The following is a 122,658-nucleotide window of genomic DNA, read 5'->3' on the forward strand; positions in this document are numbered from 1 at the left end:
GCGTTTGACCCACTTTCGCCTTCAGAACTGCCTGAATTCTACGTGGCATTGATTCAACAAGCTGCTGAAAGCATTTTTTAGAAATGTTGGCCCATATTGATATGATAGCATCTAGCATTTGATGAAGATTTGTGGGATGCACATCCAGGGCACGAAGCTCCCATTCCACCACATCACAAAGATGCTCTTTTGGGTTGAGATCTGGTGACTGTGGGGGCCATTTTAGTACAGTGAACTCATTGTCATGTTCAAGAAACCAATTTGAAATGATTTGAGCTTTGTGACATGGTGCATTATCCTGCTGGAAGTAGCCCTCAGAGGATGGGTACATGGTGGCCATAAAGGGATGGACATGGTCAGAAACAATGCTCAGGTAGGCCGTGGCATTTAAATGATGCCCAGTTGGCACTAAGGGGCCTAAAGTGTGCCAAGAAAACATCCCCCAAACCATTACACCCCCACACCAGCCTGCACAATGGTAACAAGGCATGATGGATCCATGTTCTCATTCTGTTTACGCCAAATTCTGACTCTACCATCTGAATGTCTCAACAGAAATCGAGACTCATCAGACCAGGCAACATTTTTCCAGTCTTCAACTGTCCAATTTTGGTGAGCTCTTGCAAATTGTGGTCTCTTTTTCCTATTTGTAGTGGAGATGAGTGGTACCCGGTGGGGTCTTCTGCTGTTGTAGCCCATCCGCCTCAAGGTTGTGCGTGTTGTGGCTTCACAAATGCTTTGCTGCATACCTCGGTTGTAACGAGTGGTTATTTCAGTCAAAGTTGCTCTTCTATCAGCTTGAATCAGTCGGCCCATTCTCTTCTGACCTCTAGCATCAACAATGCATTTTCGCCCACAGGACTGCGGCATAATGGATGTTTTTCCCCTTTCACACCATTCTTTGTAAACCCTAGAAATGGTTGTGCGTGAAAATCCCAGTAACTGAGTAGATTGTGAAATACTCAGACCGGCCCGTCTGGCACCAACAACCATGCCACGCTCAAAATTGCTTAAATCACCTTTCTTTCCCATTCTGACATTCAGTTTGGAGTTCAGGAGATTGTCTTGACCAGGAGCACACCCCTAAATGCATTGAAGCAACTGCCATGTGATTGGTTGATTAGATAATTGCATTAATAAGAAATTGAACAGGTGTTCCTAATAATCCTTTAGGTGACTGTACATATATATACACACACACACACACACACACACACACACACACACACACACACACACAATAACAATCAGTCAAGGTTTTAAGAAACATGACGAATAATAATATTATTATTTATATTAATATACAAACACTAAAACACACATTACATATTCTTACAATATAATCTTTTTAGATACATTCAAATTCATGAATATTTAATGCTCACTGATAGTCATAGAATATATAATATTATCTAAATAAAAAAATAATCTAACATGTACATATACATATATAATTATATTTATATATACATTATATTCTTATAATACAGTGATTTAAGATATATTAAAATACATGAATATTTAAATATTTTTTTGAATAAAATAGAGAATAAATAAGATGATGCATTTAATTCTGAGCATCACAAAATAAATGAGTACAGCAAAAATATTTTTGATATAATATTTTTGTGCAAATTTATTTTTAATAAAACAGACATGCATATCACAAATTCTAAAGTCTACATATTTTCTGCTATTAATTATTATGGCAAATTGATAAATGGCACATAAAAGAAAAAGCAAACTGGTTGGTCACTTTAGATGTCGACAGTCGTTTGCTTTGTAAGTAGGTTTTTGCCCAGATTAGGCTGCGATGTGTACCAGACACTGACAGGCAAAACATGGCTGAGAAGGGGAGATCTCTCACTCCTTTAGCTCTAGTCTCTTCTTTAATTTAGACCCAGCAGGAGAGAAATCAAGTTCACCTTTAAAACAGCAAGGCTTGCGGCCTCAATGCGTGAGCTGGATGCCTATATGCCAATAACCACCCCAGATAACAGACACAGCCTCAAACTACACGCTGACTCTCACAATTCATTGTAATTCACTGACCTTTCCTCACTCAATTCAGATGTTTGTACCACACAACCCTCTCTTTTCCACACTCAAACAGAAGATAATGCTGCTGTGGGTCAAAGACATGCAAATTGAACTAGCAATGGAAATAAAGTCTGTGACTACACCTTCAAACCCATCTGTGTGAGCGTTGCCTGACGCTGGTGTTTGCTGAGGTCAGACTCGTATGGCACAGGAAACTCGCAAGAAATTCTAATGACATCACAGGAAGTGGCATTGGCTCAGATCACGCAGAGCAAAAATTTTTTTAAAAAATTAAATAAGAACGTAATTAAAACATTTGATTCAATATCTATTTATTATCTATCTAATTTATGTACATTGATTGAAGATTTCTTCTCTTAATATCAGAGAAAAAAGCTGTTATGTTGTTCCCCTTAATGTAGCAAATATTTTTTATGATCTAAAACGTTCTCCACTTGCTCCACTGGGAAATTCAGGCACGCTATAGCTTTGGGAATTAATTAGTCTAAAAGTATCACATCAGAGATTCAGGAAACCCAAATAAAACAATCTTTACAACCTTCCCTTACTGGATCTCATGAAAAAAACTGACTTAATCACAAAAAATCAGAGCAGAGGGTGGAACACAAGTAAAAACGGATCAGGCTACAGGCTAATGTTGTTGAGTTAATCAAATACTGATTAATGAACACACAGTCTGTTTAGTTTAGATTGAGCATTTCTGTTTACATTAAACTTGAACTGAAATCAAATCTAAATTTAATTAACAAAATACAAACAAGGAGTAACTTGATAAATAGCCACTAAACAAATCTAGATGCTAGAGTCAATTTGAGCCGGAAATTCACCGGGAAAGTTCAACATCAGGGATTTTCGTAGAATATTGTTTATTATTTTCCATACTTTGATATGATGATTGAGATTTAAACAATCTTCACAATTTTGTCAGTGTATAAAATAAAATAACACCATTTATAAACCAATTCACATGGTTGTATAATAATAATAGAATATAATTTAATTTAATATACTATAATGACATAGTCAGTGTTGGGCAGTAGCGTCGTTACAAGTAGTGACGCTACTAGTTTAACTACATTTCTCAGTAGCGTGGTGGTAGCGTCGCTGTTTTCTGAATCAAATAGCTTTTCAGTAGCGAAGCTCTTTTTTTTATCAAGTAGTGCGGTAGCGTCCACTCAAGCTAACGTTACATTTTCCCAAGCATTTCTAAAGCTCAAGCTCCAATCGGAAATACAACTGCTAAGTATCACTGATGCTGGATCAGTTAGTGACGGTGACTTCTTCTTCTTCTTGTTTTACGGTGGTTGGCAACCATAGGGCCATATGATTTCATTAAGTTACCGCAATAGGGAAAACATGGACTGAATTGCGATATCCATGCATAAAAACAAAATTTAGGCTACTGTATAACGCGGAATTTCACGTAATATGTCAGATCTTGGATGAAAAGAAGGTAAGTAGCCTAAACTTAAATAAAATCGCGATATAGACTAGTGTCTGTGAATATTAAACCGCTTAAAGACTATTTAAAAATGAATCATGCATGTTCTGCGTGTCTCTGTGAATGAATGGCTCAGACGCGCGGATTCATTTACCACACACTGAAGCACCCATGACGCTTGCGATGTTTTCAGTAATGGCTCGATGAACTTCATCTACACAGCCGCTCTGAGAGTCACTTTAGCAGCATTTTAGCTCGATTTGAGAAAAACTATCGTCATATCAAAAAAACAAAACACAACAGAGACTCAAAGGTCTAGCTACATTGCAACCTGTCAAAATAAAAGGTTGGTTTTAACCTTTGAAGAAAGTTTTGCTTAAATCATTAGGCCTACATTTTAAATAATTGGTCATTACAATTTAAACCAGTAAAAAAAACTATTTTATAGAGCCCTTAAAATGTAATTTATTTAAAAAGGTTAATAAATTATTGTTAAATTATATACGTTTCATGATTTCAATTAATTACACGTTTACAATGTTATTTAACCATTAAAATGGGAGTCCAGAAAAATGAAAACAAAATAAAACTGAATTTGGAATGTGGGAAAAAATGAAACGGATTTCATAGGGCCCTACAAACCAGCTTTTTGGTGCATTAGGCCTACCATCACCTTCTCCATATGGTGTGACATCACGTAACGTTACCAGTATCAATCCTTGGGCTGACACGTGAGAAATGGAAAAAGATGCACACACTCTTGACACCTGGTTTTGTTATAGTTTTATATAGTTATATGGTTTTATATAGTTATGTTTTGTTTTTTTTGGCCAAATTGGTTTGGAACAGTTGTTGAATAAACAACTGAACTGACAAATTATGCCTGCCTATATGTTTGATTGACAATTTTATTGATCACTGAGATAGCACTGACTTGGAATTAAGTTGGTTCAATATAAAAATTTAATTTGAAAAAGTAGCTTTAGATGTAGTAAACTACTTTTGCCATATTGCTGTAGCTTAGCTTGCAACATTTCCAAGGGTGGTAGCTTCAGTGTAGTGAAGCTACATTTAATGTAGAGTAACTGCTAGCTTAGCTCACTACATTTTATAAGTAGCTTGCCCAACACTGCATACCATTCATGTGAATTTATATTAAATATATATTTTTCATATAAATTGCATATTCTTTTTATATTTAAATGAACAGAAAATTTATAATAATAAATAATAATAATTATATTAATACTATTATTAGATATTGTTTGAAATAGCCTACATTATAATACTAAAATACATATATTTATATAATAATAATAATAATAATATTTAAAATATATATTTGATATAAAAATTCACATGGCTGCATATATAATTGAATGGAATGTAATATACTCTTATATAATAAAACATAACCCTTGCCTTGTGAAATATTATATTTAATTTATAATAATTATTATTATTATTATATTTAAAATAACGTGTTTTAGCAATAATTTACAGTATAAAACATAGCTACTGTAAATAATTATTACTATATTTAAGATATAGTTTTAAGTTAATATAAATCCGCAAAATGTCACTTTGCTATATTGCTATTTTTAAATATTCACACTTGAAACCCCTAACCTGGATGACTAAACTGTTCTAGTAAAATAAATACCTCAGCACATTAAAAATTAAACGTCTCAAGCTAAACTCACAACCTGCTTTAGAAATAATCACAATCCAATTGTCATTAGTAACAAGATAAACGCCAAGATTATTGTCTGTCACTTTGCTGTGAACTCCAAGAGAGCAGGTGTAGCCTACATGTAAACTCAATGCAGAGCAAATGAGGTAAAGCCCCTGGATGCTGACAGCTGCCATGAGGGAACGGGAGATGGAAGACTCATTTGTCAACTTCAGAAAGAGTGACGAAAGGAGACCGAGAGCCGGGAGAGGTCAGAGCACCTGTCAATCACAACACAAATTGTCCTACAGTAAGGGGGTGGGGTGAAGTTTGTCATATTCGTCTCTTTTTCTTAAAGCTTTGTAACATCATCTCATGTTTGCTAATCCACCTCTTTTCATTCTCTGGGTACAGCAGATCCAGCGGGGATTATGTGAAGACAGAGACAGAGAGAGAGAGAGAGAGAGAGAGAGAGAGAGAGAGAGAGAGAGAGCGAGAGAGAGAGAGAGAGAGAGAGAGAGAGAGAGAGAGAGAGAGAGAGAGAGAGAGAGAGAGAGAGAGAGAGACCTCCTGCTGGGAGAAACATGCAGAACTGCAGCCAAATCTCAATCAACACACTGGCCCCTACTGGACAGGAGAAGTACTGTCGTGTTAATTGGTCAAACTGTGAAGCTACTACACTCTTTCATTATTCATGTCATGTCCAAATCAATAACTAAGACACACTAACAGTGGCAATATATATATAAGAGTTGACAAACTGTAATCACACATAATATTTAATATAGGCTAAACATGAGCGATGACTGTTTGGCACCTCTTTTTTTGTCAAGAACAGTGAGCAGCTTCATTGCTGACATATCAGGGTCATGCAGAAAAATAAACATAAATAAAGTCATATTCTGACGCTTATATACATATTGCATATTTGGAAAGTTAACTATAAGATAATATATTGTACAGATCCATAGCACTATAGGGGATATTCTGATAAGCAGGATGAAATATGATGCGGATATATTCTAAACAAATAAATCATCAACCACCAAATTAATATATACACACAGTGTCTATTTCTGCCCTCTGTGCATTCTTGCTGCCGTGGCTCTATGAATAAAATAAGGAGTTCATTAAGCATTCTGTGGGAATATCAAACAGTTCTGACCGGAGAGGCGACAAGAGTCATAAATCTGAACGGTAATATCTCAGACAGACAGACAGACACCAAACAGTATCTATGTATATAAACTTCTGAGAGGCAAGGAACATTTTACAAAAAGAAAAAAAATATATATTAAGAAAATAATATGTAGTAGACCCAAACAATTGGTGTGGCAGAAATCAGGATCAACTTAGCCAAGACAACCACTCTTAATACCTTGTATATTAGTGTATTGTAACAAGCCATAACATAACGCTTTTTGAAGCTATTTAAATCTATTTATTTTGCTATCCTAACAATGAACAATTAAATGCCATTTTATTATTTGAATTTTAGTTTTAGTTTTTTGCCATTTACAACCTTCAGATCGGACCAGTCGAGAGCAACTGCCGTAGATTATCTGATACATTATGAGTTAATTTATGTAGCAATTTCTGGTGTGCTCACACAACCGCATGATCCACTGGAGCACAACACCAAGAGCAGCCATCATCACATTCCCACAGATCAAGAGTGACATGCACGCACACATGCAGTTGACTCTGTGTACGGGTCAGTTATGATGCATCCACTGTAAAAGCTGAATTCAGTTTCTTACAGTGCATGAAGCAGAACAGATGCAAGACTTCACTTGCAGCATACAAGATTTTCCATTGTTACACTGATACAATTGTATGGTATTATGCAAATGCATGTTATCTGAGTGCTTTTGTGCATGCTGCAGTGGTGAGCATGTTTCTGACTGCGTGTGGCAGAGATGAAGATGCTTCCAATATTTCACAGCATCATCTGCAGCAAGCAAACATTAGCTTACGTGACTGCAGAGAGTATCAAATCACCTGCGTCACAGCCGGCTGCGTTGCCTTGGAAACAATGAGAATGATGATGTCACAAAGACATCACAATTCACATAGTGACTGCTCGTAGCACCAAACAGTTGTGGCCTGTTTTTTTAATCACAACTTCAGGACGCACAGAACAAACGACAAAGGCATTTGTTACAAACAACCAACCACATAATCCTCTTCATCTGTGCAAATACAACTTAAAACTAGCTTGATGGAGAGGGAACCAAACGGTAAATGTTCAGCAATGCAGAGAGCATGGTAAACTTGACCAAGAGCTCTTCTGCAGTTCTTCGGTACTCAAACAAATGTACTTATTTAGCCGCAACTTATTTTTCCTTCCAAGATTCAATACCACCTTGACAAAAAGTAAAAAGGCAGTACCATGAGATGAGAATACAGTGGTACTGTATGATTATCAAAAATGTAATTTAATTTAATTTCTGATACAACGATAATGGTAGCAGCATTCTTTGGAGTCCCTTGTAGATCCATCTAAATGTTAAAAAGTATAATAGTCATGTACCATATATGTAGTGGGGACGAACGGACGGACAGATAGATAATAGACAGAATGGACGGACGGGTATATATATATATATAGATATACAGTATATAGATATAGATAGACAGACAGACAGATCAAATGGTAATAATAAAAAGACAGAATAAACAACAGATAGAACGATAAATGTTCAGATAGATAGATGGATGGAAAGATGGATAGATACAGACGATATACAGGTCCTTCTCAAAAAATTAGCATATTGTGATAAAGTTCATTATTTTCCATAATGTAATGATAAAAATTAAACTTTCATATATTTTAGATTCATTGCACACCAACTGAAATATTTCAGGTCTTTTATTGTTTTAATACTGATGATTTTGGCATACAGCTCATGAAAACCCAAAATTCCTATCTCAAAAAATTAGCATATCATGAAAAGGGTCTCTAAACGAGCTATTAACCTAATCATCTGAATCAACTAATTAACTCTAAACACCTGCAAAAGATTCCTGAGGCTTTTAAAAACTCCCAGCCTGTTTCATTACTCAAAACCCGCAATCATGGGTAAGACTGCCGACCTGACTGCTGTCCAGAAGGCCATCATTGACACCCTCAAGCAAGAGGGTAAGACACAGAAAGAAATTTCTGAACAAATAGGCTGTTCCCAGAGTGCTGTATCAAGGCACCTCAGTGGGAAGTCTGTGGGAAGGAAAAAGTGTGGCAAAAAACGCTGCACAACGAGAAGAGGTGACCGGACCCTGAGGAAGATTGTGGAGAAGGACCGATTCCAGACCTTGGGGGACCTGCGGAAGCAGTGGACTGAGTCTGGAGTAGAAACATCCAGAGCCACCGTGCACAGGCGTGTACAGGAAATGGGCTACAGGTCCCGCATTCCCCAGGTCAAGCCACTTTTGAACCAGAAACAGCGGCAGAAGCGCCTGACCTGGGCTACAGAGAAGCAGCACTGGACTGTTGCTCAGTTTTGCATGTCATTCGGAAATCAAGGTGCCAGAGTCTGGAGGAAGACTGGAGAGAAGGAAATGACAAAATGCCTGAAGTCCAGTGTCAAGTACCCACAGTCAGTGATGGTCTGGAGTGCCATGTCAGCTGCTGGTGTTGGTCCACTGTGTTTTATCAAGGGCAGGGTCAATGCAGCTAGCTATCAGGAGATTTTGGAGCACTTCATGCTTCCATCTGCTGAAAAGCTTTATGGAGATGAAGATTTCATTTATCAGCACGACCTGGCACTTGCTCACAGTGCCAAAACCACTGGTAAATGGTTTACTGACCATGGTATTACTGTGCTCAATTGGCCTGCCAACTCTCCTGACCTGAACCCCATAGAGAATCTGTGGGATATTGTGAAGAGAAAGTTGAGAGACGCAAGACCCAACACTCTGGATGAGCTTAAGGCCGCGATCGAAGCATCCTGGCCCTCCATAACACCTCAGCAGTGCCACAGGCTGATTGCCTCCATGCCACGCCGCATTGAAGCAGTCATTTCTGCAAAAGGATTCCCGACCAAGTATTGAGTGCATAACTGAACATAATTATTTGAAGGTTGACTTTTTTTTTGTATTAAAAACACTTCTTTTATTGGTCGGATGAAATATGGGTTTTCATGAGCTGTATGCCAAAATCATCAGTATTAAAACAATAAAAGACCTGAAATATTTCAGTTGGTGTGCAATGAATCTAAAATATATGAAAGTTTAATTTTTATCATTACATTATGGAAAATAATGAACTTTATCACAATATGCTAATTTTTTGAGAAGGACCTGTATACAATATTATCCATGATAAATGATATAACGATAAAGTGATAAACGATAGAGTGATAAATGACAGACAGATAGATAGACAGAACGATAGACAGACATACAGATAATATACAGAATGAACGACGGAGAACAATAGAATGATAAAAGATAGTGATAAACGATGGAAAGATAGATAGACAGAACAATAAACGACAGACAGACAGACAGATAGACAATGTTCGACAGATAGAAGGATAGATAATAGACCCAATGAACGACAGATAGAACGATAGAATGATAAACAATTGATAGATAAATAGATACAGACAGATAGAACGATAAAGTGATAAACAAGTGATAAATGACAGACAGATTGAAAGACAGACATATAGATAATATAGAATGAACGACAGATAGAACAATAGTATGATAAACGATGGAAAGATAAATAGACCAACATTCAGACAGATAGACAGATTGAACAACAGATAGAACGATAAACGATAGTGATAATCTACAGACAGATAGATAATAGACATGTTTGACATGAATGATAAACGATAAAAGGACAGACAGACAGACAGACAGACAGACAGACAGATAGATAGATAGATAGATAGATAGATAGATAGATAGATAGATAGATAGATAGATAGATAGATAGATAGATAGATAGATAGATAGATAGATAGATAGATAGATAGATCTATGGATCACAGGCAGCTGTAATGAGCTGCTTCTAAATACAGTATAATGGTCACATGACAAATTTTACCACTGACTGACACATCTTACTCCACTCTCCCCTATGTAATACTGTATTTGCATACATTTTTTACTCTATGCAAAACTCTAATTTGGATCCTGTAGTTTGTATAGGTTATAAATGACTCGGATATGCTAGAGTGAATTCATTTCTCCCATCTATATAAATGGGAACTCACCCACTTCTGTTTCCCCATTCCGCTGCTTTACGTTTGTCATGGTTGTCAAAAACAGGACGGAAGCAATCGCAGGTCTAACTCAGTTCTTTATTGAACAGAGAAAAGATTGACAGGAACACGGGTGTGGACTGATGACGCAGGGACCTCGATGGTCGAAGACGAACCCGTGAAGTGCAGTGGAAACCCAAACGACAATCCAACGAAGAGACGACGACAAATCCAACAGGAACACCACACGGAGAGACAAACATCCAACGAATCCGACAGGAACACCACACGGAGAGACAACATCCAACGATCTGACAAAGGAGATGAGAGAACTGTGAGAATATATGGTGAGATGAGATCGGCTGCAGCTGGTGATGTGATGACGATCAGCTGGAGCGGATCAAGGAATGACACTCATTCACGCCCACTACACACGTGCTTTCATACAACAACATAAACACGAGACGAGAAGGAAACAATGAACTTGTATACCGTGACAGTACCCCCTCTCCTAGGAACGCCTCCTGGCGTTCCCAGACTCCCTTACCTGTCGATTGAAATCATCGATCAGAGAGTGATCCAGGATGTCTCTAGCCGGAACCCAACTTCTCTCCTCCGGACCGTAACCTTCCCAGTCCACCAAGTACTGAAATCCACGTCCCCTCCGTCTAGAATCCAGAATGCGATTTACCGAATAGGTGGTCTCCCCATCTACGAGACGCGGCGGGGGGGGGACCGGGACTGGCGGATTAATGCGAGCATGAAACACAGGCTTGATTTTTGAAACATGGAAAACGGGGTGAACCCTCCTGTACGCTGGAGGTAAACTAAGGCGGACTGTCACCGGACTAATGATCTTGGTGACAGTGAACGGGCCAATGAATTTGGGGGCAAGCTTATTAGAGACGGATCGGAGAGGAATGTTCTTAGTTGAAAGCCACACTTTTTGACCAACGACGTATACGGGAGGCTTTGACCGGTGGCGATCGGCCTTAGCCTTGGTGCGCGCCCCCACTTGGAGTAGAGCCTCACGGGCTCTAGTCCAAGTGCGGTGACACCTCTGGATTAAGGCGTGAGCGGAGGGGACCGCGACCTCGGATTCCAGACTAGGAAAAATAGGTGGCTGGTAACCTAAACTACACTCAAACGGAGATAGGCCCGTAGCCGACACTGGTAACGTATTGTGGGCGTACTCCACCATGGAAATCTGTTGACTCCAAGAGGAAGGATTCTTAGAAACCAAACATCGCAACACCCTTTCCAGATCTTGGTTGGCTCTCTCGGTCTGACCATTGCTCTGGGGGTGGAACCCTGAGGACAGACTAACCGTCGCCCCCAGTAACTTACAAAATTCTTGCCAAAATTTGGACACAAACTGGGGTCCTCTGTCAGAGACCACGTCCATCGGGAGGCCATGTAAGCGAAAGATGTGGTCAATGACTGTCAACGCTGTCTCCTTAGCTGAGGGTAATTTGGGTAAGGGAATGAAATGAGCCGCCTTCGAGAACCGGTCCACCACAGTCAAAACGACTGTGTTGCCCTGGGAGGGCGGGAGGGCGGTGACAAAATCTAGAGCGATATGGGACCAGGGTCTCGAAGGGACAGGCAGCGGTTGAAGGAGCCCATCAGGCGGACGATTGGAAGTCTTACCAGTGGCACAGACCGAGCAAGCCAAAACAAAACTGTGGATGTCACGAGCCATAAGTGGCCACCAAAATCGTTGCTTGACTAAAAACTTAGTACGATTAACTCCTGGATGACAAGCCACGTTGGAGCAATGACCCCACTGTATAACGTCGGACCGTAATCCCTCCGGCACAAATAAGCGATTCGGTGGGCAACCGGGCGGAGGCATTACCCCTTCTAAGGCCGTCTTGACCTTCAATTCGATCTCCCATACGAGTGTGGAAACAAATAGGGTTTCCGGTAAAATGCACTCGGGAGTAGACGGGCGTTCGGAACGATCAAAAATGCGAGATAAAGAGTCGGGTTTGATGTTCTTAGAACCCGGGCGGTACGAGAGAGAAAAATCAAAACGACCGAAAAAAAGTGCCCACCGAGCCTGCCTGGAGTTCAATCTTTTGGCGGTTCTGATGTACTCTAGATTCTTGTGATCGGTCCAGACGATAAAAGGAACCCCCGCACCTTCTAACCAATGACGCCATTCCTCCAACGCTAACTTGACTGCCAACAACTCCCTGTTACCAATGTCGTAATTGCGTTCGGCTGGGGATAATCGATGAGAAAAAAACGCGCAAGGATGCATCTTATCGTCTGCGGGCGAACGCTGGGACAGGACTGCTCCTACCCCCACCTCTGATGCGTCGACCTCCACCACGAACTGACGTGAAGAATCAGGGGCAACGAGGATGGGAGCTGAAACAAAGCGGCTCTTGAGTTTGGCAAACACAGCCTCGGCTGTATCTGACCACCTGAACGGAGTTCTGGGGGAGGTCAAGGCAGTCAGAGGTGCGGCTAGTTGGCTGAAGTTGCGAATGAAACGCCGATAGAAGTTGGCGAACCCCAGAAACCTCTGCAGGGCCTTACGAGAATCTGGACTTGGCCACTCTACCACAGCCTTAACCTTCTCAGGGTCCACACGCATTCCCTCAGACGAAATGATGTATCCTAGAAAAGGAACAGACTGTGCATGAAAATCGCATTTCTCCGCCTTGACAAAAAGCCCATTCTCTAGCAACCTCTGAAGCACTCGTCGAACGTGTTGCACATGTTCCTGGAGAGACGAGGAAAATATCAATATGTCATCCAGGTAAACATATATGAACTGATCTATCATGTCTCGCAACACGTCATTGACCAGTGCCTGGAAGACTGCTGGGGAGTTGGACAGCCCGAAAGGCATGACCAAGTATTCAAAGTGCCCCCTGGGGGTGTTAAAGGCAGTCTTCCATTCATCCCCCTCCCTAATGCGAACCAGATGATAAGCGTTACGCAAGTCCAATTTCGTGAAAACAGACGCTCCCTGCAACCTCTCGAAGGCTGAAGACATTAACGGCAAAGGATAAGTATTCTTTACCGTGATGTTATTCAGCCCCCGGTAGTCAATACAAGGTCGCAGAGACCCGTCCTTCTTTCCCACAAAAAAGAACCCCGCCCCCGCCGGAGAAGAGGAAGGACGGATGAAACTGGTTGCCAGAGAATCAGAAATATATTTCTCCATAGCCTCCCTCTCCGGATTGGAAAGCGAATATAACTTGCCCTTAGGCGGAGACTTACCTGGCAGTAAATCTATGGCACAGTCATAGGGACGATGCGGAGGAAGAGAAGCAGCCCGAGACTTACTGAACACTTCCTTCAGATCGTGGTACTCCTCGGGCACGTTAGACAAGTCCCCTGCCTCCTCCTGTAACACAAAAACAGGCACAGACGGACAAGCAGACATCAGACAAGACTTATGACATTCCTTGCTCCACTCCAGAATAGCTCTTTGCTGCCAGTCCACACGAGGGTTGTGATGAATGAGCCAGGGGTGTCCAAGAACTACAGGTGCCAGGGGGGAATCCAGTATATAAAAAAAAATAGTTTCTGAGTGATTGCCTGAGGTGATGAGTGTGATGTTTTCGGTGATGAGCGAGATGATGGGAAGTTCTTGACCATTTAATGCGTGTACTGCAATCCTCTGTGTGAGTGGTTTAAGGGGAATCTGAAGTCTATGTGCAAAAGTACTGTCCATAAAATTACCCTCAGCCCCGGAGTCCAGAAGTGCTTGACAGTCGTGCTGGTGAATTGACCATCTCAGTCTTACCGGAAGGAGGGTAGATGTGGATGAGGTCTTCTCGGCGGAGATCCCACCCGATAGTAGCCTCATACTTACTATCGGGCTTGGCCTTTTACCGGGCAGTTGTAGGCAAAGTGTCCCGAACCTCCACAGTATAGGCAGAGGCCCTGGGACCTCCGCCTTTCCCTCTCCTCCCGGGAAAGCCGAGCTCGACCCACCTGCATGGGTTCGTGATCGAAGACTGGGCTGACCACGTCCCTGCCACTGGACCGTTGACCCTCTGCTCCAGCTGGAGACCAAATGGACGGTGCTCTTCCCCCGACTCTGGTGATGCGAGCGTCCACCCTCAGAGCGAGCTCGACGAGTCCATTCAGCGTCGTGGGGAGGTCCAGGGCGTAGATCTCCCTCTGGACGCGGTCAGCCAACCCATGCAGGAACATGTCCCACTGCGCCGCCTCGTTCCACTGGCTTTCGGCCGCCAGGGTGCGGAACTCGATCGAATAGTCCGAGACCGACCTGTCACCCTGACGGAGGTCGGCCAACACCCTGGCAGCCTCTCTCCCCGCGACGGCCCGATCGAACACCCGTCTCATCTCTGAGGAGAGTGCCTGGAACGAGGCACAGCAAGGGTCTTGATTTTCCCACACCGCTGTCCCCCATAACGCCGCCTTTCCGGTCAACAAGGTAATGACAAATGCCACCTTGGCTGGCTCATTATTGAAAGTTCTCGGTTGCAGTGCAAAATGCATGGCACAACGTGTCAGAAATGCTCTGCAGTAAGCAGACTCACCAGCGTATGATTCAGGAACAGGTAGGCGTGGCTCTGATGTCGTAGCGATCGCTGGTGGTGTGGGGGGAACAGCTGGTGTGGGTGGCGCAGCGGGAGCACGAAGTAGTTGGATCTGCTGGGTGAGCTCGGACACCTGCGTCACCAAAGCTTGTACCGCACGACCCGTGTCCCCTAAATTCCTCTCCTGAGAATCCATTCTTCTCGCGCTGTGCTGAAGGAATTCCTCCAACGAGGTCGGCGAACCTGCTGCTTCCATAGCACGGTCAGATCGTTCTGTCATGGTTGTCAAAAACAGGACGGAAGCAATCGCAGGTCTAACTCAGTTCTTTATTGAACAGAGAAAAGATTGACAGGAACACGGGTGTGGACTGATGACGCAGGGACCTCGATGGTCGAAGACGAACCCGTGAAGTGCAGTGGAAACCCAAACGACAATCCAACGAAGAGACGACGACAAATCCAACAGGAACACCACACGGAGAGACAAACATCCAACGAATCCGACAGGAACACCACACGGAGAGACAACATCCAACGATCTGACAAAGGAGATGAGAGAACTGTGAGAATATATGGTGAGATGAGATCGGCTGCAGCTGGTGATGTGATGACGATCAGCTGGAGCGGATCAAGGAATGACACTCATTCACGCCCACTACACACGTGCTTTCATACAACAACATAAACACGAGACGAGAAGGAAACAATGAACTTGTATACCGTGACAACGTTACATGACCTCTCTCAGGCAAACATGTTGGGCTGACCGCCGAGTGGGTTACATCACAGATTTGATTCAGACACCCTAATGAAACTTCTTTTTCTTTCTTTCTTTCTCATTCCTGGTCTTTCTTTCCATGCAGTTCTTGCTCAGCAGTAATATTTTGGTTTGACATTCTCCAATGCCCTTTCTAAATTTGTGCGCTCTGCCCATGATAGATGAATGACCCTATAAAAACAGCCCTGGGCTGACGACTCCGCCGTCCCTGGACCAGCTGCAAGGCTGCTGACTGCACGGGAATCTCTCACAGGTACATGCAGAAAACAGATGCCTAATAAGGTCAGCCAACAGAACGCTTTCCCTCTCCAAACAAACATTCCTGAGGAATGGGCTTCATGGATGCTGATTCAGCAATCAGGGCATACACTAAGTCACAGCGATAGCGGTACAATTAGGAGTTGTGCAGGGTCATCAATTAACCAATAAGATTAACTGAACTTAGTAAAAACACTAAAGATGGGTTAACTACAGAGCTGGTCAGCAATTTCAAAACCCTTATCTGACATTTTCAGGTACTTCCCAAATAGTGTCAGGCTCAGATAACACCATTCCAGGAATGTCTCATGCATACATCCTTTACCTTCTTTGGCATAAATTGCACTAAAGTAAATTGCAATTATAATTACAGAATATAGCTGCAAGCAGCAATACGGTGCCAAGCCGCTGAAAGGGCTGTAGCGCAATGCAGAGCCAGAAGAGCAAATACAGCAGAAATAGAATGTATACATGAAGAACAGATGAGGTACAGATAGGATGAAATCAAAATGAACAGAAGTTCTCATGAGAACTAACACAGAATATAGAAAAAACACACACTTATTTCTAATCCCAGAGTAAGAAAGATTAGTACAGCTCTTACCCAGATAATAAAGGAATTGAAATGACAACTTTATACACAATTTTAAAGATGTCCCACATGGGGCTCGAACCCACTATTCTCATTGCGCCACTGGTAAGTTGTGGTTTTGGCAAGATGCAGAAGGTCCATAGTTCGAGTGAGAAACAACTCAAAATGCAGAATTTTTATATACATTTGCTGCATGTTGTATTTATGGAGTTCCTTCACACATATACACCATGTCTGGAACAGAAGCACCTTTTCCACCACTTTAGGCCACAGTACCTTCTGGGGTCTGGGCATGTGCCACACGGGATTTGAACCGACGACCGGAATGGCTCAGGGATTAAGGCACGTTGTTTAACAGCTTGCGCCACTCAGAAAACATTGAATTATAAAGCTGCAGAGGAGAGCCTTCACTGTAAGAATAAGCACACAAAAGCATGTTAACGAGATTAGCATGCTAAGCTAACCTAATGCTAATGTAACTTATGGTTAGCCTGATAGCTGAAGAGCCACATTAGGAAGAATGGCATCTGGTTAGCATGCTAACCAATTAGCATGCTAAGCTAACTAGCATAAGGCTACAAATACAGGCAACGTTGAATTTGAAGACGAATATCTCGGGAACGGTAGCAAGTATCAAAAATCTGTTCAGTCATTTCTATGCGGTTTGGTCCAAACATCGTGTGATCACATTTTGGGTTAAATTGAGCAAAATTTGAAGGAGGAGTAGTGAAAAAAAACTGTTTTTCATTTGCTCCAATATGGCGGACATTCATATTGTTAGAAAATGACAACTGAGATATCGTTGGAATTGGCATAAGCCAAGGAATATAAGGAAATAAAGAAATAAAAATTTGAACAATGTTTTCAAAAGTTATAACCATTTTTGCAAAAAAACTTATATCTCTGGAACACTAGGTGGTGCTCTGTTCAAATTCTCATGTACCTTCAAGACATTGTGTTGCTGATCCATACTAATTTTGTGAAAATAGTTTAAACAGGGTTCCCGCGGATCCTTAAAAAGTCTTAAAAAGTCTTAAATTAGATTTTTAAAATTTAAGGCCATAAAAAGTCTTATAAAGTCTTATTTTTACTTATGAAAGGTCTTAAATTTTAGATGACACTTCGACTTAGACATATCTAAATGTTTTACAAATTAAAACTATCTAATTAGCGTAGTATTATTTTTTATTATTCTATCTTTGTGGATTTGCTTGTTCACGTGACAATTCGCATCACATTCGCGGCCGGCAGAATAACGTCTGTCTCCTGCACGCGAGAGAGGAGAGAAGAAGAAAGTTGGCAAATGTCAGTTCAGTAGTAAGTTCATTCTTTGTGCGTAGAGGTGTGCGATGTGTATTGTCTACTATGATATTGTAATCATTGTTTTAACGATGTACGAGGCACTGTGAGCTGACATCGCATTTGTCTCTCGTGCTTTCACTGCGTGATGTGTCAGTGCAGTTATAGGTAGGCCTATGTCCCCAAATTAGTTTTTGTCTTATATTTATATTATGTTCTTATATTAGAATATCACATCAGTAAGAGTGACGTTTTCCCGTGCACAAGTGTGATATTTTGTTATACAATAGTTAAATTAAAAATAAATTAACATTGTGAGTTACTTTTTAGACACCATATTGACAATATTATTTGTTTTCCCTTTATTTCGCTGACGAGAATTTCAAAATGAAACCGTAGCAGAGTCTCAATGCAACAGACACCGATGATTTCTTGACTGAAATCCACGTTTTAAACGAGTCATTTTAACGATTCAATGAACAATCACTTGTTTCTTTCCCGAATGAATCAGCCGTTTGAACAAATCGGTTGAATGAATGAACGACTCCCTCAACTCGCTTACGGTATTAAGACAGTGACTTGCTGCCGCCTACTGGCGGTTTAGTTTCATATTTAAAGTACCCTTTAATTAAAACGTTAAAATTAGAAATCATTTCATATTTAAATATTGAATATGGATTTTTTTTAAAACTATCTCATAGCTTTATTTATGCAATTGTAAATGGAGTGTAAATATTAATGCCTCTTCTGGTGCTGCTTCTGTGTCACCTCTGCACTGCAAAGATGGATTTTGATTGAATGAATTAATTTGACTGGTAACGGTGGTACTGTATAATTATTGTGTAATTAAGTATTATTTTATAAATAAGTATAATTACTGTATAATTTAATTTGAATAATTTGAATGTTAGTATTTGACATAAAAGGTGATGCAGAACTCTAAATAAGTTTAGAAAAAATGTCCATATATAGGTGAAAATGCCCCTGGAAATCAATTTAAGGTGGCAAATATTGCACGTTAATTAATCATTTCTGTCACTGCTGTGAACTGACCACTGCATAGAATATGAAAAATATGAATATCTTCGTGAGTCTGCTGTCAACAACAGGCCTAAACCAGCCATTGCACCAGCACAAAAACACAATCAGTAAAATATCATCTAATTATTATCAACAAAACGTTTAAAATATCAAGATATATTTTTGTCAATATTGCACACCCCTAATGTACCCCTAATGTCTTAATTTTGATTTCTTCAAGTCTTAAAAAGGTCTTAAAAAGCCTTAAATTTGACTTTAAAAAGTGTGCAGGAACCCTGTTAAAAGATATTGAAAATTATGACAAAATTCAAAACGGCGGACACGGGGTACATCCAATCCTGGCAAAATCGTTATCCACGGATCCAAAGATACCACGTTTATGATTTTCTGACAAACTGTTCAAAAGTTACGGGACAAAATAGCAATTTTTCATATCTCATGACCTGTAGGTGGCGCTGTTCCCAACTTTGGCATGGACCCTCAGATCATGCTTCCAATAAAGCATACCAATTTTCGTTTCGATTGATCAAGCTTTGGCTGAGATACAGCCTCTGAACCAATTTTGGGTCGACCTCGTTAAGTTTGCAACATCATAACTTTTTTTTTTAATCAGTATGTCATGAAATTCTGTTCAATCATTTCTGTACAGCTCAGTCCAAAGATCATTTAAGCAGATGTTTGGACAAAATTGGACAAAATTTGAAGGAGTGGCAAAAAGCTGAATACTGTACTTTTCAAAATGGCCACTACTTTAATGGGCGGAGTCTTAATGTAAGATATTGATTGTGATCACCATAATGAGTGGAATCAGATGTACTACGTTTAATTTTTCTAGATCAAAGGGTTCAAACGTTATAACCATTTCAATGTTGAAATTTTGAACTGGTGGTGGTGCTATAGAGTTGGGCCTAGAGACTCAAAAATTGGTCCAATTACCTTTCATGAGCATCTCTACAAGTTTGCCAAATTTCATAATATTCCTACTTACGGTTCATAGGGCTGCCATTGACTCCCTTTCAGGAAAAATGATAAGAAGAAAACTAACGGACACAATAGGGGCATACGCCCTATCAGGGCTTGGCCCCTAATAAAAACAAAGGCTTTCTTTTTAATTGCAAAATAATTGAAGTATGTTAAAGGGGTCATATTATGCAATTTCTTGTTTTCCTTTTTCTTTAGTGTGTTGTGTAGCTGTTGGTGCATTTATAAGATCTGCAGAGTTAAAAAGTCTCAAAGTTCGGAGGGCTGTTTCCAGAACCTGCGAGAGAACAAGGCCGGCTGTGCATAAAGGCTGATTCTAAGAAATGGGGCAATTCCATCTTTGCAAGTAATATTACAGTCTGGTGCTTCTGACTCACAGACACAGTCTGTAAGTATGCTTTCATATTTTAAGAATTTGATACCGACTATTTAAACGCGAATATTGAGCAGTATAGAGTAGCGCTTGTTTGTCGTTCCTACGTTCACAAATGCAGACATGGTTTCATGTTTACATAGTGTTCTCCTTCAAAGTTGATCGATCAGCTTGGTCACCTGCATTTTCCGGATCAGATTCGGGCTCGAATTGATAAGGTAGTACTGACATTATCACCTGTCATCATTGCTTTGGGAGCTGATGTACCAAATATGGTAAGGGGCGTGACATTTCCGTCACACGCTTAAGGTTTTCGGGCCAATCAGAGCACACCGTGCTTTTCAGAACAATGAGCCTTGTAAAAATCTATGCGTTTCAGAAAGGCGGGGCATAGAGGAGCAACAATAATGTGCTGTATGTGTAAAATAATGTTTTTTTTAACCTAAAACCTCGCAAACACATTGCATTAAACCATATACACAAAATAATGTTCATTTTAGAACCATCATATGACCCCTTTAAATAACTGATAGACTTTCCCCTATTGACTTGACTTAAACTTACCTCTTAAACTGGCTTAAACTCTTCCCAGGTTAAAAAAAAAAATACTGAGTCAGCACACCGTTATAGCTTCACTTATTATAGTTGGTACACAACAGACCAATTCAAACACAAATCATGTTTTAAAGTTATAACTAAACTGTCTGAAACCCCTCTTTGACAAGCACCCACGAAACACTAAGCGGAATAATGAAAATGTAGTTGGAATTAGATTTCGCCGACCTGCTGAGGCATGGACTCTACGAGACCTTGAAAGACCCACTGAAGCAGCTTTGTATGATGTGTTGACGTAATTTCCACTGAAACAGGAAGCTAAGGCAGGACATATTGAATGGCTCCTCCCCCTTTTCAAAAATAGCCAATAGCGTTTAGTTTACCTCACAGACTGCAAGTCGTACGTGACAGCACCATGGAAGTGCTGATGATATGTTGTATTCAATAGAAGAGGTGTGAATAAATTCTAGCCAAATTCATTCTTAACCAACGTACAGTTGGAAAACGGAATAAAACTCGAACGTGGCCAACCAAACACACATCTCCAACCCATATTGCTCCGTGACGTGTCAATGGTCGCTTTGGCCAGGTGGTATTTATAGCATAGGGGGTGGGATGCTTTTGATTCTAGAGAGCATTTGATTGGACAGAAGATGTGAGTCCATGGTGATGTCATAAAAATCCATGACCCATTTTAGCAGAAGTGAGAGACTGTAAGTTCTGAATGCTTCTGAATCTCCTAAATGAGAATGTTGTCACTGATTTGGAACACACTAGCTATATATTCATAACCTAAAGGCTAACTTATTCATACTAAAAGCTAAAAAACATTTTGATTTCAGGGGGCCTTGAAGGTGTCCTCTGGTTTCTGGCACCAAAACTTTAGCAGCAGTGCCCGGTTGCATAAAGCACCTTAAGTTTTTCCCTTAAGTGTGATACTTAAGGGGCGATTTCCCCTTACCTAAGAGAATAACTTAAGGGTGTTGCATATAATCTCTTAAACGGTTCTCTTAGGTAAGGGAAACATTTAAGTGTTTCACGACAGCGATCCTGGATTCACGTTATAAAAGTCTGTTGTTGCCATAGATACGCAAAACACTAACACTAGCAATTACGCGTTTTCATCAAATAAAGTAGGCTAATAAAGTAGGCTAGGATATCGGAATGGATAAAGAAAACAAAAAAAGAAAGCCTAATTGGACAGAGGAGGAGAAATGCATTCTTCTTGACGAATATGATAAAAGAAAAACAATTTTGAAAAGCAAACTAAATCCCCATGTAACTGCTGCAAAAAAACAGAAACAGTGGGAAGAAATAACGGAAAAAATCAACGCAAGGAATCTTGATGTGAAGAGGACGGTTCAGGAAGTCCTTAAAAAATTTGAAAACATCACTGTGGTCGCAAAAAAAGAGTTGAGCGCTTATAAGAAAGAAGCCAACAAAACAGGTAAGATTGAGCAAGACTAGCGCTACGCTTTTAAGATTGTAAGCACCGCACCCTGGTGAAGAGTGCGCTTTATTGCTGTACAGTGTTAAGACCTAACGATTACAAAACTGACCAACAGGTGGAGGACCCCCACCGGCTGAGTTGTCGGACTGTACTATAATGGTACAAAAGATCATTGGAGCTGACTCACCTGTCCTGTCTGGCATCTGTGGCGGTTTAGAGAGTGAAGCTGAACCAGTGCAACAGTGTAACATAGAGTGAGGCATTAAGTTATTTTCCTGTATCATCATATAATAACAGTGGCTTAGAGGATACATTATTATTTTGACATCATTAGAGACATAATACGTTATAACATAATGATTTAACTGACATTAATGTCACATTTACACCCTTAGATTTAAGGGAAACATAAGGGCGAACTTAAGGGAAAATGTCACTTAAGGTACTTTATGCAACCGGGCACAGATCCTTAAAGTCCTGTAGGTTGCAAGGTGAATCCTGCGTGGATCGAACTTGTTGGTCCAGCACATCCTACAGATACTCAATTGGATTGAGATCTGGGAAATGTGGAGGCCAGAACAACACCTTGAACTCTTCATCATGTTCCTCAAACCATTCCTGAACAATGTGTGCAGTGTGCATTATCCTTCTGAAAGAAGCCACTTCCACCAGGAAACACCATTGTCATGAAGGGGTGTACCTGGTCTTCAGTCATGTTTAGATAGGTTGCACGTGTCAAATTTACGTCCACATGAATGGCTGGAGCCAAGGTTTACCAGTAGAACATTGCACAGAGCATCTCACCGAACCAGGTGACCTTCTTCCACTGCTCCAAGGTCCAGTTCCATGTACTTTTGTTTAATAATTGCTTGATTTAATATAAATAAAGACTGGTTTGCCTCAACAAACACCAATGGTGGTTAGGCTGTTGGTGATTGCTGGAACTAGCATTGTATGGACCAGATTGTACAGTATGTTATTAGTCAAAAGTCTGGCTACCTCCAAATTTGTTGATCTGAACACTAAAGAGCTTCACATAACAGCAAGTTAAGATCTCAAGTCCATGTCATCAGCAGAAGAGATGATGATTGTGACTCTTCAGGATGGCATGAACACAGGCACTCTAACACATCAAAGCAGTTGAGATCAGTTTATCCCCCTCCTCTTTTCTCACTCCCTTTGATCCTCTCAGTCATCAGTGGCGGGTTTCACTTCCTCCCATAATTCATTGGAGCAAGTCAAGGATGCTCATTATCACAATCGCTTTCCTCTTGTCTCAGAGGACGGGTGGCATGCACAATTTATCAAAATGATAGCATCTCCAGAGGGAAACGAAATGCACCTTTTTGTGCTAACGGTGGTCTGCAACTTTAGATCCGTTTGGCCCCTTCTGCCCGCATTTTCCACCACATTTAGCTTGATTGTACCACTTCAATACTTAGGGTAATCTGATTAGGTTTTGTTATGGGATGCATATAAAGAAAGATAGAGATAAATGATTTGTTTGTCTGAAAACAGGATTGTAATTGAGTAAAGAAACTAAAAATAAGCTTGTGCTCAACTGAATTATCACAGCATGATAAGACAGAGCTCAGCTTGATTCCGTGAGGTCATCCAATAGACCCTGCTGCTAATTGAATATAGCGTACAGTCAGTGGCAGGGGGCATTTTTACAACCCCATTTGTCCAAAAAAAACATGGGAGGATGGAATCTGTAGAAATCTCTCATATGCATAACTTAATTATCTATTGTGAAACAACGGAAGAAAATGTTTGCTTCATTACAGGTTCTTTAATATTTAGTGGACACCATGATATTTTTTCATGATATTCTTTGATGAATAAACTTCAAAACAACAGCATTTATTTGAAATAGAAAACTTTTGAATCATTAAAAAAGTCTTTAATGTCATGTTTTAACGAATTTATGTCTCCTTGTTGGATAAAAGTTTTTTATTTTATTTTTTTATCTTACTGATCCCAGACTTTTGAACGGTACTAACAGTATCCAAATACTACAGATACATGAAGAATACACTGTTACTTTTTTATTAATTTAATGCATCCATGCTGACTAAAAATATTAATTTCATTCAAAACAATTGACTACAAACTTTTGAATGGTAGTCTATTCATTAATATAAATAGGATTCATAAGAATAATTTGTTTCAAGAATCAAAATTGGTCTACACTGAGAACATAAAGCTTTATGATCAAAATTGTTTGTGAATCGGAAAACACAGTTCAACCCATTTGTTTTTGAACTTGTGTTGTGTTTCAAACATCTTTTCTGTGTGTATATTATATATACATACTGTATATGTATATGTATAGCATGCAACTTCCAATATTTTGGATGAGTAGACTGCTTCAGAGAGGAAATGCAAGGTCTTTGGAGATGAGAGACTCTGTTTTCACTAGAATATCTGGAATATAAACAGAAAATCATGGCAGACATAAACAAAAACTAGCCTGTGCATAACCAGAAAGAAAAACATTTACAATCAAATTAAAATGACTTACCAAGCTGACACAAAAGTCTGAGCACAAAATTTAATTTACAGTGCAGTGCATTTTCCATCTGAGAGGCCATCGTCAGAAGATATCATACAGTTTAAGTAGACTTTTTTTGAACCATTCTTGTTTTATGGCTTAATCTGAAATTTAAGCATTGTAAAATGCCACCATTTCGTAGCCTAATGAATCAGCCTTAAAGAAATCTTTCGTTGTTCAAGTTAGTTCTGGATACTTATATCAGTAGTGGCTCAGGATGAGAGAATATCTAGATAAAGGAGTCTGGAATCTGTAAATATTGTAGTGAATAAGATTTTCCTCTAATGCTAAAGCGCAATGCATACAGGTCTAAAGTGCAAAACAGCGCAACAGCTGCATTAGTCCTCATTCTTCTCTCTTCCAACACAAAAAGCTGACTCAGATCAATATTTTTTTGGGGTGAAAACAAAAAAACAAACAATAATTTAGCAATACTGTAAACCACCGCATACAGAAGGAGGAGGGACTCCCCTCTGTCAAATGCATGTTCACCACATGAGTAAAAACAGTCAAAATATGTTTTACATCCAGCACTGAGGCATAGAAGCCCCGAAACACATAATAACACTGATAATCAATCAGCATAGCGTAACAAACCTGCACTCTCGCCTTGTGAGAATGCACAGACATACCCAAAAATCACCAAACGTTTCCACACTCTGTTTCACAGTTGCAAAAAAGGCTAAAATTCATTAAACCCTATATAATGTACAGCATCAGTACAGTATTTGGCAAATAAATGTTGAGTGCACACGTGCATGGCATTTGCAAGTATACATTCATTTAAGATACAAGCTAGCTCCATACAAATGCCCCAACAACGTTTGCTCTGAGGCTCGTTTCCCAGTACTTTCCCTCCACCACTGAGTCAGAAGGTATCACGTATAGTACAGTACAGTAGTTTAAAAGCCTTTGGCATAAACTGGGACAGGAAGCTAGCTGCCAAGTGCTCACCGACAAACCGACCCCAGTTTCTGTCGCTAGCGCCAAGAGAAGCCTTGCGACCAATCTAGGCACAAGAGCTTGTAATGGTGTCGTAATATTTTTTTAGAAATTCATTTTTAGGAAGCAACATTCAGAGACACGAATGATATTGACAACGATATAGACAAATGAATTGTTTAAATATCCTCCCTTTTACCAGGTGGAAGAAGAGGTGGCGTCTGCAGTGCATTCTGGGTACGGCAGAGAGTACGTACGTGAGGCTTTAGGACTGAGAATTGTATTGCATGTATAAGGAAGAAGACAGACATTTATAAGATTGTTATTGTGTTGTTTTTGTGCTTTGTAGCGTAACAGTGTCTGTTTTTGCGAGCACCGCATCAGTACTCCGTGTCAGAGCCGTCCGCTGGGTCGGTGTTGCGGGACAGCATGTAGTTGTCCATGTCTATGGAGGGGCAGTTGTGAATGGAATAGCGTAGGCGCTCAGCTAATATGGCCTGGCTTGTGTAGGGAGGAAGGCGGAGCTGAAAGAAGCACGTCTGGGCCGTAGGAAGGCCGTTCATAGGCTGTTGAGAGAACATAAAGAGAAAGTAAAGACACAATGCACATACTGCTATTAGGCATTGAAAGTACATACTACAGTATGCTGACTATGCCTTCCAGACACCTTTAATCAGCCAGGCTGATTAATCACGGGCCGTAACTCTTTCAGTAACTTCTCTTTTAGCTACCAATTCTACTGACAACCTTTTCATAAAAACATTACTAATAATAAAAATAAAAATAAGTAAATTCCAAATTAATTTTTGGGTGAATTTTAAATAAATAATTCTAAATTTTATATTAAAAAGTTAATTTTGGGTTTTCATGAGCTGTATGCCAAAATCATCAGTATTAAAACAATAAAAGACCTGAAATATTTTAGTTGGTGTGCAATGAATCTAAAATATATGAAAGTTTAATTTTTATCATTACATTATGGAAAATAATGAACTTTATCACAATATGCTAATTTTTTGAGAAGGACCTGTATATATATATATATATATATATACACACACACACACAGGTGCTGGTCATATAATTAGAATATCATCAAAAAGTTGATTTATTTCAGTAATTCCATTCAAAAAGTGAATTTTGGATATTATATTCATTCATTACACAAAGACTGATATATTTCAAATGTTTATTTCATTTAATTGTGATGATTAAAACTGACAACTAATGAAAATCCCAAATTCAGTTTCTCCAAAAATTAGAATATTACTTAAGACCAATACAAAAAAGGATTTTTAGAAATGTTGGCCAACTGAAAAGTATGAACATAAAAAGTATGAGCATTGACAGGACTCAATCCATAGTTTGGGCTCCTTTTGCCTGAATTACTGCAGCAATGCAGCGTGGCATGGTGTCGATCAGTCTGTGGCACTGCTCAGGTGTTATGAGAGCCCAGGTTGCTCTGATAGTGGCCTTCAGCTCTTCTGCATTCTTGGGTAGAGTGTATCACATCTTCCTCTTTACAATACCCCATAGATTTTCTATAGGGTTAAGGTCAGGCGCGTTTGCTGGCGAATTAAGAACAGGGATACCATGGTCCTTAAACCAGGTACTGGTAGCTTTGGCACTGTATGCAGGTGCCAAGTCCTGTCGGAAAATGAAATCTGCATCTCCATAAAGTTGGTCAGCAGCAGGAAGCATGAAGTGCTCTAAAACTTCCTAGTAGACGGCTGCGCTGACCTTGGACCTCAGAAAACACAGTGGACCAACACCAGCAGATGACATGGCACCCCAAACCATCACTGACTGTGGAAACTTTACACAGACTTCAAGCAACGTGGTTTCTGTGCCTCTCCTCTCTTCCTCCAGACTCTGGGACCTTGATTTCCAAAGGAAATGCAAAATTTACTTTCATCATAGAACATAACTTTGGACCACTCAGCAGCAGTCCAGTCCTTTTTGTCTTTAGCCCAGGCGAGACGATTCTGACGCTGTGATTTGTTCAAGAGTGGCTTGACACAAGGAATGCGACAGCTGAAACCCATGTCTTGCATACGTCTGTGCGTGGTGGTTCTTTAAGCACTGACTCAGCTGCAGTCCAGTTCACAAAGAGCAGTCCTCTTTGTGAATCTCCCCCACATTTTTTAATGGGTTTTGTTTCACAATCCTCTCCAGGGTGTGGTTATCCCTATTGCTTGTACACTTTTTTTTGTACCACATCTTTTACTTCCCTTCGCCTCTCTATTAATGTGCTTGGACACAGAGCTCTGTGAACAGCCAGCCTCTTTAACAATGACCTTTTGTGTCTTGCCCTCCTTGTGCAAGATGTCAATGGTTGTCTTTTGGACAACTGTCAAGTCAGCAGTCTTCCCCATGATTGTGTAGCATACAGATCTCGACTGAGAGACCATTTAAAGGCCTTTGCAGGTGTTTTGAGTTAATTAGCTGATTTGAGTATGGCACCAGGTGTCTTCAATATTGAACCTTTTCACAATATTCTAATTTTCTGAGATTCTGATTTTGGGGTTTTCATTAGTTGTCAGTTATAATCATCAACATTAAAAGGAATGAACACTTGAAATATATCAGTCAGTGAGTAATGAATTAATATAATATCCAAATTTCACTTTTTGAATGGAATTACTGAAATAAATCAACTTTTTGATGATATTCTAATTATATGACCAGCACTTGTATATATCGTTGTACATAGACAGATATTTTTAAAGGAATTAATCGTTCTATTCAGCATTGATGCATTAAATTGATCATTGACTCTAAGACACATACAATGTTACAAATGTTACAAATAAATGCCTTTTTTTTACTTTCTATTCATCAAATAATCCTTATAAAAATCATCATATTATATTTCGATTCGGATTATGTGACACTGAAAACTGGAGTAATGATGCTGAAAATTCAACTTTACCATCACAGGAATAAATTATATTTTAAATGATATTAAAGTAGTTCAAAATCTTACTGACCCCAAACTTTACATATTTTAATACAATATTTAAATAAAATAATAATTAAATGTAATATTCAATCAAGTGACGGTGGTCTTACCCGATCAACTTTGATGATTTGGAACTTCTGTGTGATGTCTGCCGGATTGGATGGCAGTCTGGAGCGTCCGGACACAAAGCGCAGGAACAGTACTCTCTCCTCATTCGTGAATTCCTCGAGGCTCTGCCACAGCCAGCCAATAAGTTGGTGGCTGTCGGTAACATCACGGTATCGTACCACCTTCTTCAGCATCTCCACAGAGACCTCGGGCAGGCCACAAACCAGCTGTTCTAGCTGCCGAGCCGTGAGCAGGGAGAGCAACGGGACTGGGATGATGGAGGACATGCCCTCCCTCACTGCTGCCACCTACATAAACACAGATGCACACATGCTGTGTTAACACTGCTTATGTTCTGTTGGCATTATTTTACACCGCAGAGCCACTAACACTGCTTGATGTGGCATTAGTTGTTTTCATTTACCTCTACACATAGAGAGAGTCTATCTTTGAGTCAATCTGTGTGGAGGTTTGGGGTAATACTTATAAATGCATACTATCATCTGTATCTATGTTGCAAAAAAGAGCCATAAGGATAATTCATAATACTGGTTATAGAGATCACACAAATTCATTATTTTTTAAAATCAAAGACATTGAAATTCACTGATCTGGTTCACATTCAAACAGCACAAATAATGTATAAAGCAAACAACAACCTACTTCCTGGCAATATTCAAAAACTTTTTTTTTTAAATAGAAAGGAGTTATAATTTTAGGCGTGAGTGCAAATTTTTAACATTTTGTGTCCGTACACAACATTTTTGTTTTTGTATTTCTATATGTTGACTGAAGCTGTGGAACAGATTAAGTTTGGTGCTCAAACAATGTCCAAGCATGACGCGGTACAAAAATATGGTTTTCACAAGGTACAGAGATGAAGAAGGACCTTTTGAACTAGGTGAATTACCAAGAACTAGGTGTTCTCACAGTTTATTTATATATTTATTTTTTACATAATTTATTATTTATGGCGGATATAAACATAGGTAAATATGTATGTTATGTTGTATTTCTTGGTGTGTGGAGATAAACAGATTAAGATGTTTGGCCAACCGGAGGATTTTTAACGAGTAGTGGAGAAGGGGTAGGATTAAATAATTCTTCCTACTCTTTTTCGGACATGTATAAGTTAATATTGTTTTGCTTTCTGATGAGTTTTTTTTTTTTTGTCCATTTGCTTTTATTGCATTATTATTATTATGGTTTCTTTTAAATGTTCGAAATAAAGCCATTCATTGATTCATTCAGTTACTGTGGCTTTTAGTTCATGTCTGTTAGCTTGGAGATAATCAATATGCTAATATGCTCCAAATGTTGACAAATTCCCTTTTAGCAGAAAAGTGCACTGAACATTTAGACATTTCAAGGGAAACAGACTAAAATACTGATGATTCACAGGTGTACATAAAAATACTACACCATTATGAAAGGACTAATAAAGTTCCTACATCGACAGCCATTGCAAAGCTATTGTGCATTCTGACTAAATATACAATGTCATATTATTTTATTTCATAATATTTGTAATGAGAAGCGTTTAATAGCACCCTGCAGTTTTATACCAAAAAAAGCTTGATGATTTAACATTTGAATAAAGCCATAAAATAACAACTGAAAATGGCAATATTAATAATGATTTAATGCTAATTATATTAAGTATGAATTTATATTAGTATGTTATTAATTTTTATAAATTACTAGATGGTATTTTACAGTGAAATAGTAGTACAATAGTAATATAATTTCTAATTATTATTTTAATAATATTACTAATTGTTAATAATTACAGATTTAATAATATATTAAATAATAACAACAGATTATTTAATAATAACAGATCATAATAAAATAACATTATTATTATTATTATCATTTTCAGTTATATTGATTTAATTTTGGCCAAATTGTCCAGCCCTATAAACAAGCACAGCAAACCTTTAAAATAACATTTTAAACTCTTTCACACATTTTACATTTTTATCAGAAAAATCACACATCTAGTTTTCACATTTCACATTTAGTGAATATAAATCCCATTCTGTAATTCCAAAGTGTCCAAAAGAGAGGCAGATACCTGTCTGTCCATCTCATGAAGTCTGTAGTGCAGGGCTCTCTCCACATAATCGTTCCTGTTGGAGAATGTCAGAGGGAAGTTATGCCCACCAGGAATCACTGGAACCAATGTGCCATCAGCACTGTGAGCCACAAACGAGTCCAGAGGGATCATCTACAAATCCAGAAAAAAGACCAGACAGTGAGCAAGTGATGTGTTTGATGTCTGAATGGGTGATCTCCACTAGTCTCTCAGGACTGTATGGCTCACCACTGTGAAGTTCTCTTCATTGATCACGCTGTTGTCCAGGTGTAAGATGCCCTGAAGTGAGCGGTACGTGAGCAGGTCCACCTCCTCCAGGTCGCCGGCTCCCAGAGGAATGCAGCACATTTGTTTCCACACCCACGGCGCCAGGTGCAGATCCAAGGGCTTTTTGGTTCGAATGGCCACTGCCATTAGGATCCCCAAGAAGCGAAACTGCACCATGTGATCATCTGAGACTGCCGCTGGGCTCAGCAAGAACCTGTCCAGACAATGGAGGTTAGCGGAAAAACAGTCTCTTGGGCCCATCAACTGTTTGATTACCAAAGAAATTCATATAGGTTTAGAACAACTTAATTAGTAAATTAGACATTCTTAGTAAATGACTAAATTTATATTTCTTTAACGGTGCTCTAAACGATGTTGGGTGACGTCACTTCTTGTTGAAGATGTTCGAAGTATTGTCAAACAAAGTATTGTCGGTTATTGGCTGGAACAGTTTGTTATGTTTTGTGGTGGGAGTTAGCTCAGTTTATTTTTGTTGCCACTTTTGGAGCCTGGGGTGTCTGCAGAGACCGCATTTTTTTACAGTGTGTTCAGGGGACAGGCAGCGAGCGGATAGTGAGGAGATGTTTGCTGTATGTGACAAAAAAATGTTTTGGCCTAAAAAACGCGTGACATCGCTTAGAGCACCTTTAATGGTGGTTATGTTTAAGTTATTTGACCGTAGTGTAGTTTGTTTATAGCTTACACTTAACTTTTTACTTTCGTAGATTGTATTTAGGCTAGTTGTGTTAATTTGTGAAGATTATCATAATGAACAAAACATGTAAGAATCATAAACTTTTGTCGGTCACAGAGCTTATTTTCTAAATTAGTCCGAAAGCCAATGAAAAAAAAAACAATAGTTTTTTTGTCGAGGGAATCTGGGTGATGCGAACTTCTGGGTCGGTCTACAAAAACCCATCATCACTGCAGCACTCCATTACATTCTGCTTACACATCTCAGTGTCTACACAACATACCGGTCCGTATTACTACCAACATCTGCAGCGCTGTTAGGAGTGTGAATAAGAAGGTCGACCACACCAGACTGCAACTCCTGGGAAAAGAGAATTCGGTTATTTACTGCATGAATACAGTAAAAAGAGACCCCCTGGATGTTAGAGTTGGAGTTACCTGGCACATCTCAGTGATGGTGTCATCAAACACGCCCCCGGCATCATCCGCCCCCTCTCCAACCAACTTCACCTTCCATGCTCTGGAGGGCAGACGCAGCTCAGTAGGGTTCAGGTTCACCACCTGCTTGGCGATCTGCACGAAAATGGGCTTGCTAGAGCGCCCCCTGTGAATTTGGCAAAAACAAATCTTTAGCTAAACACACAAATATTATCAACTATACATCTATACATTCTCTAATAGTGTTGTCAAAATTACCGACTTCGGTACCAATTGGATACTGAAATTTAAAAAAATGTGATACCAACATTTCCCTCTAGCATTTTGAGCGCTGTTGAACAGATTCTTTAACACCTCTGGTTGGCCAACATGTAGCTCAACATGTATGTCTGATTGGCCATTGCGTTCATATGCTCAACTTGTATGTCTCTAATTGGTCAATGTGTTCATGTGCTCAAAATCTATGCCTGTGATTGGCAACAATGGTCAACACTTTAAAGACATTTCGTCTTCACCGAGCGCTTGCACAGATACACACGGGAGCAATTGAAAGCAGTCATCTATCAGCTGATCCGTCTATCTGTGGATATATAAGGGACCCGCTGATAGACGCCTGTGCTTTCCAACACTCCTGTGTGTATCTGTGTAAACGCTTGATATGGTCACATTTTTTAAATTTCAGTACCAACTTGGTACCAAAGTCGGTACTTTTGACAACACTATTCTCTACACTTCCAGTGTTCCTCTAATCCAGTGGTTCTCAAACTTTCGACTCCAAGGCCTCCTATTGGCCACAATAATACTGTACTGAGGCTCAATGAATTTTCCATTTTTTGTCATTTATTGGATAAGAATTAAGGATTATGATTTAATTTTCCAATTTCTATCCAAAACAATATTTCTGAGCTTGACAAAACTAGAAAAATTAATATTCATTATAAAAATTTACATGGAGCTCTAAGATTTAAATTTACAAGACTTTTCCAGGTCTAGAAATCAAACTTTTTAAAAGTAGGATAATTGTGCAGCCTTGGTTAAATTATTGTTGCACCTGGTGGAGATCCGTTTGACTGTGATCTGTGGGCCGTAGGTCTTTCCTTGTGTCATGGTTCTGCCGATAGTGCGAACGAGAGGAAGAGTGTTGACTTTCGGGGACAGGAGGCCTCGGAGTTGGCCTTGCACGATGGCAGCGGTACCTGAGCTGTAGCGAGAAGCATTCACCTGGAACCCAGCCAGAGAGTTACATGGTCAGACAACACCCTTGCTCGGATATCGAGCGACAGAGACCTATTAGTCTGGAGGTAAAAAACAGGAATCGTAACAACACTTTCACACTAGACACAAATTCCGCTGAGCTTAGAAAATGATGAAAGGTTCTTGGCAGGAAGTCAGAGTACAGTTTCTTTCCAGTGAAATAGCAGCCAATGCTGTGATTGATATGAATGTGTGAGTGAGTTTATGTTTTATTATTGATTATGTGTACCTGACTGCGAGGGTCGAGGTTCAGAAGCCTCCAGGACTTGTACATAAGATCAGAGAAGTGGTACAGAACTCTGAGACGGGTGTTCAGCACTTCAGAGCTGCAGTCTTTAAGGGCGTTATACTGCGGGGGCACAGACTGAGGCAAACCCAGCTGAATCCCTGAACAACCTGCAAAATACAGAGTCAGAGTTGTTGACATGAGATGCAAAAACAAAGTTCACATCCAACTGCTGAGGAACTGATCCTAGAACAGTATGGTTCACTGATAAGGTAAGAAACTATGGAGATGTTAAACAAGCTCAATTATGCCAGGATTAAGCAGAAAAATATTGCATATCTGAATTGTGTATATTACCGGATTTCCATACATTTTGACCAATAAATGAAGTTTTTTTCCCCATGAGTTTTCCAGTTGTTTGTGAATACTAAATAAGGATTTTAAAAAAATCATTTTTGTAGAGATTACAATAAAAAGCAGTTCTAGTCAATTTAATATTTCAGAGGCAAGCATATCTATAAAGTTTGAGGTCAGTAAGATTTTTAAAGTTTATGATTTTAGTAAATTGACAATTTAAAATAACTGTTTTGTATTTGAATATATGTTCAAATCTAGTCTTCAGAGTCACATGATCCTTAAGAAATCATTCTAATGTGCTGATTTGGTGCTTAAGAAATATTTTTATTATCATGTGCTGAAAACTGTTTTTTGAGGAAAATATGAAATTATTTGTGATCATATTTTTTTTAAAGATACTTTGATGAACAGGAAGTTTTTTAGAACAGCATTTTTTTAGCAGTGCTTAACAACTGTATTAAACCCCCACCCAATGTAAGGTTTGTGCCACAGCTGCCCAAAACTAACAGAATTGGTGATAACTAAATATTTTTATTTATGTTTCTGTAATGGTTAATCCACCAGTATGTGTAAGCTCTTTAGTCACAGTTGGCCAAGTCAAAGTGAACACATTTGAGATTTAGTGGATTCAAAGATATATCGCACAAAAGTTTCAGCAAAAGCAAGTCTTTGGAAACAACTAGAAACTACTTGGAGGTCAATAACAACAGAGACTGTGGAAAAGTACTGTACATAAAAACAATACCAGCAACAATGCAAGCTGACTGTTATCAAAGCCAAAGGATGACATACAAAATAAGTTTTTAGGTTATTGTGTGTGACTGTGAATAAAGACTATTTAGTTGTTTCAGTTTGTTATACAATTTTTAGTTTTTGACAGATTCCTAAAATATTTGTGATTTCTCTTTATTATGACAGGTGGTATAATAAATTTGTTACGCACTGCATTTTTGTCTGTGTATATATATATATATTGATTGATATATAGAGTATATAAATAAAATGACTGACCAAAAACATTTGTATATTTACTGTACATTGTATATAGTATATTGAAATTTCCATGACTTTTTTGTAGGATTTTGTGCATTTGCATTATGTTTTCGGGCCTGAAAACCAATTCTTCTTATTTAAAAAATGATTGACATTTACCAAAAGGTGCTAGTTGTGTGGTGCATATGAGTGAACGTCTGCCCATGAGGAGCGTTCCAAAAAGTTTACTTATGAGTTTCCAACCCAGCTCACAAGGATTTGTTTCCAAGCCTGTGGTGTGTACCTGATGCTCTGGTTGACAGAGCCGGTGTGGTCCAGGCCGAGGTATGACAGCGTCCAGCAGAGATCTGCCTGATGTTCTTGCCCTGTAGAACAGTAACTAGAGTGGGCTCTTTGACGGGATTGGAATGGCCCAGACCCAGCTGCAATGTACACATAGAGGACATAAGCTCAACTAAATATTCACCCAATCACATATGATTGTGAAGGGTCAGTGCAGTATTTCAGCTGACTTTACCTGGGCCTCACAGTTGCAGCCCCATGCGTACACGTCTCCAGTGTTGGATAAAGCAAGAATGTGCTCGCAGCCCACAGCGATGTCCTCAATAAACACTCCCTCCAAAGCAGGAATAATCTGTGGCCGGTTGTGATTCTTCAGCATGGCGTCCGGCAGACCAATCAGACGCTCTGTGAAAACATACACACACATCAGGGCAGTCTTAACATCACAAAGGTGCTTTTGAAAAACACATAGTCAGCTTTACATTCAGACATCTCATTTCAAAAATGTAAATGATGCCACATTTACACACAAACACATGAGGATGAAGATTCCTTGAGGGACTACCTTGGCCAAATGTGTAGACGTGGCCATCTTTTGCCAGAGCCAATGAAAAATGCGTTCCACATCCAACCTTTTTGATACCTTTATTGCAAAGAGCCTCCACTTTCTGCCAACCAATAGAAACGCAGTTCAATCAGCCACTGGACAAAACCCATACAGTACACTTCTGTTTGAAAGTTTAGGGTCAATAGGACTTTCTTTTAAGATTTCAATACTTTTATTTGATCTAAAAGTAACCATAAGGGGATTTATCATTAAAAATTGATAATAAAAAATAAATGTATCCTGAGCACAAAATCATGTGACAGTGAAGACTGGAGTAATGATGCTGAAAATTCAGCTTTGCCATCACAGGAATAAATTACATTAAAAGTATAACATAGAAAACAGTTATTTTAAATTGTACAAATATTTCACAAAGTTACTTTTTTTACTGTATTTTTGATCAAATAAATGCAGCTTTGGTGAGCATAAGACATTGCTTTCAAAAATATCTGACCAAATCTTTCCAAACCCAAACTTTTAACAGTATTTATTTTAGCTAATGATCAGGCAGTGAGAAGATCAGTACGACAGTACCTGTGGGTAGCACTTCACTGTGCATGGTCCGATACCAAGTTTACCATAATCACCATCTCCGAAGGCCCAAATGGTCAGGCCGTCTGATGAGAGGACCAAAGTGTGATTGATACCACATGACACCTAAACATGAAAGGAAAGGTCATCTACACTCATCATGCATTGGTCAAAGGTCATATGCACACAGTAGTATGAAAGTCAAAACAAGGCAAAGTAGCACCTGTCCAATGTGGCATCCATCTAATGCTGTAACCCTCTCCGGGATCATCTTGTTGGAAGTTGACCTTTGACCCAAGCGTCCAGAATCTCCACTGCCAAAGGTGAAGAGTTTTCCATCTGCTGTGACGACAGCTGAGTGTTTGAACCCACAGGCCAGCTGAGAAGGGGAAAGGTTGTTCAAATGAAAGATGATCATGAGATGGTTTGGGCGATTATCTTGGACAGTGATTTCCTATACCTGCACAACTTCCTCTCCCTGCAGAGCTTCGATCTGTTTGGGTCGCCTTTGCCGTTCGCTGTTCCCGTGGCCGAGTTTCCCATAATCCCCATCACCCCAGCTGAACACCTCTCCAGTCTCGGTGAGAGCCAGTGAGTGTCCATCTGACCCGTATGATGTCACTAGCTGCGTCACTATATAACCTATTAGAGAAAAAAAAAAATCATATTCCATGCAATACATACAATATATATTTCCTGCACAAGGACATTACATTGAATTCAAGTTATTTGTATTACCTTGTAAAGCTGAGATGATAGTTGGGGTGTAGAGGTCGTCTGAGTTACCCTGTCCGAGTCGCCCATAACTGCCCTCCCCTACAGCCAGAACTGAACCATTAGCCTGAACCAGGAATGTGCAGTTTTGACCACACACCACCTAAGAGAAACGGACATAAATGGAGATGATAACTCTTTCATTAAATGAACATGTGTTGTGTTAGTTTTGCATGCATTTTGTGTTGGCACTCTACCTGTTGAGTCTGAGAGAGGGAGGGTGCAAGGCTGGGCACAGATGAGCTGGTTCCAGCATCCGCCAGCTGCCCGTGACGTCCGTTGCCCCACAGGTACACCTCACTTTTACCACCTTGCTGCCAGTCCTGTAAAACACACAAACACAATTTTATTAGATTCAAATAAGATGTTTAAACTGCCCCATTTATGCTACTTTTCAGGTTCATAATTTTGTTTTGGAGGTCTCCTACAATAGGTTTACATGCATCCAAGGTCAGCACTTGATGCACAGTGATACGAACTATAACAATGGAGTCGGTTTCACCGCAGAAAAAAACCTCTTCTCTACATTTCGACGACACGATTGATGCGGTTCACGGGCAGCCAATGAAGAGCATAGGCTGGTATTATGCAAATTTGTTCCAAACCTACGTAGGTTTGTGCAGAAAGAAAGACTGGAACTGATGACTCGTTTAAGGCAGTTCAGAAATGCTTATTTCCTTTGGGAGAAAATCACACTTTAGATAAGGGTCCTATTCTCACTTAACTAAATATCAACTATGACTTTTGCCTCAATAAACGCTTAATTGCTGCTTATTCATAGTTAGTAAGGTAGTTGTTAAGTTTAGGTATTGGGGAGGATTAAGGGATGTAGAATATGATCATGCAGAATAAGGCATTCATTTGCGCTTTATAAGTACTAATAAACAGCCAATATCCTAGTAATATGAATGCTAATAAGAAACTAGTTAATAGTGAGAATTGGACCCTAAACTGATGTGGTACCATAACTTTGTTGTGCACTTTGATCTTTGAAACTTTGCAGACCTTTTACATTCACAAACAGATATTACACACAAAATGAAAGGTAATATCTACAAAAGCCTAATTGGGGCACTTTAAAATAACAACATTATTTTCTTTATACACAACAAATTACAAAAGCATTTTTCTTTAATGCAATCTCAATGTAATGATGCCAAATAAGGCCATGCCCATTAAATAGCCAATTCAGCAAGCTGTAAAGATAAAAAATGCGCAGAGATATGCTTTATATGAGGACAAAAAGAGTTTTATGTAGAGACAGCCAGGTTGTGTGTGGAGCTAGCAGGTAGAGTTTGTGTGAGGTAATTTATAAAAGATGAATGAATAAAAACATGTGAAGAGCGATAAAAAACTGCCTGAAAGAACAATGCTGAACACAAAGACTATACTGACAGAGACGAATGAGGAAGATCAAGGAAGATCCGGATGCCTTAACGAACACTTTCACATATCTGCTAAACCTCACACACGTTCAGGAACACACAGACTTACTTCAGGTCTGCTGGTCGCCCAGGACATGAGTTGTTCATCCATCATGAAACTCCATTTACTGTTGTCCTATAAAGAGAAAAAAAGAAATTCTGCATAAATTCTCATATCAAAATAACCTTTAAGGGGCATATTATGGAAAACAGGATTTTCTGTTGTTACGTCCCATGACGTAATATTAAGTGTGTATGTTGTGCTGGTGATGTTTTTTTCCCCCTCCTTCGGTTTCTCTCTCTCTCTCTCTCTCTCTCTCTCTCTGCCATGCAGCACTCCAAACCATCCGCAGCTGATGCTAATTAGTAGGAGCGTGTATAAAGCAGCAAAGAAACTGGGTTCAGGAGGAATACCTCTTCAGCTATCACAGACACATTGGTGTTAACTGCAGTTGTAAAACTTTTGTGAAATCTGTTGTCTTGAGTACAGTGACTCTTTAAACTGTGTGAGTTAGAAGAGTAAAACCGTGTAGGGAGACAGGCGCCAATTTGTTTGGATTATCCACTCCTAAACTTTTCTCCTGTTTATTTTTCGTTAGTCAGGGAGAGAGGTAAGATAACTGTCTTTAATTTTGATCTCTTTAATTTAACTGGGTTTTAACTTTAGGAAGCCCCTGTTTTGTTTGTTATTTTGTCCTGGCCTTCTCCAGACGATCTGGTTATTATTTTAATTTGTTTACCTGTTTACTGATCTTTGTTTGTTTTATAAATATATTGATTAAGCCTTTAATAAAAAGAAAACAACTAATTAAGCATACTCTTTCAGTTTCCTTTTGTGACCAGGTGTAAATCAAAGGGTGCCCTGTAAATCTTTTGTACATAAATGTGAAGGACAATTAGAGCAGGGATAGTGGAAAAGGAGATTTATTTAGTCAATTCTTTTAGTTATATCTTTTTTTTTGTTACTCCCTCTTTAAAATACCCTAGACTGGAGAGAGAACGTAACAATTGGGGGCTTGTCCGTTGCGTTCTTCTATGTGATATTGTGGATCCCACTTTCGCAATAAATAATTTTGCCCCGTGACAATTAGCACGTCGTTGCTAATTGAAGGATTTGTTAATTGTTTGCAAGCAACTCTACTTTGGTGAGTACTACTTATTTTCTTGATTGCTAGCTGTTTTCTTCTTTGGGTGAAAGAGGAGAGTGTAGGCCTAGTGTGTAGTAGGGGATGGAAGAGATGGAATTTGATCTGCTCTCGTTTAGTCTTGCACCGACTACTGAAGCTATTAATCGCTGTAAAAAAGATTTTATTCAGATAGCAGAGATTTTCAACATCATTTTCAAAGAAGCTACCAAACAGGTCATTAAAGAAAAGTTGCATGACAAATTGGTAAGTGATGGAATTTTGCCAAGACAAACTGATGATGGTGAGGAGGAAGAGCAACTCAAAGCTGCAGCAGGTAAAGAGGTGGATAGTGTAGGTCCACCTGACACTGACTCTTTTGTTTTTCAAGACCCTCGGTTGGCAGTGAGGTTAAAGGAGTTAGAGCTGGAAATAAAGAAGCAGGAGTGTGAAGCTCAGATGATTAAATTGAGAACCGTTGAAGCGGAGGCTGATAAGGATATTAAGTTGTGAAAGTTTGCTTTAGAAGCCCAGCGTACTGCTGTACAACCAGTCCCTTTTCCACGTACCAAAACCTCTTCGATTTCGCGCGGTTTTACGCGCGTATGAGCTTGTCTCTGAAGCTTACCGGCAAAAATTTCAGCGCCGCGTGAAAACAGCCAGACAGTCTTACGTGGAGTTTGCAAGGGAGAAAAAAAATCCCCTTTGATAAATGGTGTCTCTCTAGCAAGATAACGACTCTGGAACAATTGCAGGAGTTAATCATGCTAGAAGACTTTAGGAATTGTGTGCCAGAGAATGTGGTAGTTCATTTGAACGAACAAAAACTCGCTTTCTTGTCTAACGCTGCTGTTTTGGCTGACGAGTTTGTATTAACACATCGCACTGTTTTTGCTATAGCATAGCAGCCAAAATTTGCCACACCGTAATCAGGCGATTCGTTGGATGTGATGCCTTGTGTAGTGCGCCCTGCTAGAGCAGAACATACAGTTACCTGTAGAAGGTATAGACTTAATCATAGGGAATGATTTAGCAGGTGGCGAAGTTTTTCCTTCTCCAATTGTGACATATACCCCAAGTGTAAAGGAGCAGTCTAACCTATCTACCTTGTATCCTTCAGCATTCCCTGCATGGGCAGTGACCTGTGCACAGGCACAAAAAATCAAGGAAGTGGTGGATCTCGCTGATTCCTTTCTAGTCCCTGACACTACCCCACGTGAGTATTCGCTCATCCAAGAGCCTGAGCTTTCGCCTGATTCCAGTTCTGAGTCAAAAAAAACCTTAAAAATGGGTCGAGAACATTTGATAACTGCTCAGAGAGAAGACCCAACACAAGCACAAGTGTGTTAAAATTGCAGATTTTGGGCAAGTGCCTAATTCTGGGGTTATGTATTTCTGGGATCATGGACTACTGATGCGTAGATGGAAACCAGACGAAGATGATGAGAACTGTCAGGTGGTCCAGCAAATTGTGTTGCCTTCTGGCTATCGCCTGCATGTGCTGGAGCTGGCTCATGAACACGTAATGTCCGGTCATCTAGGAGTGACGAAAACATACTTTCGAGTTTCCAGATACTTTTACTGGCCTGGTATAAAGGTCTGCTGTGTCTGCCTTGCAAAGCTTGCAAAGTTTGCCAACTCACAGGAAAACCGAACCAAAGAGTTCCTGTCGCTCCACTTACGCCAATCCCTGTGATGTGTGAGCCCTTTGAACGACTGATCATCGATTGCGTGGGCCCATTGCCTAAGTCCAAGGCAGGACATCAATATATGTTAACTGTATATTATCATTATCATCAGTATTTTATCATGTGTGCTGCAACACGCTTTCCCGAAGCAGTTCCGTTACGCAACCTGAAAGCCAAAGCAGTTGTGAAAGAGCTGGTCAAGTTCTGTTCCACTTTCAGCCTGCCAAAAGTAATCCAGACCGACCTTGGCACGAATTTTACGTCAAGAATGTTTGAACAGATTCTGAAGGAGCTTGACATAAATCATCAGTTATCCAGTGCTTACCACCCAGAGTCCCAAGATGTGATTGAGAGGTTTCATCAAACTCTTAAAACGATGATGCGCAGCTATTGTGTTGAGACGGGGAAAGATTGGGAGAAGGGTCTCCCCTTTCTTCTGTTCGCTGTGAGAGAGACAGTGCAAGAATCTCTAGGCTATAGTCCAGCAGAACTGGTCTTTGGTCATATGGTGCGAGGACCGTTAACGCGCGAGCCACAACAGAACGCGGTATCTGAGCCACTGATCGCTGCGGCAACGAGCACTTTGATCACTTGATAAAAAAAAAAAACATTTCAGTGCTAGATCGCCTCTTATTTAACAAATGAACAAAATGAATGCTCTGAGTTAACTGGAGAAGTTTTTATTTATTTGTATTGGTACATTCGTGCCGCGAGATGTTTCAAAAGTGGTGGTGGTAATTAATTTTTTTGATCTGACGTAGTTGGTTCCTCAACTACATCAGATTCAGATTATTTTATTTAATGCCATATCAGCATTCAAAGCTATTTTCATGGCAAAAATTCAATTATAAAAATACAAATATCATATAAATACAATAAAACAAAACAAGAAGTCATTTTATACAATATATATTTTTAAATGAACATATGATAAAAAATCCAAAACCTTTTCAGGCATAATCTCATTAAATATGTCCTTTAATGAAGTAACTTCATAAAAGACCATTCTGCTCAACTACATCAGACGTTCATAATAATAACAGAAAAAAAACTTGCCATAGTTTTGTCCTTTTATCAGTAGCCAGTTTTGGTGCAACAAGTTGTACATTTTGTTGCCAATTAGTAAATGTAGTGGGTGTATTAAGAGGCTACAATTTCCAAATATGCCTAAGTGTAACTTGATCCCCTCCCATTAGGCTGATCTGATGTGTGTTGGTCTGCCTGACCCCTCTTTGGAATAATTTAATGTTACTCTGCCTTATTTGGGAAAGCTGACCTACAGTAGCCTTAAGACATCTCATTTTCTAAATACAATTAAATAAACACATTTCTACAAATGGTGCAAACTCTGCTAGATTATAGACAAAAGATTCCCATTCCCCTGCCATTCTGTGATCGGCAGTGATCGGCAATCGGCAGATCATGATTTTGGTGATCGGTAATCGGTGATCGGCCCCAAAAATGCTGATCGGAGCATCTCTAGTTACTATGGTTACCAACTATACCATGGAAGAAGACGGATTGTGTAACAGAGAATTTCAAGTTTCCTCCACACGATTACAGAACTCTGCCATTCTGAACGACCTCAAGAGTTACCTTGCTCATCTCGGTGAAAGGCAAACTAAAGAACTCGCTGATTTGCTGCAAAAGTTCCCTAGTCTGTTCTCAGATGTGCCTGGAAAAACTACATTGTGTTCCCATGACATTGATGTTGGAAATGCATCCCCCATCAAATAGCATCCTTATCGAGTCAACCCCCAAAAGCGTAACATAATGAAGACGGAAGTGGAATATATGCTGCAGAATGGATTTGCTGTGCCAAGTCAGAGTCCCTGGAGTTCGCCCTGCCTATTGGTACCAAAACCTGACTCCACCTATCGCTTCTGCACCGACTTTCGCAAAGTCAACAACATCACTAAAGCAGATTCCTTCCCACTTCCTAGAATGGAAGATTGTGTGGACAGGGTGGGTAACGCTAAGTTTGTAACAAAGCTAGACGTACTGAAAGGATACTGGCAGGTGCCTCTGACTCTGCGTGCATCAGAAATCTCAGCTTTTGTCACCTCAGGCAATTTTCTGCAGTATTCTGTCTTAGCTTTTTGGATGCGAAATGCTCCCGCCACATTCCAACGTTCGATGTATAATGTGTTGGCAGGTGTGGAAAACTGTGAAGTGTACTTGGATGATGTGGTTATCCACTCATATACCTGGATAGAACATCTTTCCTCCCTTGAGAATGTTTTTCAGCGCTTTGCTGATGCCTCGTTGACCGCGAACCTTGCCAGGTGCGAGTTCACAAAGGGAATGATCTGCTATTTGGGTAAACAAGTGGGCCAAGGAATGGTGAAGCCTGTCGAATCCAAAATTGCAGCTATTCTCGAATACACTATTCCCTCTAATAAACGTGAAATGCGCAGGTTCCTGGGAATGTGTGGATACTACGGTGCTTTCTGCCCAAACTTTTCTTCTGTTGTCTGACTACTAACTGATCTGCTCTGCTCTGTTGAAACAATGAATCACAACATTACAAGATTTAATACCAAGAAAATGAATTTGGAAATATTTACAAAAGTACAAGAGTCCGTATTTGAAGGCATTGAATGAAATTGAATAAAAAGCTATAAAATAAAAAAAGTTTACAAATATATATATACACACACAGACACACAATTTTAAACACTGAATTATCAATATGAAATTGTCACGACCAACAGCTGGAGTGCCCTTGAGAACCACCATCACAGACTATTATCATTCCCTCAAGGACTACTTTTCCCATAATCCATTGCCCGGACTCATAATGCCTGATTGCTTACAGCTGTGTCTCATTAGCTTGTTGTTTAACTCTGCCTATATAAACCCGGTAAACTCGGGGGCCGTTTACACGACACCATTTTCAACTAAAAACGAAAGACTTTTTATGCGTTTTGACAGTTCATTTACACGACAACAGCGTTTTGGTGGCTTGAAAAGGGGTTTCAAAGTGCAAGTTTTTGAAAACGAAACCTTTATCATCTCTGTGAATCTGTGAAAATGGTGACATGCACATTAAGGGGGCTTTCACACTGGCAGTTTAGTTCGGAACGGGGCACGGTTCGCATGAAAAATCGCTAATGTGAACCCTGTCATAGGACCCGGGTGCGCACTGGGGTACCGAACCCGAGACTACCTGGAGGAGGTGGTCTGAGTTCGGTTGCTCCCGAACCGTGCTGCGATTCGCGTGTATGTGAAAACTACACGGACTCGGGTGCGCACTTGTTCAGGAAGTAAAGTATCCTGCGCATGCGTTTTAGTCGATTATGATGTATTTAGTTAAATAAAACACACGTAAGGGATGAAGATTTACCCTGGATACGAGCAAGAGTGAGTCTGCAGTGTATTCGCGCATAGTGCGTGCAATCAGGGCAACAAATTAATGGAAATCCACTGTCTCCTCAAAAGAGTCCATTTGCAAGCAGCGGAAAAACAGCTTATGCGAAACACACACACACACACAGTTAACCTGGGTTGTTTACTCAGCTATGAATAATGGCACCAAATTAATAAAAAACACAATATATTGACCCGCGTCGTGTTTTCTATCATGCGCCGTGCACGTTTGCAATGACGTAAGATGCACGCAAACGCACCAGAGTTCGATAGAATCAAGTTGAGTGTGAAACCAGACCAACACTGCGGGGGGCTCCGGGAACAAACGCGCTCGGGCTCGGACCGCAGCAAACGAGCCCAGTGGAAAAGCCCCCTGAGTGTAGGCTATTAAAAATTAAAGGTTCCTTATAACAGACACAAAGATGATATGTTTTAGACGCCTTTGTGTTCAAAGGTTTTAACATTCTTAAAAGGAAGTAAAACGGGACTTTATATCAGAGGAGAATATTCTATAATAGGTATTACAGTGAATGTTTCTGGTTTTGTGAAGAGTAAAATTTACCCGGAAGACAAAGTAATAATACAGTATTATCAAGATTAACATCCTTAGAATGAAAATCGGACAAAAAAAATTATAAATATTGACATTTGTGTCTATAGGCATGTGCAGTTCGGCTAGACTGCACTGTAGTAAAATAATGTGTATGTGCGCAGACTCGTAGTCTTTCTTTACAAAGTGACATCGCCAACTACTTGTCTAGCAGCATAATACAGCGTAAAGTTGCTTTCGCAGATCCGTGAGAATGGAATCGTTTTGATAAAGTTGTTATCTGTAGAAAGTTTTTTATCATTGTTTTGTAAACGTAACCTCAGTCACTCATTGCTAAGTCTTGTCTAATGTTAGGCTGCAATTCTGAGCATTGTCTTTGGTTTCTCGTATTTATGGTTTTGATTCCCAAGCCTGTTTTCTTGGATTTCCCCAGTTTGCCTTGTGTTTTCTGCCCTTTGATTGTCTGGATTGTTTGGCCAGTGGTTCAGACCCTTGCCTGTATTTTGGATTATGATTCTGAATTACCCTCAAAGCAGCATTTGCATCCTCAACCATGTGTGTCAGAGCAGTCTGTAACAGAAATGTGCTAAAAAAATAAATCTTCCTTCCCTATATTAGAGGATTATTATAAAATATTCAAATATACAAAAGCTCTTGGTGATTTATGTAAGTAAAGATGTATGGGCCCTTCATTAAAAAAACAGCAAAACTAACCAAAAGTCCCTATCAACATGCAGAATTTTTTTGTAAACTAAGCAGCAAAAACAGCCAATCATATTAGAGGTAATTTACATATATAACTCCTATAAGTAAAGCCGCAAAACCAGCTTATTTAAAGGTACACCATGTAACTTTTGACACTCTAGCGGTTAATAATTAAAAACTGCATGCGTCTTGCAGAAGAACATAGTCCAAATATAAACACTTATTACAGGAGTACTGTAGTGATTCAGGATAAGACAGTTTGGAAGATAGATTCATGATGTACATGCTCATTACATACATTTTGTAAATTTTTAACAAAATAAGTTACATAGTATACCATTAAAAATCCAGAGGGTCAGTGGAACAGTCAAATATATATGACTGTCATGAATAAGTAATTTATAACTGTTTTGGGTGCAAAAAACTTCACTAGCATGCTAAAAACAGGGTTAGGTTTAAACCTATCCAATTAGCTAAATTACAGATTTGACAAGGATTAAGTTCAGCTTCCTTAGCTTCTTACCAGAGGTTTGGTGAACTCTGTGGCTCCAGAATGATGGAACTCAGGTGCGATGAAGGCTTCTGGGAAGGGCGTGCCACGAGCAAATGCCTCTGCACTCTTCACTGTGGTTGAATATGTGGAAAGCCAGTTCCACTCTGAGGGGCAGAAGGATCCAGGGGCCCCGTCCCGATCAGGCCCCGTCCCGCTGTGATGAGGAGGTCTGGGCTGACGGCACAGTAACTGATCCAAGAGGAGACCCACGGCCAGTGTGGCCAGACTCTGAAGAAAGGCACTGTGGGTCAACTGATCACCCGCCATCACATGACTCTGAGGAGCAAGACACACATGAAGGGATATGATGTGATATAATATCTAAAATGCACAGAGAATACCTTTGTAATGCATTACATAAACTACCTGTTAAAAGTTTGGAATAATTAGACAGTTTTTTATGTTTTTGAAAGAAGTCTCTTATGCTCACCAAGGCTGCATTTATTTGAACAAAAATAGAATAGAATTGTGAAATATTATTAAGTTTTCTATTTTTAATATTTTTTTAAATATAATTGATTCCTCTTATAGCAAAGCTGAATTTTCAGCATAATTTATCCAGTCTTCAGTGCCATCTTTAGAAATCATTCCAATATGCTGATTTTGTGCTAAATTTATATTGGTGCCCCATTATTAATAATGGTTCTTATAATTATCAATGTTGAAAACTGTTTTTGGAGCTAAATATTCTTTGATGAATAGAATGTTTAACGAACAGCATTTATTTGAAATATAAATCTTTTGTAACATTTTAACTATCTTTACTGTCACATTCAACCCATTTAATGTTCTTGTTTAATAAAAGTATAAATTTCTTAAAAAATAAATAAACAAACAAACAAAAAATATATATATTTTTGTTGAATAAAACAGTTATTTCAAATTGCAATAATATTTTACAATATTACTAGAGTGAGTACAAACCAAACCTACTGTTTGTGTTTTATTAATAATGTATAACGAGGGGAAGGAAGATGGCGTCATAGAGGATACACATCTTTTGACGAGCTACCGTAACATTAGTTCAAATATTCGGTCGATTTATATTTTCACGCAGTGAAATCATTATACTTGGTTAGATGGTTATTGTGCCATGTCTTTGGATCAACATTTTTTAAAAGGATCTGACAAAGCAAAGAAGATTGCGCTGAAAAGTTCTACAGTCAGCGGCGATGAGCACGATGTTACGGACGACATGAGCATGAAGAGTCGCTTGGAGGAAAGTTCCAACTCCAACTTTGCTCAAGCTAAGCTAACTGATAACATTACGAAAGTAATTGATGAGAAATTGAATACTGTGCTATCCGCGATAAACGATTAAACAGTTCAGTTCCAGGCTTTAGTGGAGCGAGTGGGCCAGGCGGAGGAACGAATTGCCTTTACCAGGTCCGAAGAAATGACCCAGGCCTGTCATCATGAACTCATAACTTTACGGACAAGCAGCGTGTGTTGAACATAGCTCGTCGTGTTGGCACGGATCCCGAAAGGAGTGCTGATGCAAGGATTTCATTCTTCAATGATTATTCTGCGATGGTGATTAAGAAACGCAAGGCTTTCGACGTCAAGAAGCGACTGCAGAAGTTTAAGATTGAGTATTAGTGTTGGGTCGTTCGCAAATGAGTCGGCTCAGTTAATGCTCTGATTGAGTTGATTAACTGGTACAGTGCTTTCTCTGGTTATAAAATTAATTTAGCTAAATCTGAAGCAATGCCTTTAGGTACTCTTATTTCCAAACCTAATATTGTGCCCTGTTTTCCTTTTAAGGGGTCACCTCTAGGTTTCATCTATTTAGGCATTTCAATCTCAACATCTTTGAAGCAAATTAATCTAATTTTGTTCCTTTATTTGAGAAAATACGGCAAGATTTAGAACGCTGGAATTCCTTGTTAGTATCGATGCTAGGTCGGATAGCACTTGTGAAAATGATTGTATTACCCAAATTATTATATCCTATTCAAATGGTTCCTATACTGTTCTAAAATAGGACATTAAAGGGCATGAATAGCTAGCTAGCTTCCTTTATATGGAGTAAACGCAAGCCTATATTAAAAATTTTAGTACTTTATCTCCCAAGTTCAATGGGGAGGGTTGGATTTTCCAAATATTAAGATCTATAAGTTAAGTTCTCACCTGAGATGCATTGCAAAGTAGGTTAGTAACAATTCTTCCTCAACTCGGTTAGATAATGAATCCTCCTTTTCACAATTTTCTTTGAGATCTTCTTTTTGTTAAGAGTTTTCAAAAAGTAAAAGTAATTTATGATAATCCAATTATAGTTAACACTCTGAAAGCATGGAGATCAGTCTGTAGGCTTGAAGGTAGATCTAAACTGACTTCTTTCTTTACCCCAATATTAAATAACTGATTTCACTCCAGGAATTTTGGATGATGGTTTTAAACGGTGGTGTAACTTAGGACTTATTAGGCTTGGCGATATGTCATTTATGGAGTTAACTCAGAAGTATCAGTTGTTCAAACAGGATTTCTTGTCGTTTCCTCCAAGTAAGACATTAAATTACTAATAACACAACACTTGTTAGGAATTGTGAAATATCTTCAATTGAGAGGTTATTATTTTTATAATGTCTCTAGTTTAGTTTTAAAATGTCTCTGTGTATCAGCAGAAGAGATTGTACACAAAGAACCATAAAACCTACCCAGAGTATTAAAACTAAATGGGAAGAAGAGTTAGCTACTGACATTGATGATGGAACATGGGATGACATTTGGTCTTATGCTAAGAAAATATATGTTTGTACACGTACAAGAGAAATACAATTTAAAATCATACACAGACTCCATATTTCCCCTAACCGCAGGCATTTTTTTAAACCCCTCTCTATGCCTATGTGTTTAAAATGTAAAACTGAAAAAGGTACTTTAACACATTGTCTGTGTTCATGTAACAGACTGCAACGGTATTGGTGTTTAGTTCTAGGGGAAATGGAAAAGATCTTTAATATTCAGTTGGATTTTGAGCCAGTGTCACTGGGTATACCTAATGGACACAATGTTTCATCTGCTAATAAGAAATTGTACAAATAAATATTTTACTTAATTGGATCAGTGATAAATCTCCATCTCTTAAAGGTTGGCAGAAGGTTATTTTTGAGTTGATTCCCCTGGAGCGTCTTACCTATGTATTACATCAAAAAACATGCCAGTTTTATAAAGACTATTATATCTAGACTATTTGGAAACCCATCTTCGCCCTATTATGTTACAAGGAATTTTGTAACCTTGAACCTTGTTCTCTTCTGCATCTTTTTGAAATATGTTATTGTTTTTATTCTGTAATCTGTTTTATTATGGTGTAGTCCTGTTTTATATACAAATCTGAGCTATTGGTGTTCCTTTATTTTATTTTATTGTATTGTTTTTTTTGTGTGATTCTTCAGATTTGTATTTTACAGGTTTTGACATCGCAGCTGTGAGTGTAAATTTTAGTGTACAAGTACGAATATTTTTTGTAGAAGTTCTCAAATTCACTTCTACATGCTCTCAAGTTTTGCTACTCTTTTACCTTCATAGTTATCGATCATAACATGAAGAGAGCAAAATATAGCTCATTAAAAGGACAATACATGTAGTGAATTTTGAATTTTCAGTTTTGATGAGAAAGTGTATGTACCCTCTCATAGCTGTACTGCTCCTGAAGCAGTGTGGGAAGGCGCTCAAGAAAGACAGCCATGCAGGGAGCACGATTCAATCCCAGAATGCCCTGACTGCGTAGAACAGAACGGCAGGAGGCCAGAATGTGATTCTGAGAGATCCAGTCTGGGGTACAGCGAATTAGCAAAACATCCTGAGATTGGAAAAACAGATAGGTACATACATTAAGCATTACTTAAACCATTTTTAAATTAAATATTTATTAAATTAAACACATTTTCAGGAGGTATTTAGTACCTTTGACCTTCCAGAACAAGCAGTCACCCCTATGTGTTGTATCCAGGTGGTACAAACTACAGAGCCCATTCCTGTAACCACAGTCTGCAGGACTGAACCATCCTAGAACAGATGGGAAGAGTGTTCACAATCAAAAACAGTAGTTTTGTAAAGCTAATAAAAGAAACGCCAAAAAAGAAGCGTTTGACTCACCCTGAGAGACCAGATGTTGAGCACCCCTCCGATTCCTCCAGACACCAGAGCAAGCCCACTGGGGCAAAATGACAACGTCTTTACCGCGGTAATGTGTCCACTCAGTCGGAACACACATTTAGCATTACCTCGCTGAAACACACAGACACCAAAAAAACTCCTTTAGTGACACATTTAATCTAACAGAGCAAAAGTGAATTTAAAGGTAAGGTTAAACGGGTAATAAATAAGAAAGCTTCATTTACCCCAAGCAAATTATCTCCCCCAAAAAAAGATAAATATATAATTCTGACCTTGATGGCACTGCTCCTGTCTTGGCTGGTAGATGGGGTGAGGAAATTGGGCACTGAGACATTAGTGCCCCCTTGAGGAAGAGTCCACACATACAGGAGGCCATTTTGACATCCACTGAGGAAATGAAGAAAGGAAAATCAAAACACTTGGATGACGGATTATACACCTGCGCATCCTTGAATACCAACATGACAGCTAAATGTCTATATATCCTAAAAACACTTCATGAAGTAGGCTTACTGGTTTAAAGCTCTCAAAAGCTCCTCTGAGATATCTGTTACCCATTATTCAAGTAAATGGTGTGACGAAATAGTAAAAGTGCCATATTATACACTTTTGTAGCACTTTTTAAGGCTTATAATGTTAGTCAAGGTTTCATCCACCAAAGCTGCCGTAATTTCATTGTACACATTTTCCTCTATTTTCACCCCCAAGACCTTAAAGTCGGCATGAAATGAAAATACAGTCATCTACAGAATTTTGTAAATGCAAATTTTAAATTGTAATGTTTAATCAACATGTCATAACTGGATCTTTAAGTAAAAACGACCGAATTACGTATCTATTGGCGTATGCAGGACTTTCTGCCTTCTGCCTCAACCGCATCTCCTCTTGCTTAATTCTATATGTAAAAGGATTCTGTTAGTATTGGCTCACTTTTTCAAATGTGAAATGAGTAGTAACACTACTCAGTGTTACAGTTGCTAAATATTGAAGTGGTTGGGAATATGTTGATGTGCTCTAGTTCTGAAAATATGTTTGCTTTAATGATTATTAAACATATGCCACACTCACACTGCCAGCATAAGACGAGGCTCGGCCCCTCTCCCGGGCAGAGGGCACCACTCGGCCGTGTTGATGGTGCCCGTGTGGAACAGAGAGTGGAGGGTGACCCACGCGCTGCTGGCACGACCCCATATCTTCACCACCTCAGAGCGGCCAACAGACAGCAGCAGATGTCCTGTAGGGTCCCACCTGAGTGCACTCACACTCTCCTGTAAAAAAATAAATAATACAAAGCATCACTCTCAAAAAATATGGGTTTATTTGTGTAAAAGAATGGGTTGGGTTTCACAAAAAATCCCAAACTATCTAAGCTGTGTAGAGTTAATACATTTTATTTTATTAAATCAGTTTATTTGTATGGTTTATTTATATATATATATATATATATATATATATATATTTTAAAAAATGGGTCATAATTTAAAAGTTTCCCAGTCCCCATGTAGCACTTTATTTAAGAATAACATTTATTTTTGTGATTAAGTAATGAATCTTTAATGTTTTTGAAAGCTCTCTTATGTTCATCAAGGCTGCATTTATATGATCGAAAATACAGTAAAAACAGTAATATTGTGAAATATTACTTCAATTTAAAATAAATATTTTCTAATTTAATATATTTTAAAATGTAATTTATTCCTGTGATGGAAAACTAAATTTTCATTCATTACATACAGAATACACAGAATCATTACATAAATCGCATTGACCCCCAACTTTGGAATGTTAGTGTTTGAATGTTTGAATATTTAAAAGCTACTATTCATCACCATTATTGATTAAATTATATAAATGATTATATAAATGATTTATTCATTTAATGATGTCACAGTAATCAGATCAATCAGGTCACTTTTTTCTAACAGTCTAGTGATTTATTAATGCTTACCAGCTCATTTTAATGATTCAGTTGAACCGAAGTTTGTATCTACCTGGTACCTACTCAGAAAAGTATGTGATTTCGCATGCAGCGTGTGAGTGTTTTGATGACTTCATACTCACAGGAAATGCTGTTAGCAGAATAGGTGGGTCGGTTTCATAGCTCTCTGCTGTTGCGAGGAGAATTTTGCCATCAGGATAGCCCACAGCAAAGGGTTTATCAACACTGTACCAGGCCAGACACTGAGGTGCTGAACAGGAAGAAAAACACAAAAAGTTAATTCACTACGGAATTTCTGCAAGCACATTAAAACAGAGAGATCTTTAGCACTTTTTTGCCACCAACCTTCTTTTCTGTGGCAGTGAGTGAGCTCTGTTCTCTCCACCCTCAAGTCCTCTGTGACCTCCAGCCAGCAGAGGGAGCCGTCCAGCCGTCCCACCAGCAGACTCTCAGGAGGACTGAACTGACTACAGGCTTCCTGACTGAGGAACGGAGAGGAGGTCTGAACCCACGAGAGCGCCGTGATCCAAGAAGACTGAGCCTCTATGTGTGCCTGAGTACCTACAGGAAAGAAGACAAACACAAATAAAGATGCTTGTTGTAACGGTCATCAGCTGGAGTGCCCTTGAGAGCCACCAGAGGGCACTCCACATCAGACTATTGTTATTCCCTCACAAACTACATTTCCCATAACTCACTGCACGGACTCATTATCCCTGATCACATTCACCTGTATGTCATTACCTTGTTTAGCTCACCACATATAAACCTGGTTTTCACACTCACTCACTGCAAAGTTTTGTATGTTATTGCGGTGCATTTCTGAGCAATCTCCCTGGTTTCATTGTCTCTTGGTTTTTGCCTGTTTCTTGGATTCCCTTTTTGCCTCTGACCCCTGCCTGCCTGTTTGTTTATTTGTTTTGACTGCCTTCCTGTGCTTGACCCTTTGCCTGTGTTTGATTACGATTCTGGATTACTCTAATAAACTGCATTTGGATCTTCAACCAGTGGCGGTTCTAGGGGGTGGCCAGGGGGGGCCAGTGCCCCTGTGACAACAAGCTTGGCCCCCCTTGTGGCCCCCCTAAATGTGGAGTGTGAAATAATTACAAAACTTACAAAGTTACAAAACTGTTTTTTGCTATCGTTGTTTATCATTGTTATCGTTGTATGCGTATCATTTTTTATTATTCTATTTTTGTGGATTTGCTTGTTCACGTGACAATTCGCATCACATTCGCGGGAATCGCGGCAGAATAACGTCTGTCTCCTGCACGCGAGAGAGGAGAGAAGAAGAAGCTGGTAAATGTCAGTTCAGTTGCAAGTTCATAATTTATGTGCGTATCGGGTGTGCGATGTGTATTTTTTATTATGATATTGTAATCAAAACTATAGTAGGAGGCACTGTGAGCTGACATCGCATTTGTCTATCGTCCTTTCACTGCTGTGTGCAGTTCATAGGTAGCCTATGCCCCCAAATTAGTTTTTGTCTTATATTTATATCATATTATGTTCTTATATTAGAATATCAAATCAACAAGTGCGCTGTTTCCCGTGCACAATTGCAACTGTGATATTGATGTTATACAACAGTTAAATTAACAATAAGTGAACATTGGGAGTTACTTTTTAGACACAATATTGTCAATATTGTTTGTTTTCCCTTTATTTCGCCGACTAGAATTTCAAAATGAAACCGTAGCAGAGTCTCAATGCAACAGACAGCGATGATTTATTGACTGAAATCCGCGTTTGGAAAGGAATCACTTGCTCTTTTCCCGAATGAATCAGCCGTTTGAACGAATTGGTTGAATGAATGAATCCCTCAAATCACTTAAGACAGGGACTTACCGCCGCCTACTGGCGGTTTTAGTTTCATATTTAAAGTACCCTTTAATTAAAACGTCAAAATTCGAAATCATTTCATATTTAAATATTGATTAAAAAAAAGATCTCATAGCTTTATTTATGCAATTGTAAATGGAGGGTAAATATATTAATGCCGCTTCTGTGTCTCCTCTGCACTGCAAAGATGGATTTTGATTGAATGATTTAATTTGACTGGTAACAGTGGTACTGTATAATTATTGTATAATTAAGTATTATTGTATAAATAAGTAAAATTACTGTATAATTTGAATGTTAGTATTTGACATAAAAGGTGATGCATAACTCTAAATAAGTTTAGAAAGAATGTCCATAGGTGAAATTGCCCCTGGAAATCAATTTAAGGTGGCAAATTTTGCCCTTAATTAAAAAATTAATTTCTGTCACTGCTGTGAGCTGACCACTGCATAGAATATGAAAAATATGAATATCTTTGTGAGTCTGCTGTCAACAACAGGCCTAAACCAGCCATGGTACCAGCACAAAAACACAATCAGTAAAATATCATCTAATTATTATCAACAAAACGTTGAAAATATTGAGATATATTTTTGTCAATATTGCACACCCCTAATGTACGGTATTAATTTTAGATTTCTTCAGGTCTTAAAAAGCCTTAAATTTGACTTTAAAAAGTGTGCAGGAACCCTGTAAACGGTTAGACATAGTTACCTAGCAAGTCAGTTATTTTCAGTAAATTAATTAATAAGCTTCTTGGTCCCCATTGCTTTTGCTCTATAGTTCTCACCAAAATGAAGAGAAAGAAGGACATCATGTCAATTACAGTTACTGTGACTAATACTGAATATGTAATGCAAATGTAAAAATATAATGGAAATGCAAATACATTGAATGATTATAAACATGGTATTTTGCCTGTTAATGCCTGCAGTGCAGTGCAGAAAATGATATGACAACAATAAAGTCTAAATGTAACTGGCCCCTCTAACAGTACAACTGGCCCCATCTTGGCCCCCCCAGTTTAAATGGTCTAGAACCGCCACTGTCTTCAACCTTGTCTCAGAGCAGTTCGTAACATAAAACTTTGCCCTTATGGATCCAGCAGTGCAAATCTTTAGTTTGCGGCAAGGTAATCGGTCCCACGAGGACCACATCCAGGACTTCTCTCGACTATGCTCTCATTGACTTCTTTTGTTACGTACTCAATGATTATTACCAGACTAAGCTTTTCCGTGATGTTCTAGAGGGTCCCTGTTTGAATTTTTGGATTATGCCCTGCTTTTACTTGGTTCCTCTTTCACGGTTGGTGAGCTTGAGGTACAGTTTTTTTGGGTAGAGGCACCACACACCAAGATCCAGTGCTCACGGAGCTTTGCCCACCACGGTCACCAGCATCTCCAACCATGATGGCCGCTAGTCCTGTGGTTCCAGTACCTTCCCGTGCTGAGGTTTCTACACTAGAGTTTCTTCACATCAGTCCTACCGAGCCTGAGCTTCTTCATGTCAGTCCTGCACGCCTCTTAACCGGTGTATTCGGAAAAGATGGCCACCTCCAAACCTGTGTCTTCGGACAGGATGGCCGCCTCTACACCTGTGTCTGCGCCGGTCTTTTTTGACAAGATGGCCGACTCGATGCCTGTGTCTTTGGATAAGATGGCCGCCTCTACCCCTGAAGCGTCGGATCCGCCCTGGCCCTCTGAAGTGTGGCATCCGCCCTGGTCCCCTGAACCGTCGACGCCTGCACAGCCTGCTCTGCCCTGGACACCTGCTCATTCTCAGCCTCCAAGGCCCTCTTCCACTCCATGGGCCTGGCCCTCCACCCCGCCCCCGGGTCCACCTCCGATCCACCTCCCTCCTGGAGAATTGTAGGAGCGTCTGTAAGCCGCTCCTTTAAGGGGGGGCTATGTAACGGTCATCAGCTGGAGAGCCACCAGAGGGCACTCCACATCAGACTATTGTTATTCCCTCACAAACTACATTTCCAATAACTCACTGCCCGTACTCATCATCACTGATCACATTTACCTGTATGACATTACCTTGTGTATGTTGTTGCGCTGCATTTCTCTTGATTCTTGCATTTTTGCCTGTTTCTTGGATTCCCTTTTTGCCTCTGACCCCGGAATGTTTGTTTATTTGTTTGGACTGCCTTCCTGTGCTTGACCCTTTGCCTGTGTTTGATTACGATTCTGGATTACTGTAATAAACTGCATTTGGATCCTCAACCTTGTCTCGGACATTTTCAGATGCAGATAGTGTATGTACTGCAGGACATTTCTATCATCAGGACTTGGCTGGATTGGTAATGTTAGACTATGAAATTTTAGTCTTTAGTGAGCACCACTAAAAGATGATAAAATTTGTGAAAAACATTGCATAGAACAGCATAACTAGCCCCATCACTCAAGCAGTTTTGGCAAAAAAAGTTTATTTTAATTTTACAGTAATTGAAATAAAGTTTAAATAAAATAAAAAATAGATGAAAAATGTATACTAATATTTTGCTAGTTTATATTTTTATATTTCCAGTTTCAATTTAATTTCAGTTAGTTTTAGTAATTGTGCTTTTATAAAATATTCTATATAGATTGTAGGACAAATACCACACCGACCAACCGTCAAATTCTGCTAGTACAATGATAACAAATGACAAGCACATCTCTTCATCCAAAACTAGTGCCAGAGCAAATATATCACATTGTGTCGACATTTTCATATTCAGAAACAAACGATTTGCGAAATCAGACATTCGTAACAGTTCCACGGATATTCCGTATCTCAACTGAAAAGCAACAGCAGCAAGGCGTTTTCAGAAGAGTGCTGGCGTTACTCTTAAAATCAACTACAGTATAAAGTACATTATACACATTTCGACCACACAAGACTTGGCAGCAGAAGAGCTGTAACTGTGTGTGTGGATATGTGACAGTGTAATGCTGGCCTGACCGTTGATGGTCCAGATGTTGATGAGTTTGTTCTGAAATGCAGCCAGTAGAGTTCCCCCTGCGCTCCACAAGACAGCGGACAACAGATGAGATCCCATCGAACCATCTGAGCTCTGAGCATCCTCACTGCAGAGAAGACACACACAAACACAGAGCTGTCAGAGCCCAAAGCATCCATTTCCATCTCATTCTACAGAAAAGACCTATGATACATTTGGATTTCTCCCTATCCTAATCAAAGAGACGAAAAGCAAGGAGTCTCACCTGACAGTGCAGGTGTGTGTGTGCTGCAGTTCTATTGTGTTTGGTGTTATGGCCCACAGTCGAACCGTTCCGTCCTGTGAGCCGGTGGCCAACAGACCTTGTTCTGTATTCCAGCTGCAGCTGCTCACCTTTAAATACAACAGCCAATTACAAACAAGTCAAGACATTCTGTGATGCCCTGGACACAGTTCACAGTAAGAATACCTCTGATTATATTTAGAATATATAACAATAGCTCAGATAGACAGACAGACAGACAGACAGACAATGTAGATGGATAGATAGATACTATGGAAGACAGACAGACAGACAGACAGACACTGTAGATGGATAGATAGATACTATGGATGGATGGATAATTATCAATGTTGAAAACATTGTAGCGTGATACAATGTTTTCAGGACTTGAAAAATAGAAAGTTCAAAAGATTGTTTTAATATGAAATAGAAATCTTTTGTAACATTATTTACTGTTATTTACATTATTTACAAGTATTTACTGTCACTTTTGATCAATGTAATGCATCCTTGCTGGATAAAAGTTTTACCTTTACAAATATCTTATTGACCCCAAATATATAGTTTAAATGCATACAAACAATGCTAAAAAAAGGTGTGTGTGTGTGTGTGTGTGTGTATATATACAGCGTAACAAGGATAACTGATCGTAAAAGAGCGTAACAAGGATAAATTTTATATATATATATATATATATATATATATATATATATATATATATACTATTTAAATATATAAAAATTTTAATGCAAAGCTTAAGCAGGTTAAGCTTCGAACTCAGTTTCTGATTGTGTCTATTAGCAGATGTGTACCAATGAATTAATTTGCGAGATAAGTGTTGTATCTATATCCTCTTTACCCTGTTCTGATGTCCTTCCAGCTTCCTTACGGGGCACTTGCGCAGATCTCCGGCAATGTCACTGTATGTCTGGGGTCTGGCGGTGTTGTCTTTCTCAAAAACCGCCAGGGCCTGGACCAGCTGTTGTGCTGCCCATTGACGGTGTCTGCTGGTCAGCCTGGCCGACAGGGCACAGGCAGCGAGCGCATTAGTCAGCTCCAGCGGTCCGACCCGCACCCCTGCTTGAGAGAGAGGCGGACCTGAGGGTGGAGGGGTTCCACCTTCTGTCCAATGACAACTGGCGTTAATTAGGACAAATTAATATCAACTATTTGATTGGTATTTGAAGTTGATATATGGGTAGATAAATGAGTCACTAGAATCATAGCCAGTAAGGTTCCCAAAACCACTGTCCATGACATTTCCAGGCATTTATGATCACTGGTTAGTTAGTTATTAATTAATTAATTTGTTGTAGTGACTGCATTCTCAAGGAACACTTTCTAACCAATTACATATTTTAGAGATAAAATATTTAAATTCACTATAGAACATTCCTTATTATGACTTTTCAGTCCTGGTAATCATGATGTTAAAGTTAAAATCCTGATACTTCAATAGACAGTTTAGGCAAAAAATAAAAATGAAAATCCTGATACAGGATTTCCATGACAGCGGGACTTATGAATAGTTAATTGAAAAAAAAGAAAGAATTAAATGATAACAATTTATTTAAATAATCAAAATGTAAAATAGACTTGCAGGATTTCCCTGACAGTGGGACTTATGAAACGTAAAAACTAAATTAATTAATTAATTAATTAAAAATAGATCAAATAATCAAATATAATCACATACTAAAAAAAGAAATATTTTATTTTATTAATTTATTAAAATAAATATTGTATTATTGTAACCACTGTCAAAGCACTATAAATATGCAAATGTGTTGTTAAATAATTTAAATATTAACTTAAAATGTTAATTGTTCAATTAATCATTTTAGGTCCAATGGGTTTGGCTCACAAAACATTTTGGGAATTCCTGATCTAAATTAAACAAAACTTTTATGTAGCATGAAATGCATTTTTTTTATTATATAAAAATAATTATAACCATATAATATATATGTACCTGTTTGAGTCAAGAAAATGAAATTTTTTACCCTTTGATTCAGTGGATTCGCTTCTTTCCATCTTGTAACGGAATCGGATGCCTTTCTCAGTCAGGAGGGACACCAGACTCTGTGTGACCAGGAAGGTGGGCGGAGTCAGTTCTCTCGGCTCCTGCATCGCTCCCTTCAGGGCGGAGCTTTGCCTCATTCTCTGCTGCGGATCAGTGATAGCACTGATGTTCATCCCTGTAGCTGCTGCCATGAGATCCTGAGAGGAAGGACATGCAGGTGAGACAGCATGATTAGGAGGGAGACAGGATGATTAAATGAGCTCAAAGGAGAGAATGATGAAGAGCGTAACAAGGATAATGAGGTGAGAAACATTAGCAGAGGAGTTGTGAGGAAGGGGAGAGAGGGAGAGGGTAGAGTGGCCATTTCCATAACACCAAAAAGGAGGACACAGACACCCCAACCTGCAAGAAGTCATTTCACGGCTATATATTTTGTTAATTGGTTTTGTTGACGGGGAGGGGGGGCTCTAGATTCCAGGAGATTTGAACTAATTTACGGGCATCAGGGAGCCGCTATCAATATGCAGGATTTTTATAGGTTAATTCTTTTTAAACAATTCAGCGCAACTCCAAAAAGGAGGACAAATGAGTGTCCGGCTTGAGGCTGCGCCGGACAGGGGGCTTAAAATCCGGACTGTCCGGCCAAAATCCGGACGTATGGCCACCCTAGGAGAGGGAGAGAGGGGGGGAGGGGGAGGGGGAGGGGGAGAGGGAGAGGAGAGAGAGAGAGAGAGAGAGAGAGAGAGAGAGAGAGAGAGAGAGAGAGAGAGAGAGTAAGAGTGAGAGAGAGAGAGCGAGAGAAAGAGAGAGAGAGAGAGAGAGAGAGAGAGAGAGAGAGAGATTGAGAGAGAGAGAGTGAGAGTGTGTGTGTGTGTACCTGAGTGCAGATGTCCACTAACTCTCTGTAGGCAGCAGGACTGTGGGAAACTAAACTGCCGATAGCTGAGCTGAGGAACGACAGAAAGGCGGAGCCTGTGTGATCGTTCACAGAGCCACGCCCCATCCCCTGCTGGTCCACGCCTGTGTGGACTGTCTGGACACGCCCCCCTGCTGCCAGACACATCAGTCGCACCAGGATACGGATGTCAGCCAGACCCAGTGCTTCCAGACCACTGGACTGATTACACACTGAACTACTGTAACACACAGGGACAGAGAGAGCTTTGAGAGACAGTTCATAATGTACATCGTAATGTACAATAACATATACACATTGTGTATATACACATATGTATATAAAAATAGACTGTGTTGTGATGTAACGGAAGTAGCAACAGATTATTTGTTTTGTATTGTTATGTACATCTGAAAAACAGATTTCAGAAAAAGAAAAAAATGAAGGAAAGGGACTTGGTTCTATCCATATGATGTTGACTGGATGGAGGCAGATCTAAATGAGAGCATGTGGTTGATTGTAAGGAAGGAGTTGAATTCCTGATGAGTTATTTACCATTAAATATCTTAGAAAAATCAGTCAGAATCTGTTGGATCATCACAGTAAGAATATTCTGGATATGTCTGAAGGGGTTTATGATTGTGAGAATGTATTGTGCACAATGTATTTAAATGAAGTAAACAGTGTTAAAAAAAACAACAACATAGTAATATACCTGTATTAGTATTTGAAAGAATGAACAAATTGGTCAAATTAAATTAAAGGGCCAAGGGAAGGGTAGAACATTTTTGAACGATGTTGATGGGTGAATAATGGAATTCTGCAAGGCTCCGGTCAGTCAGACATTGATGGATCAATCACAGTATGACATGTCAGACTCACTGTGACACAGAGCAGATGATATTCTGCAGCGCAGTGAGGCGGAGCTGTGCGAGTGGTTGTTACCTGGAGTAGGTCTGTGAGAGAGCTCTCATCACCATACTGTAGGCTAGCAGGATCTGAGCGGTGGAGGTGACTCTCCTCAGAGCCAACAGTCTCTCCTGGGGTTCCCGGAGGGATGCTGCCTGCTCCCCTAGACTCAGAGGAACCGAGGAGCTCTTCAGCTCAGTGCTGACAACACCTACACACAATGAATAAACAACAATGTGATTCACTGTGATTTTGGGAAGCTCTTACATGCAATAAGTAATGGATAAATGTAAACATAGTTGTTGAATATGAGAATATTACCTTTGTAAAGCAGGTTGTTCTCACCACTGACCAAGCCACTGACCAGAGCTCCAAGAGGGTCGTGTTCCATGAAGGGGATGGGGTCGGGCACGGGCTTCTTCTCACTCAGACCCAAAGGTCTCAGAAGAATCCCAAAGTCCTCCAAACCTGTAAGCCGGTCCGAGTCGGAGTCTTCCTGGTTACCTGGATCCCACTCATCTAACACACACATTCAAATCATTACACATGAATTCAAGGCAAGACACCCCTGGTGAATACAGTAGTTTAAACAATTACCTAATAGATATCACCATAATTCCACATTAAATTAAGAATTGTTAACTTTTCAACAGTTTTCTGAAATGTTATGTTTGAAAATGCAAATCAGGCATTATCTAATTAAATATCCACTACAATCCATATGTTTCCAGAACAAAAATCAGAACATTGAATAAAGCCGGTAAATACGGTCAACAGCCAAATTAAAAACAAAAACATTTATAATGTTTCAAGGAATAAAACGTTGTATAAAGTCAGACAAACTATTAATGGATAAACCCCTCTAAAACCTTCATATATACCGGCAATAAAATAAACTGATATTTTATTTCCACTAGTATGAAAAGTCATGAAGAGCCATATAGCCCAAAAACTCAATATTGACCAGTGCATTAAAAAACAACGTTTTGCCTATAGTGTTTTGCCTTAATAAACAGCACAGGTTTGTTTTAACAGAAAAATAACTGGACAAATACCTTCTGATGTACCATCCAACTGACCAATCAGATCAGACACCAAACCTCTTGCCCTGAAAAAACAAAAAAAAAAAAACATCATCTAGGTTGCTATATAGAATAGGTGAATGCCTACAACACACTCATAATTTCCTCATCATCACCTATCCTGTTTTGAGTTCATAACGCCTAGGTTGGAAGCCAGATACTTTTCCCTGCATGCACTGCACAGGAGGTAGTATGGGCTTCCTGATCCGCATTCGCCTCCGAACCAGCCATCCACGTAAGCCCCATTGCTGCGGTAACCACGGCGACCGGCGCTCTGACCGCAACCTGGGTGGTGACGCTTCATGTGGTTATTGAACTGCAGGGTGAGAGTGTTACACAGCTCACACTCCACCATCTCATGGGGATCTGGGTGCTCTTCTCTTCCCTGAGACGAAACAGACGCATGTTGGTACAGTGAAGGAGAAATGAAAAATACAGTCATACATGGACAAACAATATTCGCAAAAAAGAACAATAGACAGACAGAACAAAACAAAACAAACAACAGAACTAATACACGAAAGATAGAACGATGAAAGAACAAACCGATAAATGATACACAGAACGATAAAGGGATGAATGAAAAATGGCAAATGGAAAACAATAATATTTGATTTAAATATAAATCAATGGATATATGAATGGAAAAATAAAATGGTAAATGAGAAAATTATGATAGATAGATAGATAGATAGATAGATAGATAGATAGATAGATAGATAGATAGATAGATAGATAGATAGATAGATAGATAGATAGATAGAATGATAGCATGATAGACAGAACAATAGATCCAGCACCTCTACCATCCACAGCGTGTCCCTCTCAGAGGTGATGAACTCTGGGGTGAGCAGCTCCTCATAGGGCTCTTCGTGGTACGGATCATCCATATAGCCCAGCTCTGAGTCTTCTTCAGCAGCAAACGGGTGCGTTTCAGCCCGCTCCGGCCACTCGGCCACTCCCACGTCCTGTCTGTACAGCGATGGGACAGGACTGGGAGACGGGGAGTCTGAATCAGACAAGATAGGGGAGCAAACTTCAGGGCAGAGTCACTGAAATGTGTCCTTCTTAATGTACGGTGCACTCTGGGTAATCAGTTCACATCCACATACATTTACATATCTATGAACTCTACCGTTTAAAAGTTAAAAGTAAGATTTTTAATGTTTCTTAAAGAAATTTTTAGCATCATTACTCCAGTCTTCAGTGTCACATGATCCTTCAGAAATCATTCTAATATGCTGATTTGCTGCTCGAGAAATATTTCTTATTACATTTTTGTGGAAACCATGATACATTTTTTCAGGATTCTTTGATGAATAGAAAATTCAACTTTCGTTTTACATACGTAACATCGTAAATGTCTTTACTGACAATTTTGATCAATTTGATGCATCCTAGCTGAATAAAAGTATTATTCTTTTTATTTTTCTATCATGCTGACCCCAAACTTCTGAATGGTAGTGTGCATTAGTGTACACTGTGTGAAATCTGACCTGCTCTCCTAGAGGATGTTCTCTGACCCACTCCAGACCGCTGTCTCCGTGCAGGAGGAGGTCTGTTCCTCGTGAGGTGAACATCTAAGAAGTTCTCTCTCTCCACCAGGTCCAAACCTGCTAACAGACTGGAAACACATCGGAATACACACAGTGAATAAATACAATATTCCATGCAGTGTGCTCTGTTGCTTAACCCTTTTTTTTTCTTTTTTTTTTAGGAAGTCATTGTGATCTCGCAAACATAAAATGAGCATACTCTGCTGCTACTATAGATACTGTATACTAGAAATAGTAAGAGTAGTACACTATTCCAAAAACAGACACTAAATACACCACCGTTCAAAAGATGTTTTAGTGTTTTTGAAAGAAGTCTCTTCTGCTCAACAAGGCTGCATTTTTTAAATCAAAAATCCAGGAAAAACTGGCAAAATTGTGAATTTCTTTTTAAATTTAAAATAACTGTTTTCTATTTGAATGTATTGTAAAATGTAACTTAATCCTCTGATCAGAGCAGAATTTTCAGCATCATTACTCCAGTCTTCATTCTCACATGATCCTTCAGAAATAATTCTGATATGCTGATGTGCTGCTCAAAGAACATTAATTATTATTATCGATGTTAAAAACAGTTGTGCCCTATTTTATTCCCCCAACTATTTAAGTCAATGGGTGCCGTTAACTGTCTGGCTACCAACATTCATAAAAATATCTTCTTTTGTGTTTCATGAGAAAGAAACTCATACAGGTTTGAAACAACATGATGGTGAGTAAATTATCATTTTTGGGTGAACTATCCCTTTAGGTTTTTTATGCACATTTTTAGAATGTATGTGCAGCTTGACATTTCCATATTGTTTTTTAGGCAATATCCCAATTTTTCTTTTCATAAAAATAGGTGTATGGAAACATAGCTACTGAAAGCAAGTGGCCATCAAAATATCTTAATATCAGTTGCGGTTGATTGGGACTCAGATTAATATGCAAGAGATGGGATTAATTGCTTGTCACGTTGTATTGTGCCTGGATGTGTGAATTCACCTCTCGTTGGGTTCTCTGCTCTCCTGTAGGGTCAGAGGAGCAGGAGACTCGGGGCACTGGACTGTCTCAGGCCCTTCAGATGAGGGTGTATCAGTGGCGCCCCCTACAGACGAGCCCTCTCCTGCCTGCTGCTCCTCTGTGATGGGGTGTTCCAGCATCCAGCTGGCCAGCACCTCGATGGTGCGCGAGTCCACCTCTCCAGTGACCCCTAAGAGATGTCACAAAAAGGGTCAGGGAGAATACCCCCCCAAAAGTTTGGACACACTTTAATGAATTTATGATTTCTCGTGAACTTAAAAAGCTTGAAATGAGCTTGAAATTATTCCAATTATGTCTGAGAATTAATTTCTTTGTTTTTGGTTTTAAATTAAATGTAAAAAATTCTAACGGAACCTCACTTGTTGAACCAGATAGTGAAGGAAAAGCAGCCAAAATATAATATATATATATATATATATATATATATATATATATATATATATATATATATATAAACATTGTATTTACTTGGATTTTTTTTTGGAACTGACTAATTTTTAAAGTTGGTTTTGCAACCAAAAATAAATAAAATATATAAAAAATTGTAATTTGTACACCTGTACTGCTCAAGAAATTGTAAGTATGCAATAAAAATGATACAAAGCATACAGTACATACACGGATACACACGCATACACACGCATACACACACACACACACACACACACACACACACACACACACACACACACACACACACACACACACACACACACACACACACACACACACACACACACACACACACACACACACACATATATATATATATATATATATATATATATATATACACACACACACACTTTTTATTTTGATAGCAATAAGTAAGCATTATGAAGAATTTAGTTAAATTGCGAAAATTTGTAACACTTAAGACTGCATGCGGTGCTCCACTAATATTTCCTGTGATTCAGCTGAGAGTTCCAATGGGGAAGAACAGTGAGGGGTGAATTGAAGTAGGATCTCACAGGGGAAGTGTAATGAGTGAATCACCAGTAAATAATTATTTAGTAACAAAAACAATCAAATGCAGAACAAAACTCGACATAGTTATTCAATATTTCTATTTCTGAATAACTGCATTGCTTTGAAAATTCAATAAAACGGACTATTGTAACAGTATAAGAGGAGTTTAAGAGTAATCTAATAACATGATTGTCTCCTTGTTAAACAGGTAAGAATGAGTCTAGATGTTGCAAGCACTTGTTGGTACCTGCTGCCTCCATGGCCCTGTAGATGTGTCTCATTGAGAAGCCCATTTCAAGCAAGCGAACTGGGACAAACATTTGGGGCTGTTCTGAAGGACAGAAATAAAAAAGATTTAGTGATGAATCAGAATATGTCTGGACTGGGCTGACTAATCCAGTCAGGAAAATATGATTCAGTAATTATTTATAAAATATCTCCAATTAAAAAATAAAGAAAATGTGCTAAAACAGGCTGGACTGGGGACTTGGACTACAAATTCAATTATTATTCAATCTTCTTTTAACCATTTTATACATTATATTTTATTTTATATTATATTATATATTTAATTTAGTTTTTGTTTTATTTTATAAAGGTTATATTTGAAGTTAAAAAAAATCACATTTGTGATATAAAAATAAAATAAAAAATGAATTTCATAATGCCTTATTTTATTTTAAGTTTTATTTATTTATTTTTAATTTACTTTATTTTTCATTTAGATTATGCTGATAATATAAATATATATATTTAGTATCATATACAAATATTTTGAAATATATTATATTAATTATTACAAATATATTTATTTATTTACTTAATTATAATAAAAATATAAATATATGTATAGAAGCAATTGGTCTTGTAATGCATTGTGAGATTCAAGGTGGGTGTGAAAATGCACTAAAAAGGCAAACACATTTCTTGCAATCAGTGGGTAAACAAAAAGAATAGAAAAAAAAGCTTTCTAAGCAAGACTCAAGTGTAAAACATGCACTGGCCGTCAGGGTTAAGTTAAAGGAAACTTCTCAAATTCCGGTGCTACATAAACCAATCTTGATGTTAGTTTGTTAAAAAAAAAAACAAATTAAATAAATCACAGGAACATCATCTGTTGACCAGATAAACCATGTCCATCCACTTTTACTAGTCCCTTATATTCCAAGAGTTTGTCTGGACGTTATGAAACCTGCGCTGCCAAGTCTTACCCACGGGGGTCCTGGTCTGACCACAGGGCTCCAGGAAGCTGGTCTGCTGCTCAGTGAAGCCCTCACAGGAAGCTGAGCTCGTCAGACTGAGCCCGGGGGGCAGAACCGGACTGTGGACAAGACCTGCCAATGTGGGAAAACGGGCCAGCACCATCCGCCTAGAGGAGCCCAGCCACACACACATGCACACACAGACACAGGAGAACCGCTAGCACCAGCTCTAGAACAAACATTCAGTTGAGCGCATGTTATATTGAGGTGTTAAATCACCCTTTTGTCATTAAGCCATGCTCAGACACTTGAGGTTAAGAGAGGAGCATGTGTTTGTGGGGTTATAACACACAGTCACAGCTTTACACTCACACACTTACCTGTATTCTCATTCACACTCTCAGTAACCTGTGTGAGTGTCTCAGACGAAAGCGATCTGGAGTGAGAACATCCAGACACGTCAGAGAATTTACAGTGTGTGTGCTAAACTGAACTCTTTTCATGTCCCTTTGATTTTGTCTTCAAACTGACAGTGAATGGCAGACTAATTATAAACTGTACACATTTTAAGTGCCAGAACAATCGGCATTAAGATGTTACAGGAGATGTCATCATTAAACTGTCATTACTTCATAGTACTTTATAATTATTTCACTAATTCATAGGTTCCTTTAAGGCCAATTCAAACTGCAACGACAGACAGCGACAGACACATTCATCGGGTTTTGGCTGTTGGAGATTGTTTTCACTGATTAAACATGTTAAATCGGCACTTGTCGGTCTGAGAAGTGGTGGAATATGGTGATGGTCTACGTTTGTGGAATATATCATATTATATATTCTATTTTATTGCATAATGTATTGACACTAATGGTGCAGAATGCAGATATTGTTCACTTCACATTTGAGATCTCACTGCAATGAGATCATGTAGAGAATTAATTGTAATGGGATCAAAGAGAAACTCACTGGAGCAGGTTGATGGGCAGGAAAGGGTTAAAGTGGTCCAGGCCGTCAGCCTGCAGGGCGGTGAGGAGGGAGGCTGTGAGGTCATTGGTGGAGGGTGAAGCTGACTGCCCGAAGATGGCGGTTCCCTCAGAGCCGTTGCTGTAAAGCGAGACTGAACTGGAGGATTTGGACACTGGCTGAGAGGAAGAGTGACCCCCTGAATCTATGTACACAAACACAAATGAATTCATTAATTAATACACAAGAAAACAAAGAAATTAAAAATATATCTGTTATCATTATTAGCATTATCATCATCAACTATTGTTACAGACTTTTACTTTTCTAAGCTATATGAAATACTAAAACTACTGCTACTATTAATAATAGTAATAAATGAAATTACATTATATTAATTATATAAAATGTATTAAATTATATTAATAAATAATGAAAACCTAAATAAACAAACAAACAGCGGATACAATAATAATTGCACACACACACACACACACACAAATAAATAAATAAATATATATATATATATATATATATATATATATATATATACAGTATTTAAATACATACACATACATATATATTTACAAACTTATGTTAGATGTGATTAATCGTGATTCATTAAAGGTTTTCAAAATATATTAATTAATTAAAAAACAAATAAACAGTAATAATAATACTGTATTATTAATAATAATAAATTACATTAATTTAGAAATAGTTAAAAACAATAAATGAACAGTAGTAATAATACAATTTATTTATTATTATTATTATTTTCATCCAGTTTACGAAGACAAAAGTCTGTAAAAAACAGCTAATAATAATACTGATGATAATACTATTATTAATAATAAATTACATTATTATTACTACTGTTTGTCTATTTGTTTGTTATTGTAATATAATAATGTTATATTAATAATTATTATTATTGTTGTTATTATTATTATTATTATAACTACTATACCAAGTTAAGTTAAACAGGCTTATTATTATTTTTGAACAGTAAAGGTGGTAAACAACTAAAGCACATTCAGCATTTCAGCTTGTTCACGTTCATGCAAAAGTAACAAACCTTTGTGTTCCTTGCTTCCATCCTCATGCAGTCTGTTCAATGCTCCTTTAAATATGATGATCTGGGCCCTCTCGAGATCTGATAAAGCCATGGCCTGTTTAATGGGACAGGGTCTGACGGCCCACTTCACCATGCTCCGGACCACAAACTGCAGCACAGAGCGCGTTTCGGCATTCTCCTCCCCACCGGCAGAGGTCCTCGCTGGGTCAGGGCTGGTTACGCTGACCCCTGCATCTGATTTGGGAACCAGGAGAAGATCCGTGAACTTCCCGCAGCTCAGAATGACAGCCAGAGATTTTAGCGCCCCCAAGAGGAGGAAGGAAATGCGGACTGCACGAAGTTCTAAAGCAAAGAAGTCCACCCTGGGTTGGAGTGCGAGTATTGGTGGACAGGGGGCGCCAGCACGGTCCTCGTTCGACTGGGTGAGGGTTCTGAACGTGTCATCTTGGTTCTCCTCTCTCCTCTCAGCATTATTTTCGCCCTCATCCACGGGACAGCTCATTCCCTCTTCGTCCTTCATAATGCGAGCGATGTCCTCATCCAAACGTCTCTCCAGCTCATTACGCGGGCCACCCTCTGAGCTGATTCGGTTCCTTGGCAATGCGGAAGATCCGGATGGAAGCTCCTGCTCATTCAAGATGCCGGTCATCAGGATGAGGTCGAACAACACAGATGCTTTGAGGCCACGGCAGCGGGACACATCCAGCTGGGGGATGTCACATGGCTCCAGGGAGGAAAGAGGCGTATCGCTAGGTGACCAAGAATTCAGGAAGCTTTGGGTTAGTGGGACCACAGCAGGTCACAAGCAGTATGAAGATGAGGAGAGGAGTGAGACGAAGGGGGCAAGACAGAAATAAAAGAGTGGAAAGGAAAGGATACCATGATTAGAAAAAAATGAAGAGGACAAAAGACAATACAAGAAAAGGGAAGTGAAGAAATCGAAAAGGAAAAAATGCATGCAACTGGCAAAAAGAACAGGACAGATATAACATACAAATTATACATACATTACAATGGCATCTGGACACAGAAGCCAATGACAGGGCTGGAGAACATTATATTTTACTCTAAAACAAGGGTTTTAAAACATTTTGATGCCAAGAAATCCAAAATATGAGGGACCTCTTTCCTAAAATAAATAATAATAAAAAATATATTGTGTTAAGAATAAGATACTTGATATCTAACACGTGAATAGTAATTTCATAGTCTAGTTTCTCTTAATGTTTTTGCAGACCCCCAAACACCCCTAGAGCCCAGCTTGAAACTAGATTTACACCAAGCATTTTCATTGCCAACTGAATTAAAAATAGGGCAAAGGAAAAAAGGGTATTTTTGTTTGTCTGCATTTAAGAATATTATCAAATAACTCTTGGTGTGATAGGCTCTTACTCCTTAATTTTATATTACAGCATACTAAAACACAAACTTTCAATTATTTGCATGTCTGTAAGAGTGCTGTATATGTGTGCTTACCTCACAGTAAAATCGGTCTCCTCCCACTGAAGCTTAGCCAGGGGGCTTCCGTCTTTCAAGACCCCGAGTAGGGTGGCCCGTCGACCACTGGGTTTGTGCAGGCAGGTCCCCCCAGCACGGAGACCGCTGTCCACCCCTCCGATGAGGGCCATGACAGGCCACACCTCAGAGCACAACATGTTGAGCTGGGCGTCAGAGAGCCCCGCTGGGCCAGAGAGGTGGTCTGTCGACATCCCGACATCAACCCAAGCAGAGCCCCTCTCTCTGTTCACCCCACATTTCTCTTCAGACTCATTAATGGCATGACCTGCTCGCAGAGGACAGAATATATTAACCTTCAAATGAGATCTCGGCTCTTCATTGTTTTAAATCATCCTCTGTCTTATAACAGGATATATTACCATTTACCTGCACTAGATAGATAGATAGATAGATAGATAGATAGATAGATAGATAGATAGATAGATAGATAGATAGATAGATAGATAGATAGATAGATAGATAGATAGATAGATAGATAGATAGATAGATAGATAGATAGATAGATAGATAGATAGATAGATAGATAAAATATAAGATTATATACGCTTCTGCAAACAAGATACGTAATCAGTGCCCGGTTGCATAAAGCACCTTAAGTGTAATTTTCCCTTAAGTTCGCCCTTATGTTTCCCTTAAACTTAAGGGTGTTGCAGAAAATGCCCTTATATGGTACTTAAGGGTTTCTTTAAGTGAAACGTCATAAACACTTAGAATTTCCCTTAAATGCTGTTTTTTCACTTAAGGAATCCCTTAAAAACCGTTAAGTGTTGCATAAAGCCCCTTAACTGTCATTTTCCTAAGTACAGTTTAAGGTTAGGAAAACTTTACCTTAAGAGTAACGCGGACAAAAAAAGACGACATGGCTGAATTTATGGAACCAATTGAAGATAATTATGTGCCAAGAAGAATTTTTAGGGATAGGGAGAACCCTTTGGATCATCTTAGCGATGAAAAACTGCTTCGAGAATATCGATTTAATCGCCGCGGAATCTATGAAATTGCTGACAAACTGGAAGGCGACCTTGGCCATGTTACCCAGCGCAACCACTCACTACCCTCTGTGCTTCAGTTACTTATAGCACTTCGGTTCTTTGCAACTGGGAGTTTCCAGTCTGTAGTGGGAGATGTTTTCCACGTTCATAAGTCGTCCGTCAGTAGAGTTATTCACAGGGTTGCAGGGGCCCTTTGCCGTCATTTAAGCCAAACCGTGACGTTTCCATCTGGTGTTGAACTTGATGTCATTCAAACCTCTTTTTTTCGGAAAGCGGGGTTTCCTCGAATAAGTGGTGTAATTGACGGCACACATGTCAGAATTCAAGCGTCCCGCACGCACGAAGATCAGTATGTGAACAGGAAAAATTACCATTCTGTTAATGTGCAGTTAGTGTGTGACCATCTGTGCAGAATAAGAAATGTCGTTGCATCGTGGCCAGGGAGTACACATGACTCTAGGATTTTGACAGAGAGTAAGATCGGGAGAGATTTTGAAGCTGGAATGCACGGTGGTCTTCTGCTCGGTGACAGTGGTTACCCCTGCCGACCATGGCTCATGACGCCCTTCATGAATTGCCTTAACGCTGCGCAGGCATGTATTTAATAATGTTACAGACAACTAAGATGTACAAATTATATCAACTTGATATTAAACTGACTTGAAAAAAAAATCCTCTTTACTAACTTTAAAAAAACATAAACTGAACGTAAAAACATAGGCCATATGTTGTCTAACTTATTGATATTTTTTTGTGTATTAAAATGTATTTTGACTTGTTGATAATTATGGTTATTCTTTGGTCCTGTAGGAAAGATACAACAGTGCGTTGACTCACACAAGGTCGATAGTTGAGAGGACGATCGGACAGCTTAAACGGAGATTTCACTGTCTCCACAGTGAACTGCGCGTTGAGCCTCCAAGGGCTTGCAAAATTATTGTCGCCTGCGTTGTTCTTTTTAACATGTCCAAGATGTATTCTGCCTTCGAAGAGGAAGATGAGCTCGAAGAAGAGGGTAATGAAGCAGAAGAGGCTCATGAAGCAAATCTTCTGCAGCAAGATTTCCAACAGGCTGGATTTGTTGTCAGAGATGCCATCGTAAATGCATTCTTTAATTAGCAGGCCTAGTATGACCAATAGTTGTAGGCTAATATTTAAATATATATGCAAGTTAATGTAATGATTTATAAATTATAATTTATAGGCTAGTGTTGTTTAGTATTAATATTTTATAAATATATTAGCTATATTGTATTTTGCTATTATTATTGGAATTTTGTTAATATATTTGTCCTTGTAATTACATAAATAAATACAAAACTTTTCAGATATGTCATAAAATGTATTTATAATAATATATTTATTCGTCAAGTGATGTTATTGTTATTTTCCCTTCACTTTGTAGTTGCAACAGTTTGTTGTTAAGAATTATGTTGTAAAGGTCTTGATTTTCCTTCTCCTTTTTAATTTTTTCGATCTCCAATTGCAGCTTTGTTTTTTGTAGCTGTAGGACGTCTCTCTGCAGTTCCAGCACTTCTTCTCTTGTAGAGGCTGGAGAGGGTAGTTGCGTCTTTCTGCAATTCACAAGTGTTTTGGAGGAATTATGAAATATAATATAATAAATAATATTGGGGCTGTTCTAAGTCAAATTAACAAAACTAAAATAATTGTTAACTAATAAATAACTCACTTTGTTGCCTGGTTTGGCGTACTGCTGGCGCTCTGTCGGTGTTGCTTTGATTGCTGGAAAGGTCTAACGCGTGAAACAAAGAAATACCAATCAAAATTTATATTTATATACAAATAAAAATATTTTATTACTACGCCTGTCGTGATTTTCATATCGTTTATCCCCATAGAGATACATTTTATTTAATTTAAGACAATAATGTTCTCTCACTCCGTGTTACATTCCTCTGGTTGAGTCACTTCACTCTCTAAGCCGCCAGGGATGCCAGCCAGGACAGGTGAGTCCGCCCCAAGGATGTCTTGGACCAGTTTAGTTGTCTCTGATAATTCTGTTGGCGGTGGTCCTCCACCTACAGTTTTGTTATCGTTAGCTCTCGGTGCGTGCGAAGAAAATAGAGAAAAAACTAAGAGCGTTTTTTTTCTTACCAGTTTTGTTGGACTCCCTCTTATGAATGCTTATTTCTTTTTTTGCCCCCACAGAGATGTTTTCATATTTTTTAATTACCTCTGAAACCGTCCTCTTTACTCCTAAGTTCCGTGCATTAATTTTCTCGGTTATTTCCTCCCACTGTTTATTTTTTTTGCCAGCAGTTATGACGGGATTAAATTTGCTTCTTAAAATTCCTTTTCTTTTCCCATATTCATCTAGAAGAATACACTTCTCATCCTCAGTCCAGTTTGGCTTTCTTTTTTTGTTTTCCTTATCCATTTCTTTAGGCTATTCGTTGTTTTAAAGCTCCTAGGTTAATGTGTATAGGAGCGTATCTATGGCAACGATAGATTTTTATAACGGCAAACCTGGATCGCTGCCGTGAAACACTTAACGGTTTCCCTTACCTAAGAGAACTCATTAAGGGATTATATGCAACACCCTTAAATCATTCCCTTAGTTAAGGGGAAATCACGCCTTAAGTCCCACACTTAAGGGAAAAACTTAAGGTGCTTTATGCAACCGGGCACAGCATTTTAGGCCCAGAAAAATACATTTTAAATGTATATTAATATATTTTGTATACATTTTAATACATTGTGTATACATTTTGTATTTTAAATATTTTACATATCTAGTTTATTTCTAGAATTGATATACTACAGGCTTGATACTGCATAGTAAAGCTAACAAACATGGTTTAAACATTTCCAATATTATCATTTGCAATGATCCCAACTAGAATTCCCAAACATTCTATGCAAGACTATATATAACATGTATATTCTTGTAAACGAAGTAAGCGTTTATGCAGTTAACTGACCTATCTTGCCATGTCCCTCCCTCATGAGAGGGTTGATGAGCTGTAGTTTGTTCAGCATGTGCTGGTTGATATGTTGAACCCAGTCATCGTTCACGTACAATCGTCTTAACAGCTGAATTGTGGACTCCAGCAGAACCGTCGCCCGCGGGCTGCACAGTGGCTCTCCTGGTAAAAGATCGCTAGGCATGCCACGCATCTGCAGGTCACACAGCGCCACCTAAAGGCCAGTGGAGGAACAAGAGGCTTTTATAAGTTTAGAGTTTTTTTGTAGAGATTTGCTCATTTAGTTTTAGCAAGCTTATTATGGATTGTGTACCGGATTCTTTTCCGGTATGAATTGCTTAAAATGGGCTCTTTTAGTGTATATGTTTAAGAGACAGACCTTTTCTCCTGGGTTACTGCTGTAGAACAGAACACATGGGTAGAGTTCTGTGGCATCCACTCCTTCAAACGCCAGCTTGGGCTCCTACACACACATAAAAACAGTTAAAATACATTGTAACGCAGTTGGCCCATAGATTTACATTTCAAGTTCATTAGTCTTTCTATATTATTATTTTATTTAGGGGTGCAAAATTATTTTCTGTAGTAATACAGCTTAACCTATAATATTCCTTAAAATTTGTCAAAAAACTACAAAACAAAATTACAATTTGCAATTGAAAAACTAAAGTATTTTTGACTTTTGAATCAATATTCTTTTATGTCAACTTCAAGTGTAACTACTGTAGCTTCTAAATAAAGCAACAATTTGTTTGATGGCAATTATAATCCATATGCTATTGCGAATTGTACCTTACATTGTTGAGCTAAGTGGGAAAGTATCTCATAAACATGCACTGACCCTGTTGTTTTTGGCGAAGGAGATAGTTCTAGCCTCCATGTCTAGGATGCAGGTTATTGTGTCACCCTGGGTGAAGGAGGGCAGGGCTCGGCCCAGTTCTCCTCCATGATACAGGCTACCACTGTAGGCCCGGTACAGCCACATGTCTGTGGTGGTGCGATGGTTGTAGTCCCGGATGGGCCATCGGGACACTCCAATACACGTCCCTTCATTTCCCCTGTTCTCCTTAGTGATAAAAAACTAAGATATGGAGACAAAAAACACATTAGAACATGGACCCTATAAAGGACACCAGTTACTGTGTTTTGCATTGATACCTTCCAGATGAAGCATCCAGATGTGATGGCAGTGGTGGCCAAACCGTACCCTTTCCCCCCCGATCCATGAGAAAGTACATTCCCACTCTCCAGAGAACAACAGATCAGTTTATGTGGGTCAAAAGAGAAATCACCAATAGGAATACATTCATCTTCACTTCTGCTGTCCTGGAAGACACATAAGCACACATAAAACAATCTAAAATCAATTAATACAAATATGAGTGTTTAAAAATGTGATCGATGGACACAAAGAGATTAAATACCCTATTTATATTCTCAGAAGTTCTCTCTTTTTCAAAAATTTTTCTCAGGGCCACAGGTTCCTCCCACATGTACTTGGACAAAAGGCTAAATAGCTGATCCACAATCTGAAACGAAACAAAAATGACTTATTGGTAAAGCGTATTAGTTGGAATCAATCAAGAACTATCATCCAGTGTCAAGTGAACAGCACTAATAATAAAAAAAGCATTTCCTTTCTCACCTGTTTCATGACAACAGGGTCTGAACAGGCAGGGAGTAGAGCTTCTAGAATATGGAAGGCCAGCAGCTTCGTCCGCAGGTTGTGGAGATGTGGATTTCCCGAGTTACATTTGTATGAGATAATTGTCATCAATGGATCGATCCACTTGACAAACGCTGAGACTCTTTTGGCGACCCTTAGTGACAAAATGCGCCTTAGGAAGACTAGAAAGTCAGAGAGCTGGGACTCCACAACCCTGCTGCTGCGAACTATATCTGCACCTAAAATGAAACAAAGTTTATACATAATACAATACAATACATACCATATCATAAAAAGATATTTTTTAAATGTTTTTGAAGCAAGTCTCTTGTGCTCATCAAAGCTTTATTTGCTTGTTTAAAAATACAGTAAAAACAGTCATATTGTGATATAATATTATAATTGAAATACTTAATATTCTACTTTAACTTTAATGTTCTAAGCGATGCTGGGTGACGTAACTTGTTGACAATTAAAGTATTGTGAAACAAAACGGTGGCTAGCTCGACCCTCCCTCCTCCTCATCCGCACACTAACCCCCCAAATCCTTCTTGTCGGTTATTGGCTGGAACAGTTTGTTATGTTTCGTGGTGCGGGTTAGCCCAGTATTGGTTTGTTGCCGTATTTGGAGCCTGGGGTGTCTGCAGAGACCGCATTGTTTTTACAGTGTGTTCAGGGGACAGGCAGAGAGCGGATAGTGAGGAGATGTTTGTTGTATGTGACAAAATATGTTTTGGCCTGAAAAACGCGTGACACCGCTTAGAGCACCTTTAATATATTTTAAAATGCTATTTATTCATGTGATGCAAAGTTTAATTTTCAGCATTAATTCTCCAGTCTTCAGTGTCACTTTAGAAATCATTTTAATATACTGATTTGGTGCTTAAAGAACATTTCTTATTATTATCAGTGTTGACAGTGTTGTGTGATTTTTTTTCAGAATTCTATGATAAATAGAAAGTTCAGCAAAGATGCATTTAATTGATTAAAGGTGACAGTAAAGACATTCATAATGTGGCAAAAGTTTTCTATTTCAGTTAAATGCTGTTCTTTTTAACTTTCTATCCATCAAAGAATCCTGAAATTTAATTTTTTAAATATTTTCACTGCAAATCAGCATATTAAAACGATTTCTGAAGGATCGTGACACTGAAGAGTATTGATGCTGAAAATTCAGCCTTGAATCACAGGAACAATATACATTTTAAAATATATTTAAATAGAAAACAAGTTATTTTAAATTGTAACAATATTTCACAATATTACAGGTTTTAGAATCAAATAAATGCAGCCTTGTTGAGCAGAAGAGACTTTTCTTCTTCCTTTTAAAACATAAAAAATTCATACTCATCCCAAACTTTTGAAAGCCAATATATATATAAAATAAATTGTATATGAATAAACAAGTCTGATGAAACAGTAACGACTACAGTAATACTACACTAAAGAACACATAATCTTGTGTTGTAATGACTCACTATCTCGTTTGGATGTTTCTTCTTGGATGTGTTCTGTAGAGTCACTCTGTAGCACCTCCTGCTGGTGGACTGCATGTAACAATCCCTGAAGCTGCTGGCTCATTACATCCATGAGAGCCTGGGACACATCCAACGGCAAGGTCTCTTCACAGGAACTGGAGAAACACACACACGTTAACTGCGACTGTACAACCTGGATTATCTGTAGCCATGTGCTGTAGCATGTGGCCACTCATTATGGTAGAAGTAATGTTTGCTGATCCTAAAACTTTTAGATGAAATTATGTTTTGAAATTTCTTTAATTTACACTTTCTTAACTATGCAAAACTGTTGCATAAAAGCAATATTATGATGTTAACATGAAGAATGCTTTGAACGTGATTATCTAAGGCAGCAGTTTTCAAAGTGTGAGGGCATATTATGGGAGTTGTTTTCTCATTTTGTATTTGATTATCTAGTTTATAATCTCACCTGGCCGCTATGGCGAATATCTGCAGGAGTCTGGCAGCGGCCAGCTTCACCGCCCCACCGAGCTGCATGTGACCGGACATGGAGGCGGCCAGCCAGCGTTGGTTCACCAGCACACAGGTGTTATCAGTCAGTGTGGACAAGATCTCCAGCACGCCACATTTAATAATCACTACCAGATCCACTGGCTGATAGTGAAAGTTCAGAGCAAAGACTGTAGCTATCAGCAGGTGCTGATAAGAGCCTGAAATTAGACAAAATATTACTAGAGTAATACTGTGCCGACTACAAAATGCAGTCAAGCTCAATTTTAACCACAAATAAATTTGATATGGCAACGATAACAATAAAAACGAAACAGTTTAAATTGTAAACATTCTAAATAAGAAAACAGACTAAATTACTATTAGTAATCACTAATACTATTGTGACTATTATTTTTAGTTTTTTATTTATAATTTGTATTAATATCAATATACATTTGTAAAGTACAAGATCGTTCATTTAAATTGAGTTAATATTATTTATACTGTTTGTATATGATCTACTCGCTAATAACAAGAATAAAATATAAAACAAATACAATTAAGTAAAACTAAATTAGTAAAAAAAAAATGCAAATACAAAACATTTAGTTGGTTTAAATTTAACCAATATTATTTACATTATGTTTATACTATTTATTTATATTGATAATTTGAAAAGTAATTTTAAAAATTAAGTATTTATATAAAAATAAAAAATAATCTATGAAACGATACAAAAAATATTTAAGTTTAGCTGGCTTAAGAAATAAAAATTTAACAGTTTTTTTTAGTTTAGATAAATTCTGCATGGGTGAATAAAGGCCCCGATATTCTTCAAGCGAAATCGATTAACAAACTGATGTGACATCATTTATGACAGCGATTATGGATCGCCTTCTTTCACATGGAAATCTTTTCATTTCTCCTGTTCTGTCTGTCGAGTTCAGAGGTCCATAAGTGAAAACATGAACACACTGGAGAGCCGCTTTATAACAGAAAATGAAGATGTACTTCTGATGAAACGAGACACTGACATTTTTCATGTTTAATACGGTAAAGCTGAGTGTTTTTAAGCAATCTATTGTATAAACTGCTATATAAATAAATGTGGCAGGACTTTACAAGAGTGCCAAATTGCAGAGCTCATGCAAACATATCCACATTGTTATGATCAGATGCTTTTCTTATGTTTTATAAAAAAAAAAAATGCTTGCTGTTTTCTCAATTGTGTTGTGTTTATTTTGTTATTTAGAGGAAAGCGTGCAGCACATTTTTTCATATTCATCTAAACGCAGCTTTCAGCAGTGTGGGGGCGGTGTCGGATGTTCGAGAACAGTATAGATCTGTTCACATATTTCGAACTCCGTTTTACCCGTAACCAGAGAATGAAAAAGAACTTTGCTTGAGTATGTCAGGGCCTTAAGAAGCATCACACACCTGCTTGCTCTCTCTCTAGCGCCACCTTCTGTCTGAGCACACGCACCAGCTGCTGATAGAGCGTGTGAGCTGCAGACTGTAACTCCCTCTGAACACTGATAGGAGCCGACTGAGTCCCAGCCTACACACAAAAACACAAGCAAAGTCATTTAGACACACGCAATCATATTTTAATATGCGTTTATGATCACAGGGACTGTGCATCTGATGTAAGATATTTGTTTGCTTGCAAAAATGGGTGGGAGCTAATTTTTAAACCATTTTAAAAACCAGTCAAGTCACAAAATTATTTTTGTTTTTATTCAAACAAATGATCCCCTCTATAAATGTTAAATAATATTTCTAGCATTCATTCAACAAAATTGAAAATTAGCATGATCTAAAAATGAATGTGTATTGAGGCTGATGTCATTAACAGCATGTCTTACAGTATAATGGTGAATCTTGTTGTTAGGAGCCACTAGACTGCCGGTGATCGGGGCTCCCAGGCCAAAGCAGCCAGAGAGGAACTGCAGCTGCACTGACTGCAAGAGGCCTGGGAAACGTGGGGGCACTAGCGAGCTGACACTCTTTTCTTCCATCTCTGACAGGAAGCAGGAAATCTGACACAAGGCCTCCAAACGCACCTGGACGGAGGGTATGAAAACAACTGTATCTTTATTACTGTGTGAGAATATTACATAACTGTTTATACACTTATTTCTTCTAAACCTTAGTCAGTTATTGAACATAAAAATGCTCTGCCATGGCTTTCCCACCTGAGCTCTTTGGTGTTGCTGTGCCATGGCTACAGTGATGGCTTTGGGGTCCGCCTGTGTACCTCCATCTTTGTCCATCAGAGAAGAGGTCCGGATGAGGCTCCCACACAGGAAATGGAAGACCTGGCTCAGGATGGTAGTGCCACCTCCGCCCGGGCACAGCACGGTAGTGGGACTGATGCACTGCCGCAGTCGTTCCCAGGCGTCTTTCATGATGCCCAAAGAACAGAGCGGAAGGCCTAGCAAGGAACAGGACTGATTAGCTCAGAGGTGTGATATTTAAGATAACTCAAATGTATGACTCCAGTATATATGAAAGGAGAGAGAGAGAGAGAGAGAGAGAGAGAGAGAGAGAGAGAGAGAGAGAGAGAGAGAGAGAGAGAGATGTAATGTGATATATCAGACATGTGAGAGATTGAACATGTAAAATCAGATTAGATGTGTGAGATGAGACTTGTGACATTTTTCTGATTTCTTCAGATCAAAGGTGAGATCAGGCAAGCGAGAGGAATAGATCAGACGGGTGAAAATTAAAATGGGAGAAATCAGAGAATCATGAGAGATTATTCTTTTAAGAGATCAATTATGTGGAATATGAGTAAGATTACTCAGATGAGAGATTATTAAATGAGAGATTATTTATGTGAAATGAAACGCATAATATATGAAAAAATATATATTAGCTGTAGTATTAGACAGGTGAAAATATGCAATTTGACTAATCAGATATTAAAGATCAGGTATTTAAGAGATCAATTATGTGAAATATGTGAGATCAGACATGTAAGATCAGATGTGAGAAATTAGAAATAAGAAAATATGTGAGATGAGACGTGAGACGTGAGAAATTAGAAACGAGAGAAGACAGGTGAGATCAGTTATGTTAGATGAGACATGAGAAATTAGGAACATGAGATCAGATATCAGACGTGTGAAAAATCGGATAAGTCAATGGTCTGACATGATATCAGGTCTGACAGATAAAAGATCACGCATGCAACAAATGCACTGTGTGTGAGATCAGAAATGTAAAATAGGTGAGGTCAGATGTGAGAAATCATACATGTGGGATCAGATATGTAGAGATCAGTTATATTAGATGAGACTTAAGATGAAACATGAGAAATTAGAAACGCGAGATCAGACCCCTGAGATCAAATGTGAAAAATAGATCTCAAAAATCTGACGTGATATCAGACAGAAGAAACAAATGCACTGTGTGTGAGATCAGATAAAATATATAAGATGTAAAATATCAGACATCTGCAATCATACATGCAAGATCAGATATGTGAGAGATCAGATATGTTAGATGAGACATGATATAAGACAAGAAATTAGACACGTTGTTAAAAATGTTGACATGTTAAAAATCAAATCTGCAACAGATCCAATATGTGTGAGATCAGACATGTGAGATCAGATGCATAACTTAATATGCTACTATATACACTCACCCATTTTATTCTTAAATGACCCTGAGGAGCTTTTAGACTGATCTAGTATCTTTAAAAGAGACAAAATAGATCACAGATGAAAAAAACAAACAAAAAGACCCAAGCGAGATATCAATTCATCAATATTAAACTATGGTGAAACATGGGATGTAGAAATACCTCTCTCTCACTGAATCTTCTCTCAGAGGAGGACTGTAACTCCATCTTTGTTCCTAACGCCTCATAGTAGGGTGGAGATCTGTGGAGTGAGAGATATTTATCACTTACAGTAAATTGATCTCACCCGCATGTGCAAGCAAATGTTCTGTAATTGTACTCAAACGCAGACCTTGCCAAACTGCTCTCAGTGGGCGTCTGTGACGACACAATCTCCTCCTGCCAAGCAGCTCGGACCCCCAGCAGAAGGAAGAGGCATCGGGAGACCAGCAAGTGGCACGCCGCCGGGAAGGACAGGCCCTGGTCACTGGTGCTGTGGTGGTCCCAGGGCCGCTGGGGAGGCTCCCTTTCTGGCGTTCCCGGGCTCTCAGTGCTGCTGGGTAACGTGCTAGTGCCAGACGACTCGTACACAGTCTCGTTCTGTTGGAGCTGCATGGCCTCACGGGTGGCCAGGAAACACTGCAACACCTCTGCAGGGAACATGCGAACAGTTTGCAATTACACAATACAACACCAGAGTAAGTATTTTAGTGCAAATAATGCCACATATCAATCACAACCATGACACATCTACACTGTACAAAATTATAGGCCTCAGTGTAACGTCAGGAGCTAAGGGTATTAAAGTAACACTGTTGTTTTTCAACCTTCATTATATATTTCCAAGACCCTTGTGATGGTACATCGACTTACAATAGGTTGAATGAAACGTCTGCCATAGCCTGCCAGTGTCTGTATCGCTTTTACTGGCACTATGTAACTTCGGGTTTCGGGTAGGAACCCGAGCACAAAAAAACCTACAAAATTCGACTGCTTTACGGCATACGTCACTTCCCCCACTTCCTCAGATTCTGACGTGAGAGCCCAACTAGCGTTTGATACACGTATGTTGTTGTCATGACCGAAGCAACAACTAAAAGGAAGAAGGCAAAGGTTTTGTCAGAGGAGACTAAAAGAAGAAAAAGGGAGAGTGACAAATTAAAAGACCGGACGAGGATCACTATTGGAGGGAAAGCAAGACAGTTTGAAGACGGTGAGAGTGTGCGCGCGCGTTCCGGCTCTCTCTCTCTCTGCTCGTTCTTTCAGTAACATGCACCCTGTCACGAGCGCAGCAGTCAGTCATCTATAAAGTGTTTATACATTTATAAATAAATTAGGGAGTCAGGGAGCTGACTATCGCGCGAAATGTAAAAGGATGAATAACATGGCCTGGCCATGTTACGGAATCTATCTGGTCCTCCATTTATCTTCATGAATCAAGTAAGGAGAGTAGCGAATTATCAATCTGGTAGCTACACTAACATGCTAGTTTACGATGGTAATAATAAATAATCTTTCAGGATAACTATCCTAATGTCTGCAGGCTGATATTTTTGTGTATTTATTTTTCTGGTGAAAGTGTCTTGCCTCTGGCTATAATGCAAATCGATTTTCAAATTTGCAGATTCATCTATGTTAGCTTGATATTATAATATTGACGATATATGGCTATTACCTACCACACAAACATTGAATTGAATTAGCATCCGTTATGTAAAACAGTAGACAATAGGCTACTATAATGACGCTGTCTTGTAAACGTGAGCTACGCGATCTTTTGACGTTTGAAAAAAATAAAACCCATGAAATTATATTCACATGACATGCTTAAATATATGCCAATGTACCTGGGATGAAGACATTTCACACGCAACGCTGGCAGTCTGCCCGTGAGAACTCAAGACAGTATCGGCTTGTCAACAAATGCACACTTGTATCGCCCGGTGTAACCATGACAGATTTTACGACAGTAGTAGAAGACTATACTGTTTCCCAACTGTAGGGGGACCCCGAGAGCAAAAACCGCAAAAACGACATAGTGTTGCTTTAACTCTTTGCCCGCCAGCGTTTGTTGTTGTTGTTGTTGTTGTTGTTGTTGTTGTTGTTGTTGTTGTTGTTTTTAAGTTGCCAGGCTACCGCCAGCATTTTTGATCATTTTCACAAAAATGTTATGGCCCCGAGAATATTTTGTTGTATAAATATCTTAACATGCAATATATCAAAAGAAAGAACAGATCCTCTGCTTTTCTAGCTTAATGCAATCTTTTTTTATCAACACTTGAATGTGGGTAAGTTTCATTTAAAAAAGCATAATTTTGAGAAAAACGCTGAAAAAAAAAGAGTTTTTGTAAAAGGCTACATCCAGATCGGATTCAGAACGATGATCAAAACATAGATGGAGTAGATTGAGTCCATCAACACCCCCAAAGCTTCACAGTCCTGTAACTCATCCTGGATCGACATTTCATTCAGTAACATTAGGCAGTTTTGATTTATATGCTGTTTAATGTTGATGATCATGTTATTTTACATATGCATATGATTACATTACATATGGCTTGTTTCTGCTTCTTCAACGCCTGAGTTTTGATCAGGAGATTCAGTGCTCTTTCAGAAGATGTGTCATCGCACCCCCTACCATATAAAAACCTTTATACCGAAATTTCCGTCAATGGTGGGGAAAGAGTTAATTTTGTTTTGCCTGCATTTTATTTATTTTTTTACTCTCAAAATGACTGTAGCCATTGACTTGCACAATGTGAAATCACCATGGACCACGGTTTTATCTAAAAATCGTATTTACATTTCTACTGAAGAAAAAAAGTCACCTACATCTCGGATGGCCTGAGGGTGAGTAAATGAGCAAATGTTTATTTTTGGGTGAACTATCCCTTTAATTCAATGTGTTACTTGCTGTATGTTTGCAAGTTTACTAGCAATTACTGAGTGAAAATTGTTTCAAAGTAAATCCTGTGACAATTTGTTTCAGTGTAATGACAACACAACCTTAAATGTTAAATATAAAATCAAAGAAACAAAAGAAAATAGGTCTCAAAAAGTGAAAAACTAAGCGAACTAAAAACCATGCAAATATCTTGTGTGAATGTCTCCCTAGTCATTATAGTCAATACTTACTCTTCACTTTATAAAAAACAACAACTATGTATTAGCATTACTACTAAATTGATTTTAGGCATTTAATCCCAGAACAGTGGCCAAAAAAAGTACTGTAGGAGTGCCCCACAACACTGAGATTGTAGAACAGGCCTTTTTCTGAGAGAAAGGAGCCTTTGGTATATGGTCGAACAGAAGCACAGAGGGAAGAGCACAGAAAGCAGCGAGTTTACCCGGCAGGTACATACTGCTGATGCTGGGCGTCTCCTCCTCTAGGGGATCTTCCTGGTTGTGTTCAGCTGCATGGGGCGTCTGGCTGCTGGGATCTGTGTCTCTTCCTGTCTGCTCTCCTGAGCTCCCTGCCTCCTGCCTCTCCTCACTGGGGCTCTGGGAGCCCAATGAAGCCTGGAAAGGACGAAACACAATGAGGAACAGTGATACTATTGGTTAATGTTATTTTGTTCCTGGTTGCATGGATTTGTTTTAGAGGTAGGGAAATGATTACATTACAAGTTTGTGACAAAAAAATGTTTCTAAATAATAAGTGCATTAAATATAAATATAAAAGATAAATATATACACTAAAGTTCAAAAGATTTTTTTAATGTTTTTGGTAGAAATCACTTATGCTCAACCAAGACTGCATTTATTTGATTAAAATATGTTAACAGTAATATTCTGAAATATTATTACCATTTAAAATAACTCTTTTCTATTTTAATATATTGTGAAATTAAATTCTTTTCCTGTCATGAAAAGGTGAATTTTCAGCATCATTACTCCAGTCTTCAGTTACATGATCCTTCTGAAATCATTATAATATTGTGATTTGCTGCTCAAGAAACATTCCTTATTATCAATGTTGAAAAGTACGGTGACGCATTGCTGCCACATACATATTATTTTTTCCCCTCAATTATGTCGTAATAACGAGATCTTATGTCGTTAAAACGACATATTTTCTCGTTTTAATGACATATCTCGTTTTAACGACATAATATCTCGTTTTAACGACATATCTCGTTTTAATGACATAATATCTCGTTTTAACAACATAAATATCTCGTTATAACGACATAAATATCTCGTTATTTCGACATAATAAGGGGACATTGTAATATGCATTAAGCTAGATTTAGCGTTCTTATAATGAGTTTCTATGGGAGGAAAATGCTTAACGTCAAATTAAACGCTTTGCGTTCATATTCTGGACTTATCTGATTTTTGTAGTATACTTTATTTGTACAAATTGCTGCACATTCGTTGAATTCTGAATTTTGCACACATAATTGAAAGCAATTTGTTTGTGGATATAGTAGCCTAATAAAAACATACATTTATCAAGTTCACGGATAATTGTGCGTGCATTTATTAATCAATATGATACTAAAATCATAATAAAGTATACTACAAAAATCAGATAAGTCCAGAATATGAACGCAAAGCGTTTAATTTGGCGTTAAGCATTTTCCTCCCATAGAAACTCATTATAAGAACGCTAAATCTAGCTTAATGCATATTACAATGTCCCCTTATTATGTCGAAATAACGAGATATTTATGTCGAAATAACGAGATATTTATGTCGTTATAACAAGATATTTATGTCGTTAAAACGAGATATTTGTGTCGTTAAAACGAGATATGTCGTTATAACGAGATATTTATGTCGTTAAAACGAGATATTTATGTCGTTAAAACGAGATATTTATGTCGTTAAAACGAGATATGTCGTTATAACGAGATATGTCGTTAAAACGAGATATTATGTCATTAAAACGAGAAAATATGTCGTTTTAACGACATAAGATCTGGTTATTACGACATAATTGAGGGGAAAAAATAATATATATGTGGCAGCAATGCGTCACCCTAGAAAAGAGTTCAACTTTACTGATAATTGTAATCAATTTAATGTTTCCTTGCTAATGAAATAATTTCTTAAAAAAAAACTAAAAACGGGATGTCTGGGATTAAAGGAAATTAAATTGGGAAATAAATTGTATATGTATATAAAACAGACATGTTATAACAAAAAAGGAAAAAATATTTATAATTTTTGTCACAGTGTCTGGTTATTCCCTGGGTTAAACACTAGAGGTCCTCAGTTTTCACGGTGTCTATGCATTCTCACTACACTTCCCATGATCCTGTCTGTCACTGATTGTTCATTGCATTACAGCTGTTTCTCGTCACCTTGTTCGCACTTGTGTATATATACCCTGTCTGTTTCAGTGTTTGTCACGGAGTCCTTGTATATTGTCCCCACACTTCCGTTGTCTTTTCGAGCCTATTTCTAGTGTTTGTCTTTTATGTTTTTTGATTGCCTTTTTGGAATTTGACCTTTGCTTGGACTGGTTGTGAGTACGGATTACCCTTTTAAATAAACTGCTTTTTTGGATCTCTATTCCCCGTGTGTGCGTGTCGTGACAATTTTGCACTATTTCTAAGTCAATAATGAAATATAATTGTGATAAATATGATTAAATATAAAATAATTACATTAATCATGTGATATTTCATCATGCATGTTAATTTTAACTGAGACATTTAAACCATATTTTAAATGTGTATATATATATATATATATATATACATATATATATATATATATATATATATACAGGTCCTTCTCAAAAAATTAGCATATTGTGATAAAGTTCATTATTTTCCATAATGTAATGATAAAAGTTAAACTTTCATATATTTTAGATTCATTGCACACTACTGAAATATTTCAGGTCTTTTATTGTTTTAATACTGATGATTTTGGCATACAGCTCATGAAAACCCAAAATTCCTATCTCAAAAAATTAGCATATCATGAAAAGGTTCTCTAAACGAGCTATTAACCTAATCAACTAATTAACTCTAAACACCTGCAAAAGATTCCTGAGGCTTTTAAAAACTCCCAGCCTGTTTCATTACTCTAAACCGCAATCATGGGTAAGACTGCCGACCTGACTGCTGTCCAGAAGGCCATCATTGACACCCTCAAGCAAGAGGGTAAGACACAGAAAGAAATTTCTGAACAAATAGGCTGTTCCCAGAGTGCTGTATCAAGGCACCTCAGTGGGAAGTCTGTGGGAAGGAAAAAGTGTGGCAAAAAACGCTGCACAACGAGAAGAGGTGACCGGACCCTGAGGAAGATTGTGGAGAAGGACCGATTCCAGACCTTGGGGGACCTGCGGAAGCAGTGGACTGATTCTGGAGTAGAAACATCCAGAGCCACCGTGCACAGGCGTGTGCAGGAAATGGGCTACAGGTGCCGCATTCCCCAGGTCAAGTCACTTTTGAACCAGAAACAGCAGCAGAAGCGCCTGACCTGGGCTACAGAGAAGCAGCACTGGACTGTTGCTCAGGGGTCCAAAGTACTTTTTTCGGATTAAAGCAAATTTTGCATGTCATTCGGAAATCAAGGTGCCAGAGTCTGGAGGAAGACTGGGGAGAAGGAAATGCCAAAATGCCTGAAGTCCAGTGTCAAGTACCCACAGTCAGTGATGGTCTGGGGTGCCATGTCAGCTGCTGGTGTTGGTCCACTGTGTTTTATCAAGGACAGGGTCAATGCAGCTAGCTATCAGGAGATTTTGGAGCACTTCATGCTTCCATCTGCTGAAAAGCTTTATGGAGATGAAGATTTCATTTTTCAGCACGACCTGGCACCTGCTCACATTGCCAAAACCACTGGTAAATGGTTTACTGACCATGGTTTTACTGTGCTCAACTGGCCTGCCAACTCTCCTGACCTGAACCCCATAGAGAATCTGTAGGATATTGTGAAGAGAAAGTTGAGAGACGCAAGACCCAACACTCTGGATGAGCTTAAGGCCGCTATCGAAGCATCCTGGGCCTACATAACACCTCAGCAGTGCCACAGGCTGATTGCCTCCATGCCACGCCGCATTGAAGCAGTCATTTCTGCAAAAGGATTCCCGACCAAGTATTCAGTGCATAACTGAACATAATTATTTGAAGGTTGACTTTTTTTGTATTAAAAACATTTATTGTATTGGTCGGATGAAATATGCTAATTTTTTGAGATAGGAATTTTGGGTTTTCATGAGCTGTATGCCAAAATCATCAGTATTAAAACAATAATAGACCTGAAATATTTCAGTTGGTGTGCAATGAATCTAAAATATATGAAAGTTTAATTTGTATCATTACATTATGGAAAATAATTAACTTCATCACAATAGGCTAATTTTTTTAGAAGGACCTGTATATATAAATATATAAATGTGATTGGTTTATTAATGTATTTTACCTGTTTGGTGGTAGTGGTTGTTTGGACGCTGCTTGTGTTTCCTATGCTCTCTTTATAGGACAGCAGAGTGCTGCGGATTTTATACACCACTTGATATATTTCAGTCAGCACCTCACAAGGCTCATATCTGCAGTCAAACACACACATACACACATTAATGGACTGTTTAAATGATTGGTTCATCCCTGCTGCTGTCCAAACACTGAGGAAGGTTTATCTGGATTCATGACTGTCAATTCATATTTACCCAACTCTCACTCTCACAAATAAGTCATTATGGCCTGGGCATTTATCATGTGATATTTCACACAGCACAGAGAGAGACACTTTAATATTCACATATAGAACCATTCTTTAAATAGAGCATATATTCATTAAATCTGGGTCAACTAATTACAGAGTTCATTACACTATAGCATAAGTGAGACTTTGGGAGGTAAAGCTGTAAAAAAGAGATCTAGGTAAAGAGAGAGATAGAGGGCAAGGTGTGGATCTCACTCACTTATCCTGCCAGTAGGCTTCATGAAGGCCAGCGTGTTTGAGCAGGGCAGCCAAACTACAGCGACACGCCATCTCTAACAGAGAGTCTCCCACTGATCCACTACTGTCCCAGTCTATAGAAAAACACACACGTCAAGGTCAATGTGGACATGCACGTGATGACAGAGCTTATTGTAATCTGAAATACTTGACTCTAATTGGTCAATTGCAGCATTCTGCAATTATTTCAAATAATTAAAATAAATACTAAACTAAAGCACCATAGCGGTATTTGAATATGGTAATCATTGTGTACCATGGTATACAGACAAACAAATACTGGCTCAAACAGGCCAGACAAAATAACAATGGCTCAAGCTTGTTAGATCGAACAGGGGAAATGCCACATGTGGCGCAGAAACGCAAAAAAGGCAGTAAATGAATATCTCGCAAAAAATTTTTTACCTTCTTTTCATATTCTATAAACCTTAAAGGGTTAGTTCACCCAAAAATGAAAATTAAGTCATTAATTACTCACCCCCATGCTGTACCAACCCCGTAAGACCTTCGTTCATCTTCGAAACACAAATGAAGATATTTTTGATTAAATCTGAGAGGTGGATCACTGCTACATAGGCTGCCAGAGGGAATGAAACTTGACGGCCCAGAAAGTCATTAAAGAAAATGTTTAAATATTCCATGTGCCTACAGTGGCTCAACTATAAGTTTATCAAGCGACGAGAATACTTTTTTCCCGAAAAAAAAACATAATAACGACTTTATTCGACTATTCCTTTTCTTCCTTGTGGGCCTGAGACGAGAGTTCAAGAGATTTCCACGACGCATGCGCGAGAACTGAGAAGAGAACGTTCTTCTTCTAATACTTCTTGTTCAGTTCTCGCGCATGCGTCGTGGAAATCTCTTGAACTCTCGTCTCAGGCCCACAAGGAATGAAAAGGAATAGTCGAATAAAGTCGTTATTATGTTTTTTTTTTCGGGAAAAAAGTAGTCTCGTCGCTTGATAAACTTATAGTTGAGCCACTGTAGGCACATGGAATATTTAAACATGTTCTTTAATGACTTTCTGGGCCGTCAAGTTTCATTCCCTCTGGCAGCCTATGTAGCAGTGATCCACCTCTCAGATTTAATCAAAAATATCTTCATTTGTGTTCCGAAGATGAGCGAAGGTCTTACGGGGTTGGTACAGCATGGGGGTGAGTAATTAATGACTTAATTTTCATTTTTGGGTGAACTAACCCTTTAAAGAAATCCGGCCTCTCTTACCCCGATTCGCTGCAAACTCCTTCATTTTCCTCCAGAGCGCGCTGGCTGGTTCTCGCGGGGAGCCGAGGGCGAGTTCCACTAGCGTTGTGTTCTCTTCTGACAGGCACAACTCAGCTATTCTCACATCCCCACAACCCACGAACACGGCCTCAGTCAGCCAACCCATTGCCCAGTCTACAGGAACATAGATGAATATTTATTTATTTATCTATTTTTATGCATGTGTCTATGCCTTACAATACAAATAAGTGCTGCTGCCCCCTGGTGGTAGGTCATTACCCAGCTGCTCAAAGTCAATCTCCAGCCCGTTTCTCAAGAGTGGGTTACACAGCCAGAACTCTGCCGTCTTCTCCTGGATGGAAGGGGGCTGGCCCTGCAACATTCCTCCCAGACAACGGCCAATGGCAAGAGCTACAGACCTCTCCAGGTCAAGAAGCCACGCCCAGTCATCTGATTCTGGTGGCAGAACTGGCTCAGAGGTTTCTGATGCTTCTGTAAAAAGAAGGAAGGGTGTGTAATCAGCAGTAATGTGCGCGTCTAAGTTAATTTCTTCACAGCGCATCACTGTGATGATCTGTCATGTGTTATTGAATACATTATTTATTAATCGTTTGAATGCCATACAATTCATTAAGGTATCTGAAATGTTTTCAGAGAATGACAGAAATTCTGAATTCTGGTGCTTACCCTGTGTGGTTCCTTCCAGCTCCATGTTCTCCAGGTTTGAAGTGTTGGGCAAGTAACAGTTGAGCTCGTTGAGATGTTCAAGCAGAGTGAGCAGGTGAGGGAGGAGAGGTTTGACAACAGCCAATGGCAGCAGGAGAAGAGAGTACATCACCTGACACAGCAGACTGCCCGCCACCGAACCAAACAGCACAGCTACAGAGAAACAGACAATGGATGGATGGATGGATGGATGGATGGATGGATGGATGGATGGATGGATGGATGGATGGATGGATGGATGGATGGATGGATGGATGGATGGATGGATGGATGGATGGATGGATGGATGGATGGATGGATGGATGGATGGATGGATGGATGGATGGATGGATGGATGGATGCTTTGCTCAGTAAACCCCTGTTAAATAAAACAAGGTTTGTTTTCCCCCCCTGCCGTACCGAAAACATGCCGTACCGAACCGTAATTTTTGTGTACCGTTACACCCCTAATGGATGGATGATTAGATGGACGAATGGATGGCATGTAATGTGTGTTCTTACTGTGTAGTTTCTTGATGACGTGTTTGTCCAGAGTGCTCTCCTCTAGCAGAATGCTGGATCTCCTGAAGGTCTCGGCTGCGTATGGCAGCAGCAGGCACAGGTGCTTATGTAGCAGCACTACACTGCTGTCATCCTACACAACACACAAGCAAAACAAAACAAAACATGTTCTTTAAACACTTATTATGCAGGCTGCCTCCAATTCTGGGTTCTGGAACAAGAATAAAGCATCTTTGACTAAACACACAACAAAAATGTATTTCTTAAAACTACAATCCGTAACCACTGCAACTGGCAAACTGAGGGAGGGAGGTATCATATGGAGCTGGTTTTAACAGTAAATGTGTTGCTGTACCTCAGTGCCTGTGTGGATGTAGCAGTGGGCCAGCAGGTGTCTGTGAAGGGCTGACAGCAGGTGGTGGAAGTGTGATGGAGCCTCCGTCTGTTTCTGGGACTGACTGGACCGCTGTTTATCACTGTTCTTCTCCAGTTCACCAAACGCACGCTCCTGTGTGTACAACAGCGTTAATGGAAAGGAGAACATGTTATGATGTGTGTTTTGATTGCTAAAAGTGTGCTCATAATATATTAAAAAAAAAAAAAAAAATATCCCAAAACACCTGAGTTGATTGTCCATTAAATGGTAATAAGATTTCACAATATTACCGTTTTCACTGTTTTTTTTTTTTTATCTCAAATAAATGCAGTCTTGGTGAGCGACTTCTTTCAAAAACATTTGTTTTAAAATCCTACCGACTCCAAACTATTGAACAGAAGTGTATATTAGATATATATTATCAATTGTATTTTTCTCTATATTAATTATTGTTTATATATATTAAATCAGCAAAATTATAGCATAAAAATAATGGTTTTCCAAAAGTCAAATTGTTCTATTTATGTAGGGGGAGTAGGGGACAAATGTCAATTTTTAAAGCATATTTCCTCTCCTAAACCAGTACAGAAAAAACTTAAAATCATGAAGTCCATTTCCAAAATATCATTTGGGAGTGTCGCAAATGAACATGCTTTTACTTAATGCTTTTTTTATTCTTCAAATTAAATTAACATTAAACCAAGGCTTGGAAATAGAAAGAATCTTTTTTGTCTGTCAATCTGGACTGACCGTGTAGAACCCGATGCTGAGCAGCAAGGTCTTCAGGAGGACCTCGGCCAGGTGAAGGTGGTCTGGAGCTTCTGAACTTGAGCTGACACTTCCTGTTGGGCGGTCAGGGGTGGGCGGCAGTGCCAGACCTGCACTCAGCTCCCCAGGCGAGCTGTATCCCAGCAGGGACGCCACGTGACTCTGTTCCTGCAGGCTGTTCAGCACCATATCCAGCTGTAGACGCTGTAGAACGGGAAACAGTAATAACACTGAATAATTAGCAAACAATTACTACAATACTTACATGATACGGTAAAAACAACTGGAGCGCAATGGAACGACAGGGGTTGAGAGACATAGTTTTAACTTGAGTTATGTTGATTTGAGGGCTTTTCTCAGCAAATGTGGATATATGCGCGTAACAGCCGGAACTTTGATAGTGTTTGTGTATGAGTACCTGTCCTTTAGACAGGCTTTCCCAGCTCTCCGGGCCCTGAGGTAACAGAGAGTGCAGCAGCTCCGTTCTCTCCCTGAGAGGAGGCAGCAATAGAGACGCTCCGATGGACAGCGTGTTCATTACAGCCTAAACACACACACATACAACAATTAATTACCATGGTGTAGGGAATGACTCATATACTGGCATTCTGACAGATGACTCAGTTGAAGCGGTTACACTGAACTCTTGAAAGTTCAGAAAAAGTCATGTCCCCTGCAAACTCCCTCGAAGAGAAAACAGAGCCACCGATTCCATCATCTTAGTGTTTCTAATATGTGGGCAGAACTCCAGCAGCATATGTGAGCATTCTGATTGGCTGAAGTTGTTTACTGTTGTGTAAGCCAGAAAATAATAGCTTGTAATGTTGGGAGTGTGTGTTTTAAAAAACCATGAACATAAAATATGTCTTCTGAGATTTTGCATTTAAAAAATTCTAGATGAAAACAGCCAGATTTTAATATAATCCAAATTTTAAAAAAATTAAGTTTACTTGAAGCAGATGAGTTTGTTTAAAAGTATAATTTGAAAATATATAATTTAATATGTGTAGTAAAAGAGTCAGAGTAGATTTTACGATGACTACAACTTCCATTTCTATAAGTATTTTAGCACCAATTTCCACAGAAGGTAAAGTTGTGTTCTCTTGATCACAAGTATCATCAAGTATCAAGTATCATTTTCCAAAGAGCACAATAAATCACACAAAGAAATAGATATTCACATCTATTCAGCACTTTCTGTGAGCTTTACTAATTTCTTATAATATGAATTTAAGGTACAAATTACAACCATACAATACTGTTTAAAAGTTTGGGGCCGGTATATATATTTTTTGTTTTAATTCTCTATTTAAAGTCTCTTTTGCTCACTAAGGCTGCAATTATTTGATTAAAAATACAGCAAAAGTAATATTGTGAAATATTATAAAAATTTAAAATAACTCTTTCCCATTTAAAAAAAGCATTAATATAATAATATTTCTGTGATGGCACATCTGAATCTGGGATTCTTTGATGAATAGAAAGGTAAAAGAAACTGCATTTATTTGAAATTGTAATTTATAAATGTCTTTACAGTCACTTTTGATCAGTTTAATATTTCCTTGCTGTATAAAAGTGTTAATTTCTTTATTTAACAGTATTCTTCATTAAATGGATTACGTGAATATACGTGAATTATAAATATAAACGTATGCAAATAAAGCTCAGTGTTTGATGGCAGACCTGTTGTATGGAGTCTGGTACATTAGAGTCAATGAGTCTGAAGAGCAGGTTCCTGAGGGGCCGACCCTGAGCACCAAGCACTGTGGCCCCTGTTCCCCCTGCGTGGGCCAGCGACAGGTGGATGGACAACAGTTTCATACACAACAACACAAACTGGTGATGTTCCCTGGGAAAGAAACCGAGAGGGAGAGAGTGACAAGTTAAAAGATGAGAAGCCTAAAGTGACCTTTACCGATTGCCAGGCCATATGCTGCTCTGACCCCATCCCTGTGGGTATGAAGATGGTTATGGGCTTGTGCCAGTTACCCCTGTGGCTGTGTGTGTGTGTGTGTGTGTGTGTGTGTGTGTGTGTGTGTGTGTGTGTGTGTGTGTGTGTGTGTGTGTGTGTGTGTGTGTGTGTGTGTGTGTGTGTGTGTGTGTGTGTGTGTGTGTGTGTGTGTGTGTGTGTGTGTGTCACATTCCTGTTATATGTCTTTCAGCAGCTGACGTTGACACACATAAACCAGATTTCTTGCTTGCTCATGCAAAACTCTCTGCCACAATGCTAAGATGTGTTAGGTGGATGCTAAGGCATTGCTATGCAGTTGTTTTGGGAGGTTGCTATGTAGTGACCCAAAGGAAAAATCTAAAATACATGCAGAAACTAAGAGGCTAGAATTAAAGCTTTCATATGTATCAGAATGAGCAGCATATAAAATGTTAAAGTATTCTGGGAGCTTCCACATAATGGAATCATTAAGCATTAAGACATTTGACACACTCTCTCCCTCTTTCTTTAGAGATACTGCTGCAGAAATAAATGTTCTGACCTCAAGGTCAACATAAATCACTTAACCATCTTGTGGCCTCAGCAGGGAAATATCAACGATATTATATAATCTGTATGACAGCTCTTAAGTAATCGTAAATCTTGCAGTCTACAGCTGTAGACTACTGACATCTGACATTGCAAATGTCCATGCATCAGATTGGCATGGTTTAAACATCCATATCAGGGTTATTATTATTATAACTGAAACTAAAACCAATAAAAATGTTTTATTTGAAATAAAATAAACGTTAACTGAAATAAAATATTTAAAAAAAGTAATTTTGATGTAATGAACAAAACTAAAACTGAAAAAATACAAAACTAAACTGAAATTTAACTGAAATTAAAATAAAAACGGAAAATATAAACATTAAATCTAATTTAAAATCTGAATAAAAACTATAATAGTATCTCAATGACATTGATCCATATATTCATATATCTTCATTCATTTTATACTTCAAGTAGTATAAAATGCACTTTTAAACATTAAAACAAAATGAAAATATATACATTCAACAAACTAAAAATATAAAAAACTAAATAATTTAAAAAGTAAAATCAATTAATTAAAAATGTTACAATTATTATTAAAATAAAAATAAACTGATTAATAAATAAATACATTTAAATAAATAAATAAATAAAAATGTTATTAATGCCCGCTTTCTTTTTGTTGTTTATTTTCCACAAATAAATCAAATGTGAATTTCACACCATGCATCTATCCATCTATCCACCAACCTATCTATCTACAAGATTTATTGCATATATTGTACATATATACAATCTATATACATTATACTGTCCATAATATAGTTTAATCGTTAGCGGTTCAAATCACAATTCATAGGACATCATTTGTAAATCTAAGTGGTTTGGTGCTGGTCCAAGTGTGTTTATTTACCTCTTAGAAGGGAAAGGTGCAGGAGGTGTGTCTCCATTGATACTATCGCAGTAACGCTCCAGGAAACTGCGCAGGTACGTAAATGTGCTCTCCTCAAGATCCACACAAAATGGCCTGTGCCAAGCCACCAGCTGCCTGCCACACACACAAGACACATAGATCATTCACATTCAATCATGCCACGAAAACAATGTTAAGTGAACATATTTGAATAATGGAAAATGGAAATGCGATTGCATTAATGCATTAGTGGTGAAACTCACTCCAGATGGAGCGATATGGGTTTTGATTTGCATGATGAATATGACAATGTTGTCGTTTCCTGTAGGCTCAAACTCATTTCAGGACAAACTACTGTTGGTTTGGGTTTAGATAAGGAAGTGAGAGCTTTTTATTTCCATTATCCACAGACAATGAGTGACATAAATAATGAAATACTGTACATGCATTGTGGAAGCCCCTTCATATCACTCAACACAACAACTGAAATAGGTCTTTGTCTCTCTCCTCACCTGTCTGTAGGAACTGCTGTCCAGGCCAGGCTGTGGGACGTGCCTGCAGTGATCTGCTGTATTGAAACCCCTTCTAGACCAATCACCTTCTTGGGTTTGGTGACTGGCGTTGAGGTGTGGCCCTGCCCACACTGGCCCATGGCATTGTTGCCCCAAGCAAACACTTCGTTTTCTGTAACAAAAAACAATAAAATTGCATAAGCAATTTCGTGAAGAAATAAATGAAATTCTCAGATTCATGCCGCATTCATTTTAAGTGAATAACGACTTAAATTTGGTCTTTTCCTAACATAGGTATCATAGGGTTTCAAAAGATTTGGAATGTAGTGCATAAGTTGTATGGACTTTTATGTATGGAGTCCGGTTTGAGGCCTGAAAGCATTATGTACCATTTATTGTTTATATTATTATAAACAGAATAATATTATTTTTATATATATATTATTTATTGTGTATATATATAAGAGTAAATAGTACGACTCTTCAAAACCATCTTTTGTGTCCCACAAAATAAAGAAATCAAAGGTTTGGAAAAACATGAGTATTGTAATTGTAAAACTATTAAAAATTGTTTTCTGTAGTTAAAACAAAGCTAAAATAAATTAAAATACAAATATTAGATAAAAAAATCTAGCCTTTGAAACTAACAGAAATAAGTTTAAATTGAAGTACTAAAATTTCTAAAACTAAATTGAAAATAAGTTAAAGCTATATAAAAATTGCTAAAAAATATAATAAAAATGACAAAGGCACATAAAAAAATTATTAAAACACACACACACACATATATATATATAGTAAAGTTCATTCAAAATATTTATAAATATAATATAGTATAAAGTATAAAATAAATATTATAATTTATAATTAATTACATATAAAAAATGATTTAATAATTTAATTACTCATCAAATAACAACAAATAAAACGCTGTAGACTTACTTTTGCCTGGTGGAGCAGAAATTACATATTTCAGTTTTTTTTTAATCTAATTTAATCCTATTTTTTCATTTGTTTCCCACTCTCTCACCGTGAGACAGAGCGAGACAGTGGCTGTCTCCACAGGAAATGTCGATGACTTTAGTGATGCTCAGTTCCTCTATCAACCGAGGCCTGAGTGAGGTGGTCTCAGACGAGCCGCAGCCGAGACACGAGCCGCAGCCCCACGCAAACACCTGCATCGCACACACAGGAGAGCATAGAGACACAAGAATTTATAAGGGTGGATATAATGGTACATGTTTACTCAGTTCAAGTCTGTGGGATAAATGAGAGGTTGTATATACCTGGCCAGCAGATGTCAAAGCCAGTGATGACTGGCTCCCAGCACACACTTTTCTGATAATAAAGCCATGCAGGGATTCGATCACTTTAGGCCTGTATACACGGTTTGTGTCCCCATGTCCCAGTTTACCTGTAACACAAACACACAAAAAATTCCCTCTGACATGGACAACAGTAATTTAAGGTGTGTCAAATTCAGAGGCCTTGCCAGTACTGTCTCTATATTTCGCCTTTATCTCAAACATGTTTAATCTTGTCTGTGGATATTATCTCTGGTAGAGCTACACTGGAGAATTGTTCTTGCTCTACACAAAAATCTATTATATCAGATATTCCTTGGGTGAATAGGAGGAATTGAATTTTAAAAAAAGAGACCAACTGATAATGTGTATGGATGGATGGATGACTAAATTAACTAGATAATTAATTAATTCATATTTTGAATAAATTTGTATGTATACATGTTAAGCAAAAAATGCCTGTGAGGTCCTAAGTATTTGTATAATATCAGTGTGAATATCTGTAAAAAACAAAATAAAATAATAAGCCAAATAAAATATGATTTAAAAAATGGTTGAATATCAGTCTCTTTTTATTTGAAATCTCAGGCATAACTTTATTAAAATAAAATTACTTCAGTCTTCATGAAGATTTGAAATAGCCAATTGATTTACTAAGAGAGTCTGTACACGTTACTAACGTTGCTAAAGGATTACTATCTTACATTTGTCTGATAATGTCTCTATGAATTCACTTCAGCGAGATGACGGAAAATGTTCATGAGAAATTAAATTATGACTGATTTTGGTGCAAAATAAGGAAAAAATGAAGACAGAAGCATATAATATGGCCACTTCATCCACCTTATTTATAACTTAAATGTGTATGACTCACTGTAATTTGCTTCCAGTTATTTTAGCTGTACAAAATAGCTCATTATGCTGCTTGATATTGCAAACTGGCATTTCTTATATTATTTTAATGTACTTACATAATTATAAACCTAATCGGACGTCTCGCACATTGACAGAAAAGAAAAACACATTGCAAAATAAGGTTGATATGAAATATTACCATTGTCCCCTCCTCCAAAGGACCAGACGATTCGGCCATCTTGAGCCACAGCGATGGTGTGAGAGCTGCCACAGGCCACTTGCCCGACCCCACTGATGTCCTTGACCAGAGTGGGCACGTTACGACTGTGACTGTCGCTGTGACCTACATGCCAGACAGACAGACAGACAGACAGACAGAGTAAAAATAAGACCGAGACAGACAGGCAGAACTTCTGACACAACAGCCTGACTCTTGTCAACTGCTGACAAATTATTTCTCTGTGCATTCAAAAAAACAACAACCTCTGTGCACAGCAGTCTTTCAAACCATTAAAACCACCTCACAGGAATCAATAGTGACTTGTATTTCACTGACAACACTACATCTGAGAACATATACTCAGGTCTCAAGTGTGTGTGTGTGCGCGTGTGCGTGTGTGTGTGTGTGTGTGTGTGTTCGTGTTCGTGTGTGTGTTCAGTGATGTTGAGGGTCTGTAAGAGGAGAGTTATGTACCGAGTCGACCGAAGTCGCCTTCCCCCCAGGTGTACAGCTCTCCGTCATTAGTCACCGCAGCACTGTGTCTGTATCCAGCAGACACACACACCACCACCTGCAATACACATACAGGAAACACGCACACTTTTACAAATGCAATGATAACACACAAACTAGTTTCTTACATTTTCTGAAGAAATATAAGTGGTTTCCAGGGTGTTCTGTAATGTTTAGGCATTTCTATGCAGTTTCAGGTCATGTGGTAGCTACCAGAGTATTTGGGGAGTTGCTTACTCGCCCAAGTCAAAAGAGCTCAGGAAAATACTCTGGATAAGACACGATTGGAAAAAAAGCTACATTCTGCATAATTTCATACATAACATAATTTCCTCTCACCTTCCCTAAAAGAGGGCCCTGTATAATCTTAGGGTATTTCTGTGTGGCGCTGTTCCCGTGGCCCAGTTTGCCGTAATCTCCGTCTCCCCAGCTGAACACCTCTCCCTCTGCCGTGACGGCCAGCGTGTGTCCGTCTGATCCCTTCGACGATGACACCTTCCTCATGGTGCGAGGCGGTTCCAGAACCAGCTTCTTAGGCATAGACTGGTTATTAGAGTCTCCCAATCCCAGACGCCCATAACTACCCTTCCCACAAGCCTTCACTGCGCCATCAGCAGATACAGAGAATGTGCAGTACTGGCCAGCCTCAATCTGCAGGTGGAAAAAGAAGAGCACCATTTAGAGCTGAGTGAATTGAATTAACTGTGATCGAGGATGTCTAAACTGTATTAGTGAAAAGGCAGAGTTTATTAAGATGCGGCTGCTGTTTTCAAAATTGTATTTCTCAATAATAATGAAAAGACATGTCTGTATTAAAAAAGCAGAGATTGTTGCTACTCCAGATGAGATAACAAAACTTTCCACAACACATATTCTGTTAGAGAGGAAACTAAGAAATAAGCTGGTTAGATCAGTACAGATGGTTTGCTATTATTTATAATATAGTAAATAAGCCTGACTGCATTATAAACATATACTGTAAAAACAACAACAACAACAAAATCATTAAGTTGTAATTAAAAACTTAAAAAAATAAATTAAAAAAAGATGCTCTTTAAAAAATACATAATTTTACAAAAACAAAGAGTAATTGGCCCCATATGATGCATTTCTTGTCGTGCAACTAATAATTTAATTTATACTGTCTAACTTTTTTCTGTTATACTGAACAGAGGAACCAAAGTGCTCAGTTCCTATCTACTTGAACAGTTTAATATTTCTTATAAACAGTTCACCAAGCTAACATTTCAATAGCATATCTGCCATCCATAAAATCTGACAAAAATGCTTAAAAAGCTCATATTAGACCGCAAAACTGTACATATAATATCTTATATAAATGAGCTAACAGCACAGACAGTGCCTTTACCAACAAAACAATTGGCTCTTTTAATTAAAAGCCCTTTTCTACAGCTTTCAAATTGAGCGTTGGGATCTCTCTCATAAAAATTTTCTTCGAGTGGTCTTTCTTTTCCTTCTCATGCTGTCTTTGTTGGAACCAATCTTAGCTTCATGACAGCTTCCAGTTATTTGGGTTTTCATCACACTTGAGTAACATAAACCCACACACACCATTTGTGCATCGCTGAAGCCCTGAGCCAGTTTGGGCTGTAAAATCTTCTCCAGTGTTCCCTCGGCGAGCTGATGGCTGCTGTTGCTACCCCACACGTACACCATGACGGCGTCGTTCTCCGAGCCGGAGGAAGAGGAAGAGCCCGTGTTACATGAGCACAAGCAGTTAGAGGCCAGGGTGCAGATCTACAGCAAACACACACACACACACACACACAGATTAAAGATTTATTTATGAGAATAAAGACTCATACAGGACAAAGTCTCTCCAACTTGGCATGAGAAATCTTAACACTCTAATATAAACGGCCTATATTACAGTCTGTGAACACTTATAGATTTATTCGCACAAACACACCTCTTCAAAAAGGCAAAGAGCAACATGCGAGAGGCTACAGAGTCCGTCAGCATCTTTCTTCAGCACCTGAGTATTGACAGATTCACCACGAAAAGCCTGTAAGAACAAACAACAAATTAAATGCTACAGCGGATCGTTCAAAAAATAAAAGGTACTGTAGAATAAAAAAAAACCTGATAACATACATATCTATTTTTTATAACTCTGACAAAATAAAATGGTGCCTTATTGCTTGAAGTCACAATGAAATGGAAGTATTTTCTGGTATGGTATATATTTTCTTCCATATTATGACATGCATCAGAGTGAAATAAAAATAGGCGAGGACTTCTTGCAGTCGATAGCAAGAAACGTAAGGTTAAAGCAGAATAAATGTTTGGAAGTACAACATATATCACCAGAGAAGTCTGTCACTTCACAAGAAGATCAAATTAACAGCATGCATTTATGTTTTCAAATTTTGCATTCAGATGATCAATTAAACGATTTAAAGGCTAGACGAAACCGCATTAGCAACCCATGTTCCACTTCCAACATCCCACTTCTGTAATTGGTTAAAATAAAATATAAATGAGAAAATAAAATGTAAAAAATGTCCTAAATGCTAAAGTTTGCTAAAATGCAACATCTAAATCATTGATAGGCTATTGGTTAGTGTTATCCAGTGGCCAAGCAACCTAGGTGATATTATCAACAAAATAAAATTTGTTCATTATATTTTGACTGAAGATTACGAAGACAGTCTCAAGTCTCGATACTGGCACCAATGTGCTTAACCAGATGGATTTTCACAGAACAAATCAACTTTGTGCTGTGGAGTAGGGGAATCTATAAACAAACAGTGGCTTCAATATGGGGAACATGTTCCGCTGAACTTCAAGCACAAAAGCCTTGAAGTAGACATATTTCCCATTAATTAAGGCATGAATAAATAAGAGCATGGCAGGTCTGGCGTGGCTCAGGCGGCTTTCAGTGCTGGGAAGTCGGCCAAGAGCTCCCGGTCAAATGAAAGCCACAATGTTATTTAGAGCAAGGAAACACGTTTGAGCCATTCCTGCCCTCCATGAGAGGAATACAGAATAATGGTAAACTACTCTATGGTGCTAATGTATTAGAAGTACAGTAACAATTACCAACAATGATTTCGTTTAAGTGCCGAGGGAGGGATGAACAAATGGAGGAAGGTGTTAGCCTAGCCTCAGTTCTGTAACTCTATACTCTCTCTGCGTGCAAAAGAGACACAGCTTTCTATACTAGTGCCCATTACCCATTAGTATTACTGTATATTACTTCACTTATGCTATTAGCATGACCGCTAGGTCAACTGCATGGTGTAGGAACACACCGTGTGCTGGCGCATTTGTTGTAGTGTTTGATGGATCAGCTCGTAGCCCACTCCAACTGTTTCAGAGGTGGTGAAAGAAGCAGAGGCAGCCAACGCCACCTCCACCCACTCCAGAAGGAAGCGCAAGGACCCTCTTTGTAAGGCTAGCGAGAGAAGGAGCTCCAGGGCTAGCCTGCGACCCGCCCGATCCGCCCCGGACCCGCTGACAGCCGTCTTCTTCAGGAAGTCTCCAACTTGCGCAAGACAGTCGAGCCCCACTGTTGGGATCTTGTTCTCGTTGGCCAAGGAAAGAGGTGGCAGGGCAGCCAGGACTGAAGACGCAGTGGCCAATACCTCATTGCACAAAGCGACATCTGGTGGGTTCTCAAGACGCCCCCGCTGCCAACTCTGCCTCAGTAGAGCAAAAAGGAGACTCAACCCAGTCCGGACACCCATTTCGATAAGAACGTCCGTGCCCGACTTTGAACGGGAACTGCCTGTTGGCCAAGGCTTAGACACTGACTCCAGAGTGCCCCCTTCTGCACTGGAGGATGAGGGCTGTGGGGGGAGCGGCGCTCGGAATCGGTCATGATACTTGCTGTGGAGGGCATAGAACACCCTCTGGAGGATCACCAGCCTGTGGTGCAGGGATAGGGCAAAGGGGGTCCTTGCCAGCATGCGGTGGGCCAGGCATCGTTGACTGTGTAGCAGCGCAGATAGATATTCCTCCTTCTCCTCCTCAGCACTGGATTCGAACTGGAAGTCAGGCAAGCGTGGACCCATTAGGTCCTGCACCGGCTGGGCCAAGCCCACAACCTCCTTGTTGTAGAGCAGTTTTGCATAGAGAGCAGCCGCTCCGTGCCGTGTGGCTGTCTGAACGCTGTCCTCCGCTGCCCAGGAGCTGTTCAGGTGCTCCTGCCACTTGAGCATCACGTGTGTCTGAGAAGGCACCATCACTGTACATTATTCACACACAAGAGGCACATAGCTGGAAAAGAGAAAGAAAGAATAAAAGTAAGATACATTTAAAAATAGTGTACAACAAAGAATTTTAATTAGGATTTTGTGTATCGAGAACCGAATCCAAATTTCCAAGAACCGGGGATTCGATAAGACACATGCATTTCGATTACGTTTAACAATTCCGGTGTTCACATTTTAACGTGATTTGAATGTAAACAATAAATGTAATTTAAATAAATTCTAGTAAATAATTAATACATTTAAATAAACAATCTGATTAGAGTTTGTGTCTCACCTAGCATTTCCCTTCATAATTGAAACCAGGACATAACCTACCACTGTAGGCATTTGGGTGAAATTACTCACCCATAATATTCAGATTATTAGCCAACCAATATGTGTATTACAATGGTTGCTTTCTAAATTATTATATTTGGCCTCCCACAATCTAGAACATGTGGTTATATCCTTGTCAGAAACCGACTAAAAACCCGCTCTTCCCCCAAAAAAGATGTACATGTCTGTCCTCTAGAGCCTCTCTAAAGGAAATTTCTTGACAGACTGCACTTGTTTTTCCTGTCGGGATGTAAGAAATGTACGAGAGAACATATGTAGAAGGGAATCAAGGTCATTTTCCTGAGGCACGTTTTAAATAGAACATGAGGAACTAGGGCTGAGTACCGAGTTCGGTACTTTTTAGGTACTGACCGAATTGCCTCTATACTACCGAGTATCGAAACATGTCTTGTTTTTCGGTACCAAGTTTCGGTACCTAAGTGGTTAATCTCGTCAACGTCAGTGAAACAATAAACATGCAGCATGATTGGCTGTGCTGGAAAAACACTAGTTTACGCGGCTGCCCAGAGACGTGGCTCGTCGCACGTGAGGCTGTAGTGTGTGTGTGTGTGTGTGTGTGTAAGTGTCCAACCCAGATAGATAGAAAATATGTGGAAATGATCAAAAGTGTACCTATGTACCCGACTCGATGCCATAAGCACACAATGCAATATTTTCGACAAGATAATTGCTGCCAAGACCGGTAACACGGTAAATCTGATAAGGCACTTGAAAGCGCACAGAATATACTTGAGAGTAGAAAGTTTATCAGCCTTCGACTACAAGAACTGGAGCGCGTCACATATAAACCAAAACTCAGCGTATAGGATACTTGCCTCACAGACATGAGAAATAGTTCTATATATGTTCAAAATATGTCTACTTTTAAACGAAACAATTAGAAATAAATAGTTTGATTACCTAATCCATATAGGCGCGCGCCTCGTTCACTACTGCGGGGATGACGAGTCAGCATCGCAAATTCGCAATAATCATCTTTGCAGCCAACACGTTTAGTAAACACTTGTTCATTAATAAACAATTAAAATATCTCCTTGCTATCGTTTCCCGACACATCCATAATCATTAGGCTACTTTTGTCAGTGCTTTGCGCAAGCTTCATGTGTGCTGAGCGTGAGGCATATATCCCGCACCCCAGTAGCCTATATTTAATTTAATTCACATTTATTTGTATAGCATTTTCACAATACATATCGTTTCAAAGGAGCTTTACAGAAAATACATGTGTGTCTAAATTACAATTTAGAGTGATCTGTTATCAGGGGTGACTGTGTGTAATGCATTTCAATTAATTTTCATTCAGTTTCATTGTTAAACAATGCATTAAGTTAAGGCAGAAACAATGAGCTCATTGAAGTAAAGAATACATGTTGTTAAATGATTAGGAAACATAGAAAACTTTAGCATTGGTGCTTTTTTACAGACTCAAAATATGAGTGTAAAAAAGTCAACAAACTGAAAAAATTAAAATAAATTTTTTAGGTAATGATATATTGATAAAATTGGTATCGAAAAAAGTGTTGTTCAGGAACCGGTATCGAAGTTAAGGTATCGGTATCGGTATCGAAATTTTTGTTACGATACCCAGCCCTATGAGGAACACATCAGCTTACTTGCCGAAGACAACAATAGTCATGCATTACAGATTAATTAGCAAATCACTGACCCCTAACCCCCACCATATTTGTGACTCAGTAATCAGAAGGTTTAGACTTCACCCTAATGTGTAAAACTGATTACAGACTCCAGTGGCTGTAACTAGCCAAGGAATAACCTAATGAGAGGTGACGTCAACATGAAAACAGCCTGAAAGCACCCGGGTTTCTCCTCTTTGGGTCTCTTACCAACCTGAGAGACAGTTAGCATTCATTTGAAGATAACAATGAATGTATCCGCTTAAAAACTGTGGGGAAAAAAATTAGTATGTGATGTATTAGCTCAAACTATACCTGTAAACTCCAGATAAGATGGAGGCTTTTTTTATTCCAGCAATCAATTTTTATTGCTATCCTTTTAATTTTAAGTCAGGAACATACAAAAACGTACAAATAAATCACGTTGTATTACGCGAGCATATAAATTCAACCTTGGTGAGCGAGCATGTGAGACTTCTTTTAAAAACATTTTTAAAAATCTCACTGACCTCATACTTTTGAACAGCAACACTATATTAACTTGCACAACTTTACCAAAGCTGTGAAGAGGGATTACTTGCATTTTTGAGAATAAAAAGAGGAAATGAGGAAACTCCGGCGGTTAGGATGAGAGAAGTACTCATGAAATTTGATTTCTCAGAGAACATGATCATATGAATATGAAACCTCAGTAGCTGTTCAATCAGCATTGACTGACATGATTAATCCAACACTTGGACGGAAGTATGATTTAAAATGAAAATCCAGGTCTAAAAACCTGAATGAACCAGACACCATCAGCCTGATAATGAGCAAACTGGACCCCTGCCTACATCTCTACTTGAAAACTCTCACGTCAATGAACCCAGCGACCTTCTTGTCACTTTGAGCAAGTTACCATTACTGCCCGTTGGTTAGTGTCCATGAGCAACATGACCCAGCACTTCCACGTCTGCCCACGGTCTTACAGCCCAGAATGCATTACACCTGGCAACCTCTACAGTTTCACTATGTATAAAAATAAAAAGGATGCTTCTCAAAACTGCTTCACAGATATGTGGGAGATGGTGTGGGACCGAGTGTCACATTCCCCAGGAACTCTGACTAATCCAGCAAAAATCATGACAACAACAAGTCCTTAATGTGGCGGACTATGTAAAGAGACGCTGAGCTTATACTCTGGGGTGTTTACCACTGACATATTGGCATGAGTACAATGCTATGGGTGTAAATATAGACAATCTCAGGTTACACTTTACTATTAATAATGAGAAAGAGGGTAGTTATGCACCTAAATAGTAATTTTAGATCATGTTTAAAAATAGAGGTAGAGAACATGCAGTTTTAAACAGTGTTGATCTGATAGCTCATGGGTGTGTTTTCCAAATTAAAATGGAGGACAAAATAACTGTGAGACGGACTTCAGATTCATGTTCACATGTCTACATGTGTTGGATAGTAAACTTACAATTTTTAAATATGAAAATAATATTGGTTAGTTTTCTTACTCAAAAGAAGGTTAAAAAGATCCACATTAACTATTAAAAATATGAATATTAAATATTAACATTGACACTCTCATGACAGCAAACTTTCAATCCCTCATTAATTTTACCTTCTTTGTCTTTGTGTAAATAATCACATTTGGCCAGAGCCTAAATATGAAAGTCTGTGACACCTTTTTATGGAAATATTGTCTTAAAAGGATAGTTCACACAAAAATGAACATTTTGTCAACATTTACTCACCCTCAAGTTGTTTTAAACCTGTATGAGTTTCGTTCTTCTGCTGAACACAAAAAGCAGATATTTTGAAGAATGACGGTCTGGTCACCAATCAATAGGTCGACCTGAGGCCCCATCGACCTCCATAAGAAAAAATAGGAATAAATACTATTGAAGTCAATGGGAGCCGTCAACTGTTTGGTTATGGACATTTTTCAAAATATCTTCTTCTGTTTTCAACAGAAGAACGAAATTCATACAGGTTTGGAACAGCTAGAGGGTTAGCAAATGATGACAGAATTTTCATTTTTGGGTGAACTAACCCTTTAAAAGACAAGCGAATACTTGTTTTAATGTTACAGAGTTCAAAAGAATGCTGCATAACAGGAATGACCCAGTAAAAAATTGTAAAATACAAAAAAATATTAATCTGGTGTCCCATTTGACTTAATGGAAATAATTCATGAAATGTTTTCAAGTATTTCTTGGAAACCCAGATGCAAATAAGCTCAGTCAAATGATGGAAACGCACAAAGAATGTTAACCGTAAACAAAAAAGCGCATAGAACCACAGGGTCATTCCAAGCCACAGAGGTCAAGGACTAAGCTAGAATCTGTCAGACAAGCATAAAGCTTCCCAGCCAAGAGTTTACACTGCCAAGTGCCTATCACTGCTGACCTTCTGTTGAAGTGAGAGAGTGAATTCAATTCAGCCAGTCGAAATGGTCTGGGGGGCTGATAGTCTGAACACCTGACTAATCCAGGGCAACTGCGACAACTAAAACTTCTGTCCGATGTGATCACATTTCACACAGAGGGCATCAAAATATAGGACAAGAAGAGAAGATGGCACAACTGTGAACTCAAAAGCTGAGCTTTGGGGTTTGTGCTGAGAGCCACATGTCTCCTGAACACATACCAAAAAAATCAAATCAGAGCCGCCCGTTATGAGATTTGGATCGACTTGTTTGTAGACGTAAACAATAAAGATGCTGATTACGACACGCACAACAATTCTATCACACAACATGCAGTACGGTGAAGTTCTCCTCTCACAGAATTGAGAAACTAACTGATTATTATTTATTACAACTAATTATTATTATTATATTACAACTAAAATGATTATTAATTTTAGCCAAAGTGATTGTCAGTACACTTGGGGGGACAGTAACGCTGGAGTAACCTGATGTTAAAGTTCTGCCATCATTTACACACGTTCACGTCGTTCCAAACCGACTTTTTTATGTGAAAAACAAACTAATATATTTTGCATAAAATAAATACAATGAAAGTAAATGGGGACTGGAGCTATAAAAGCTCCAAAAATGACAAAAAAAAAACATCATAAAATGAATTCATACGACTTCTGCATTATATTCCAAGTTTTCTGCAACCATGTGATAGGTATGTTTGTCAACAGATCAAAATTATGAAAGTTATTTACTACAAATTTCCATTCTGGCTCCAAAATATATTTTGCACTGCGTACATTTAAAATAATTGACTTAACAAATGACATGCAAGAACCAGTTATTTTTGACTTCACTGACGAGTTGGATTAATATTCACATGAATTAATTGTATGATATTTCAAGGTGCTTTATGTCATTTTGGAGCTCGGCAGCCCTCATGTCCATTCACTATCATTGTATGGAAAAGATAAGTGTAGACAAAATTCTGCTAAATATTTTTTGTTTGCATTCCACATAGGACAGGAAAACATTAGGGTTAGGGTGAGTAAATTATGACAGAATTTTCATTTATGGGTGAACTGTCCCTTTAAATGCATTGCTCAAAGAAACAATGGAGACAGTTCACGGTTCACCTGTTCTCTGCAGTAAAAACCAAATTGGACCAGAATGAATTTCATACAGTAGTTTGGTGCTTGTCTAGATGGTCCACCAGTATTGTCTTTCTAATAAGGCTGCTTAACCAAGGGAGGCTTGCTTTGTTAAGCTAGTTAAAATCCAGGTACGGATACTAGCATTCAGGCATCTAAATGACCACATCCTGGTCTTTTATGACAGTGGTTTGAACCTACCATCTATAACCCCAACACCGCATCACCCCAAAGAATCTGCTATTTCTTAAGCATGGTGGACCAGAATGCATCAGTTATGGTCTTTCAAACAATGCACTATCCATCTAAACCCTGGTTTTTGATCAAATACAACACATTATGCAAAATGTAAACACAATTAGATCAGTTATCACAGTATGAACTGTCACTTGGACAGGACTTAACGTACATTGTTGCATCAGCTGAGACAAAAACAACAGTGATAGATACAAAAATAGCTGACATTTGACGAGCTCAACTGTTTAAAGAGCTAAACCACACTAATTACAGATACGAAAAACAATTATCAGATACTGTCGAAGGAAATATAAAAAAAACAGAGTAAATAACGCTTACCAAACGATTCGATCTTCTCTCTTCCTTCTGTCATTCACGCCCAGCAGATCAACCCAATGCCTGCCCCCCGCAAGGATCTTTAAACCTGCTGTCTATCAGAAAGGACGTGAATCCCCCGCTTTATCATCAACCATATCCTATATTTACTTTCACAAATACACACTTTTGAATTAAATATAACTAAACGCCACCCGGCAAAGAGGAGTTACGCAATGCGAGGGCGATATGCCGGTTAATCTCGCGCTGGAGGGTGTTTATAGTAGGGTAGGTTGCCGCTCCGCAAGCTGTTGCCATGAAAAATAGCGGCGTTCGGTTTCGGGAATGCGCGTACACAGCGAAGGATTTTACGCATTTGGCGTAGTGTCGTGACGTCATGACGTTTACATCACGGGTCCGTTATGTCTAGATTTTGTTTTTGCGATATTATTTACCATTGCTTTATTATGGTTATGACCGTTAAATACAACTGTTATTCCATTTTTTTATTGAAATAACGCTGAAATAAAATTGCTGTTCTTTTTAACTTTTTATTCATCAATGAATCCTGAAGGTATCAAAAAAAAATAGTTTTTTTAATCATATAAGAGTTATTTCTGAAGGATCATTTGACACTGAAGACTGGAGTAATGGCTAATGAAAATTCAGCTTTGCATCACAGGAATAAATTACATTTTAAAATACATTAAAATAATAGAAAACCACTTCTTTAAATTGTAATAATATTTCACAATATTACTGTTTTTATGAATTTTTTGATCAAATAAATGCAGGCTTGATGAACATAAGATACTTATTTCAAAAACATTAAAAATCCAAACCTTTGAAAGGCACTATATACTGTATGTATATGATGAAAAACTTAGACTTATTTCAGTAATTGTCATTTAGTTTAACTGGAAATAAAATGAATAACAAATAAAACTCAACATAACACTGAAATAAAAAGAAATTAAACCTAAAATAGTAATATTAAAAAATGAAAATAATAAGCACATAATAAAATGTTACTAAAATCAAAAACTGTGTATAAAAGTAAAAGCTAATTCAAAATATTAATACAAACTAATATAGTATGTAAATAACACTACAATAACAATGTATTTAATACTGTATTCATTTTTTTTCTTTTATTGGAAATATTCTATCATTCAAATCTTTGAACTTAAATTTATTTTAAATTATTTATATATATATATATATATATATATATATATATATATATATATATATATATATATATATATATATATATATATATATATAAATCTAGTGCAAGTCGGGTGGAAAGCAGAACAGCATCCATCACATAGGCTACCTCCTCTTTCAAGCCAAACCACAGCCATGGAGTCCAAGGTTATTAAAGTTTGAACAACTCTTGGCTATGCATGCAAGATCAGGCTGGAGTCCACAATCCAGACTCTTAAGGCTGTTAAGATGGGAATAGTTACATGAAGGGAACAAAATACTTTTTCCATACTTGACAAATTTCACACTATTTTAAACGATCATTTTATGTTTATTGAAAGATTATGAACAAATCTTTTAGAACAGTTTTGACTTAAATTTCAATCATATTGCTTGAGAAGGCTTGGAATATACAGTAGCACGCGAGTCATATGGACCCATTCTTAAATACTTTTACTGAGTCATTTGGAGCTTGACAAGCCCATCACAAACCTACAACAAACCACAGCGTTTTTTCAAATTTCAATTTCAATTTAAAGCAAATCAAAGTCTTCTCTCTTGTCTTAACTTTGAAACGATGGCGGACAGAGAAGTCACTTTCTTCTTCAACCTTCTAATCCTGGCGCTCTGCAGTTTCAACCGTTTCCTGTAGTTTGTAAGCTCGGCTTTGGCCAAGTTAAAACTGTTCTGCAGCGTCTCTGGAAATTCGGCCATGTAGTAGGTGTGATCCTTGGAATGACAAACTGTGTCTGATGGCACAGAAGGATGGCAGGGTAAATGGCTATATGAACCGGGGCGAATCTCTGATGCACCATTGCTTTCATCCACAACAACCCTCACAATCTCCTCCACAGCTTCAACGTTTCTCAGTACAACATCCCCACGCCTCTCAAGCCTTCGCCTGGTGTGTGGTGGCTTCTTCTGCATGTGTTTAGGGAAGGAAAAGATGGTGGGAACAGCAGATGTAGTAAGGCGTACTTTGCCCAGATTGCTTGTATAGAAACAGTTATCTTCAAAGTGGACAGAACATAGACGAGAAGAAGGATTTGGCTTCCACTTGTCCCGCCTGATGTTCACCAGCCACTGCTGCAGCCTGCTCTTATCACCTAAAGGGAAACTGAAGGAGAGATACAGATAAATAGACGAGTGGAAGAAGAAGAGTGGAAGAGGGAGAGAGAGGGAGAGAGAGAGAGAGAGAGAGAGAGAGAGAGAGAGAGAGAGAGAGAGAGAGAGAGAGAGAGAGAGAGAGAGAGAGAGAGAGAGAGAGACTTGTTCCGACTAGATCAACCGACTCACTGAAAGATTCAAAGATTCGATTCAAAGAAGCATCGCTAAATGCCCCCTAATAACGTTAACTGTTGATAATTAATTCTGTTTTAACAAAATAATCAGTTTACTTGTTGATAACAAGAACGTCATCCAGCGGGAAACGTTCTTATATAAATTGCAGCTTGTTGAATCAAATTCAACCAGAATGCCGATGATTTCCGACCAGGTTCTCCGCGCGTAACTTCACTGTTATTGTTGTTATTAGTATTATTAATAATATTTTATTATTATTATTATTACATATTGGCAAAGAGAAATCATAAATAAAAGTCAAACCATTCATAGATAGTACATATAACGTTAACTTACCGAAAAAAATGTACACTACATCCTTGTGAGTGGCGATTTGTACAATTTATAGCAGCGCACGACATCATATAAAGCTACAAGTTGAAGGCAATGACTAAAAATATAAAACTAAAAGAAACATAAGTGAGTTGTCTGTCTGTGTTTACCATAGTGTGTTTACAACCAATGCATGCAAAAGAAATACTTTCTCTGGAACTTCTGGCGTCTGACAAACCAATGGAGCATTTCCGACATCTACTGGACTGGAGTGTACGTTAGAGAGTCAGGATGTGGTTGAACGAAAAAAGCAACATAAGTATCATAAAAGTTATCCATACGACTGCGCTCTATTACATATCTTCTGAAGCCACAAAATGACATTGCGTGAGGAACACATTGAAGTTGAATTAGTTGAATCTAATTCAGTTAAATCACCCAGTTAATGCATTCCTTCTACCTACCGTAGATCTCCTGCCATTATTTAATGAAACAGCTCCATCTAGTGACAGATTGCCTTCACTGCAGCACTGCTGCATGAGTTTCTTGTGTTCCTTTCCGAAATAATATGAAGACTAAATCGGACGCAGATTGCTTTGACTTTCAAGATAGGTTTATAAATGTCTCATTAATATTCAATGGAAAAGTATTTTATCCTTACTAAAACAACGTAATAAAATTTGATTCTTTCAAAACATTTTCTATCAAGTAATTTCTTTATGAATAACATCATAAATTATACATTAAAAAAGCCTTTTTTCAAGATTTACGCATTTCAATTAATCGTTCAATTAAATCAAATTGAGTTGAATATTCATTACATATTATTCATATTATAAAGAATTCTAAATGAGTAAAAAAAAAAACTAAAGGAGGCCAATAATACATTTTGTAAAAAATAAATTAAAAAAAACCTTTAACATAAATTTAAACATATTTTATTTTAAAACGTAAGAATACGAATCACATAAACTAAATGGTTAATTCCCTTGTTTCATTAAGATTTATTCAAAATATTTTATTAAGCTCTAGTTTTTCTTACTCATTTAAAATTCTTAATAAAATGTAAGGATTGTTCAATTCAATTAGATGGAATTTCACTATTAATTAAAATGCATAAATATTGAAAAAGGCTTACTGTTTTAGTGTATCTTGATGTTTTCTTTAAGAAAAAGTAGCAGAGAAAAGAAAAATAAGATTATTTTATGGAAGAAAAAAACTGTCCGCTAAAATGGGTCAATTTATGAAATAATATTTTGATGGTCCCCTTCTTTAAATTGTTCAGATCATAGGTTACTGAAAGAATACAAATCGACTTTGTCTTAACTTTGATATATTATATTTATATTGAATGTATCCATATTCAAACACACAATCTCCACAAAGACACTCTCCATGTAATTCTATGATATAAATAAGATTAGAAATAATCTAGGTGGTTGTTTTGCTGTAGACTCACTGGTTCAATTACCTGAGCCTATTTAATATTGATTAGAATAATTCCATTAAATATTTCATGTTCAAGCTTGGGTTTAGGAGTTTAAGCTTTTTATGACATAGGCTAATTATAATGACAAAACTTAATTTCCATCTCAAACTAAGAAAGGACAATTTTAATGCTTCTCTATCCAAACATCTTGTCATGCACGTTCACGTCAGGGTCACGGGGGTCATCTTTAAAAACCCTCAAACAAACAACTCCAGACTTCAGTGATGACATCAATTCCTGGATGGCAGCACGGCTCTAATTCCACTTCCACGCCGGATTTCTAAAACAGGGAGGGGGGCTGGCAAATAGACAACAACACCGGATTGAGGAAATTGACGAGGGCATACTATATGCAAAACAAACTTGTTTAAAGCTGACAGGCATGCAGCCCGAGCTGTTTCATTCACTGTCCCATCTAAGAAGAGGACAGCTCCTCCCTAGTGCACAGCATCCAGCGTGGGCTTCGCTATCACTTCAAGTCATGCGTTTATACGCGATCCCAGTGTTCCTGTTGATGGTGTTTGGAGGTGCTGACGCGTGGGGTCCCGGGGGTAAGTACGCCGTTCACTGCCCGGACAGATGCACCCCCGCGCTGTGCGGCTCGACGCAGCGCTGCAGGCGCACGGTGCTGGATGACTGCGGGTGCTGTCAGGTCTGTGCTGCGGGACGGGGAGAGCACTGCTACCGCACCGTGTCCGGGATGCACGGCGTCAAGTGCGGACCGGGACTCTTCTGTGACTTCTACAAGGATGAGGATGATTATGGAGATGAATATGGCATCTGTAAAGGTACAGTCTGCTGTCTGTGTGCACCTGTTTTGGCAGATGGGATTGTGCATGGAGTGGATTCACTTATTCAAAGTATTCAATGATTTTGTAATCAGTTAGGCTATGTTTTCAATATTAACACAACTGAAGTTAAAATCAAATGCAACTTTCAGAGCAAGAGAACACTTAATAATGACTTAAATTAAGGTGACATGGAGACATTAAAAAACATTGAATTATAACTTTTTTATTGAATTATTTTTATTTAATTATTACATTTCTCTCATATATATATATATATATATATATATATATATATATATATATATAGTATACTTACACTTACTTATCCATATCTATAATATATCTCATGTAAATTGAAGTTATCTATCTATCTAGTACTCTATATAAATCAATTTACATGAGATATAGCCTATTGTATATTTTTTGCCAAACAATTGTACAAAATATTTATGAATATTATATATATATATATATATATATATATATATATATATATATAAATTATGTTCACATATGTTCTAATGATACGAAATTTAAGCTATGTTATAATATTTATATAATATATAATATATTTCTTCTATTATTCTTATGGTTTTATTATTTTTATTCCATGTATTCCACGGTTTGGCAATATTGTATTATTTACAGTCATGCCAATAAAGCAATTTTAAATTTGAATTTATATACATATATATATATATATATATATATATATATATATATATATATAAATCAAACCTTTAATATTGTGTCTCCTATGGTCAATATAGTTTTCATAAAGGCTTTTTTAAAAAGAAGAATCATGAAGGAATTTCAAAACAATTTTTGTAGAAAGTATGCGTGTCCAAGGGAGGAAAAAATATTATTACAAAATCTTTATAATAATGTCTTAACTGTCCTCACAATTTCAGAATTTATTTTTGAATAGCTGATGTGTCACACAGCTTCCTCTCACCTGTTCACTGCAGATTTTTCTTTTTTTTTCTTTTTAGGATATTCAAGTATTTACCAAAAGCCTCAGTTAGCTGAAGGTTTTTGTGTGGTCTCAGGTTACACGTTAAAGAACAGTTCAGCATACTAAAGAAAACTCACCCCAGAGTGTCTTTTCTGTGGAGTCCTTCTAGGGCCCCTCAAATTATCACTTAATGTATTATGTAAGAACAACGTGAGTTGGTGAATGAACACTTTGTATTACTGGAACACACTCCCTCCACACCAATTCCTCACACTCAGTCCTTTAATTGAGTCTTACCATGAATGTTAGATGTAAGTGAGCCTTTCTGATCCTTTTACACTTTATACACATATACTGGATCAGCAAAGCGCAAACATCTTCAAAAAGAGAGTATTTGCCAATGACAAGTGGAAAATATTTACCTGCAGATATTGTAATGGCTAAATTAGCTGTTACACGTCTTTTTTTCTCTTATTAGACTGCATGTATGGGACGTACGGTATGGATTGTCGGAAAGCATGCAACTGTAAAGCAGGTGGACTGTGTGACAGAGAAACGGGCGCTTGTCTGTCCTTTAAATTCTTGGCTAAAATGGCCATGCTGAAATCTCATTCAAATGAAGGTGAGTTTATTGTTTATTAAAGTGCACAAAGTAGTTAACTTTAATAACACATTTTTAAACATGACCTTTGAAATGATGTGAAATTGTGTAGAATCTTATTTGTATTAAATATTTTTTGAATCACATGACAGGTAATGAACTGGGCTCGGGTGACACGAACACTGAAACCAGCAGCAATCGGTCCTCCGCTCGCAATTTTCTTCCCCCACGCTGACAGAAACTCACACTCTTCAGTTTAGTTAGTGTACATGTAGCATAATATATTCAAGGAGCAAACGGATGTATTTTAATATGTTTAAAAGGGTCAAAGAAAACATAATGTTTTATTCTGTATATTTTACAGATGTGTATGCCAGTTATGTATTTATTCAAATGCATGTCACCATGAATTCAAGTCACTTGCTCACACACACACACACACACACACACACACACACACACACACACACACACACACACACACACACACACACACACAAATGAGATGTTAAAATTATGGTTGAACTGAATGAACACACACAAACACTTTTACATTATGAATGTATTACAATTAAATATGAAGCAGTGTTTATATAATCATATTTAATGACAAACACATTTTAAGAGTATATACCAGGCTCAGTTCCAAGACAGATCAGCATTAGCATCAGTTATGACTTTAATATGTCATCACATATAATTGACCTCATGGTCTCTGTAATGCTAAACAATGCTGTTTTTAATGTGGTATATTAAGGCCAAGGAGATTATTATAATTTATGGACTGTATATCCTTCTAATATGTTTGTAAATTATTATCTGTAAATCTTTGCTTTAAACCCCCATTGAAAGAGATAATATGAATTCTTACTGCTTTATGTATGAGATTTAAATTAAAACCATGTCATTCTGAGAAAGAATATCTTTGTTTATTTTGCTATTTCTTTCTTTTCTTTTTTGTCAGGTCTTTAAAGTGGAATCTCTTTTTAGAATATTTTAAAAGTGTGAAAAAATCCTAAATGATAACTAATGTTTATAAGTACATACCCACATACATACAGAATAATATATATACAGCGGGGGAAATGATTATTTGATCCCCTGCTGATTTTTAAGTTCGACTTACAAAGAAATGAAGGGTCTATACATTTTAAGATAGGTTTATTTTAACAGCAGAATATCAACCAAAAAATCCAGAAAAACACATTATATAAAGGTTGTAAATTGATAGCACTTGATCGGGTGAATTAAGTATTTGATCCCCTATATACCAGCCAGCAAGAATTCTGCCTCCCACAGATTGGTTGTGTGCCCATGTAAAACACAGATTAGTCCTGTCACTTTAAGAACGTACTCCTAATGTCCTAATGTCAGTGGACACCTGTCCACAGAATCTGTCATGGAATCTTCCATTCCAACCAAGCTGTCAAACGCCAGAGACCAGATTATAGACTTGCACAAAGCTTGGAATGGGCTACAAGACCATGAGCAATAAGCTTTTGTTGGTGTGATTATTCAGAAATGGAAGAAATACAAAATGAAAAATCATCGCTCCATGCGAGATCTGGCCTCATGAGCTACGGATGATAATGAGAAAGGTTGAGGGATCAGCCCAGAACTACATGAGAGGAGCTTGTTAATGATCTCAAGGCAGTTGGGACCACAGTCACCAAGCAAACCATTGGTAACGCAATGGGTTGAAATCAAGGTCCCCCTGCTCAAGAAGGCACATGTACAAGCCCGTCTGAAGTTTGCCAATGAACATCTAATGATTCAGAGAAGGCTTAGGAGAAAGTGATGTGGTCAGATGAGACCAAAATTGAGCTCTTTGGCATCAACTCAACTCATCGTGTTTGGAGGAGGAGAAATGCTGACTATGACCCTAAGAACACCATCCCTGCAGTCAAGCACGGAGAAACATCATGCTTTGGGGCTGTTTCTCTGCTAAGGGTACAGGACGACTTCACTGTGTTGTGGGGCCGATGGACGGGGCCATGTACCGTCAAATCTTGGATGAGACCCTCCTTCCCTCAGCCAGAACACTGAAGATAAGTCGTGGATGGGTCTTCCAGCATGACAATGACCCAAAACATACGGCCAAGACAACAAAGAAGTGGCTCAGGAAGAAGCACATTAAGGTCTTGGAGTGGCCTAGCCTGTCTCCAGACCTAATCCTATATAAAAAAATCTGTGGAGGGAGCTGAAACTTCGAGTTGCCAAGTGACAGCCAAGAAACCTTAAGGATTTAGAGAGTATCTGTAAAGAGGAGTGGACCAAAATCCCTCCTGAGATGTGTGCAAACCTGGTGACTACAACTACACAAGATACGAACTACAAGAAACGTCTTATCTCTGTGCTTGCCAACAAAGGTTTCTCCACCAAGTACTAAGGCATGTTTTGATTGGGGATTAAATACTTATTTCACTTACTGAAATGCAAATCAATGTATAACCTTTATATAATGTGTTTTTTCTGGATTTTTTGGTTGATATTCTGTCTCTATCCGTTAAAATAAACATACCATAAACATTATAGACCCTTCATTTCTTTGTAAGTGGGCGACCTTACAAAATCAGCAGAGGATCAAATAATTATTTACACACATTATTTAATTATACACACACACACACACACACACACACACACACACACACACACACACACACACACACACACACACACACACACACACACACACACACACACACACACACACACACACACACACATCTATATATTTATATACACTGTATACAGTGTATAGGCTTGACAACACTGATTTAAGAATTCTACTTTTATCTGATATATTTGAATACTGTCTTTGAAACTGTTCTAAAGCATATTTTATTCAAAATATATTCTAAGAAAATTAATAGATTTTTAGTACACTTTAAACAGAAAAAGTAAAACAATTTTTTTGTCTAAAGTGTCTTCAACATCCAAAACCACTGCTAGAGAAACAAAAAATATTAGATTATTTGTAATTAAATCAATTAAATACAATCAATTGTATCAGATTGTATTTAATTGCATAATTAGACTTCACCCCCCCCCCCCTCCTTCTGCTTACAATTAAACATATTTCAACTAATACAAAACCAAATAGAAATATTACAATGTACAAATAAAACGTAAAGTTTGAAAACATATTTAAAGCTCATCCAGATGCTCTAACCTCCTTTACAGAGGTTTCTGTATGAAAACTGCCCAGTGACAAGTCCTCATCCTGAACAGAACTACAGCAGATGCTCTGAAAATACCCACCGCTGACTATTAATAACCGCCAGATCCCTCACCTCGCAGAGTTCTCATATGAGGCTGTTTCCCAGCATCCCACTTGTTTATTTCCTGTGTTTCCTGACACCTGTGAAAATGGCCTTACTTCCTGTTGTTGTTGTGTCTGCCTCTGGGACAGGATTCAAAAACGGCTGGAATTTGTCAGCTGACACACGTCACCACAGGACAGGACGGGAAAAGAGGAATGTTTCCGTCACCGCAGCAGGTTAACAAAATATCTTCCGCATGACAAATTTATTGACGTGTCTCTGAATCAAATCAAAACCTAGTTTTGTTACTTAAAAGACTAAAAAACATAACAAAAAGTGTCTCCGTGTAAATAGAACTCATAAACAGGAACACATCCCATTTAAGTCCAGCCTGAAATGTGTACATTCTGTCATTTGGGTCATATGATATAGAACAGCATATACCATCAAGTCATTTCCACCTTGGGTTTATAATGGCCAAAAAGCTCACCTTCCAGCCAAAGCTTATTTTTAGATTCCCGTTTCTTGAGGATTTTCCTTCTTTTCATGCATTGTTTCCTCAACAGGCGCAACGATTCTTTCCTCTATAAGCCACAATGAGCTTAAGTGTGAGACCCCTTTGACTTCATGGCACTGCTTTTGACTCTCTCTCTCTCTCTCTCTCTCTCTCTCTCTCTCTCTCTCTCTCTCTCTCTCTCTCTCTCTCTCTCTCTCTCTCTCTCTCTCTCTCTCTCTCTCTCTCTCTCTCTCTCACACACACACACACACACACACACACACTTAATATTTGCTCTTCTGCAACTTTAACCATCAAGATTTAGAGCAGATCTAACAAAGATGAATCAGGATGTTCGATAAAATCGACCTCAATATAAAACTCAATTATCTGACATGTTAGACAGTGAACATCCTTTAGCACTTGTACACAATATTATTAAAAAACATAATTTACTGCTGTACATTTCAACAAAATGTATCTGTTAACCATTCAAACCTTTAGAGTCAGCAAGGTTTTTTAATATTTTTGAAAGAATGCTCACTTAAAGCTGCATTTTCTTGAACAAACATATAGTAAAAACAGTAATATTGTGAAATATTTAAAATGTATTTAAAAATGTAATTTAGGATGACAAAGCTGAATTTTCAGCATCATTACTCCAGTCTTCAGCATGATCCTTCAAAGATCATTCTAATATGCTGGTTTTCTTCTCAATTATTTTCAATTATTAATATTGTTTTGCAGCCTGATATTTTTGTGTATATTAGAATTGTTTTTTAACGGGTTCTTTGATAAATAGAAAGTTAAATTAACCGCATTTATATAGAATAGTAAGATTTTGTAACATTAAATGTCTTACCTCAATCTTTTGAATGGCAGTGCATATGAATCTCACATGTGCTAGAAACGACATCCTCTGTATCTGATATATTGTTTAAATGATCAACAATAACAAAGGAATTATTTGAAATATAAATCTTTTGTAGCATTATAAAAGTTACTTTCCTGCCACTTTTGATTAATCTGCTGAATAAAAGAATTCATCTTTTTATTTATTTTCAATCATACTTACCCCAATCTTTTTAATTGTACTGTATCACAATCCCCACAAGGATATTAAGCAGCAAAAACATTGATAATAATAATAATACATGTTGCTTGAGCAGCAAATCAGCATGAATGATTTCTGAAAGATCATGTACTGAAGATTGGAGTAATGATGCTAAAAATCGGCTTTGCATCACAGGAATAAAATACATTTTACAATGTCTATTAAAAAAAGAAAACAAT

General features: G+C 38.4%; 3 protein-coding genes across 12 annotated transcripts; 1 reads left to right on the top strand and 2 right to left on the bottom strand.

The window, feature by feature from the left end:
• Positions 1 to 24,783: 24,783 nt before the first annotated feature.
• LOC143697779 (putative E3 ubiquitin-protein ligase HERC1) lies at positions 24,784 to 111,285 on the bottom strand. Of its 9 annotated transcripts, none has more exons than XM_077194149.1 (78): positions 110,969 to 111,285; positions 103,893 to 104,859; positions 102,548 to 102,643; positions 102,190 to 102,375; positions 100,957 to 101,268; positions 100,579 to 100,675; positions 100,084 to 100,227; positions 99,012 to 99,139; positions 98,756 to 98,900; positions 97,726 to 97,897; positions 97,214 to 97,348; positions 95,496 to 95,661; positions 94,231 to 94,356; positions 93,795 to 94,016; positions 93,024 to 93,176; positions 92,669 to 92,801; positions 92,129 to 92,320; positions 91,721 to 91,933; positions 91,442 to 91,615; positions 90,180 to 90,291; positions 89,678 to 89,804; positions 85,660 to 85,816; positions 82,650 to 82,947; positions 82,481 to 82,559; positions 82,322 to 82,370; positions 80,865 to 81,103; positions 80,535 to 80,732; positions 80,107 to 80,227; positions 78,647 to 78,887; positions 78,175 to 78,329; positions 76,676 to 76,935; positions 76,455 to 76,559; positions 76,189 to 76,356; positions 75,872 to 76,111; positions 75,410 to 75,493; positions 75,028 to 75,244; positions 71,052 to 71,361; positions 69,576 to 70,348; positions 68,501 to 68,702; positions 67,541 to 67,698; positions 66,577 to 66,660; positions 65,322 to 65,529; positions 64,281 to 64,408; positions 63,585 to 63,793; positions 62,901 to 63,169; positions 62,758 to 62,810; positions 62,024 to 62,221; positions 61,739 to 61,913; positions 60,776 to 61,034; positions 59,879 to 60,095; positions 58,735 to 58,997; positions 57,858 to 57,985; positions 57,595 to 57,719; positions 53,149 to 53,364; positions 52,926 to 53,053; positions 51,933 to 52,132; positions 51,137 to 51,251; positions 50,844 to 50,975; positions 50,652 to 50,753; positions 50,374 to 50,547; positions 46,713 to 47,018; positions 38,824 to 38,889; positions 37,527 to 37,652; positions 37,294 to 37,432; positions 37,016 to 37,197; positions 36,779 to 36,934; positions 36,559 to 36,681; positions 35,983 to 36,085; positions 35,653 to 35,822; positions 35,419 to 35,557; positions 33,789 to 33,955; positions 33,357 to 33,526; positions 32,306 to 32,471; positions 32,152 to 32,228; positions 31,136 to 31,388; positions 30,887 to 31,039; positions 28,812 to 29,117; positions 24,784 to 26,305 (listed from the first exon to the last, which is right to left on the bottom strand). In XM_077194149.1, exons 2-78 carry the CDS (start codon positions 104,823 to 104,825, stop codon positions 26,120 to 26,122), a joined length of 14,391 nt encoding a protein of 4,796 aa, XP_077050264.1. In that variant the 5' UTR covers positions 104,826 to 104,859; positions 110,969 to 111,285; the 3' UTR covers positions 24,784 to 26,119. The 9 variants fall into 9 exon arrangements, with proteins under 9 accessions (XP_077050264.1, XP_077050266.1, XP_077050262.1 ...); XM_077194151.1 differs by having other exon boundaries at positions 69,576 to 70,324; positions 71,052 to 71,358; positions 85,645 to 85,816; positions 110,969 to 111,107; XM_077194147.1 differs by having other exon boundaries at positions 71,052 to 71,358; positions 85,645 to 85,816; positions 110,969 to 111,107.
• Positions 111,286 to 112,463: 1,178 nt separating this feature from the next.
• On the bottom strand, positions 112,464 to 114,043 carry LOC143757158 (THAP domain-containing protein 3-like). Of its 2 annotated transcripts, none has more exons than XM_077248112.1 (2): positions 113,976 to 114,043; positions 112,464 to 113,270 (listed from the first exon to the last, which is right to left on the bottom strand). In XM_077248112.1, exons 1-2 carry the CDS (start codon positions 114,023 to 114,025, stop codon positions 112,697 to 112,699), a joined length of 624 nt encoding a protein of 207 aa, XP_077104227.1. In that variant the 5' UTR covers positions 114,026 to 114,043; the 3' UTR covers positions 112,464 to 112,696. The 2 variants fall into 2 exon arrangements, with proteins under 2 accessions (XP_077104227.1, XP_077104224.1); XM_077248109.1 differs by lacking the exon at positions 113,976 to 114,043 and adding an exon at positions 113,792 to 113,931.
• A 1,464-nt stretch (positions 114,044 to 115,507) lies between these two features.
• esm1 (endothelial cell-specific molecule 1) lies at positions 115,508 to 118,523 on the top strand. The gene is made up of 3 exons (XM_077248122.1): positions 115,508 to 116,044; positions 117,481 to 117,624; positions 117,756 to 118,523. The coding sequence occupies exons 1-3, from the start codon at positions 115,639 to 115,641 to the stop codon at positions 117,836 to 117,838; spliced, it is 633 nt and encodes a 210-aa protein (XP_077104237.1). The 5' UTR covers positions 115,508 to 115,638; the 3' UTR covers positions 117,839 to 118,523.
• Positions 118,524 to 122,658: the final 4,135 nt, after the last annotated feature.

This window comes from Siphateles boraxobius, unplaced genomic scaffold (genome assembly GCF_051911475.1).
Source record: "Siphateles boraxobius isolate OS27281-9 unplaced genomic scaffold, OSU_SipBor_1 11, whole genome shotgun sequence".
In the NCBI taxonomy this organism is placed as follows: domain Eukaryota; kingdom Metazoa; phylum Chordata; class Actinopteri; order Cypriniformes; family Leuciscidae; genus Siphateles; species Siphateles boraxobius.

What these genes read in the sequence shown, in the direction of transcription:
- LOC143757158 (XM_077248109.1), bottom strand. Translation starts at nt 113,859, where the DNA reads ATGATGTCGTGCGCTGCTATAAATTGTACAAATCGCCACTCACAAGGA. An exon ending in TGTAGTGTACATTTTTTTCG is followed by an intron (nt 113,271 to 113,791) that starts GTAAGTTAACGT and finishes TCTCTCCTTCAG; the next exon opens with TTTCCCTTTAGGTGATAAGA.
- LOC143697779 (XM_077194146.1), bottom strand. Translation starts at nt 104,825, where the DNA reads ATGGTGCCTTCTCAGACACACGTGATGCTCAAGTGGCAGGAGCACCTG. An exon ending in ACAGGAGCAGTGCCATCAAG is followed by an intron (nt 50,976 to 51,136) that starts GTCAGAATTATA and finishes TGTGTGTTTCAG; the next exon opens with CGAGGTAATGCTAAATGTGT. An exon ending in GTTGGTAGTAATACGGACCG is followed by an intron (nt 31,389 to 32,151) that starts GTATGTTGTGTA and finishes TTGTCTGGACAG; the next exon opens with GTTCTTGCTGAGCCCAGCGG.
- esm1 (XM_077248122.1), top strand. Translation starts at nt 115,639, where the DNA reads ATGCAGCCCGAGCTGTTTCATTCACTGTCCCATCTAAGAAGAGGACAG. An exon ending in TGAATATGGCATCTGTAAAG is followed by an intron (nt 116,045 to 117,480) that starts GTACAGTCTGCT and finishes TTCTCTTATTAG; the next exon opens with ACTGCATGTATGGGACGTAC. An exon ending in GAAATCTCATTCAAATGAAG is followed by an intron (nt 117,625 to 117,755) that starts GTGAGTTTATTG and finishes ATCACATGACAG; the next exon opens with GTAATGAACTGGGCTCGGGT.